This window comes from Lissotriton vulgaris, chromosome 7 (genome assembly GCF_964263255.1).
Source record: "Lissotriton vulgaris chromosome 7, aLisVul1.2, whole genome shotgun sequence".
Taxonomy (NCBI): Eukaryota; Metazoa; Chordata; class Amphibia; order Caudata; family Salamandridae; genus Lissotriton; species Lissotriton vulgaris.
This window is the reverse complement of record NC_141695.1, coordinates 1,740,684,263-1,740,828,441: the sequence shown is the minus strand read 5'-3', so window position 1 is coordinate 1,740,828,441 and position 144,179 is coordinate 1,740,684,263. Positions and strand designations below refer to the sequence as shown.

The 144,179-nt window shown below is 45.8% G+C and overlaps 2 protein-coding genes across 2 annotated transcripts; one reads left to right on the top strand and one right to left on the bottom strand.

Annotated features, from left to right (window-relative positions):
* The first annotated feature begins 11,290 nt into the window (after nucleotides 1-11,290).
* On the top strand, nucleotides 11,291-32,120 carry GABARAPL1 (GABA type A receptor associated protein like 1). Its single transcript, XM_086933006.1, has 4 exons — nucleotides 11,291-11,547; nucleotides 24,677-24,755; nucleotides 29,677-29,795; nucleotides 31,224-32,120. The coding sequence occupies exons 1-4, from the start codon at nucleotides 11,458-11,460 to the stop codon at nucleotides 31,287-31,289; spliced, it is 354 nt and encodes a 117-aa protein (XP_086789132.1). The 5' UTR covers nucleotides 11,291-11,457; the 3' UTR covers nucleotides 31,290-32,120.
* Nucleotides 32,121-61,504: 29,384 nt separating this feature from the next.
* LOC147706540 (claudin-10-like) lies at nucleotides 61,505-111,500 on the bottom strand. Its single transcript, XM_086929094.1, has 5 exons — nucleotides 111,281-111,500; nucleotides 74,360-74,521; nucleotides 72,191-72,272; nucleotides 67,599-67,706; nucleotides 61,505-64,492 (listed from the first exon to the last, which is right to left on the bottom strand). Exons 1-5 carry the CDS (start codon nucleotides 111,498-111,500, stop codon nucleotides 64,360-64,362), a joined length of 705 nt encoding a protein of 234 aa, XP_086785220.1. The 3' UTR covers nucleotides 61,505-64,359.
* Nucleotides 111,501-144,179: the final 32,679 nt, after the last annotated feature.

Sequence of the window (144,179 nt, the reverse complement as noted above, 5' to 3'; positions counted from 1 at the left end):
AAAAGCTTCCTGTAGCCACTCATATAGTTTTTGATCAGAATTTATTGTTTCCAGATCTGTACTGGATGTTAGTTGTGTTTCTAAGTGTTTCAAATTGTGTTTGTTCCACGGCCGATATGTGGATGGATGTAAGGTAGTTTTAAGTGAGTTGCTTAGTGTTGTTTAATGTTGGAAAGCAATCAAATGGTGGTCCGACCATGTGATTGGAGTCATAGTTTGAAAGGTAACTAATTCAGTATTAGCAAATATGACATCTAGGATATGTCCAGCAATGTGTGTGGGTTTGTGAACAATCTGATGCAAGTTCAGTGTGTCTAGGCCAGTGATTGTTGTTTTTGGATGGGTCATATTGGTTTGTCAAATCAAATGTTGAGATCACCCAGAATGCATAGGTTGGAGTGTATTGTTATCAGGTTTGAAACTGTGTCTAGAAGTACCTCTGGGAATGTCGACTTGCTAGGTGGAGGTCTGTAAAGGAGCAGGAAGTTACATGTGGAAAACGGTGTAGGATTGCATCTGGTGAGAAGAGCCTCACAATTCTTTATGGTGATGTTGTCAACTTTAGTGATACGTAATGTTTGCCTGAACACAACAGCTAGAACACCTCTTGTTTGCCTATACGATTTTGGGTGATCGTTTGATATCCTAGAGGAACAGCTTCATGCAGGACTGGAGCCATGTCATCTCCCAACCATGATTCAGTTATGAATAGTCTGTCTTGTTTTGCATTGGTGATAAAGTCGTAGATGTGATGTTTGTTTTTAGAGAGAGATCGAGCATTTATTAGTAGACAATTTAGAGAATGGGTTTTAGTGATAGTGGCACTTTGTTTTGTAGAAGAGTGATCAGTATTGTGTGGGTTTGTAGCAGGTGTGTTTTAGTGCTGGTATTAGCTATATTAGTATAGCAATTGTGTAGCTGCTCTGTATCATGTTACTCATCCAGCATGCTAAGAAGGCATTTTGATGGGTCTGCATGTCTATGTGGTGGAGATGGTGTGTGAGAGTGAGTTGGTGTGCTGTGTCGTTTTCGTGGTGTAATATTGTTGGGCAGTAGACATGCGGAACCAAAGTTGTGAGGTGTGCGGCGTTGCTCATATTGTTTGTGTATGTTTAGGGCAGAAGGTGTATGAGTCAGGTGAGGTGGTGCAGCATGTGGGTCATGTAGTCAGGTTCTAAATTGTCCAATGGATGAGAGGTGTTTGGAAGAGAGTTGCTGTGTTGCTGTATCTGTGTTAGGTGTGGTGGAAGAGAGAAAACTTGGCATTGGAGTTTGTTCCTTTGTGTGGTTTGAAAGGTGGGAGTATGTTTGTATTTTGTGGCGGTAAATATTATGAGGTATTGCACTTTGAAGATCTTTTGCAGGTGTGTGTCATATGTTTTGTTTTTGAGGAGTAGTGAAAAGGGGTGCTGGTGTATTAGTTTCATGCAATGGATTTGTTTGCATAGTATTGTTTATTACAGGAGGTTGTAAGGTAGAAGGGGTGGTGATGTGTTTATGAGAAGAGTATATGTTGTGTGTAGGAGGGAATGAAGTAGAGGTAAGAGTGTTTGTCTTAAACTGGTTTGTTGCAAGAGTTAAAAAGTATGGTGCCGTGCAGTGTATGTGTTATGCGTTAGTGATATTATAGTAGAAGGAAGTGGAGGGTGTTGGTTGGACAAATGCTGGAAGGCTGATTATATGTTTGTTAGTGATAAAAAGTGGTCTGTTAGGAGTAGTTAGAGCAGGGAGTGTGTGTCTGGATGGGATGTAGTTATGTATGATGTTGAATGGTGTTGTGTTAGTGATGAGTGGATTGGTTAGTGGTATAGGAAAGAGTTGTGTACTGTTTGTAGGTGATGGTGGAAATGGGTGGTAGCTGGATAGAAGGGTGTATAGGTGTGGTTTGTGTGGTTTTGCAGTGGGTGCTGGTACATTGATTTGTGCATAGGGTTTGTTTGTAGTAAGCGTGTGGTGTACATTTGGTGTGATTATGTTACTATATGTGTGGAAATGGATGGTGTGCGGTGGATATTACTGAATGGGAAAATGTATTTATAACTGATGCCAACCTAACCATCCATACTCAATTTGCACACCTGTATGATAAATGTACGAAAAGCCAGCCTCTCTACCGTCAGTAGATGAAAGGCAGCAGCTTGTCACTTTGCCTAGTGCATCTAAATGCTGTGCACCGGTACTGTCTATCTTGTGCAACCAAAAGGGGACCTGAAGCATAGACCGTATCGGTCCGTTGTTTGTGTTATGTTCCACATTTGTGTAGTGCTTTACACCATTGTAGTGTCACCTACAACATGCTTATTTGTATAGTATCTACAGCACTGTAGAGTCAAGTACACCTTTATTATTTCTATAAAGTGTTTTACAGCACTGCAGGGCCACCGACTACTTGCTTATTTGTATAGTCTTTACACCACTGCAGTGTCACATACAACATACTTATTTGTACGTGATTTACACTACATGTTGTCCCAGACTAAAAGAACATGTAACAAAAAAAGGTCAGGTGAATATTATAAAGAGATGGAGACTATAATAAGCTCCTATCGACGGAGTTCTGCTCTGCGACATGTCGTCTGGGATGGCACGTATGTTATCCATGGCATTTCGCCAGGACTTGGGACACGTTACACAGACTATACATTTTCAGAGTCAGTATCGGCGTTGCTCCTTTTCTACTAGTTCTGATTTATCATTGGCACAGAGTTATGCTCCGACTCTAAGGACGGTCATCTGGAAGGTGCGTTTTATCTCCCCGCAACCACTATTATCAGACATTACAGCTATAACCACTATTCAGTGACCTGACCTATACTTGAGCAACAGTGCGCGGTTCTTACCACAGAAATCAGCCTCCTATGTGGACATTAAACCTACCTCCACAGTTTGAATCTGCGTCCCTTACAGTATACGTCACATCTCGCAGAGATGCCGCTCCTGAGAGCATCACAATACATATCCATCACGCCATATGGGTCTTCGTAGAGGGAATCTATGACCACACCCATATTTTAATTAAAGCCTTAAGAAAATCACTGTGAGACCAAACACGTATCAGCTGTTGTCCAGTGCGATGAATGAATATGTGAGCGTACTGAATATAACAAAATCCTCAATATCTGTAATAAATAAAATTTGTTTGGACCTTATGCTATCTTTTGACTATGATTGAGTGCTATGGTTTCCTTTTTTGAAATGTGTATACATTCGATCTATTGGTTCAACACAGTGGCGGCTTCTCGAGGGAGTGCTGCGGGGAGGTGAGGCGGGGTGGGGCAGGAGAGGGGCAGGGTGGGGGGGTAGTAAACTCCGGTATTCGGCCAAACAGAGTTAAATAAATAAAAAAACAAATTACATTGTGCACTCTGCAACGTCATTTGACGATGCAGCGTGCGCAATGTAATTTGTTTTATTTATTTATTTATGTATTTATTTACTTAACTCCGTTGGACCATATACCGTAGTTTACTACCTCCCACACTGCCCCTCCACTGCCCCGCCCCCCCCCCCCCCCCCCCCCGCAGCACTCCCTCGAGGAGCCGCCTCTGGTTCAAAGTGAGCTCACACCTCTGGTAGTAAGGTGTGGGATAGTTAAAAAGCACCATCCCAAATTATTTTGACATCATGGTACTTTATACAACAAAAGAGGAAGGGGCAAGTAGGGATCAGTTGTGATCCAGAGGGCTGAGATTACCACTCAAAAGATGAGTGGAAGGTCCAGCCACAGTCGGAGCCCTGAACAATGAGACCAACAAAAGGAGACTGGGCTGTTCCTAGGGGGGGGGCTAAGAAGGTCACTTAGGTGCAGGGGGCAGTGTTCATTGGAGAAATAACCCTGGGTATCCATTGTGTTGGATATAATGGCCTCACACACCCTTGCGAGTGTCATGCTTCATCATAGGCAATGCTACTCGTTGGGTAGGCGGTGCAATTCCCAACGGGCAACACCTCAGAGGGACTCTTTAGCGGAGATCTTTTTATTCACTATCACTATCACTATCCGGGCCCGGCGGTGAAGGGTAGGCACTAACGGAACTGACACAGGCTGATGAACCTTAGTTACAATGGCTTCTCCCCTGATGTCAGACCCGCTGGGCACTGTTGACAACTATTAACTCTGACTATTGGGCAAGAGCAGGTGTTAAACAGGTAGTACAATTTGTGTGCTTTTTTGTAAACTGACACTTATGTAGGTCAAGTTTTTGTAGACAGTAGTTCTCCTTTATTTTAGGTCCTGAAGAATCACATGTCAATGTACTTTAAGCGAGAAACATGTTGACCATACTTTCCACACCTTAGTACTGTCTCGCACTTGGAAACTTAAATTCCAGCGAGTACAGACTAATCTTTATTTTAATTGTGGCAGAGGACTACTAGAATAAATTTGTCTTCCGGTACCTCTTGCCTCATTTTATCCCCACTCACACCGTCTACTCTGTTCTGGCCCCTCACCCACACTTCACCCATAGTTAGTTGGATAAAAAGATCTCCGCTAAAGAGCCCCTCTTTGAGGTGTTGCCTGTTGGGAATTGCACCGCCTGCCCAACGAGGAGCATTGCCCCTGAAGAAGCATGACACTTGCAAGGGTTTGTGAGGCCATTATATCCAACACAATGGATACCCAGGGTTAGTTCTCCAATGAGCACTGCCCCCTGCACCTAAGTGACCTTCTTAGCCTAGGAACAGCCCGGTCTTCTTTTGTTGGTCTCATTGTACTTTACTCACAGAAATGATGTGTTCTAACGAGATGTGATTGCTAAACCACTATTACCTCTGGTCTTTACTTAACTTGTTTATTTGGAGAGATTTTCCACCACTGTAGTGTCACCTACAACTTCCCTATTGGTATTGTCTTTACACCACTGTAGTGTCACCTACTACGTCCTTATTTGTATAGTGTTTATCACCAAGGTAGTGTCACCTACAACTTCCTTATTTGTATAGTGTTTTACACCACTACAACTTGTATATTTGTAAAGTGATTTACATCACAACTTTTTTATTTGTATAGTGTTTTACATCACTACAACTTGTTTATTTGTACTGTGCTTTACATCACTACAACTTGTTTATATGTATAGTGCTTTACCTGAGTGCAGATTCACCTAAAACGTAGTCATAACCATTACAAGTGTTTTCAAGCTAGACATACCGTTGAATACTGTGGAATCGTTTCAAACTTGTATTATCTTTTTAACCGCATCGATGCTGCGGCGATTTTCGCGCTGTGCGGCAATTTTTTAATTACCGCGTTACATGACGAGCTCAGCTCGTCATCAGCACACGCCACCCGTGGGTGATGACGAGCTGAGCTCGTCATCAGCATCGAAAGGGTTAAAGAATGTAAATTCTGCGTATTTGCACTATTGTTGCTTTCACGGTGTGCATTGAGAAGCACGGGCGGTGTTACAAAATAGAGCTTTGCCTGTCTATTATTGTGTAACAAACACACCTGCTGGTTGCAACGTTTTACAACCGAAGTGATACCAAAGAAATTGAAAGGTGGCAAATTACCGAAAACAAACACAGAATCACCATGTATGATTTGCAGCCAAAACAAGCACGTTGCAGATGATTCACCACCGTTCATGAGGTCGCAGCTCGACATTACACTTCACTGTACTGTGAACTACACAACACCACACAACACCACAATAGTAGGTAAAACAATGAACATTTGCTAATGGTACCTCGACAGGTACAGTGCAGTCCTCAGTGCAAAAACTACTCCGACAAAAGACAAGAACACACTACTTCGAGGCCTTTGTGAGCTGTGGTTGAACATTTAGTCTAAACATTTGAATCTAAAGCATTTCTTTTCCTCTTCCATCAGACGTTTCTTCTCAGCCACCCGTCCTGTGGGTTGGGGATGGCCCCAGCACAGACAAGAAATGTTGAACTCCATTACAAAAGTTACCCACTGCTGATACCCACAATTAAGTGTTACAGGCTTTCGGACACATCTACCTGAGCCTCCAAACTCTTTTTTGGCCGAAGGTCGGGGCACTTATAAAAAGGAAGCTTGGCAAAATTGAATGTTATTGTTAAACAAGCTTTGGCAAAACCAATAGAGCATGTGTTGGGTGCCAGATGTTTGGCTTTGTCAGTGCCTGTTTTGTTTTGTTATGGCTTTTGTAAAACTGTATTTTGGGGACAGCTGGCAGGCCTTTGCCAGCACGAACAGAAAAACATTGGCAAAAAGCAATTTTTGTTATTGCATAAAGCGCTCATTGCAGTAGTAAACACTGACCTGAAGGAGCTACTTTGTATGTGGTCTTGTCTTTGTGAAAAGGCAGAATGTCGTCACTGATAGTGAAGGCAGCCGATGGCTGAACTGGGCTGACCCATTGTGCCATGCAGTATGCAGTAGTGATCGGACGAACAATGCGGAATACATAACAACAGAGCAATGGATGAAACGGACCAGCTAAAAGACTATAAATAAGCATACTATACGAATAATTTCAGTAAAATCAAAAAATCTAGGCTTATGTCAGGCATAAATACTGGCAGCTCAGTAAGCATTCCCTAAACTGTTGGTTTTAAATATGATGTTGACCAACAAATGGACTGCCACCCCTCTGAAATGATTCTCTAATTAGTCACAATTGATGGATAAATAGCCATACATTTGTCTTCTGGGAAGGTTTGGGTCTAGAATAGTGGTGTTGTCTCCTAGACTTGCCATTTCCAGTTCTCTCTAGGGTGAGCTTCCACTCTGCACGGCGGATTAAACTTTCATCCTAGTCCAGGGGTCTTCAAACTGGTGGGCATGCCCCTCTATGGGGCTTCAAGTAATCCCGGGTGGGGAGAGGGGGTGTTGGGAACGCCAGGCTCTGGCCAAATGAAGCATTATGCTAATAGCAGAGTTTTGTTTTAAATGGGGAAGAAATAAAAGCTGTAAGCTTCCCTGTAATTATAATCCAAAGAGAGGGGCTCGTTGTTACCCAAAGGGAAATCGAGCACCAGTATACTATCAAGTAAAGAAAAATGTTTTCCCTGTGGGAGATCAAATTATCTCAGATCCAAACGGAATTCAGAGACCTATCTCACTCAGTCTGCATCACTCACTCAACTCTCAACATTTAGCTCGGGGAACACTCACCAGAAGGAAAAAACAATATTTATGTAAAAATATACATTTTATTTTAATAAAAAACATATGAATTCTTATGCAATTTCTAATTAAAAACACATACACTGTACAATAAAAACCACCTAATGTGGAAATGGAGAAAGAATGGGAAAAGACAATAGTATTTGTCTTAATCTTGTCAATTCGGATCCCCTGTTTGACAACACTGGGAAGGATTTTCTTTCCTTATAACCAATATGTTTGTTGGCAACTCCGAATTTGACTCTTTATAAATGTGTCGACACGTTTCGGAAGCCTTGAATGATTATGGCCCCCTTCCTCAGGACAGTATCTATGATTTTCTTCACAAACTGTATGTCACCTAATACACAAAAAAAACATAGCTTTTAGCCCACAATCTACACAATATGACTTTACATATCATTATCACTAATACAATGCCATTACAATAGACTTTGGTCTATACTCTAATGCCTATACACGATGTTAATAAGATTCCTTGAATTGCAGCTAGGACCTTTATTTTTTTAGAAAAACTGTCAGGTTATCCAAGCCTTGCAAAACGTAAATACAACCAACCATTTGTTGTTTTTATCATAGATACTGTCCTGAGGAAGGGGGCCATAATCATTCATGGCTTCCGAAACGCGTTGACGCATTTATAAAAAGTCAAATTCGGAGTTGCCAACAAACATATTGGTTATAAGGAAAGAAAACGCTTCCCTGTAATCCTCGACCCATTTCAATCCGGATTCCGTGCCAACCACAGCACTGAGACAGCCCTACTCGCCGACACAGACGTCATCCGCACCCTCCTGGACCAGAGCCACTCCGCAGCTCTCATCCTCCTCGACCTTTCCGCAGCCTTCAACACCGTCTCCCACCGCACACTAATCACCAGACTACGAGAGGCCAGCATACAAGGAACTGCCCTAGCCTGGATCAGCTCGTTCCTCACCAAAAAAAGTCAAAGGATCAGACTACCACCCTTCCTCTCTGCCTCCACCGACTTCACCTGCGGAGTACCACAGTGGTCATCCCTGAGCCCGACCCTCTTCAAAATCTACATGGCTCCCCTCACAGACATCGTCGGACAACATGGCCTCAACATCGTATCCTACGCCGACGACACCCAGTTCATCCTCTCCCTCACCAAAGACCCCACCACCGCAAAACTCAACTTCCAGAGAGGAATTCAAGAAGTAGCAGTCTGGATGACCAACAGTTACCTATAAGTAACTCAACGCAGAGAAAACAGCAGTCCTCGTCCTAGGCACCACCCTCTAAGCATGGGACAACACCTGGTGGCCAACTGCCCTCGGAAGCCCACCCACCCCCTCAGACCACGCAAAGGACCTCAGCATCGTACTCGACGCGGCACTCACCATGAACCGACAGGTAAACGCTGTCACCTCCAGCTGTTTCAACACCCTCCGCAAGACCTTCAAATGGATCCCCCTGAATCAAGAAAAACAGTCACCCACGCAATCATCAGCAGCAAACTTGACTATGGCAACTCACTCTATGCCGGCATCAACAAGTCCCTACTCCACAAACTGCAAACAATACAGAACACAGCAGCCAGGCTCATCCTCGACATTCCCCAGAGCGAACACATCAGCCAACACCTGCGGCGACTACACCGGCTCCCCGTAGAGAAGAGGGTCACCTTCAAAATCCTCACTCACGCCTACAAGTGCCTGCACAACAACGGACCCAAATACCTAAACGACAGAGTAAACTTCCATGTACCCAAAAGAATCCTGCGATCACACAACCTCGCACTGGCTGAAACCCCACGGACCCACAGAGCCAGATCGGGAGAAAGATCGTTCTCCCACATCGCAGCCAAGACCTGGAACGAGCTACCGGCAGACATCAGACGTGCCCCCTCCCTCAACACCTTCAGGAAGACCCTCAAGACCTGGCTCTTCGGCTGAACGGAGCTGCGCACCCTCTACCCGCGCCTTAATACCCTCATGGGTGAGTAGCGCGCTTTATAAACCCCTTGATTGATTGATTGATTGATTGATTGATTGATTGTAATGGGCCATGACTAACATCTTTTGTCATTTTTATCCTGGCTGGGAGTATGTGTGAAAGGGGAAGGGACTCCAAAAGTTCTTCTAAACTCCCACCTTTACACATTTGCAAGGCCTGCATGAGCAGAATAATATGTTTGGCAATCATGTATTTGGTTGCATTTTTGAACGATAACAGAATTTAAGTGCAATGTTTAGATATGTCTTGTGTTTAAATAAATTGAAGCAATGCAAAAGGGGATGATGGACGGAGCGTTTGAGCCAATCAAACACTCAACCCCAGTCAACTGATCTGGGTTTAATCCATCACCATTCTTTAGCCCACTCTGCCACCCCAGTTCAGACATGGCCATATGCAAATCAGTCTGACCCTGTGCCTCATGGGAAAAGTCCAGCCCGAACTGCCAAGCCATGTCTTCCCTGGACCGGAAACAAGCATCCTTGGAACCGGTTTCGGATATATAATCCTCATCAGCCAGGCTATCTTGAATCCAGTGGCCAAGTAAGCAAGGGACTCACGTTTGAGCATACCCTTTGGTTTTTCTTTGTTCGCCCTAAGTTGGCAGGGTATGCTCAGACGTGAGTCCCTTGCTCACTCTGCCACTGGATTCAAGATAGCCTGGCTCATGAGGATTATGAATCCGAAACCGGTCCTCGGAAGCTTGTTTCCGGTCCAGGGAAGACATGGCTTGGCAGTTCGGGCTGGACTGTTCCCATGAGGCACAGGGTCAGACTGATTTGCATATGGCCATGTCTGAACTCGGGTGGCGGAGTGAGCTAAAGAACGGTGATGGATTAAACCCAGATCAGTTGACTGGGGTGAGTGTTTGTATTGTCAACGCTCCGTCCATCACCACCTTTGTTTTTTGTTTTTTTAAATAGATCGAGACATATTTAAACATAGCCAATTTGATAGAACAATCGTGAAAAATTCTCCAGGAGGTCCTGATGAATTTTATATTTTCACTGGGGGCGCGCGCGGCATTTAAAGGTTTGACGACCACTGTCCTAAGGGCTGTTGGGTGTATCGGAGTACTTTCTTTTCACGGCGTGAGGAGCTATTTTACTTCTCATTACACTGAATCATAACACACTATTTTCTGTAGCTCATAGATCTATTGCATACTGAAAGCAATCGGTTTTGTTTCTTTCCAATGCAGCAAGCTTTTTAAAAATATATATATATATATATCTTCAAACTCAAAATGAAAGCCAGATCTATTGATTTTGCCCATGCTTTCCACAATTGGATTATAAATTTTAAGCGATTTGAACCACAGCAAATAGACATACATTGCAATAAAATTGCTTAAAGTTCATATTGTATACACATGGGGGAAATATCTCTACATGTTTCCTATGTAAAAACTACGCCATGCTATAACCGAGTAAAATTCGTTCTCGTCTCATTTTCGATAACGAAAACGTCATAGCTGCATATTTTTTTACATGGCATGGTGACTTCTGTTCCTTATCAAATCATGTGAATTCAATGGCTCCTAGCCCAGGAATATGGCGTGCATGGATTTCTTTCATGATCTAAACATCTGTGTTTGCAGTTAGCATTCTAGTTCTTTGAAGGAGCTCTGTGTAATATTCATGTTGTTATTATCATCTCGCAGGGCGGGGCATAGTACGACATTGATGACATATTGATCATGTATTTGACTCCAACAACCTATCAGGGAGCGGGGGTTCACCCTGTTTGTTTCATCACAAAGGAGCCCTGAAGTCCAAGTAGAAGAGAAGATGCTCTTTTTGTGACCCTCAGACAGGCCGTCGGCGAGGGGCGTGTCTAAAGGTGTGACGTCAAGCAAACGAGAGGGTGCTCTGTTTGTGACGTCAGACAAGCTACCCCTTTCTAGGCTCGGCGAGGGCCGTGTCTCAGTGTGACGTCAGGCAGAAGAGAGGAGGCTCTCTTTGTGACGTCAGGCAGGTCGCCCCTTTCCGGGCTCGGCGAGGGCCGTGTCTCAGTGTGACGTCAGGCAGAAGAGAGGAGGCTCTCTTTGTGACGTCAGACAGGCCGCCCCTTTCTAGGCTCGGCGAGGGGTGTGTCTCAGTGTGACGTCAGGCAGAAGAGAGGAGGCTCTCTTTGTGACGCCCCTTTCCAGGCTGGGCGCGGGGCGTGTCTCGGCGTGACGTCACCGGCCCTGCTGTTCCTGGCCGCTCCAGCCGGGATCAGCTGAGCCTGACAGACGCGGATCTTTAAAGGGCCGGCGCCGCATCTCTCCTCGCCTCCGACACACAAAGGACACAATCCCCCCGTGACGGCGCCGTCTGCGGGCACCGAGGGAGGCCCAGGCACACACCCCAGCCGCCATGAAGTTCCAATACAAGGAGGATCACCCCTTCGAGTACAGGAAGAAGGAAGGAGAGAAGATCAGGAAGAAGTACCCCGACAGGGTCCCTGTGAGTGTTCTCTGTTCTGTATGTCACAAAGAAACCAATGTGTGCTGCTCTGGTGATGGCGTTCAAGGGTACCGGAGCAGCCTTTGTCGGGGAGGACGTAGATGGATGCGGGGGCTTCGGGCAGTTCATGCGCAAAACATCATGAGAGGGGTGGGGGGGGGGGGGGGGGAGATCGGGGCAGGAAGGCAGAGAGCGCCGCACGGGGGTGGAGATGGAGGAGAGAAGGTGGCCTTGGCTGTACGTGTCTCGGAGGGCGCTCGCTGCAGGTGCAGGGAGCGCATGCCCCCCCCCCCCCCCATCCCCCTCGCAGATTTGATGTTCCTTAATACTGGCGACCACATGCTGCGTAGTTATCGCTGCAGAAGATCAAGGGGGCCGCGGGGTCAATAGATGGGGGCGATGAAGGAAGAAAGAGCTGGGAGCCAGGAAAAGAAGGGGCATAGAACGAACCAGAAGGAAATGAGAACAATGAAGGAAGGTGGAGAGCGAAGCCAGAGGGCCCCAGGAGAGAAAGCAGCAGCAGAAGGGAGAGAGGTGGATGTTGGGGGACCTGGGCCAGATGTATTTTAGGGGGCCCTTTTCGGAACAGCTTTGATTTTATGCTCCAGTTTTAGCTCTTTCATGCCCTCTTTGGTCATATTCTAAGTGTGCTCACATCTAATATCCAGGGACAGTGATGTGTGTTTTCAGTATTGTAACAGCAGCAGCTCACTAGTATTATTGCAAATAATTTCTGTTGCACCCTCCCATTTCTCTTATGTTAGGTTTTGTATGGATCTAAAATAAACATTTTTTTATATAGATGTTGCATGAATCATAAACATTTTGTCTGCAAAATTTCTGTGATAGACTCTCACACATTAAAAAATAAATGATTTAAAAAAAAACGCTGTTTACAACAATCTGTTTACAAATTAAGTCAGTCAAGGTCATCAGGGCACGACTCTGCAGAACAGAGCTGGCTCTATCAGGGGGCCCCCTGAAAGGCTGGGGCCCTGGGCCAGAGCCCACTTTGCCCATGCCATAAAAGCGTCTCTGAGAGAAGAGACCCAGGGAGCCAAGTGCCTGCCCCGGCAGAGATGTGCCTGACACAGAGGCGAGGAGGGATGAACGTGGAGGGCGAGGGGGCACTGGAGAGAGAGGGGGGGGGGTCATTGTTGTGGTTACATAGAGACTCTTCACTCCTCAGGCTGGCGCTGGGTCTGAGATCAGGTACTATTTAGCTTAGTCGGATAAATAGTCCCTTTCCTGAAAGGGTCGTGACCAGAGAGTGGGTCTGGAAAGGGTCGTGGCCAGAGAGTGGGTCGGCTAGCGCCTGTGTGCGGCTTCAGTGCGCAGGCTGTGTGTTTCCGCTGCACGTGCACCGCACCTGTATAATTACTGACGTCATTGTTTACACGAACAGCTGCCCTGATATCCTGCCCCTCCCCCATCTCGTCACGTGATCCTGGCATCTGTGTTGTTGCAGTGAAGCAGCCAGTGCTTCGGTGTGGGGGTTGCGCACAAATAAACCTCTTAGCGTGAATGGGGATCGGACAATAGACCTTCCCCCTCCCCCAGGTGTGCAATGCCCCCACCTCACCCTCATCATTTGACCTCAGACCAAGCGAAGGGTCCGCTCTAGAATGGCCTATGAGATCCGTTCCTTTTTCATGAACGCCAGGAGGGTTGGGGGCGAAGTCACTTGCATAGCTTTCCAGAGCACTACTGGCCTTTTAGAGAGACCGGCCTCTTTCAGGCCTTAAAGGTCAGCCTAAATCTAGTCCCTTCGGCATATATTGCTAATGTTTACCGGGTCTCCATGGGATATACGTCTGAACTGCAGCCGAGCCCTCCAGCCCTGCAGTCCTGCACCCCCCCCCCCCTCTGCACTTCCTGTGCTCAGCTGTTACTACAGAAAGGAATCTATATTCGGTCCCACGAGAGTGCGGGTCAGCAGGAATGACCACGCAGTGTCTCCCGTCTTCATCTGCGTGATTTGGTGCAAACCAGGCGTTGTTGTGAATGTACGGGAAACAGCCACTACAACGCGCCATTTCCACTCATAACATTAGCCGTGCATGCATTACAACACATGCGTGGTTAATGTAGTGCTCTAGTGTTTCCGCGGGTCTCGGCTGAGCCCCGGAAACACCACCACACTTTGTATCACCTCTTTGCCAGGCGTGGTCAGAAGGCTATAAATAAATGGTCCGGAGTCGCTCTGGACTTCCGGTCCGACCCAGCAGTGGTAGTCCATGTATTGTATTTATCAGTGCCTATATCTGTGTCCAACACCCATCTCTTTCCCCAGCCGGCTCGTGTCCAAGGTAGACCCCACAGCTGTAAGCTGACCCCCAACACTGGCGACGAGGGTGGGATCACGGCGTTCATGCCCAAGACAAGGAAAAACATACCTGTGACCTGCTGCACACCCAGGTGACCTGCCGCGCACCAAAGACGAGGCGACCAAGGCGAGCGTCTGAAGGATTCGGACAACCGCGATCACCAACACCGTTAAGCAACGCGTGTCAGAGCTGCATGGGGGCACCCATGAAGCGAGCAACAAGAGAGCGCACACCCAGTGGCAGGCCCGTTCCGCGTCTGAGGCCTAGATGCTGGATCGGGAGACACGCGCATACGCAGCAGAAGCAGGGACAGCCCCGGGGGGAACAACGCAGCACGAAGGAGAGCCTACATAAGAAAGAAAGAGAAAAGAAAAAAAGGATCACATGCTACATACATATTCCCAGTCACACGAGGAGGAAGACACCAGACACCCCCAACAGCACAAAAAGACACAACAAGCACTGGCGAAAGGAAAGCAGCAAACTACAATAAGACAACAAGCATTGGCAAAGGGCATAAAGCAACAAGCACCAGCGACAGAAAAAGCAGCAAACAAGCATAGGACAACAAGCACTGGCAAAAGAAAGGCAGCAAATAAGCATTGGCAACACAAAATAAAGCTAGGAGAAAGGACAATCTCCACAAACCAGCAGTGGCAAGGACCACAACAGAAACTAAGAAGTACTCTGAAACCTCACACCACAGGAAAAGAAAGTGCCAGACGGCAGACAACCCGCGATGTCAAACCCGCCAGCTACAGCAGCAGCAGGACAGCAACAAGCAGCATGCCCTGCGCAAGTAGCACAGCCGCCGACGCAACATTCAGCACACTCGCAGATTCAAGCGCTACCACTATTTAGCGTACTGATCGATCCTGCGACAGCAGCCCCACGATGGGCAGTTTGGATTGGGCGAGTTAACAAATACTTCGTCGCAACTAGAGAGACAGATGAGGAAGTCAAGAGATCATTACTTCTATACTTTGGAGGAGATGAAATATACAAACTCTTTGCGCACCTCCCAAACACCGGAGCAGCCAACGACTATAACGCTGCAGTCCGGGCGTTAAATGCACACTTTGATCCTCAGCTTAACCCGCACTATGAGCGATTTAAATTCCGACAGTCAAGACAGAGAGAAGGGGAAATAATGGATGCCTTTGATGCACACCTTCGAGAATTGGTGAGCACCTGCACAGACGATGACAAAATGAAGGAAATCACCGCGCTACTCATTCAAGGCTGCTGAAACAAGCCACTAAGGACGCTAATACTGCGTAAACCACGTATCACACTAGAAGAAATCCTACTCCTCGCTCGATCGCATGAATTGTCAGACGTCCGGGCAACAGCGATTGAGGCAGCCCTTAACCCACAGGCGGACGTTGGAGCCAGTGTGAAGACCGAACGAGTAGATGCTATCCGCACCCCCAGCCGGAGCGGGAGAGGACGATGGCCCACCCGAACACCAAGGCGTGCACCATGCGGCTATTGTGGGTGCGAAGAACACAATCAAGATGGCTGCCCCACGAGAGGGAAGACATGCTCCAAATGCGGTGTGCCGAACCATTTCGCAAGCGTATGTCGAGGAGGCTTCCGCGGAAGGAACCTCTCGGGAAGGAAGACGATAACGGGAGCAGTTAGTCACCTAGCCCTGGACGAGACGCAATCATCACAACCTATGAAGACTCAGCCCCGCCACTACTCACGTTTGGACGACTCTTCCACCGAAGAAGACGACGAATGCTACTTCATGTCGTTCGTGAGTGATTTGAAGAGGAGACGAAGACCTCAGCCAAAATTCCAAATCAAGATCGACGGGTCATCATTGACTGGATTAATAGATACAGGAGCAACAGTGAATGTGATGGGTTTGCAGCACTACAAAAACCTCAGCCCAAAACCACGACTGACATCATCCAAGATCCGTATCCTAACTTACGGAAGCCAGAAGCCACTTCCCCTCAAAGGCAAAATGGTCGTACAGGTAAAGTCGGAAGACCGGGAGGTCACAACAACATTCCATGTTGTCGACAGAGAGGCCGATTTGCTCGTCGGAAGCCACACTGCAGAGTATCTGAACCTTATTGCCTTCGCCAATGCCGTAAAAGTACTCCAGACGGAAGATGTCCTACAGCTATTTCCATCACTATTTGAAGGATTAGGTATGATCAAGAGACAGCCGGTGAAGCTACATATCAACAAAGCCATTCAACCTGTCGCGTTGAGACACCGGAGGATTCCATTTAATTTGAGACCAGCCGTCGAGCAAGAACTCACTCAGCTGGAGAAACAAGGGATCATTGAAAAGGTGACACGCCTGACACTGTGGGTGTCACCCATGGTGATAGCTGAAAAACCCCGGCAGCCAGGGAAGATAAGAATCTGCATAGATATGAGGATACCTAACAAAGCAATAAAACGGGAGAGGCACATCACGCCCACCGAGGACGACATCCTAGCAGACCTGAACGGGTCACAGTGGTTTTCGAAACTAGACCTAAACGCAGGATACCACCAACTACGGCTAGCCGAAGAAAGCAGATACATAACAATGTTTTCAACACATCTGGGTCTAAGACGATATGAAAGACTGAACTTCGGGATATCATCTGCCGCCAAAATATTCCAAAACACCATAAAAGAGATACTATCAGGACTACACAGCGTGTTAAACATGAGTGATGATATCCTAATACACTCCAAAACAGTTGAAGAACATCACCGAAGACGTAGAGCCACACTCCAGAGATTGACTGACCATGGAGTAACACTACACAAGGACAAGTGCAAGTTCTTCCAAAAATCAATAAAATTCTTTGGATATGTTTTCAAATCAGAAGGAGTCAAAGTAGATCCCAGAAAATCACACGCTATCAGACTTGCCCCAGCACCAACAACAGCATCAGAAGTGAGAAGCTACCTGGGCATGGCACAATGCTGTGCGAGATTCATCCCAAAATTGTCAATTTTTGCAGAACCTTTGTGGAATTTGACGAAGAAAGAGAGCCCGTGGAGGTGGACCGACATAGAAGAAGAAGCCTTCAACAAAGTCAAATCTGCACTACTCGATGGGACCACCATGGCCTACTTCGACACATCGAAACACACTGAAATACTGGTGGATGCCAGCCCAGTGGGATTGTGAGCCCTGCTTACACAAGAGACGGAGCCAGGAATCCGGGCTCCCTTAGCATTCGCAAGCAAAGCACTGACCGCGACTGAAGCACGATACTCGCAGAACGAAAGAGAAGCACTAGCAGTGAAATGGGCATGTAACCATTTCCACCTTTACATCAGCGGCCACCCGTTTCGATGGTAACAGATCACCAACCGTTGATTCCATTATTCAGGGGTACAGCTCCTCATCCACCACCTTGAATTGAACGGTGGGCCATACAAATACAACAATACCAAATGGACCTTGTGTACAGACCCGGAGCAAAGAACCCCACTGACTTTCTATCTCGGCACCCAGCAGCCGCAGCAGAACTAGAAACAGAACAGGAAACACAAACCGAAGAATTTGTGAACATGGTATCACAATGGGCGTGCCCACAGGCAATGTCAGCAGACACAATCATAGCTCATTATGCGAAAGACATCATCCTTCAAAGAATCACCGAAGCAATACAGTCAGGATCCTGGGAAGGGTTTTTACGAAACATCCAAGGCTGGAGCGAAGCAGACCGGACGCGGTTGGGGAAGTTCTGGAAAATTCACAATGAACTCAGCATCGCAGAAAATGGACTCATCTTAAGAGGATCCCGTGTGGTGATTCATCTGGAGCTACAAGAACAAGCGACGATACTTGAAGGACACCAGGGCACACAGAGAATGAAATCCAGAATGCGAGAGAAGATATGGTTCCCCAACCTTGAGAACAGCGTCGATACAGTAATACAAAACTGCCGAGCGTGTCAGATAACCAGCACCCATGAAGTTCCAGCCCCCATCATCACCGAGGACCCCGCACCATCATCATGGTCGTGGGTCAGTCTGGACTTTGGAAGTTTTCCAGGCGGAAGAATCACAGTAGTGCTAATGGACAGCTACACCAAATATCCGATAGTGGACCTAGCACCTACCACCAGTTTTACGAACATCCAGCCAATCCTGAACAAGTCATTTGCCATGTTTGGAATTCCAAGTGTCCTCAAAACAGACAACGGCCCACCATTCCAAGGAATCAAATTTAAAGACTTCATACAAAGATTGGGAATAAAGCACCATCGCATCACGCCGCAATGGCCCCAGGCCAATGGGATAGTTGAACGATTCATGAGGACCATCAACAAGATTCTGAGAATAGCCACAGCGAAGGGGCCAATCCTGAAGAGGCTCTCCAGCACTTCCTCAGAGAATACAAGAGCACGCCACACAGCACCCCTCAACGATCCCCCTGGTCACTCATGCTGGTGGGGCCGAGGCGTGATTTGCTCCCCATGGCGGAGAACTGGGCCCCAGAGACATACAAGCCAAAAGTCACCCAGCAGCGAAGACAAAGGACCAATGACAGAGCCAGTCAGAAGAGAAGGGCAAACGGCCGGACACTAATCCCTGGGGACTCAGTGCTCATACGAGCCCGACGACCAGGCGAAAAGTTCTGTACCCCCTATGAAGCGGAGCCATGGACAGTCAAATCAACGAAAGGCACAGCTGTCACAGCACAGCAAAATGGAGAAGAAGTGACGAGAAATGTTTCCCGGTTCAAGCGAATACCATCTGCACCTAGTGACTCCCAACAGGAAGACATGTCACCCGCAGGAGAAGCCAATGTAGGTGTACCAGAAGATCGGAGACAAGAATCATTGGCAACTACTCCTGTGAGGACACCACCGTCACCGCAAGCAGGGAACCCTGAACGATCGTCGGCTCGAGGACAACGCCAGTACAACCTCAGACCAAACCCAAGGCCTAGTCAAAGACTGGCAGACTTTGCATGCTAGATGATCCACATCTAAGTTAATCAAAAGACTAAGTTGGGAAGGGATGTAGCGCTCTAGTGTTTCCGCGGGTCTCGGCTGAGCCCCGGAAACACCACCACACTTTGTATCACCTCCTGGCCAGGCGTGGCCAGAAGGCTATAAATAAATGGTCCGGAGTTGCTCGGGACTTCCGGTCCGACCCAGCAGTGGTAGTCCATATATTGTATTGATCAGTGCCCATATCTGTGTCCAACCCCCATCTCTTGCCCCAGCCGGCTCGTGTCCAAGGTAGACCCCGCAGCAGTAAGCCGACCCCCAACAGTTAACACGAATAGCCTTTACCATGCATACCTTTACTACGAGATACGTAGTTAAGGCATGTGTGGTAAAGGCTAAACTTAAAAAAGGGGGCTTGGGGGGTCTCCTGCCCCCCCCCAAAAAAAACGCACCTGATAAAGTACCGATGTGGAGGCAATCAACGTCATTAGAGGAAACGGAAAGACACTTCCGTTTCCTCTTTACGACATAGAAAGATCATGGAGAAGAAACAACAGATGAGGCGACATGGAGAGGTAAGGGGAATTTTAGATTTAAAAAACCAGGGGGTTCGATTTTAGGGTTGAGGGCAGGGAAGGGATATTTGTAAGAAGGGTTTAGAGGTGGGAGAATAACCTTTTACCAAGAGTATGCCCCTGCCATGCATTAATTTACAACGAAAATATGCGTGGTAAAGGAATATTCGTGGTAAAGGTTATGTGTGGGCATGGCATTCGCGTTGTAACGCATGTGTGGTAAAAATTGTAAATTGATACTTGTATAGCGCACTACTCACCCGCAAGGGTCTCAAGGCGCTTGTACGAATACCGCTGTGGAACCCATCCTGGCTTTCCCTGTGAGGCGTCCACTCCTGGGCACCTCCAAGGTGGAGGCAGGCATCCTTAGCGTTGTGGAGTCCGTTGTGGAGATTAAGCAAGCTATTGCCCAGAGTTGCAGAGTGGGACTCCATGATTGGAATAGGCACCGAGGCGATAATTATCAGGACCGTGGAATTTTGAGCCCAAGACCCGCAGAGGCAAGGAATTGAACCCTGGTCCCGGGCTAGACCTCTGCATCAGGGTCTGCCGCTCTAACCATTGAGCCACACTTCTCCGGTACTTCTCACACTGGTAAAGGCATGCGTTGCAGCAGAATGCAGTGTAACATCATACAACCGGATGTACGAGGCCCAGGGTGAGAGATAGCGCTTCACCGCCAGTGACGGACGCTGGGAGATGAGGGGGGACAGACCTTCACCTCTTCAGTATACGTATACGTCTCATGCCCGAAAGAATAGTTTCATTCACTGGGTGAGAGTCTCGCGCATAGGAGCAAAATCACCCGTATCAGTTGTATCATGCCCTTTAAATAGGCGGGTCATGCCAGAGAGGGCGTTGTAGCCCGCACTGTGACTAGGGTTTCGCGGTGCGAGCAGGTTTCCCTATGATGAAGCATGCCACCTTTGTGTGGGTGAGAGAAACCGTCCTTTAAAAGGGACATTCCACCAGTACTAGGTCTTGTTGTATTATAGACCCAGTGGTTCATTTTTGTGGTTAAATATGCCTACCCGGCCTCCTTTCATTGGAAAGCGGGGGTGCCAGCACTGCTCAGCAGAGCTGCACCCTCTTAACGGCAGAGTGCCAGTACCGCTCATCAGCCCATCGGTGCTCTGGGATAGGGATACTGTAGTTGTATATTTCCACTTCAAGCACCGTTTGTAAGTCTTTCTTCCTGAAACACAGCCTCACTGATCTGGTGCAAGGCTCCTTCCTTGGTGCAGAGTCTCTCTCGGGTGCAGTTTTCATGCAGAGGAGTGCAGTCTCACTCACTCGCTCGTTACGAGCCATAGGTACAGTAGTGCAGTCTCCATCACTTGGGGTGAGGCATACGTGCAGTAATGCAGTCTCCCTCACTTGGGGTTCCCTTTCAGATGCCTTTTTCTAGCTGTAGTGTAGACACAACCTTTGTTCAGGGTGATGGCTCTCACAGCAGATAGTCACAATACTAGTACCATGGAGGCCGATCCCAAACATGAGCAGAATCACTTGTGAAGCCTCTGCATCTGGCTGTCATCAGCCTCCCTAAAGTAGCAGTCAAAGGCAGGCAAAAAGACAGGCCCTGCCTCAAAAGTTTCCTACCTGTAACTACAGAGTCTGGTGACTCACGTCCTCTCCCCTGCCATCCACAAAATGGCACTGATCAGGAAAATCTGATCAGCAATCCCTTGCTAAAAGGGTCTCATAGAATTACTAAAGGTGCCCTTCCTCACTACAGGGTCTTGTCTCAACCCTCGTGCTTCAGACATACAAGCAATACTGCATGATGGAAGCTCTATTCATCCTCCATCCATCCTCCATCTTGTGCAATCATAAACAAGGTGTCATCCAAAATGGAGCCCACTTGGCCCAGCAAACATTCATTCCAGAGACACATACACAATGTATTCTCGCACACTGTATGTCAGCACAAGGATCAGGTTGCCAAATTGAAGTGACATTTTTACCTGAGGTCACACTCCTTTCTGACTCAAAAAAAACGTCTGGTCAGGACTATTACACTGCACAGATCGGTGTCACCGCCGCCTCAAGTTAATGACCCAGGACTTGGGCAGTAGTCCCAACTCGAAACAGAGAGGATGCTTCATGGGTCACGTCAGAACCATTTCTGGGTCTTTGCATCGCCACGGGCAGGCCAAGGCCACTGCGTGCCTGCAGATTAGCATGTCAGCCGGGCCCATAAACATCAGTAAACCAGTTTTACCTGCGACTGGGTCACTCATCACAGGTATAAATGCCTGTATATCATGCAATGGACATCCCCATCCTCACCCAGCTTAGAGTACAGCACTGGGACAGCACAGTGAGGTTGATTGAACATGTGGTATGGGGGACACAGAGGGGAAGAGTAGCTATCAACATAATCATGGTGTTGTAAGCAGACTTTACCAGAAATACGAAGTAAGACGGAAACTGAAGTCACCGGCTTTGGTCCCAGCCTGCAAGCTGGCAACAGGGAAGACAGCGATCAAAGACTGCAGATTGTTGTCACAGAGGAAGTGGGGTGGAGGAGTAAAGACAACATGCAATGATTGTTCAAACATAGTGAACGTCATGTTCAGCAAGAGACAGGTACAGCTGATGCTGGCACACCAAAATCAGTCCCAGGATGCTTGTTTCTGGTCTAGGGAGGACCTTGCTCGGCAATTCAGGCTGGACTGTTCCCATGAGGAGCAGGGTCAAGACTGATTTGCATATGGCTGAGTCTAAACTGGAATGGCGTGGTGTGCAAAAAATGATGGATTTTACCTAGATCTGTGACTGGGGGTGAATGTTTGATTTGTTCAGCATTCCGTCCATCATCAGTTCTTTTTGTATTAATGATGCTGGCCTACAGTGCATGCTTCTGGAGCGTCAAAAGAGTTCCTGGAGGGAGGCCAGGACTTCTGCAGGATTTCCGGGGTAGAGAAGACTAGTCAATCGATTCAGAATAGCGCGTCCTAAGTTGCAGCAGGAGGCTAGTGCTTTACTCAAAAGCACACGTCTGCAAATCCGGACTGGCCATTTGTCCCATGGGTATTTCCCTGCTGGCTAGTGCCATCGGAGGTCTGTTTTTGAGGGTCAGAGACCTCAAACGTTGTCGTTCTTTCCAGCTCCCCAGGGTTTACAGCAGGAGTCACAGCAGGTGTATAAGAGGAGCAAGAAAGGGAGAGTGCTGTGGTGGGAGAGAGAGTCAGAGACACAGAGATAGCGACAGCAGGTGAGCGAATAAGCATCATTATAAAGAGAGGAAAGGAGTAGGGCTGGTTTGGACATCTTTGGGATGCTTTAGTCTGCTCTGCACCGCTGGGCTCTCCCCACCCTTCACCTGGCACCATCTCTCTAATGAAAAGAACATGTACCAGGTGCTTGCGGGGGGATCCTGTTGGCTGCTTCCATCACCTCCACTTGCATGAGCGCATTCACCCCTGGGCCAGGGAATCAGGATTTTGTTACTTATCCTGGGAAAGCATGTAAGAAAAATCCAGCCCTGACATCAACCGGAAAACTTTATGAATCCCATTCCCCACAACCCTCTTGATTCTGCAATGAACCAGAAGTGGTATTGAGCCAGTGATAGCAGATCATCCGCATTTGCTTTCACTTTGCAAAACAGCAGCCAGGCAACACCTTCCGAATTTTATCACAGAGATATGAAGGCATATGGTGTCGGTAACCAGGTCAGATATTGAAGACGCTTTACAGGAAATAAGACAGTGGTCGACCGTACCCAAAGGCGCTTCAGTGGACTGGTACGTCTGAGACAATCCTTTAAGCCTAACACTGACCAATCCTGATTTTCACATCAGAGGAGGCTCTGGATTTAAGAGGAATGAGTCAAGAAGCCGAGCGGCGAAATTAAGAGGTTGCATGTAGATATTGCAAAGAATCTCTGAATGTGATGAGCCAGGGGGTACTTCACTAGAAAGTGACATTCAACTGGACAAAGAAAGAGTTGACTTGACAGCCCCCCTCCCTCGTCTGAAAACAAAAATGTTAGTCAGTCCAATACGGGGCAACCAAATACCACTCGCGGGTGAGGGTCAAATGAACAGTATGGCCAGTGGTCAGTGGACAGACCAGACTCTGTTCCACCTGTTGTCCATACAATGACCTGGGCTTGATCCAGTACAACCGTGCGCCCGCCCCCATCAATTTCATTTTATATACTAGACAAATCAAAGTGGGATGGAAATCCTCAGGTTCAACTGATCTAGAACAAGCTTTCTATGTAACAAGGTCAGATTCCCAGGTATCAAGGTGAGTGACACTTCACCTGTCCTTAAAAAATGACTAATTATCACCTGCTAGTGTCCGATCAGTAGCATCACTCAAGGGTTTTGTTGCTTTTCGAAGACATGAATAGGGTGATCCTGAACACTGACGGCTCCTACGCGAGGCGGTAAGTCATTTTATGAGCTGACGTTTGTAGCCTTGGAGGTGAAAGAGAAGAGGCACCAGCTTCACCCACAGTGGGTATCACCAATGTTCTTAGGTTTGCCTAATGTGTTGAAGAGAATATTCCTGACAGTAAAATATTCAGTAAGGTATTTAGCTGTTTTGGAAGATTAAATATCTTTATTTATTTTATTACTTAAAAATATTTTCAAGCGCAACCAATATCCAAAGTCTTCAGAGTTTATCAAGAATCAACAAAATGCAGATTAAAAAAGTTAAAGTAAGATTGAATTCAAATCTCTTTGAAACAAATAGTTTGTAGGTTTTCACTGAATTACCAGAGGGCGTGAGGCATTCACAGGCCTCTAAACAAAGTGCATTTCCACTGTGTAGCAATCCAGCAACCTTTGTGTTTTAATTCGCATGTAAAGGTTCTACGGTGTGCTAATTTAGGTTAAAGCTGTTTGTTGTCTAAACCTTTGGTTGCTGTGGCTGCAGTGTAAGTGTGGCAGTTAGTATGTCACACAAAAAACTGTCATCAATCTAAAAAAAGTATAAGTAAGATATAATTGTCATTACTAGTATTGCTTTAATCTGCAATCTTGTTAGTGTCCTTAATCCATATCAAATGTTCCTTTGTTGCTTTCATAATATTGTCATGAATATATTTCTCAAAATCAGAACAATTTTTATTTTTATTAGACATATTATCTCTGTTTAACATTGTATTAATGTACATTATTGCTCCTATTACTACTGTTAAGCATTATATTCATTGATGTTGATGTGTGTTTCTATGACAGTACGTAATACATCTAGATCACGGTTGCCTTTGATCTGACATATTCATATTTCTCTTACAACTAATTCTGACAAATACTGTTGCCTTTCTTACCCTTCGTAGGTCATCGTAGAGAAGGCCCCCAAAGCCAGGGTTCCAGACCTGGACAAGAGGAAGTACTTGGTGCCCTCTGACCTCACAGGTAAGCTTCCTGTATGTTGCTTCCTCTATTTGTGGCCAATCATAGACAGGCTGCACTTCTGCACAGGCAGCACCATAGAAACACCTTCAGTAACAAGCTCAGTGACCAGGGCTGTGTCTTGCAGGGACTACTCAGACTAGTATTAGGCATTGGGTACGCAGTGATATATTTTGGAACGGGTCGGCATATGGAATAGGAGCAATGGTAGTGTTATCGATGCAGTGGTGCAGGGCCTTGGTAGGTGGTGTTAGTTATTGGGTGGAGAAGTGTAAGTTCTTAAAGAATTAGTGTTTTTGGGAAACAAGAGTTTATTCATCATCTGGACCTGTGTTGGTTTTCCAGGGTATGAGTTACGGCTTGGAGGCATCAGTGTTGTCGTTTGAACAATATCCGCTGTTGAGTTGTAGGGCTCCATGTTGGTTCATTTATTTATTTATTTATTTATACAAAATTTATAGCGCGCTCAGTTACCCAGGAGCGTCCCGGCGCGAGACAGAACAGGGAGGAAGGAATAGGGTGGTATGTTGGGCTAGACTGCCGTCATGTGTGTTTCTGCAGTTTGCATTGTTGTGTCTGGCATGGGCAGTGTTTGGTACCGGAAGAAAAGAGTATCTTGTAGACCAGTGTTTGTGCTTGCTGTGACCAGTGCTTTGTTTTGGGCTTTCCTGCTTTTATGCCTGTGGGATGGGCGGGCAATGTAATCTCTTATAGGTTCAATGTTATGTATTTGCGCTGGAAAAGTGTTAAGTGGTAGTAGTATAATTTGTGGGACTTATTGTTTTGACCAAACTGCGGTTATATCCTTGTGATTGGTGGAGAATGTTTGTTTGTGAGTGGCCAGAGTTAGGCATGTTGGGAGGAATACTGTTAGTTCTCGGGCGGTGGCTAGCATTAGAGATTTGGATGGACCAATGTCTTGCTGTTGGCTGAACTGTGGAGTGGTGTGGCTCACTGGTTAGAGGCGGCAGACCCGAAAGCAGAAGTCGGCCCGGGACTAGGGTTCAATTCCAGACGCGGCAGGGTCGTGGACCAGGGTTAGCGGACTCGACAATTCTCGCCTCAGTGCCTACTCTAACCTCGGGCCCCACTCGGCAACTCTGGGCATTAGCTTGCCTAATCTCCACAACGGCCCCATCAACGCCGGGGATGCCTGGGTTCCCCAGCGGTATACAGCGCCGGGACGCCCCTTTGCTGGGGCAGCTGTGCGCTTTACAAGTATACGACATTTAACATTTAACTGCACTTACATTTTTGGACTAGGGGAACAAAGTTAGGTCATACATGGTTGGTGTTTGGTTTTGTGGTTGGAGTAATCTCATGTCTTGGTGGATCAGAGTCAGGTGTTTGGTTTGGAGTAGTATTGGGCTTGGGTGGCCAGTGTTTTGCTGCTGGCTGGACTGCACTTACATTTTTGGAGTAGGGGAACAAAGTTGGGTCATACATGGTTGGTGTTAGGTTTTGTGGCCAGAGTTAGGCATGTTGGGAGGAATACTGTTAGTTCTCGGGCGGTGGCTAGCATTAGAGATTTGGATGGACCAATGTCTTGCTGTTGGCTGAACTGTGGAGTGGTGTGGCTCACTGGTTAGAGGCGGCAGACCCGAAAGCAGAAGTCGGCCCGGGACTAGGGTTCAATTCCAGACGCGGCAGGGTCGTGGACCAGGGTTAGCGGACTCGACAATTCTCGCCTCAGTGCCTACTCTAACCTCGGGCCCCACTCGGCAACTCTGGGCATTAGCTTGCCTAATCTCCACAACGGCCCCATCAACGCCGGGGATGCCTGGGTTCCCCAGCGGTATACAGCGCCGGGACGCCCCTTTGCTGGGGCAGCTGTGCGCTTTACAAGTATACGACATTTAACATTTAACTGCACTTACATTTTTGGACTAGGGGAACAAAGTTAGGTCATACATGGTTGGTGTTTGGTTTTGTGGTTGGAGTAATCTCATGTCTTGGTGGATCAGAGTCAGGTGTTTGGTTTGGAGTAGTATTGGGCTTGGGTGGCCAGTGTTTTGCTGCTGGCTGGACTGCACTTACATTTTTGGAGTAGGGGAACAAAGTAGGGTCATACATGGTTGGTGTTAGGTTTTGTGGTTGGAGTAATCTCATGTCTTGGTGGACCAGCGTCAGGTGTTTAGTTTGGAGTAGTATTGGGCTTGGGTGGCCAGTGTTTTGCTGCTGGCTGGACTGCCCTTGTATTTTGGAGTGAGTAACAACGTTAGGTCTCGCGGAGCCAGTGTTAAGTATCAGGCTGGACAGTATTAGGATACGGGTGGGCAAAACGTGTGACATGGCAGTAGCAGGCAGGGTGCATGGGGCAGAACGTCACTCTCTCATAAATATGTGCCGACAGCTGTGAACCTGGACAGAGGTTCAGTGGTAGGGGGTATGGTGATGCGGTGAGACCTAAATGAGCTCATGGGTCGAGAAAAGAGCTTTAAAAATTAACCATTGCTCTGACCTGGGTCACACCAATTGTAACTTCTGTCTTCTAATGAGTAAGGCTCGTCGCCCTGGGTGTGTCCAGTCAGAAAACTGGAATGTGAATACACAGGCTCATTAATTACCAGCTCAATAGGCAGATTCGAAAGTAGATAAGTAGACAGCTCCACAAATACACTGTATCTCAGACTATCGAATACAGTAGCATGATGTGACCTAGATATCTTGCCCTACATTTTCTTCACTAAAATATCATCCCACTCAGTGTAGATTTTCTATTATTACCTCCTACTACCTCCAATGGGGCAATTTCTTTGTCGATTATATTTATCGCACAATATTTTTGTTATGGCAATAATATTGTGATATCACACCGACAAGTATGCCGAGAGGTAGACAGTTAAATGTACAGATAATGTATATACATTAAGCAAACAGATGTAAACACATAAGTGGGCACATGCAAAAACAAAAGAACTAGACAGAAAGGAGGATGGGTTGGTGGATGGTTGAAGAGCTCCTCCTAAACAGGTAATTAAACAGAAATATTAGGCAAGTGGCTTCATAGCCATGCCAAAAGTATAATGACATATTAATATGTAACAAAAAGATTAACCAACACATAAATAAAGAAATACCTGAATATTACAACACAGAAAAAAAGACACACAAATAAATTAATTCAACGATTACACAGAATAGCAGAGCTAAGAGGACGTAGAAAGGTGACTGGACATATGCAAATATAACTAAATATATAAAGAGAGGAAAGAGACAGGCACAGATAAGTAGATACAGTAATAAGGATATGGACACAGAGAGACAGATAGATATATGGATAGATAGATAGATAGACAGACAGACAGACAGACACAGGCACACACAGAAGTACAGAAGGAAAATTCAAACAGGAAAAAGAGATAAGGCTCTACAGAGCACACAGATTTTGAAAGTAAAGTATACAGAGAAGAAAGAGCCTGATGTATAAAATATTTTCTGAATCACAAAAGGAGAGTTTACAACTCATTTCAAATTACAGTTATGAAGGAGCATGAAGGGGGTATCCCCCACCAAAGGGAATCGCAACAAGTTGCATCAATGGTGCGTGACCTCAATTGTCGTTGCTAACCACTGAACATTTTCTTGAACCTCTTAAAGAAGGTGGTAACCCATTCACAAAGGAGAAGGGATCTCTGCCTGCGTGTTCCTTTAACATGGGCTGCTTTAAAAAAAAAGGTTCCCATTCAAGAATGCAAATATCCGAATGATCATCTACTTTTCCTTCAAGGTTACCATCCTGTGTTTGAAGCCAGTGACATGGGTTTATTTATTGCAACCTTTATAATTAATGTTCTTTAAGCAGCACGTTTTACAACAACCAGTGAATGGACATTTTCGGATGTGTCCTATTGGTGCGTATGTCGCATCGCAAAATTAAAGGCAGCTTGATAAAAGTCGGTGCGCAATTGGAACCCACTATTTACAACTGCTTTTCGTAGATCACACATTGTAGGCCAGATGTATCAAGGCCTTTTGCATCAGCAAAGGGTTCCATTTGCAGAATCGGCCCTTTGGAAATGCAGTAATGCCTTTTGGTATGTAACAAACACAAATTGTGATTTGACAACACCGTACCGAATTGCAATTTGTGTTTTCCAGTACATACGGTCATGTTTAGGCCGTCCCACCCGAATACAGTTTCAGAATGAACTGTATTACTAATTGACTGAAATCCGGTTGCTAAAGATTAATAAATCACAGACTACACAAAGGTAGTGGTAACCCATTTGCAAACTGAAAGCGGTCTAAAAGACCAATTTCCCTTTGTGAATATTGACAAAACATTTTTGAGAGAAGGCCCTGTCCCTGGGATCGTTATGAATCGTGGTGGGTCACAATTTGCAAACTACCTCATTAACATTCATCAGGTGGATCGAATTACGACCCATTACGATTCAGTATTTTATGAACTGACGTATTACCACCTAGGCCAGTTTGCAATATACCACACTAGTCACAAAAATACTGGTTTCAAATTGCAATCCATATTTTGTGACCAATAGTTCTTTCTACATATGACCTTAAGTTCCTAAGTAAATACGTAGACCAAAATACAAGTGCGCTGCAATATGAACAGATGATGTTTTGTAATACAGTAAAAGTTCAACTTGAATGAATAGCGAGCTACAGTTTATTGCCTTGCTCTATATGGATATCCCTCTTAACGGTAGAAGCCTGTATGTCAATGTTAACGCCTTAGAAAAGTCAACTGATTCCTGGGTAGTGCCTTTGTTGTTTAAGAGCAAGCTACACCATTTATTTGATAGATGTTAAATATGGCGAGAGTCCTTGATGTTCTGCTTTGAGACGGAAAGTCCTGTATGTTCCAGAAGAGATAGGACATCTTAAACCAACAGCAGCAAGTGCTTTGATGCATGTGCTTGTTGTGTTCAACCCTTTCTCTTTCCTTTTCTTCCCACAGTCGGTCAGTTCTATTTCCTGATCAGAAAGCGCATACACCTGCGGCCGGAGGACGCCCTGTTTTTCTTCGTAAATAACACCATTCCCCCGACCAGTGCCACCATGGGGCAGTTATATGAGGTAAGACCCTCCCACAGTCTTTCTGGCAGTTAGCCTCATTTCTATTCACAACAGTTTGTTTTCATGATAAAAATGTGTAGTTTTTGTTGTTCTGATGCCAATTGGGGGGGTGTTTTGTAACTGTAATGATATAAATCTGAAAAATAAAGATAAAAAAAAGTGTCGTTTTTTTAATGGATTTCTTTGCCTTGTAATCTTTGATAACCTAGAAAAAAAATAAAAAATCAGATTGGAAAGCTTTGCAAATATGTGTACAAAGACTTATGTAAAAATGATGGACACATTAGAAAGGTGTTTTTGGGTCTAGCTTGACAGCTCATTTGATAAATGACCTCATGTTTCCAATTTACAAGAGTGCGGTTTTTGTGCCAGCGCTTACAGCCATTGGCTTGTTTGGGTCATCCCTGTTTAGCCATTTCTTTGAGACTGTTAGACACATCTTGAATCACCCCAGAAGAGTAAATATCTCTTACCTACCACTTTTGGATGCTTTGTGTATCATTGTGAGCATTCTAGGAAGTGGTTTTATTGGTGTGAATGAGGGGCTGTTTTACACACAAAAAGTTAACAGAATCATTACATTTTTGTCAGTTTCAATTTTTTCTCTTTTACATGATTTCTATAGAGATATACAACTTTTTCTTATGTTTTTACAGCAGCAGGTATTGTTAAAATGCTTTTGTTATTACAGTAAAATAGACTTAAATGTACAAACACATGGTAACACTGACATTCGCAAGTGCGGTTGCTAGGTTTAGTATATCAAACCGCACCTATTGACTTTGCCAATGCTATTGAGCATTGTAAAAATATTAGTAATCATTAATTAGTTATGAAAACTATTGAGTGTTTTTGGGGAATGTTTTATTTTTTGAGCTTATTATGACGTGACATTTTAATCGATTTCAATTAACAAATACAACAATTCTGCCTTTGTGATTGCTAATTTTTATTTTTCAATTAAGTCATAGTTTCCCTTTCTAAATTTTCAAATTTAGTGTGTGCACATGCAGGTGCGTGTGTATGTGTTTGTGTCTGTGTGTGTGTGTGTGTGTATGTCAGTCTCGCATCTTGGGCACGCAACCGACTTCATTACGATTAATTGTTTTTATGCTTTTTACAAACGTTGGGGCAGTTTCTTTGAGTATACATGGTCCAATTACTCCATGGTACTAACATTTTTGGGCTGTCAATCATGTTAGAAATAGGACACCCGTTGGAGGATTACTGTATTGCTTGGGGGTGCTCCTGTTTATTACCATATTGAAGGTGCATTGGGTCATAATTGCATTTGTGTTGGCACTAGTTGGTTTAATTTTGTGGGGACACTGAGCTGCATTGTTCATGAGGCCTACTTTGAAGAGGAACTGTTCCATATTGTTTGGATCACCTGACCCAGCCATTTTTCTTTATTTTCTGCATTTCCAGGATAACCACGAGGAAGACTGTTTCCTGTATGTGGCCTATAGTGATGAGAGTGTTTACGGAAAATGAGACCAAACCCCAGCACACCCGATGGACCATTTAAGAAGACCTTTGAAGGACTGAGAGTGGGTGGGAGAAGAAGGGGTGGAATGGGGAGGTGTATACAAGGGTTGGCAAGGAGACCACTGGACACCAAGCCCATCCTTGCAAATGTGGACATTGTCATTGCTAACTTCAGTGAAGCGATGTTGACATTCATAGCTTTGGTAGAGATCCATCCCGACCTTTCCCCTTAGCCAGCTGAGCTGATACTGAAGGCCCATCAGCTGCACACCTCATCACATTCTCTGAAGATTGCCTGCAATCACAGTACATGTTGCATCTATGTTCACTTTGGAAGGTATCACTGACCTGTTGGTACCTTTTTATTAAGACACCGCATCACAGATGGTGTGCCAGTATGGTGATAAGCACACTCAATGATACAGGAATGATGTACAGGGGGTAAGATTCGGCTGTTCATTCACACCACTTCACCACCCCACCTCCACGCATCGTGTATCAAATTCCGTCCAGGCATTGCATGCCGAAGCTCGTGGCAGGACCCCTGCCACAGTTGTATAATCTTTAAGTTTCTATAGCCCATTTCCTGTACTGGTTCTGTCTCCCCCAACAGAAATTTCAAATTTTATTTAGTTCTTTATCTAGTGTAAAGCAACTAGGTCCATCAGTGTGCTGTTAATTAGGTGAATCCTTTAGAGGACTTGCCAGCATTCTGCAGGAATAAAACACGGGCTGTCAAGGTTGTGCCTATTGGCTCTGACCCCCGACTGATCTCTTCACCACAGTCATGCCCAAATATTAAGAGCACAATCAAAGATTATGCAATACACCGAAATTAAAACAAACACCAAAAATTTGAAATGGGAACCAAAGTTATTATTTCTAAATCAGATCTTGCTGCCCTCTTTTGGTCAGGGTTAGGTATCGCTGATCATTCGTCCCCACCGGTCATCACTGGTCACCACCGGCTGTAACTAGGCAGACTTCATACGTGATTTGTCAGCTACAGCTTCTTGATGCACTAACTAGATCAGAAAGTGATTCTAATAATTATTTATGTAATGTGTTTTAGGTAGTCAAACTGCACATGCATTTTTGGTCTCACTTTGAGCACGATCGGGCATTTACGTAAATGCAGCCTGAGCTTTTATATGTAGCTTTATGCCTCGTTCAGATGTTTGCAAGCTGAACACGTTGATGATAATCTGTTGCATTTGTGCACGTGTCTATGCTATGCATTTTCCTGCCATAGAGTGTTGGTCCGGAATAGTCCAACTAACTTCTTGAAAATCGCTGGGTCCCATTTGCTACAAACGGTTTTGCTTTTTACGGAGTCTAACAACGTTTGAAGTTCATAAAAAAGGAAGTTTTACACTTTTAAAATATTTACTCACACATGGATATCTTCATACTGCGGGGGGACATGGCTGTTACAGGGTCGCAGCACCACAAAAGTTTGTAAAGACCTCCACAAGTGCACGTTGTGAGTATTGACAGAATTCTTCCTGATTGTTTTGCACCTTTGAAAAAGTTAAAGAGGTGTGAATAGGAACTGAGCACCCCAATATTGGTGGTGGTGTGACGGGTAGCGGTTTCATCATCGGAAAAATATTATTTAATGTGGAGAATAAAATGCATTTGCACGCACTGCATATATTTGCCTCCACATTTGAATGTCACAGAAGAATGCATGGAAACTTGCAACTGTTGCAGGCTTCCAGGTGTACCCCAGGAAAAAATTGTGAATTCTAAAAAATTCAGAGACCTATAGGCATGTAAAGTTGTGCCGAATTCTAACTCCAAATTCATTGTTTTGGCTTAGGTAAGAAACCTTTTCCTTACGTTATGTGCTTTCATTGAAAGACCTCTGAATGAGAAGTTTCATGTTCCATTACTTTAATCAGTTACATTTCCCCTATCAGCTTCCTAAGGGTGATATCTTGCGATAGTCCGCAATTGGTGGTACCTGTGTCCGAAGTCTTACTAAGGGAAACTCTTAATGGACTGAATAATCGCAGGAGCCAGTTTATGTGGTGCATTTCTCTTTCTTGCAGTGCCCCAGCCCGTACAGGCTCCCCTCACTACTCTATATACTTTTACATGCCTAATGAGGTTATTTCAAAGGTTGATGGTACAGTGACCAATGAGCAACTGCCCTGGTGGGTTGTTTCCACTGTCCAATCTCAGTACTTCCGTAGGTTGCCGGATAGCCCTTTCATTCTCTGAATTTGGCTGTACGTGGGATTAAAGAAAAACTGGGACTCGGAGGCCAAGCTCGCCTTACTGAAAAATTGACTACGTTCAGGAATAAGCAGATTGGGTCTGCATGCGACCCGGCGTACCTTCCATCTACCAAAATGATCCACCGTTTAGGAGAAATATGTGGTAAGTCATTGGGCTTCTGTGAATTCTAAAGACGTTCACCATCAAATGAGCCAATGAATTGTTGGGAAATTCTTTTTAGAGCCCAACCGCAGTAGTGGCTGTTCCCTTATAAGGACCAATCCCACTTGACGCACCCTCGGTCATTCTTGGCTCAACAATGGCACCAGGTACAGCCCGAAAGAGAAGCACAGTCGAACACTTCAAGGGGCAATAAGTCCAAATACAGTAGTCAGTATTTGCCATGACGGGGCATCGAGCCTCAAGATATGTCTCATGGCTCGCACCCATCCATCACTGCGCATGTCCCAATGAGTGCGGAAGCTTGAGGGAAACTCCACAGAAGGAACAGGAGTAAAGGGAAATAGAAAGTGGGGGACTAGTCTCCCCTGTCGGATCATGCCGGTGCCATGTGTTCACCTTTTAGGCTGCCCTACGTGTTCTCATTATAACGCGACCCCACATATAGATTTGGAAAGTAGGGAATAGTTGATGGTACGGTCAGCAGTCAGCGGGATTTGATCCAGCATGCTGCGTAGTGCTACTGGGGAGAGAGTGAGAGTGAAGGAAGGAGAGAGTCCCAAAAAAGAATTGTAGGGTCTGCAGGACAGCACTGTCTTCAGGAACGACTTTGTAAAGACCAACATCCTCTGGAGTGTGGAAGAGCGGACGATAGGGAGTCGATGTCTACAGGTTCACAGAATAATCATTAGACCTCACCAAGCTTGCACTACATTCCTGTGGTCAAAATAGGGCCATGCACTTATTCCACTTCCCAAGATTCTAATGCTGAACAGTGTCTGTGTCTTTTTTTAAAGATAATCCAGTGTATCTTGACTTAGTAGTTCTTCATGGTAAGTTATTGTTTCTCAAGGGACTTCGTAATTTTATTGTTACATATTGTTTTATTTATGTTTTAATATTTCTTCATTTCTTATTTAATTTTCTAGAAAGAGAGATCTTGCATGGCATTCTCAAAATATTTTGCCTCTCTAGGTGACATGTATTTGTTGTGGCTCACTCGTTGTTACACGGATGTTTGAGGGATTTAAGAGAGAAGCCTTCAAGCGACCACCATAGCGATTGCTTGTTTGGCTATGTTAGAGAAGAGCCTTTACTCCTACTGAAAGGCCACATTTGATTCAGGGCTCCAGGCATCAAAGTAGGAAGCAAAGAGTTGCTAGAGCTAACAGCCTGTCAGCCTGTCAAAGGCAAGAACACGTTAGGTATCCAGTGCAGGGATAGTTAATAAACTCGCAACTTTGAAAATTTTGTAATAAAATTTGTTGTAAATTGTTTCCACTTACCTGATGGGCTGTAAGAGGCAGCACAGGGGCGGCTGCTACTCAGCGGTAGTCCCTGGAGAGATGCCACCCATCTCTGGCACATTTCCTGCCACAATTTCATACTCTGGAATCATTTCCTGCCAAGGGACATTATTCCTCCTCCTTTCCTACAAAAGCCCTTGTACACAAGCCCACCCTCCGACCGCGCACCATCCAGGAAGTTCAGTTATTGGCCCAGATCCAGCGTCAGGCTCTCACGCCCATACTTTAATGTCTGTGGCTTGTCTTCAGTTGGAGAGCATCATACCCGCTTGTTGTGAAAGCCGTGGTGGGTTAACTTTGTTCACTGATGCAACAAGAATGTTCCCAATTTGTGCAACTTCGCTGGTGAAGGTTGCACCTTTGCCCACCCCTATTTGGTTATCCTACCAATATCAAGTGTGTATGAATTCTTACTACCAATCCCGGCTTGCCATTAAACAATGAGGAAGTGTTCCTAGTAGTGCCACTTTTACCAACTTTCAAAATTCTTAAATCTCTCAAATAAAATATATATTTTGCAATGTTATCAGATACAAGACAAAAATGTCCTTACCACTCAGAATGAGTATTCAAAATCCTGTCTGTGTCCTAACGCTTTGCACCCACTAGGCTAAAGATCCAGTTGGCAGAGGCAAGGCAGAAGCAGGGACCACAATCCTGTGTATCTAAGCCCAGCTGGAGTTCACCAGTGTCAAGATACTCAAGGCGGCCATTTTGTTTTCCTTCAGCTTCTTTCTATATGTCAATATGCCAGTGTGTGAGCAGGCATTTTGTTGTAAATACAATTTTTCATGTGAAATAAATAAAGACATTGAAGGGTCTTGTGGATCCTGAAATCTGACTACTTTGCCTTGCTCGTCTTCATTTCATTGCCATTGGAGCTACAATGAAGGAGTTCAGGTCCTGGCTGGGTACGTCAACTCAACATATATGTGGTTCAGAAATGTTGCATACGTGTGTAATTGAACTGTATAAGGTGACAGAAAGCGAGGCCCTATTAGAATGGTCAATCGCCTTGCTTATATATTTGAGGCAATCAAAGTGGAGAACGACTCCAAAATCATTGTGCGGGTCAACATTAATTTATGGGTTATTTTGGAGAAAATAAAGCAAAATAATACAGCATAAATTTCCATGGATAAACATGCAAAGGCAACCATGAAGCATGTAGAAGGTAGCGAGTGATTTGTTCATTAGCAGCTAAGAATTGTGCGCGTAACCTGTCATTCTTTCCCAGGTGTTGATTGAAGAAGCTTCAACAATGGCACATTAATGTATTTTGATGTACCCATAAAAGTAAGTAGTTCTTTTTAAATAGATCCATGCTAAAAGTGTGCTTCGTAAATGTATCGGGTACATTAAGTTACCCCTGTAATATTACATATTACTGATCATCCAAATGTATTTTGGAAACTGCAACTCTCATTTGTAAATGAAGTTTGATTTGCTAACTCGGTTCTGCCAACATGAAACATAGACACCATGAATTAAAGTGTGAAATAAAGCAGGCAGCCTTTGCTTGGGATTAGGCATAACAAAAAACAAAACTATTACTAGAAGCAGCTGTTTTGGTTCAATAAAGCAAAAGACGCACAATTGATGGATGGAATGCAGAACAAATTAAAACATTCACCCTCAGTCAAGAGATCTGGGTTAAATCCATCGTTCTTTTGCTCACCATGCCACCCCAGTTCAGACATGGCCATATGCAAATCAGTCTTGACCCTGCGCCCAATGGAAACAGTCCAGCCCGAACTGCCAGGCCAGGTCCTCCCTGGACCGGAAACAAGCAACCTAGCACCGGTTTCGGGGTTTCACCCCTCTTCAGCCAGGATAGCTTGAAACCCTGAAACCGGTCCTAGGATGCTTGTTTCCCGTTCCAGGTAGGAACTGTCTTGGCAGTTTGGGCTGGGCTGTTCCCTTGAGGCACAGGGTCAAGATTGATTTGCATATGGCCATGTCTGAACTGGGGTGGCACGGTGAGCAAAAGAATGATGGATTTAACTCAGATCTCTTGACTGGGGGTGAATGTTTTGATTTGTTCTGCATTCCGTTCATCAATTGTGTGTCTTTTGCTTGGTTCAATAAAGGTCATCAGGATGCAAATGAAATGTAAATGAGAAAATGTGTTCTTCCTCATCAGGATCGACTACAGCTGATTAACTAAAGCATGCGTGGGTAGCAACGCCCTTCTGGGTCATCTGAGGGCCAGAATTACTTACAAATGGCGCAACACAGAGCAGCAGCGGAGGTTACAATGCTGCGTTGCCTGCACGGGAGACAGTAGGGCAGCGCAATACTGTGTGGTGCTTCTGCTGTCATCCCCGGTGTTGGAGCTCGTTAGGCTGCACCACACACACACTCTTGCATCACAGTGCATGATGTGTAGCACAGGTTTTGTACTGGAAGGATACCCTTCATGTATAAAATACTGTGCTCAGACATAGTAAAAACACATATAGAGTTTGAAAAGATTTGAGAAAAGAAAACCTTTCTCAAATGTTGTGTCTGGCTCGATGAGGCATATTCTTTTGGTGCAAAGCTCTGTCTGGAAATGTTAGATCTGGCTTTGCTTCAAAGCTCATGATTGGTTGCACAGGAATTCCCAGGTGCCGCCCGTGCGACACCCCTTTGATGCAAAGTAATGCAAACGAGCGCTTTTGATGACTTTGCACCAGCGCAGAGTGTTGATGAATCTGGTCTTGAACGTTGTAGTTTCTTGTGTTGTTGAGTACCAAAAATAGTGTGGGACTGTGAACCGTAGAAGACTGAAGTCTGCACATTGCACACCTTTTGCCTATATAAGTCCCAGCACAGGAGACCGCCTGCGAAAGCATCTCGCTATTAGAAACTGATGGAAAAGAGCAATTGGTAAGTGTTGGAAGAGGAGGACAAGCAGGAAGGGAGGGATGACGACATCGACAGAGCGATGAAGGTTATTTGAGAAAGAATCCATATAAAGCGTCATACGGGGGCTCTAGCTGCAAACCTGAGTTGACAACTAGGGGCCAGAGGTTATCAAAAGAATGATTGCAACAAGTGGGGTCAAGTTGAGCACTGTCTGTTTGCTACTAGTCTTTCATTTGTGATGCAACATATGCACTTATAGGTCACATTGCAAAGTGTCCAGTCACAGGGAGTTGCAGAATGAACTGCCTAATGAATGGTAATTAGGAAGGTAGCTATTTGGTTTAAAAAAAAAAATGTTTTTTATTAACATTGCTCATATCATCATACATTACAGGACAGTATTCATAAAGCATGTGGTAGAATTGCAGTTTAGAATACAGTGTAAGGCATTTGAAGGCACAATCGGGGCACACAACTGCTCCCTGACCCTCCCCCCCCCCAGTGCCCTTTATTTCCTCCAAAGGCCCCCAAATTTTCTTCCATTTCTTAGTGCAGCTTCTGCTCTAAACGATAGTTTCCTCGGCCCTCTGGCACCGATCTAGGTCGCGCATCCATTGGTCCCACTGTGGAGGTGTCTGCGACCCCCAGCCACTCGCTATGTTCCTTTTTTGCCACCCCGGCTGCCAATGCCAGCCAGGTCTCATTATATCTAGACCAGTCCGTGTCGTTCTTGATCATTAGCAGCAACCGCCTGGGCTCTGACGGTCGCTATTTGCGACTTCTTATGAAAAGCCACAATCAAAGGGATGGAGGCCTGCAAGCAACAGCAGAACACCAGCACTTTTTTGCATTCCTAAATGGCAAACATTTTTAACAATTGCCAATGCTTTTTAAAAGAACCAGTGCTGCTTTTTTTTTTTTTTTAAAAGCTTTCTTTGGGAAAAGAAAAGTGGGAGCAGGCCCCTGGACCACTGCCTCTTCCTCCGTGGGTTTGCTGATTGAATTCATACATACCATTGCGATACATTGCAACTCACGATTAGAAGGCACTGTCCCGGTGACGCCCCATCCTAACTGAGGTTCAGAATGGGTTGCAAAACCATTTTGCAAATCAGAACCGCTTTTGCAGTCATGAACACTGTGATTTTTGGATTCGCAAGGTTTGTGACTGCATAAGGGCTTTGTAAATATGGCCACAAACTCCACTATAGCTAGAAGTTTGAGAATTAACACTGAACTGCAAAAGAGAAATCTGTTGGGGTCATCAGTGAACTGGTCAACTCTGGTTCTAGATGTTTACTGGGAATAGGTCAGATGCTGCTTAGATAATAAACCCATCTGTTCCAGAGCAGAGCCTCCCCATCACCAAAGGGGCAATGCCAGTCCAAATGTGGCAAAGGACATGCACACTGCCAATGCAGGTCAACCATTCTGCATTCCCCAGATTTGGGGGAGCCGAGAAGACATATCTAACTAATTCCTCCAATCAGCATTCTGGACAGACCACCAGCTTTGGCATTCTTGGAAGATGGGCAGTGATCTAACAAGAACTTGCACCACGGTTGCAAAAGGGATAACTGCTTCTCGAAGAAAGTTTGCCGAAGCCCCTGGTTCATGGTCACATCTATGAAGGCTGTCCCTTAGCAATGCGGCTACAGCTTCTTCGGGGCCCCAAGCACCACCACTTATTCGCTTTCAGTCTGTCTATTTTTGTTCTTCGCATTCGAATGGGTCTGCCTCTCACCATTTACTTCCCCTTCTCTTAGTTGTCTTTGGCAGCATGTCCAGCAGGAGGGCAGGAGAGCTCTGTGAGGCTCCTTGGGTGAGGGCAGTAGTAAGCTTCACTTAAACGAGGACTTAAATACCTCTCTAAAAGGTTCACCCCCTACATTACTACTAGAACCCCCAGGTCCTCATCAGCCAACCTCCTTAAAGCCCCCCAGATTCAGGTACAAAACTAAGGTAGTTAAAACATTGGCTGTCCTGGGTGCCAAAGCTTGGAACCTATTGCCAATGGATCTGAGAGAATCAAAAACTGAAATTCAATTCAGGAAAGGATTGAAAACTTGGATTTTCGAGCCACAGATGAATTCTGTCTCTTGTTTAAGTTCACCAGAGCCCCTTCTCACGTCCAATCCAGCGCCAGGATGCTCCTTTCGGAGTGGCAGTTAGCGCTTTATAAGCGCTTTCATTTCATTTAATTTCAGTAGTTACAGCATTAGACTGCTAGACGAGAACGTTCGTCTGACCTTGTGAGCATTTCCAGAAATCTATATGCAAGGACAGGTAGTAGTACCGAACTCAAACGATGCCGACTAGAGACCCACCGGTGTCCATAGATCATGTTCAAAAATAACAAAATCCTTAGGAACCTGGGGCCATATTATCAAGCCTGGGCAATGAAATTATCGCTGCTTTATCGGCAGTAAACTGCCCCTAAAGTGGCGATAATGGGCTTGATAATAGTCTCTATAGAATTTCAATCGAAGCCCATGTTAGATGTGAAGGACATCTAACATGGGCTTCGATTGGAATTCCATAGAGCCTATTATCAAGCCCATTATTGCCACTTTAGCGGCAGTTTACTGCTGATAAAGCGGCGATAATTTTATCGCCCAGGCTTGATAATATGGCCCCCCATTGCTTCAGAATTCGAAAACCCGGATTCTGAGAAATACAGGGCTGCTTCCTTTCACAGTCCCTGATTCCTTCTAGCAGGGTTCTCTTGGGCTGTAGTTGTGACTTAAAAACCTGGAGGAAGATGAGTATATCACTAAAACATTTAATGGGAAATCACTTCCCCCGAGTCAGCATCAAGATCAGATGACATAGCAAAGTTCTGTCAATGTTCTTCAAGCCACAGGGCATGAACTGCGAGAGGTGAATGCAGAGCTGTTTTGATTGAGGTTCATTTGTGATCTTTTTGTGACTTTTATGCTTTAGCTCTTCACTTTACATGTGTATTTTGGAATCTATTCAGTCATCCAGAATGGGAAACAGCCAATGAACGTCCCTGATCTGGTTTGCCGAGGACTTAAATTAAAATCTAGTGTGGTGTCTTGTGTCATTAAAATAAGTCGAAAGACACAGCTGCGGAGTTAGTATGTTTTAATGCAGGACAAACGAGCCATCGCTCCTCTCACATCACCTGAGAGGCACCAACTGCCTCTATGTAGAACTCGAATACAGAGAGAACCGTGACAACCTAATAGGTTCTTTTGAGATATGCTTCTAACAAGCATATCTAAACACAACATTACCTCTTTTTCTTTAAACTAAATAAAAATAACAAAGAAAAGAAAACAGAACAGATAAAAAGAAAACAAGGGCAAAAGAAACTAAAATGCAATACAAAAGTAGATAAAAACCTACAAGCAAAATAGAACAAAGTGAAACATATTCAACGTAGCTTCCAAGGAAGTCGAGGAACACGTACAGATCTCCCTATTACAGGTTTGTTCATTTCATGCACAGAAAAATCATTAGGAGAACCATTAGTCAAAACTTTTGCATTGGAAACCATATCTTGTACAATGGAAGGATCCATATTTTTCTTTTGATCAAAAGTTGGATAATTCTCTTTTGCGTGACCAGAAATACAATGAGCATTGTCTTTATCCATAGAAGGCCACCAATAATGTAGTCTGAGCCGTTTCTTTGTCAAGGTTACCCCAAGATGTCCATCATACGCTGGATGCACACTTTCTAGTACTGAAGTACTCTAGAGCTATGCTAGAGGCACGCAGTCTAGTACTGAAGTACTCGAGAGCTGCGCTAGTGGCACACTTTCTAGTACTGAAGTACTCTGGAGCTACTCTAGAGGCACACTGTGTAGTACTGAAGTACTGTAGAGCTACGCTAGAGGCACAGTATGTAGTACTGAAATATTCTAGAGCCACGCTAGAGGCACACTGTGCAGTGCAGAAAAACTCTGGAGTGCCATTCAGACATACTGCCCAGAGCAGAATTACTCCAGAGCTACACTAGATGCACACTGTCCAGTACTGAACTACTTTAGAGCTGCGCTAGTGGCACACTGTGTAGTACTGAAGTACTGAAGAGCTACGCTAGAGGCACACTATGTAGTACTGAAGTAATGTAGAGCTACGCTAGAGGTACGCTGTCTAGTACTGAAGTACTCTAGAGCTACACTAGAGGCACAGTATGTAGTACTGAAGTACTCTAGACCTACGCTTGAGGCACACTGTCTAGGACTGAAGTACTCTAGAGCTACACTAGAGGCACAGTATGTAGTACTGAAGTACTCTAGACCTACGCTTGAGGCACACTGTCTAGGACTGAAGTACTCCAGAGCTACGCTTGAGGCACACTGTTCAGTGCAGAAGTACTGTGGCGTTACAATGCAGACATATTGCTCAACGCAGAGGTACTCTAGAGCTACTCTAAAAATACACTGTCGAGGACTGAAGTACTCCAGAGCTACGCTTGAGGCACACTGTGCAGTGCAGAAGAACTCTAGAGCTACGCTAGTGGCACACTTTCTAGTACTGAAGTACTCTGGAGCTACGCTAGAGGCACGCTGTCTAGTACTAAAGTACTCTAGACCTATGCTTGAGGCACACTGTCTAGGACTGAAGTACTCCAGAGCTACGCTTGAGGCACACTGTTCAGTGCAGAAGTACTGTGGTGTTACAATGCAGACATATTGCTCAACGCAGAGGTACTCTAGAGCTACACTAAAAGCCCACTGTCTAGTACTAAAGTTCTCTAGAGCTGCACTAGAGGTACACTGTCTAGTACTGTCTAGTACTGAAGTGCTCTAGAGTTGGCACACTGTGAAAGTCACCCCAGGGTCTTAAAGAGCAAACACGCTCCTCTTGTGTTTGACTCTCAATAAAGGAGACAATAATCAACAACAAAAATCAGGTTGTAGTGACTTCTTAAAGCCACATTACCAGTCCACCAATCGCGCATGAGTCATACATTCATTACTAGGGGTTAGTGAAACTTTCTAGAGGCCTGCGTGACTTTTCCTGTCCTTGTAAATACGGCCCTTTACACTCAGCACTGTGCGTGGCAGGGGTGTTCCATGGGTGTTGCGGTGTGTGTTCCCACACAACACCCATGGAACCTGGCACATTCCCAGATTTACAAGAAATCGTAAACCTGGAAATGAATCTGAATGCTAGGCCTTCCCAGGGGAGGCGTAGGGAGGCTCAACAAGGAGAAATGTATTCATTGCTCGTTCTTTTTCCTCTTTCTAAGCATGCTACATTCTGCAGTGCACATAGAACGAGGAAATCACCTCTTATGTTTGTTCATGTGCAGGAAGGTGTCCCTTCCTGCACATAAACAATCATTTAAAAAAATGACGCTTTACAAGTTCTATGGGGCATATCATCAAGGTCCATATCGCCGCTTTAGCGGCTCTTTTTGCCGCTAAAGCTGTGATATTTTTATCGCCCTATCAGCAAGCTGTCGCTAACAGCAGCTAGCAACAGCTTTCAGGCGATAGCGACTGGTTTGGGGCCCGTTTTGCATGTCAGCGATATTTATCGCTAATGACATGCAAAGTGGGCGTACCCAAACTGTTAGCGACTGAAAGCAGTCTCTAACACAGCTATCGCCTATTAGCAAGGCAGGCGAAGCGATAAAAAAAAATCACGCTAAGCGCGATTATCGCTATAATCTAACGCCTGCTAAAAACATGACTTACCTGTTTATCCAATGGGAGATGTTTTATCAGGTTAAGTCCCCATTGGCGTTAATGCGTGAATATCACAGGATTTCCAGCGATATTCACGCATTTCACCTCTATCGCTGGATATTTTAGCACAATGGAGAAAAACATTGCTGATAACATGTTTTCTCCGCTAACATATCCAGGGATATGCAGCAATAAAAAATGTGCTAAGCAGGTTTAGCGATAAATATCGCTATTCCTTGCTAATATGCCCCCATGAGTGCTAATGCAGCACACATAGAAGTTGAATAACGCCATTTCAGATTGTTTATGTGCAGGAAGGTGCCCCTACCTGCATATAAACAATCATTCCCGTGACGCAGGAATCCTTGCACCAGGGTGCAAGCGTGCCTGCGTCAGCGCATGGCAGGTAATTGTGCGCCAGAGCAGGTGAAAGCAATGGTATCCATCATATCCTGGTAGATATGACGCATTCCTGTGCTTTGAAAGTGCAGCAGCTTGGCAAGCCAAGGGGCTTGCGGTGCCAGGCTGCGTCACTTTCTTGTAAATGAGGGCATTAGTATTCCTTTCCACCGACATTGGTGTACAGTGTGGCCCGTGTCTGGGCCTGCCCTCAACTTCAACGGGCGTTGAGCGCCCTGCCCCGCCCCCTTCCGGTCTCCTTGTGGTCGTGGAAGTAGGCGGATATCCAGGAAAAGATTGAGGGGTAGATTTACAATAAGTGGCGCATCCCTGCATATCAGCAGGGATGCGCCACTTATTGTGCGCCATGCCTTCGCCACCATTGATGCGCCGCATTTACAATGCAGCGCACCATGGGGCAAAAACAGCACAGATGCGTGATGCATCTGTGCCGTTAAGGCGGCGCATTGCTGGAGTTGCGTCGCAAATGCGACGCAGCTCCAGCAATGCTCTGGGGGGCCCTATCTTGTTAATGCTGCGTCAATCCTTACGCCTGCTTCAAGCAGGCGTAGGGTTTTGACGCAGCATGGTCTGCAAAGTGACTGAGTGCAATCTTGTAGATTTCACTTAGCCACTTTTAGGAGGCGTTCCTGCGCCGGAACGCGCCCCCCCCCCACCCCCACGCCGGACTTTACAACGTGACACATCTCCCAGATGCGTCACGTTGTAAATACGTCGCACCATGGATCATCTTTTTTTGCCGCTGCTGCGTCACAAAAGTGGCTTGTAAATCTCCCCCTGAATATTCCAATTCTTTTTAAAATGACTGCACTGAGTTCCTCCTACTCACGGGGCCGAAGGACCCTGAGCTCAAGTTGTGTTGTGTTTTTCAGAGAGGCAGTTAATATGTTGGACTACGTTGACATTACGTCATTATTATTTTTTAAATATATCAATTTAAATGGTCTGCCAATAGTTTCCCCAGTGAGGTACATATGCTCACCTGTCAAGTACCAATGAAAGTGAAATAAGAATTGTTAGTTGCGATGTCTGGCCGCATGGTGGCAATGTTGTATTAAACAATGCTTTCTGTGGATGTTATTAAAACAATCCACCGGAAACAAATGCTGTTGTCAATAGATTTTTCACCTAGAAAAGCCTCGACCTTTTAGCGCTGGACGCAATCGACAAAAAGAAAAAAAACATTTGTTGAAGAAAGGTCAAAATGACGTAATGAGTTACAGTGGTCGCCTTTTTGTTATTATGTTTCTTTTTAACAGAACCTGGACAGCATGAGATATTAGAAAAAAAAAGTTTGTTGCGGGTCTGAACAATCGTCAACGAATAACAACGTGGTGACTATACGCATGCGTGAGTTGAACTCATGCACAAAAGTAAACTTATGATTCTTGTTACTGGTATCTTCCTGTACGTTAACATTCCGGGCCACATGCATCAAGCATTTTACCAGTCGCAAAGGGGCCGATTCGCAGAATAGGCCCATTTGCGACCGGTAAAATGCCTTTACCAATGCATCAAAGGGAATGCATTTTCAAAATAGGTCATCGCAATTTCTTGCGATTACCTTCTTTGCGAGTGCATTTAGGGAATCGCAAATTGCGATTCTGAGCCGGACGTCACGCCAGTACGCTTCGAAGCTAACATACTCCATTTATTGAATACATCATTGTATCGACACTAGAAAATATAACCCGGAGAACATGCGGGAAAGGAATGTCTGACATAATATCGACAGACAGAATATCGAAATGCAAAAATATCGGAGCAAAAATATCGACAGCAAAAATATCGGAATCCTATCTTCATTAAGGTAAGTACAAAAATATCTAAAAAATAATATTGTAGTACAAAAATATCGGAATCAAAAATATAGTTTTTTTAAATGTATTAATAATAATGTAAAAATCATTTTAAAATACATATAATTTTACAAATATTAAATAAAAATATTAAAACAAAATTAAAACTAATACATATACATTTAAAATAAATAAAACACTTAATAATTTCATGTAATTTTAATTTTTTTCATGTAATTTATTTGATTTAATGTAATATTTTTTTGTTTTTACCCTGTACGCCTGTACCCCAAAAACCCAAAACTGACCCTGAACCCTAAAAATATCCCTGTACCCCAAAAACCCAAAACTGACCCTGAAACCTAAAAATACCCCTTTACCCAAAAACTGAAAACTGACCCAGAACCCTAAAAATACCCCTTTACCCAAAAACTGAAAACTGACCCAGAACCCTAAAAATACCCCTTTACCCAAAAACTGAAAACTGACCCTGAACCCAAAAAATACCCCTTTACCCAAAAACTGAAAACTGACCCTGAACCCTAAAAATACCCCTTTACCCAAAAACTGAAAACTGACCCAGAACCCTAAAAATACTCCTTTACCCAAAATTAATTAATATTATTTAATTACCAATTAATTATTAATTAACAATAACAATAAAGTAAATATATTAGCACATTTGCTGTAATTATTTTAATTTAATAATTAATATTATTTTTCCCAATTAATTAATTAAGAATAACAATAAATTATATATAAAAAAATTACTATAATTAATGTAATTAAATAATTATTATTAATTAATTACCAACTAATTAATAATTATAAATATGTACAAAATTATATTAATTAATTAACTAATTAATAGAAATTAATTACCAATTAATTATTAATTAACAATAACAATAAAGTAAATATATTACCACATTTGCTGTAATTAATTTAATTTAATAATTAATAATATTTTTTCCAATTAATTAATTAAGAATAACAATACATTATATATAAAAAAATTACTATAATTAATGTAATTAAATAATTAATATTAATTAATTACCAACTAATTAATATTTATAAATATGTACAAAATTATATTAATTAATTAACTAATTAATAGAAATTAATTACCAATTAATTATTAATTAAATATGTACAAACATATATCAATTAATTAATTATTATTAAATTACTTCCCACCCTATTCCCCTATAAACCCATAACCCGCTACAGAACATATTTATCAATTAATCAATTATTTAAAATAATTAAAAATTATTTCTCAATTAATTAATTAATAATTCCTACTAATTAATAATTAATTTAACATAATTAAATTACTTCCCACCCTATTCCCCTATAAACCCACAACCCGCTACAGTAGTAAAAGACAATATTTAATTAAATTACACTAAAAATAAATAATAATACATAATAAATACAATATAATATACACTAAATTTATTTAAAAATTGATATTAGTAACATCGAAGTTATTAATTTCGATATTATTAACATCGATATTTACAACTTCGATATTACTGATATCATACTAATATCGATATTAAGACTGTCGATATTACTTACCTTAGATATTTTGTCCCATCGATATTTAAACTTCGATATTTTTGCATATCGATATTTAAAAATCGATATTTTGTCTGTGTACCGCGGGAAACCATTCACATGCTAAACCTTGAAGAAGCGCCCGGGGGACGAAACGTGTCGGCTATCAACTGCATGCTGTGTTTTTAAGAGCAACTTATGAATAAAGAATATATTTTCGAAGGAAAAACGACTCGTACAATGATTTACTTAGCAGATATATTGGTTTTCTCTAATTGTGGACTATGGATTACAATCCATGTCACTTTTTTATCTAACTGGAAAAGTGAGTGCTGAACCAAGTTGTGTCCCCCCCCCACATGAGGCGTAGGTGGGTCACGTCTCTGGTTAATTGCACCATGTTGTAGATACTAATCTCTCACTACAAACACTCAGTATTGATGAGTGCAGGACTTCTGTGCCTTGACCCTTCTCTGTTCTGGTACATTGTTATCACTGTTTATGATAAACCCATATTCTTTAACGCCTTAACTGTGGCGGTTTTCCCGCCGCGGTGCAGGCGTTCTAAAGGGTGGGCGGGGCTGCGTCGGCCGTTGGCCGACGGCAGCACTAGGGAGGTAGTGCTCCCGTCGGCCAACAGCTGACCGCAGCACGGAACGGGTTAAAACAGATTTCTCATCCTTGCTGTGTAGTTACTATAATTTCTGCGCCAAATTTACAAAGAATTCCGGCAACACAGTGCAGCAATATAGATGGCAGTGTTGCATTCTGTGAAAGGAGGATAGCAAAACAGCACCATATCTAATAAGATATTGCACAATTCTTCTCTCGCCCTTCGCTGATGCAATGTAAGCTGCCTTGTGCTTAACCACATACCCTTGCACCCTATTGCAAGAGTGTGTATGATGTCAAGCACAGGTTTTGTACTGAATTGGACCCTTCCAGTGCAAAATACTGTGTTTTTACATTTGTTAACAGATATTATTTTGTATATGTGCTCTACAATACAGCATTCATGCAAATTTAGAAAAGTTTTGACAAAGGAAAATGTTTCTCTAATGTAACTCCTCCCTCAAAGAGCTGTATATTTTTGTCGCATATCTCTTGTGAATGTTAGTAGATAAGGATTATTTCTCAAAAACCTGTAGGTGGTTGCACGTGAATGCCCATTGACCACCTATTGTATGCCCCATTGATGCAAAGTAGAGCCAAGTAGTGCAAAGCGCTACTTTGAGTTACTTTGAAGCTATTTGTCAGTGCAAAACATGTTTTATGCTTGAAAGTCAATTCCAAAATTAGCACTTTGTGCCAGGCTTGTGTCTCAAACCAATGCAACGTGTTGGTACATTTGGGCCTCTGCATTTGCAGTTACCATCTCACCTTTCTCTTTCTTCAAATTGAGGAAAAAGGGGGGCTACCTTTGTCTGGTAGAAATGGGGTTGGAGCTCAAAGCCATTCAGCTGTTCCAACTTGTTAACTGAAAGACTTTTGGTCATCCTGCATTGGATATGTCTTCTACGGCGTACACAGCGACTGGAATGTGCACTTTATCTGTTTAAATGTACTGTCTCCTGTAGTTTGTGAATAGCCGTGGTAGAGGAGTCCTGCAGTAGGAGCTTGATTCATACAACACAGCCACAGTTCCCAGGGTGTAAAATCAAGGAGACCAGGATTCAGTCTCTTACCTACATTATTCATTCCACGGGTCACACTGTGTGTTTTATGGAGGGTAACTGAGAGTATTTCTTTGATTGCCCCATATAGCCAGATACATCTAGTCAGCATCAGCGTGTGCTGCAAAGAGACCCTGCTCTGAGAGGGAGGCCAATATTACTTCATACCACTGAAATGCCTTTTTTAAGGCTCAAAGGGGCATATTACCAAGGCCCTTATCGCCGCTTTAGGGGAAATTTTTCCCGCTAAAACGGAGATATTTTATTGCCCTATTACCTAGCTGTCGCTAACACCAGTTAGCGACAGCTAGTAGGAGATAGCGTTCATCATGGGGCCCACTTTGCATGTCAGCAATAATTATCGCTAATGACATGCAAAGTGGGCGTGCCAAGATGTTAGCAACTGGAAAAAGTCGCTACCATCGCTATCTCCTATTACCTGCTTTTGAAATATTTGCGCTAAGCGCGAATATCTCCAAAAGCTAATGCCGGCCCTGAGCAGTTCTTAGCCATGTTATCCAATGGGAGGTGGATAACATGGCTAAGAGCATTAGCACGGTAATGCATGAATATCGCTGACTTTTCAGCGATATTCATGCATTTCGGCCGATTTTTATCGCTTAGGAGATAAACCTTGATAATAGCAAGGTTTCTAAGCGATAAAAATAGGCGACGCACGGCGATAAAATTATAGCTGCTAACCGAGCTTAGCAATAATTATCGCTTATTTTTGGTAATATGCTCCAAAGTTCGTTCCTGTGCAGTATCACACTTTTAGATTTGGGCCACTTTTTTACCCATCGCCTTCATTGATTGCGAGGCGGGCTTTGGGAGATTTCCAAGCTATAGTCAACAATCGTCTGCAAAGTGGAAGTGCAAGCTTTGGAAACCTGGTAACTGCTGTTTTAGCCTTGGTTCATATGATGCGCCATTTTAGGCAGCGGCTGGTGTGCAAAAAGAATAAAAAGATAAAAAACAGTTCCATTTTATTCACTGTATTTGCTGCAAAAATGCCACAATAAATGCAACTGTGTGCCGCATGATGTTCATTTTTATGCTGCAAAATTTTTAAATAAGAAAAAAGCAGAAAAAAATGGAATGGTATGGGCAGTATAGGGTCAGGGTAAGCAATTGATGACTGGAGCACCGCAGAGAATATGGAGGCGGTGAGGATGTAAAGGGGGAAGCAGTACACGGGGACACAGCAAGAAACCACAACACATGCGCTCACATGGAGTGCTTAAAGAAAAATAAGTAGTTCCCTGATGTCAGCCATCTAGAAATATAAGTCATCCAATCAAAAGGATGGTAAAGACACTATTCTCCTAGGAGAGGGATAAACAAGCGAAGAGGAAGGAAAGACACTTAGTAAGAAACAAGCAAATGGGATTGACAGGAAAGAATAGAAATAATCAGCAATGGCCTGAGCCCATCTCACACCCACCCCTGTCCCTCCTGCCTGCCAGGCCCACTCTAAGTAATAGAATTTATTCAATAGGTCTTCCCACAATAGACAGCCAAAGCTACCTAAATGCAAGACTTATAACCTTGACGGCTCACATTGGTGTCTGGACACTACGGGCCAGATTCACAAACTTTTAGCGTTGGCTTCGCATTACTTTTTAATGCAAACCAGACGCTAAAACAGTTTGGGGTTTAACAGACCAACGCACATTGGTGTCTGTAATGGTATACGCTGCTTTGCCTTACCTTGCATCAAAGGGGCATTACATGGGCGGTACATAGGCCTTTCCGTGCAACCACCCATGCTTTTTGATGCAAAACCTTAGTAGACAGGATCTAGGACCAAAAATCGAAACTGAAAAGCAGGCGATAAAAGTAGAAATGTTTTCATTTCTCCTTGCTTTTCTGACTTTGCATGTGTGCTGCGCTGAACAGCGCACATGCAAAGTGGGAAAAGATTTTAAACTTGTCTAGCCATAGTGTGGAGGGATAGATCGCCTAAACAGGAAGTGTGTAAACTACATTTCCGGTTTGCGCCGAGGTTAGCAGTCTAGCTGCTCACCACCACCGGCATAAAAACCGGATGCCTCCCAGGACGCACAGCGAGCACATGCAGCGGGCGTGCCGCAGGCGTGCCTAAGGCCAGCCCGTCTGCACCCGTCCGCGCCGGTATCGGGCCCAGGGCCATACCCCCTGGTCCTAAGACTGCCCACCTTACTGGCACCCCTCTGCGCTACTCTTCGAGACACCTAATGGATCTTAACATTGGTAAGATCAATCAACGGTGTAAGACACTACCACTCCCTACTTCCTGCACCTCAGTTCCTGAAATCGGCCCAGGCATGCTTTCATAATCCCCTCTCCCCTTTCATTCACTAGTCCCCCGCCCAAGATCCAGGATCCTAGACCACCTTACCGCATGGCACTGATCAATGCTCGATCCCTTCCCAAACACCATCTGGAAATTAGGGAGTGTATCATTGACCAGGAACTAGATATTCTTTTCATCACGGAATCATGGGGGGATGCGGCTTCTGGTCCAGATTTTTGCGCTGCCACCCCTGATGGTTCCTGTGTTGCAAGACTTGACAGAGCTGTGGGTAAGGGTGGCGGCCTAGCTATCATTTATAAAGCCACATATTCTGTTAAAATAGAACCTGTTCATCGCTCTGATTGTGAGGCCTTGGCTTACGCCATAGCCCTTAATCACAACCAAGCCTTCAAAGGCATTCTGCTATATCGTCCCCCTGGTCCACGCACACACTTTCTTGCGTCTTTAGACCAATTTACAGAGCTATCTTTAGGACCCCCTGATTATACGATTCTGGGAGACTTTAACTTTCACTTAGAAGCCACTGATGACAAAGACACTACCCATTTAATTACTGATCTCCAATCAGTAGGACTTCAACAATTAGTTACCGGCCCCACTCATCAAGCAGGACACACTCTCGATGGCTTATTCACCAACAACAAGGACATCTCGCTGCTTACTGTTCTCCCTCTAGTGTGGTCAGATCACTTCGCAGTTGTCTTTACCATGCCAGCTCATAATCCTAACCCCCCTCAGCCCAAAACCCATGTTCCCAAGAACACCAGAGTTTGGAAGAACCTTGATATCCGACTTCTCTCCACCACCCTTATCAATTCCCCCTACGAGGCCTCTTCCGACCCTAGTTTAGGGTCCAAAAGGTACCACCAATGGATCCTGGAAGAGGCTGATCAGTTAGTCCCGACCAAACGTATTTCTCCTAATCTCGCAGCGCCATCTGCGCCATGGTTCACCGAGGACCTCAGACTTCACAGACAGCACTGTAGGAACCTCGAGAGACATTGGAGAAAACACTATAGCCCCATAGATAAACTCACATACAAAAGTGTCCTGGCGATATACAAAAGATCTATCGTTACACACAAGAGTGCCTATTTTTCATCTCAAATTGAGTCTGCTCAGAACTCAGCCAAGAAGCTGTTCCAAGTTGTTAATTTCCTTGCTAATCCCCCCACAGGCCCCTCCATTGAGGCAACTCAAGATCTCTGTAATTCCGTAGCCACTTTCTTTGCAACCAAGGTTACCAAAATATACTCCACCTTCTCCCCCCCAAATGTCCTGAAATTTCTCATCCCCATCCTCCGTCTCTTTCACAGAGACCTAACTTCTCCATCTTCCTCGCAGTCTCAGCACAACAAATCAGTAAACTCACCACTGCCATCAGGTCAGGCTCCCCCTTAGACCCATGTCCACCCTCTATATCCAACTCCATCACGGAGGTCATCACGCCTCCTCTGACGGACATCTGTAACTCCATTTTCCGAACAGGGATTTACCCAGAAATATGGAAAAAAGCAGTTATTAAACCACTGCTAAAAAAAACCTCTCTTGACCCCGGAGAGTCCGCCAACTACAGGCCCATCGCCTGTCTTCCCTTCCCAGCCAAAATCTTTGAATCTCTTATGAACCAGCAGCTTTCTGAGTTCATCGACACGCATCAACTCCTGGATGACACTCAATTTGGTTTCAGGAAGGGCCATGGCACAGAAACCGCCCTGATAAAGGCCTCTGATGAAATTAGGGCCATTTTAGACCAAGGTGGGGCGGCAGTCCTTAAACTTTTAGATCTGTCTGCCGCCTTCCACACGGTCGATCACTCCATATTGATCGACCGTGTTGCATCCCTGGGGGTTAACCATCTGGCCAAAAACCTCCTCTCTTCCTTCCTGGCCAACCGTACGCAGGCGGTTAGGCTAGGGGAATTTTACTCACCCTTCTTCACCTTACCCTGCGGGGTGCCCCAGGGCTCCTCGTTAAGCCCTACATTATTTAACATATATGTAGCGGAATTGGCGCGGGTCATAAAGCCACACGGATTGTCTCTAACCACCTACGCGGATGACACTCAGTTGGTGCTGGCTGTACACAGGGATGGACCAGCAGTTGCCTCGAGATTCCAGGAGGGGATGCTAGCCATCTGCTCCTGGATGTTGAGGAACTGCTTGAAACTAAACTCGGATAAGACCGAGGTGATGACCTTTGGCAACCTCTCTCCGGACTGGTCTCCCATTTGGTGGCCAAAGCAAATGGGACCCCCTCCGGTCCCGGTAGCCAAGGTCAGAAACCTGGGAGTCATGTTCAACAACAAGTTGTCTTTTAAACATCACGTGAACACAGTGGTCTCGTCCTCTTTTTACATGCTGAGGAAAATTAAAAAGCTGCTTCCATACCTTCCAGCCTCAGCGGGTAAAACACTGATCACCAACCTGGTCTTCTCCAAAATTGATCACAGTAACGCCCTCTTCCTCAACTCACAAGAAGAAATCTTAAACAAGCTGCAGTCTATTCAGAATGCTGCAACCAGGGTCCTGCTCGGTATTCCTAAACATCACTCAACCTCCTTGGCCATACGCCACCTCCACTGGCTACGAGTCAGGAGCAGGATTAAGTTTAAGGCACTCTGTATCGCCTACAAGGCCATACATGAGACTGGACCTCGTTTCCTTAGAAACGCCTTTCGGATCGTTGCCCCTAAGAGATCACTGCGATCAGCATCAACCTTCCTACTACCTGTCCCTCGCACCAGAACATCCACCTGGGGAGACGTTTCCTGGTGGCAACTCCCAGACTCTGGAACTCTCTGCCCATAGCTATCAAAACCTGTCCCACTCTCATTTCCTTCCGCAGATCCTTGAAGACCTGGTTATTTGATCAATGATTCCACCAGCTGGCTCTTGCCCCATGAAGTCTTTAATGCGCCGGGACACCTCAGGGTATTTGTCGCGCAATACAAATTACGTAAACATAAACATAGTGTTTTCTGCACGAAGGGTGCCCTTCCTGTACAACACCTGTGGTAGACTCAGGCACGCCTCCTAGCACTATGGCCTAAGGTGTGTGCCTAGCACACAGCAGCACAAATCAGCGCTGGTGCTAGGGAGACGAGAGGAGAGAGCCATATCTCTGTGAATATGGCCCTCTCCTGCTCTCTCCCTGTCACGCAACGCAGCCTCGATGGGTGCTGCACTCGTTGCATGACACCTTTGTGATTCTGGGCCCATGTGTTGGGAGTTTTGCAGCACAAATGGCAGCATCAACCAAATTTAACCTGCAATAACTCTTTTGTGCTGAAAGTTGACCTGTAGTGCTTTGATGACTTTGTACTACGGAGACATCCGGGGAATATTGGTCCTCCAGGTGTTTCTGGTGTTTCTGTTGGTCTTTATGGTGGACTGTGTCCTCCTGGCAGTGCTTGTCCTCCTTACTTGTTCTTCCTCTCCTTCTCCATGCCTCTTTTCTCCAATGCGATTCCTTACACTCTCCCATCTGATTTTTCCTTCTCTCCCTTCATCTGAATCATTCACTACTCCTACCCTCTCTCTCACCTCTTTCAGTGTGGAGAACAGCCTCAAAAACTTAGCAGGAAGCTTATGCCCATAGACAATGTGGGAATGTCACAAAGGTTACAGGAAATGACATCACAGGAAGCAGCTCCATGGTCCTATCATTCTCACTTCAACTTGAGACGCGTCTGTTTTTCAAAACTAAGGGGCATAGTACCAAGCCTGGCGATATTGGATTATCGCCGCTTTAGTGGCGGTTTTCGTCCGCTAAGCGGCGATAATTATATCGCCCTATTAGCAAGCTGTCGCTAACTGATGTTAGCATCAGCTTTTAGGCAAAAGCGGGAGGTTTGGGGCCCGCTTTGCATGTCAGCGATATTTATTGCTAATGACATGCAAAGTGGGCGTACCCAACCAGTTAGTGACTGAAAGCAGTCGCTAACGTTGCTATCGCCTATTAGCAAGGCAGGCGTAGCGATGGAAATATTCATGCTAAGCGTGAATATCTCCAAAAGCTAATGCCTGCCCAGACCAGTTCTTAGCCATTATATCCAATGGGAGTTGGATATTGTGGCTAAGTCCCTGTTAGCGATAATGCCTGAATATCGCTGGATTCTCAGCAATATTCTTGCATTTCGCAGCTAACGCCTGAAATTTTATCGCATTTGAGATAAACGTTGCTAATAGCACGTTATCTCTGCGATAAAATCGGGCGAAGCGCGGCGATAGAAAAACTGTTGCTAAGCTTAGTTAGCGATAATTTTCGCTACTTGTTGATAATAGGCCCCTGAGTTACACACTCTGTAGCAGATGTACCCAATGCATCTTCATATGTGAGCCTTGCAATCATATATGTACTTCAAACAGGTTTTGTTTTTTCACTGTAAAGATGTAATTATACGAGGCAATTCGGAAGTCTACAACAATAAACAGGGCATCCTTAATTTGTGGTTTATTAAAGAGCGTGCAACACCAGAAGTGTGTTTTCATTCTCCCATGTAACACCTTTACAAGATCTGTAACAAAACAGGTGCCTCACTATAGGTCAGCTATAGGAGATAAAAGGTTGTCCTTTGTGTATTTCTTTTGTTTTCCCATCCCCTCAGCATATAATTTGGGGAAGTAGCCCAATCAGCCCCCAGGGACTTGCCCAGTTGCACGGCTGCCAACCTGGCCATTCTCTCGAAGGTGTTTCATTGTACCAAGCCCTGCAGTAATTTCCACATATATTAAAAAAGACAATAGTCCTTATATATATGGCTTCTTGATAGCAGCAGACACTTATGCACTAGAAGTAGGGGTGCAGGGGAGTTTCAGCAATCCCAAAATAACCGTACTGGAGTTCAGAAGGCTGAATGAGCAGTAAAGATGGCTTTACATTTTGTTTATCTCATCACATTTGGCGAAACCAAGCTGTGTCTTAACCCCTTTTCTGCTGCGGCAATTCCGCCGCAGCGCTAGGGGGCAGGGGGGGCCGCGCGGCGCTCTCCTGCTGGAGACGGAACCGCTCCGTCATCAGCCTCGGTAACGCTGTGCTTATGACGGAGCGGTTCCGTCATGGCCCCGCCCGCTCAATAGAACGCCCAGCGCAGGCACGGAATCCGCACCGCGCAGGCGCGGCGAGCGGGCCATGACGGAACCGCTCCGTCATCAGCACAGCGCTACCGAGGCTGATGACGGAGCGGTTCCGTCATCAGCGCAGAACGGGTTAACAACGAGGTCTGAACCACGAATGCATCTTTACAATGCCTTCCTTTCCCACACAAGTCTTTACAATGACTTGCCTTAAGGAAAGTGTTGTTGGGGTGATGTTCCAACAATTTACCTACTGTTGCACAGACTGGAGTTGGAATAGTAAACTATGGGGCATATTATCAAGGACCGGTGTTAAAATGATCGCCGTTTTATCGGCAGGAAACTGCAGATAAAACGGCGATAATGGGCTTGATAATACGCCCTTGTTAATTCCCATAGAAGCCCATGTTCTGATGTTAACATGGGCTTCTATGGGAATTAACGAGGGCCTATTATCAAGCCCATTATCGCCGTTTTATCTGCAGTTTCCTGCCAATAAAACGGCGATAATTTTAACACCGGTCCTTGATAATATGCCCCTATATTATTCCAATGTCCAGCACTTTCCCTAAGGCAAGTCTTGATAACGACTTGTGTAGTAATGGAATGTGTTGTAAAGACACTTTTGTGGTTCGGACCGCGTTGTTAAGGCAGGTGTGGTAAATGCCTACGTGTTTTCGACATATACCCTACATTTGCCAAGACAGGGGCCAAATGTCAGGTCACGGCTTCTGACAAACTGCTACTTACTTTAACATGGAGACTGGTGCTTACTTTTCTTTCTCTGACTTCAAAGTGAGAGGATTTTGTAAAGCGAACTATGTGAAAGTCTTGCTGGGGAGAAAGGAAAGGCTGTAGGATGTAATTTTTTTAACACAACAACATGTAAATACCTATAAATGAAGGTAGAAATATTACAAAATATGTTAGCAGTTTGGAATGCAGAAATTATGCATTTTTTCATAATTCCCAAGTATGATAGTAACAAAGATTTTAATAAGAGTAAAAACAATCAGACACTTTACTTGATCATGCCCATATGACAAATATTTGCTGAAACCCAATTTCCCCACATTATCATTTGAACGCTATATAATTTTGTCAGTAAAATGGAATGTGTGCTGCCTGCAAATGATTGTTGTACCACACCATGCGTTAGTAATATATTTGTAACCGTCTGCTGCAAAGTGCACCGGCAGCTACATAGTATACCACTCTCTTGATGGCATGGCTCATTTGTGACAGTTGTGTTTTTCTGATGCTTGAATATTTTTCTAATCCCCATGAGTTTCGTGACGCAACTTTGATGGCAGCACCCCCACTCCTAACATTTTACAACACCACTTGCAGACACCAGTAGCGGCCCATGGTGGGAGTGCTGCCAGGCGCTGACGTGAGGCGGAGAAGGGGCACGGTGGGGGGTAGTAAACTATGGATTATGGCCGATTAGAGGTAAGTAAACATATAAATAAATAAAATGAATTTCGTTGCACGCGCTGCATCGCCAAATGCACTCTTGCCGGTGGAAGTTTTGACGCTGCACGCCCTGTTTATCATCGGTGCGGTTCATCCTTCCCCGCTCCTGTGTGTTCCTGCCTGGAGCGGGGGATAACCCATAGGATCACATACTAAGCTCCCTTTTTTTGCTGTAGATTTCCCGCTTTCAAACCAGTTTCTCCCATGCACATTTCATCAGGTTCTTCCTGGTGAACTCTGTGTGGGAACAATTCTCGGATGCTGGAGCCCCTGCGCGAATTGTAATCCCGAACCAGGTGCAAAAAACATGTTTGTCCGAAATATAGAATTACTACTTACTCATAACAAGGCCCCGAACGCGGGGAATGTGTTATTAAGACTACTTTTGCGAAGCTGTGGTATTACTACCAATGTTTCTGTTGAACTTATCTTATAAGACTCTATTTTACAGCATGTGACTTTTCTGACCCCGTTTGTTGCTGTGTTCGTGTTGTGCAACTTCTCTGTTCTGACGCCAGGAGTGTGTGCATAGAACAAAATAACCACTGATGTTCTTATATTTTGAGTTTCCTAAAATTCATTAATCTGAATTCAACATCATATAAACATCTTTCCACTAAAGTGGGTTTTGAGTATAACTTACAAATCAATAACCACACCAGAAATATATATATAAAAACTGTAAAATAACCTTATGTAACAGCTGTATGCTAACAGTGAGAGACCTCCAGTGCGTAATTTGTAAAATAAAAAGTGGCAGGGCTCTCGTCATTAGGCACCACACCCTGCCAGAGCTACCAATGATAGTAACAACACAACTACTGACCTTCACACTCCTACAAGTGTGACAATTAGGATTATATCAGGCACCCAAAGCTATAAGAATGGCTTAGGCGGCAGGTAATCATAATTGTTCATGTATATTGAATGAATCATTAACTGTTGTTGTGGTCATCTCTAAATTAGCCAGACAGTGCCACCCTGTGGCAGACTGTCTCAAGTGCCGGTGTTGAAAATTTTGTGCCGGTGGCGAGCCCTGGAAACGACTGGCTCAAATTAAGCACTGCCTGAGGAGAAGGGAAGGCCTCGTTCATAACTGAGCTTTATGCTAGAAAATGAGTTCCACAGATCGGGGCAGATCCTGAGAATGTCCATCCACTCAGTTTTGAATGGTGTGGTTTGAGTACCCTAACACACCCTGGGAATCTTGGAGTCTGCTTGGCTCCCCCACTGACAGACCACCCAGGCCTGTAGATGGCACAGCCTCAGGTCCTGCATGCCGGGCCCAGGACCGTTCTTCACTGGATGTAGAGAGTTATTTTCAGATGTAGCACTCTTGCGCAAATCTATCAGTGTTGCACATTTTTGGCACTGTCAGATTTTCCCGCTGTCTATAGCAGTGGACCACTAGAAACCATGCACATTGTTGCCCACAACTCAAAATATCTTGGTGACCTCCAGGTGTTTTTCACATTCGTTTTATTTTTAGCAGCTCTACCTTGCTTCCTGGTGCTTGTTCCTCTCTTTAGAATTTATTATCTTGCTGCCTGGTGCTTCTTCCTCTCTTTAGAATGTATTGCCTTGCTTCCTGGTGCTTCTCCCTCTCTTTAGAATGTATTACCTTGCTTCCTGGTGCTTCTCCCTCTCTTTAGAATGTATTGCCTTGCTTCCTGGTGCTTCTCCCTCTCTTTAGAATGTATTGCCTTGCTTCCTGGTGCTTCTCCCTCTCTTTAGAATGTATTGCCTTGCTTCCTGGTGCTTCTCCCTCTCTTTAGAATGTATTACCTTGCTTCCTCATGCTTCTTCCTCTCTGTAGACTGTATTACCTTGCTTCCTGGTGCTTCTTCCTCTCTTTAGAATTTATTATCTTGCTTCCTGGTGCTTCTTCCTCTCTTTAAAATGTATTACCTTGCTTCCTGGTGCTTCTTCCTCTCTTTAGAATGTATTGCCTTGCTTCCTGGTGCTTCTCCCTCTCTTTAAAAACAGTGCTACCATGCTTCCTGGTGCTATTCCTCTCTATAATTTCAGCACTACCCTGTTTCTTGGCGCCTCTTCCTCTATGTAATGACCGCGCTACTTTGCTTCCTGTCACTTCTTTCACTCTAATGGCAGCACAACCCTGCATAGCGACATTTCCACCTTTCCATGATGGCAGCAATACCTTGTTTATCAGCACTTTTCCCATAGATAATGCCATCATAGCTCAGGCAAACCCTGTATGTAATGCCCTGCCTCTCTCCCATGCCGCCATCAGGTCTATAGTATAGCCTTATAGCCCGCCGTAGCGGGCTATACCGGCTATTAAAGGCGCGCTGCAGCGTTAAAGGCTCAAGCCGAAGGCGAGGGACTTTAACAAGGCAGCAGGACTTTAATAGCCGGTATAGGCCTGCCACAAAGGGCTATAAGGCTATTAGAACACTCCACCACTAGAGGGCAGAATGTTCTAACAAATAAAACAAAGGCTTCAGGGAGCGCGAGGGGATTGAAATCCCCTCGGGCTCCCTGAACTGTTTGTTCACAGCCACAATGAAGCATTGGAATGTTCGAGCTCCGGGCTTATACCAGCCATTATAAGCCCGGAGCTACTGCATTGTTTTCAATGGAGCTTCCAATGTTCCAATGTTCTAAGTGCTCCTAACCCATCTCTAACAGCAGTAGTCATGATCTAATCGCATGATGACACATGGTTAATACATACACATTTCTATTTATTGTGGAATACCGGTTGAATCAATGTTGAGAGACACATGTAAACCCATCTAGGCACCAACCAAGGAAAGGCTAAGCAAGGTTACAATGTATAGAGAGCCCCAACCCTTTAACAGGTTTCTGAGAAATACATAAGGCTTGATTTAAGGTCTGGCAGCCTTTACTCTATCCGTCCGGGTGTCAGAGGACATTATATATGCCACCCTGATGGACAGAGGGCCTCCATATTTAGAGATCATTGCCGACCCAGTTGTGTTCTCAGAAGAATTGTCATTACAGCGGTTCCTCTGAAGACACCAAACGTTTGGTGGACGCCCACCGTCGGATTTGACAGCCATCCACAAATGTTTTGCTTTTCAAAAACAAACTCTCAAAATTAGACATCTTTTTGAAAGACAAATAACTAATGATATCCACATCCAGGGAGTTCCTTCCCCTAGGTGTGGCCGTCAATTTATTTTTCAGTTTGTTACAACCAGGTATTCCCTGGCAGTGAGGGGCAGTAAAAAAAGACATCTGACCCCCATTCCTTCATAGGGTGGATGGTGTGATACTCTTACTCCAACAGCCAACACTCCATCAGACCACTGTCTGTCAAAAGAACCAATGGGGCCACCACCATCAGAAACCTTAAGGTCCACACAACTCTAAATAGGGCAGGCGGACTGAGAACTTGAAGGACAGGGTCCTCGATCGCACTTGTGCCAGAGTACGCCATCTGCCGAACTCTACATCACGTTCCTATATTACCTCTTGTTGCTGGTGCGTTCACTCATCACTACTTAAGCGTTGATCCCAAACAATTGCTGATCCTGGTACAAGACCCTAGAAGATACCTCCTGAAGGCTGGAGACATTTGCTATGCTTGGTTCGTAGATTGAAGAGCTATTTCCAGGTTACAAAGACATCACAAACCAAGCTTAAACACCAGAGCAGTCTTTCAAATCTAAGAAATCTTAAAAACTCAGATAAGAAAAAGCAGAACTTTAATTTATTTTAAACACATCGTTGAATTTGTACAATGCGAAGCAGTGGTATGACTCAGATTAAATATGTTTTCAATCCAGGGATTGGTCAGCAGACTAATCACTTAGAGTGGATTTCTCTCACAAGCCACAGCACAGCTGATATAGTTTTTGGGTTACTCATAGCTTGCATGCTCATACAAGGTACAGCAGAGATTTCAATCAGGTTACAAAGCTTTCACATGCTAAGATCTCAGACAACAGAGCTATCCCTTGGGTTACTCAGGTTTAAGAGTCTAACCTTTAGCCATCACACGTATCCCTCGTGTTGCATGTCTCTCAAAGGCTGCATCGTTGACATTGGAGCACTTAGGTTATCTTCCTCTTACATATTCAGACAAGAATCAGCAATGCTTCCCCTCAGTTGACAGAATCTTCACATCCCCAGGTCTCAGACAGCAGAGCTAACCCTTGGGTTACCTAGAAGAGTCTATCCTTTAGACTTCAGACCTACCTATTAAAAGTAGAGCTCTCAAGTTATCTTCCTCTGAACTACTTCAACAAGAGTCAGCAGAGCTTCCCCTCAGTTTATAGAAATTTCACATCCTCAGATCTCAAACAGCAGAGATATCCCTTGGGTTACTCAGATTTAAGAGCCGAACCTTCAGTCATTAGATCTTACCATTATCAGTAGAGCCCTCGGGTTACCATCATCTTAGATACTCAGACAAAAATCAGCAGAACCTCCCCTCAGTTTATAGAATTTTCACAGCCTGAGGTTACAGACACCAGAGCTATCCCTCAGGTTGCACAGCTCCCAGAGGCAGGATCACTGACAGCAGCGCTCTCAGGTTACATTTTGTACATGCCTGAGGTGAGTAAAACTCTGGCTGGCTCAACCGTGGTTGGAGATAAACAAAGAAAAAAAGAAATTCTTACTGTAGGGAAGTCTCGATCCCTTTGGTCTCCATTTTAGCAAATCTTTTTTGGGTAATTTGGTAATTTTCCTCCCCTAATACCAGTGTGAAAGATCTTGAAATTAAATTGGATAAATCCTTACTATGGCAAATCATGTCTCAGAGGTGGCATCACCCAGTACTTATTGGTTGTAAAAACTAAACCCATTAATGCCCTTTTTTCCATCAACAAGTGTAAAAATGTTGTTGCATCAATCATTGGACTGAGACTATAATACTGTAATCCCCTCTATTTAGGAATTTCCAAACCTCTTATGTCTAGACTTAAAAAAATTCGTAAATCATCAGCGAGACTCGTTATTCCTGACATTTGTTTGACATCGATTAACCCTCCTCTTGAGCCCTTCACCGGCTACTGATTGAAACCCATATTTCTTTTAAGATTCTCTGCCTGGTCCACAAATGCATTTTTGGAGAAGCTCCTGGTTTCTTTAAACGTAAAAAGTAGCTTTTATAAGCCACCTCAAACTTTTTGAGTCTCTCAAGTTCGGCTCCTCAATCAACTACCTTGTAAGCCTCCAACACTACACTTTAAAGTCTTTTTACTCTGGCCTCACGCCTCTGTAATATTATTCCTCGTGATTTCAGATGTATCTTTTCACATTTCTTGGAAAAAAATCAACGACCTTGTTTAACAGATACCACTTTTAGTGTCACTGCTTATCACTTGGTAATGGTGTAAAGAGGCCTTTTTGGTGATAGACGCCCTTCATAAATTTCTAATAACCATAAGAAGAGGATGTAGCCTTACGGCTAGAGCGGTTGACGTCAAAGCTGGGAACGACACTCAACATCCTGTGATTCTGGGCAAACCACTTAATCTCCCTGTGCCTAACAAAAATGAATGTGTCCTTGTGTAACGAAACTGGTGCTATGTAAAGCGCTCTGATACCCAATGTCTTTGGGTCTAGTTCGCACTATATAAAACTCTAAAAAAAAGAGTAAAAACAGCCAATTCCAGAAATTCCACATCTTAAGGCGTCAGATAGCAGAGCTATCCCTCAGGGTTTCCAATTGGTTTTTCACCAGGGATATGTCCTGAGAAAGACAGTGGTGCTACTCTAGTTTTTAGAAAGGAAAGAGTACAGAGCCATATTTCATGGAGGTGTTGAGAAAGAGATTGCTCCTTGTGGAAAACACAAAAACAAAAATGTTAAAAAAGACTGCACTCCAGTATGAATTTCAGTAAGTATTGTGGACAGTGAGAAAGCAAAGGAATCTATGACCTGCAAAGATTTCCATGAATTACCAAGTCGCTTTTTGTGAATCCCAGAGAATTATGAAATGTATGCACAATTTAGCCACAAGTTTACAAGCATAAATGGTTGATTATTTTTTCAAGGACGCTTTGTGAATCAAAACCCCAGAAAATAGGGAAGGGATGAGAGGAATGAAACAGAAGAATTCCACGTGAGGAAGAAGCCACCGAGAGGTGGAGCAAAGATAACAAGTCAGTAGAGGTAGCAGGTGAGGCAGAGAACAGGGGGTGTAAACAAGAAGTTTTGAAGAGAAGAAATTAGGTGGAGAGAGGCTTAAAACATAATGGGTGTAGATGATGTAAATAGAGCGGAGCGGTGCCGTAAGAAAGAAAAGTACTAAGAGAAGAATGGAACGAAAAGATAAGGAACCTAAGAGGAGAATTAAAGGGAAAGAGAAAAGAGAAGTTGTGTGAGAGAGGTGAGAGAAGTGTAAAACAGAAGGGGCAAAAGAGTTAGAAGTGATGTTAAGGGAGAGACAAGAGGTGATGGTGGTAGCGCCCAATGGCATCGGAAGGGTTTGGTGATTCCAGCTTTTCTCAGAAAATGATGACCACCTCCCGTCTGTTGGCTTCACCATCATCGTGTCTCTGGCCTGTCCATGGGTACAGTCTCTGTGGCCAGCTGTGATAGTCACACATAGGCGTTCTTGTCGAAGTTCTTTGGCGGGCCCCTGTCTGAGTGTCGATCGGCTCGTCCAAGTCCACCCTGCGCCTTCGTCCGAGAAGACATCACTGAAGCTGCTCCATTGTAGGAATAACCCATTCTGTAGGCAAAACAGTAGATACCTGTAAGTTACAGTTGTTGTGGCTATAAAAGCAAAAGTCTATATTAACCCCTTCCATGCTGATGACGGCCCCCGACCGTCATGCATTATGGTGCTCATGTGCTGATGACGGCTGGGGCCGTCATGAACCCGCCCACACAATAAAAGTGCCGCACAGGTGCAGAATCGCGGCCGAGCCCAAGGGGTTAATGGGTCCTAAGGCATTTTCATCCCTTGTTTATGTATTGGTTTTACCACTGATTTCTACAACCCTCATTGATATATGAATACACCGTGAGGTTTCTTCTACCAGGCAGTGCTTCATTGATCTATAGAAGTCTTGCTTCCCGGGTAGAATGTGCATATGAAATAAATCAATGGACAATAAAGTAGAAGCAATGTAAGTGGCTAGTAGTAGTCATAGAAATCTGTTATGGAAAGGACTGCATGCATTACATTTAACAAACGTGTCTTTGTCCCTTGTTTACATATATTCAGAAGTCCTACCATAATTTTGCCTCTTGTTGATATAGACAAACTCTGATTTGCCTTTGATCATTGTGTATATATTGTTAAACCATTAGATATATTTGATTGCAATTGGTATATAAAGAATTGTGGAGTTGGCTTCGTGCCTTGTTAATATAAGGATACGCCTTGTTGATGAAGCAGTGAACTCTGGGATGTCTTTGGACGGGTTGATATATTAATAACCATGGTGACATATTCAACCCTTCTTCAAATATCAGTCAGTCCTGGGAAGTCTTTGATCCTTGCTGTTGTATCAATATCCCCAAGATGACATTGACCCTCAAAGATACACAGATACATCCTGACTTGTGTTTGAGTCTTTTTAATATATACAAATAATTCCTGGTTATCCACAACCCTTGCTGGTGTATGATCAGGTTAGAAGACGTCTGCAACCCTTGCTGGTATAGCATCAGGTAAGAAGATGTCTTCAACCCTTGCTGGTGTATGATCAGGTTAGAATATGTCTTCAGCCCTTGCTGGTATAGCATCAGGTTAGAAGATGTCTTCAACCCTTGCTGGTGTATGATCAGGTTAGAAGATGTCTGCAACCCTTGCTGGTATAGCATCAGGTTAGAAGATGTCTTCAACCCTTGCTGGTGTATGATCAGGTTAGAAGATGTCTTCAGCCCTTGCTGGTATAGCATCAGGTTAGAAGATGTCTTCAACCCTTGCTGGTGTATGATCAGGTTAGAAGATGTCTTCAACCCTTGCTGATACAGCATCAGGTTAGAAGATGTCTGCAACCCTTGCTGGTATAGCATCAGGTTAGAAGATGTCTTCAACCCTTGCTGGTGTATGATCAGGTTAGAAGATGTCTTCAGCCCTTGCTGGTATAGTATCAGGTTAGAAGATGTCTGCAACCCTTGCTGGTATAGCATCAGGTTAGAAGATGTCTTCAACCCTTGCTGATACAGCATCAGGTTAGAAGATGTCTGCAGCCCTTGCTGGTATAGCATCAGGTTAGAAGATGTCTTCAGCCCTTGCTGGTGTATGATCAGGTTAGAAGATGTCTGCAACCCTTGCTGGTATAGCATCAGGTTAGAAGATGTCTTCAACCCTTGCTGGTGTATGATCAGGTTAGAAGATGTCTTCAGCCCTTGTTGGTATAGCATCAGGTTAGAAGATGTCTTCAACCCTTGCTGGTGTATGATCAGGTTAGAAGATATCTGCAACCCTTGCTGGTATAGCATCAGGTTAGAAGATGTCTTCAGCCCTTGCTGGTGTATGATCAGGTTAGAAGATGTCTTCAACCCTTGCTGGTGTAGCATCAGGTTAGAAGATGTCTTCAGCCCTTGCTGGTGTATGATCAGGTTAGAAGATGTCTGCAACCCTTGCTGGTGTAGCATCAGGTTAGAAGATGTCTGCAACCCTTGCTGGTATAGCATCAGGTTAGAAGATGTCTGCAACCCTTGCTGGTATAGCATCAGGTTAGAGGATGTCTGCAACCCTTGCTGGTATAGCATCAGGTTAGAAGATGTCTGCATCCCTTGCTGGTGTAGCATCAGGTTAGAAGATGTCTGCAACCCTTGCTGGTGTAGCATCAGGTTAGAAGATGTCTGCAACCCTTGCTGGTGTAGCATCAGGTTAGAAGATGTCTGCAACCCTTGCTGGTATAGCATCAGGTTAGAAGATGTTTTCAGCCCTTGTTGAATTAGTCTTAAGTCTTGGGATGTCTTTGCTCAAATATGTACCAGAACAGTGAATTTAGCTGCCCTCTCTATCCTGTTTCAGGATCCATAGTAAAGAGCGGATATACCTGTCTATCAGCCCACCTGCACCCCCATCCTCTGAACTCTGTATATCCAATATTTTAACTGTATACTTGCCCATCTCTTTCATACATCCATATGCCCATAAATACATCAATGCATTTATTCACACACTCGTTTGTTCACCTATTATTTCATCCCTTCATCTACTTATCCATCCTACCAATCTCTCAGAATACTCTGTTTATATTCAATTTCTTCATTGCACTGTTAACTCCATCGCTGCTAAAGGAATTCTCCTCCTGTGCTGTCCCTCATTGAAATGGTTGTGGTTGTGACGGAACCATTCCATCATCAGCACAGCCCAACCGTGACTGATGACGGAATGGTTCTGTCACAAGCATCGAAGGGGTTAAACAAATATGCCTCCCACCCTTAAAAGCAGACACCCGCCAGACTCCCACCCATAAAGCCCATCGAGCCGGAAGGAGGCTGAGCAACCACAAGGCCATCCACCCAAAGATAAGGCAACTCAACCAACAAGGTGCCTAACAATAAAGCTACCCAGTCAATAGGAAAACCAACCAATACCTTTACAATCAATATGTTGCCTACTAATAAAACAACATGTAGTTGGCGCTGGGACACCCCATGGTGGGTAGCTGTTGCGCCTTACAAATTCAATTACAAATACAAATACAAATACAAAAGTTGTAGATAGTCACAGCTCAACAAATAAACCACATCTGCTCAGCACCACATGACATTGATTTCCCAAGAAGGCTTCAATATCAGATTGCAGGAAGCGAGGCGTGCCGCATCAGTGGCCAGAGCAGTGAAATGGCCGCAGTGACTTTCTTTACCTTGGGACTGTGGCTTCTTGAACCATCGAGAAGCAGAACATGGCACCACCGATGATACACAAGGAGGCCCCTGCCCAACCAATGAACAGAGCCGCTCCCAGCTCATACCTGCAGGAAAAGAGCTGATGTTAGCAATGAACCATATACCACAATCTGGAGAAAAATAATCCCTAGAATTGTTAGTAAGTCAGTTTTGTGATGCTTTTGTTAAAATAGAACACTTTAAATCGGAATATTTTCCAATCTAAAAAACTGTTTGAATAGTAGAAGATCGCATCCATTTATAAACATCTCAAACAAATTAGTCATGCATTATTCTACATAAAATCACAATTATTGCACCAATATGTGCAGTGTAATACAATATAAAAGGAAAAGCAGGCCCCTTGGTTTATCTTACTATAAAAACAGTTCATAATCACAGTTTTTCCCATCACATGCTTCAAAATATTTGGCCAGCAATAAGAAAACAACTAGACGTTTTTCCTGTCAATAAAACCCATGTTAAGATTTTTGTTTGCACAATGGCATTTTTTTAAATTTTACCTCGGTCCTAAAAAGCATCTAGATCTAAAGAAAACTGTGCATATAATAATAAAAATTACTGATATTAAAAGTCCTCCCACTCAATAATCATGCACACCTCTAACTGGTCGCAGAAAATACCTGTGGGCCATATTATCAAGAAAGGGCGATACATTATCACCGCTTTTATCGGCAGGAAACTGCCGCTAAAGCGGTGATAATGGGCTTGATAATACGCCGTAGAGAATTCCCATAGAAGGTCAGGTTCTAGTGTTAACCCGGGCTTCTATGGGAATTCTCTACGGCGTATTATCAAGCCCATTATCGCCACTTTAGCAGCAGTTTCCTGACAATAAAAGGGGCGATAATGTATCGCCTTTCTTGATAATATGGCCCTTTGTTCCTTGTCCATGTCAATATTTTATCTCAGCAAATCTGAAAGCTGAATAGTGGCCTGATTATAGTACATTTGCACTCTATTAAGCATCTTTCTTTGTATACTTAGGTCTTTACTTGAATAAACAATTGCAAACAAGTTGTCAGTTTAATTCCAGGTGAGTTGATGTGTGTCTATTATGAATCTGCAGATCCATTCTCCCTAAGTTGAGGCAGTGCTGGGACTTTCCAATAATATGATAAATAAAAGTGCGAGAGGCCTGGCCTGGCTGCCTTTGGGTAGACCATGTTTGCTTGTGGGCACAAACTCCATGTGTTGCGTGAACTGGGCTGCTCAGGTCTTCACTTGTTCACAGCAGGTTGGGGACTGTGGATAGTTTGCAAATTACTGGCAGAAAGTAGGCCCAACTCCGTTCTACTCCTGAATGCAGAATGAGGAATACTAATCCCAGTGCTGTTCATCACACTTTAACTCTGCTTTTTCTAACCTAAGCAGTACAGTTGGTTGTGTTGCCCAAAACTGAGGGGCATATTACCAAGGGCCTTATCGCCGCTTTAGCGGGATTTTTTCCCGCTAAAGCGGCGATAATTTTATCGCCCTATTACCTAGCTGTCGCTAACACCAGTTAGCGACAGCTAGTAGGAGATAGCGATCATCTTGGGGCCCGCTTTGCATGTCAGCGATATTTATCGCTAATGACATGCAAAGTTGGCGTGCCAAGATGTTAGCGAATGTAAACAGTCGCTAACATCGCTATCTCCTATTACCTACTTTTGGAAATATTCGCGCTAAGCTGACTTTTCAGCGATATTCATGCATTTCGGCCGAGTTTTATCGCTTTTGAGATAAACCTTGATAATAGCAAGGTTTATCTGCGATAAAAATCGGCGGAGCTCGGCGATAATAATATTGCCGCTAAGCCAACATAGTGATAATTATCGCTAGTTGTTGGTAATATGCCCCTGAGTGCTTTATAGTAATTTCACAATGTTGTCGTGTGTACCCTAGTAAGACGTATAGCCGGGTTTTTGTCGAATAATTGTTAAAATTCGGTCCAAGCAGTTTGAATCGAGCGGGCCCAGTGCTCTCCCAATTGGCTGTACTCATAGTTACCATCCCAAATATTTACAGTACTCGACTTCTTCCAGGGGCTCCTTGGTGAAGGTCCAAGCATCCTCTGAGCTTCCTCTTCCAGAAGTGACAACCTTGGTCTCATCATGGTTACTATGAGCTTGTCATATGCCACACAATCATTTACTTGTTTAAAATTTGCAAATCACAAGGCAATGCCAAGAACATAAGCTTCATTCAGAAGAGTGTGTTAACAGGTTGTTGCGGGATAAATATCTTCTGACAAAAATACTGTGTCCTAAACATCATGTACACAAATATTGGTGTATTGCACGCTCAATGCAGCAACGTTTTTGTAAACAGTATTCAGGACACAATGTCTATGTCGTACAATATTGTTGCTGTTGGGAAGCTGATATACACCCATACAGCAGACCTAAATTTAATTAGAACATTGGAATGTTGGGAGCTCCATTGAAAACGATGGAGTGCTCTGGGCTTATAATGGCTGGTATAAGCCCGGAGCTCCAACATTCCAATGTTTGTTTGTTCACAGCTCTGGCTGTGAACAAAGGCTTCAGGGAGCCTGAGGGGATTCCAATCACCTCGCGCTCCCTGAAGCTTTTGTTTTATTTGTTAGAGCATTCTGCCCTCTAGTGGCAGAATGTTCTAATAGCTTTATAGCCCTTCGTAGCTGGGCTATACTGGCTATTAAATTCCCGCTCTCTCGTTAAAGGCCCTCGCCTTCGGCTCAGGCCTTTAAAGCTGTAGTAGGCCTTTAATAGCTGGTATAGCCCGCGGCGGGATATAAGGCTATATTGCATCTTCCACTGTGGTTTATGAAAGATCACAGTATCATATGTGGATTGAAGGATGTTGTTATTTGTTAGTGACGCTGTTTGGGAGACAATACACATGAGTCATTAACCCACAATTTTTCTGCTGTGTTTGATACAACTAGACCAAAGTAGGTTGGTGCATGTAAGCAGCCTTCTTCAGTCAGTCATGAGTGTGTGGTTAGAGGCGGCAGACCCGAGAGCAGAGGACGGCCCGGGACCAGGGTTCGATTCCCGGCGCGGCAGGTTTCTGGACCAGGGTCAGCGGACTCGATAATTCTCTCGCCTCGGTGCCCACTCTGATCAGCGATCACACTCGGCAACTCTGGGCATTAGCTCGCCTCATCTTCACTAACGGCCCACCAGACCGCCGGGGATGCCTGGTCTCACCCTGGAGATACCCATTAAGGGACCATCTCTCAGGGAAGCCAGGAAGGGTTTCGCAGCGGTCGAAGCGCCTTGGGACCCTCCGGGTAAGTAGTGCGCTATATAAATGCCTATACATACATACATACATACAACAATATTCACACCTGTTCCTTGCAGACGGTTGATCTTCCCTCACCAAATAAATGATCTCTTTTGATACAAGATTCTTGATCTAGCAGTTCTTCTGGACTTATGCAAGAGACTAACCCAGGGTATTAAAAAGTAGAATGTAGGGTGCAAGGTGGAAAAACTGGTGGCAACTCTCGTGCAATTTCTATCTAGAGCGTGGAAAATTAAAACAGGTGAGCACTGAAGGATTCTATCTTTCAGCCTTATCAGTTCTTCTGCACTGGCGGCTCCTCCGTTAAGGCGGAGGAGCGTCGCCCCATTGATTTGCAGCAGTGAAATATAGGAAAAATAAAATTATAATAACTTGATGTTCTTATTTTACTTTTCCCTGCTGCAGCTTTGAGGGGCGGGGCTGCTCTGCTCACAGAGCAGGGGGAGGAGTGATGGCCACACTAAGTGATCATGGCTGCTTTGCTGGAAATAATGTGAAATTAACATGAAGCAGCCCAAAGCACTACTTTGCATTACTAAGCGCTAAGGGGGCGTCCCATAGGTGGTGCATGAGCATACCCATGCATCCACCCAAGGATTCTGATGCTAAACCATATTCACCCAAAAAAAGTAGATAGGGTTTAGAGTCAGAAAGTAGAGCACCCTTCAACCAGGTGCTATGAAGGAGAGATTTTCAACTTCGCATGTGTGGTGCACTGTGCAGCGCACATACAAAGTGGGAAAATGTTTAAAATGAGTCTAAGCATAGAATATTGTACTGGAAGGGGATCTTTCCAGCACAAAATCTATGCTTGACCTACAGAGACATATATGGAGCAAAGGCGTCACCATGGTGCACAGCAGCTAATTTCAGTGTGCTGGCGCTAGCGAGAGGGGAGGAGAGTGCCATATTTCTGTAAATATGGTGCTCTCCTGCTCTCTCCTACTCACGCAGCGCTGCATTCGCGGCTGCTGCACTGCTCTGCGTGAGAAATTCATAAACCTGGCCCCTTGTGGGTCTGTGAGTCAAGATCTTGGTTAAGCTGGACCCAAGTGGCCTGTGAGTAAAGATCAGACAGAAAACAAGCAAGCAGGCCAATAGCCCTTACTGGTCATTAAATCTGATGAGTGTAAAAAGTCAGACTTTCACAAGAGAGAAGCACAAGACCCCTTGGTCTGCTGGCAACCTCACATGGTGCCGGCTTCGCCCTCTCCGGCAGGGTACAGGTTCAGGTGGAGGAACACAACAAAGGACACGTACAGGTGAGACTTACTTCTGCTCGAGGACGGTGGGGTCGAAGAACTGCGAGGTGATCCTGTGAGCGTACAGCGAGACTCCAGACATGGCGCACAATCCTGCAAGGGAGAACATGGACAGGGCTGTGACATCTCAGATGGATCCAAGTTCTTTATGGCACTTTTTTATGCTGTCACTTGGAGGGGGTTCTTTGCACAACTGAATCCTTGATGATCTATGAGCAGGGAATGGCATGGCAATGGGTAACCAGGACCTTTGTCCATAAGGTTGTTGCTTCTAGAAGGCCAATAGGACTGGGGCAGAGTCAGCCATATGAATGGCTATGCCATGGCCATATTCTCCATTAAGAGAGAGCAGTCCCATGTCTCAGACAACTACGTACATATATTAAGGGTATTACACAATTATGGTCTGGTATGCCTGTTTGGGATTCTTATGTGTGGTGCAGCTGACATTCTCAAGGAGTGGGCAGGTTCCAAGATGGGCTGATGCCACCCCACCTCTACACATGGTGAGGGAGAATGAAAGACAGCCTTTACTGTGACTGTAGGAAATCAAAAACATTCCCAATTATGTGGACTTGGCTTGAAATCCAGAAGTAGAGCGGTCCCTGGGTAAACATGTGTATACCTTCAACGTCTTCAAAATACTGCAGTGTGTGCAGTGGGTGAAGGGCCTGGGTGATGAGTTAAAAAAAGGAATTGTATATGTCTGCTATTAAAACTATGGACACGTTTCCAGCATGGGTCAGATATAGATTCACCTCTATTAGAAATGAGCAAATATTACTTTCAAAAAGCTAGAATTGCAAAATCCCCATTTATCAATCTCTGCTGCAATAGGATGTCCACATAAACTTTATGAGCCACTCTGCTCATTCCTGGACATCAAAACGTGTGCAAGAAGATCTAGAGAGCAACACTCATTGTGAATGGGTGCCCAGTCGCCAATCAGAATGGCTCAAATACAGCAGACAGTTCTAATTGGGCCAAGGGTGCTGAATCAGTTTATGGTAAACACTAGGTTGTTTCACCCATTATGGTTGGTTGCTTTTCACTCAATCAGAATCACCACAAGTTCATGATGTTCTGATTGGCTGCAGTTAATTAGAATGGATGGGTTACAATAGGCCTTTCAAGACTGCATGGAGTTCAAGGAAGAGACAGCCCATGCCGTGCAGAAACAGGTTTTGGCACTCCCATTGCAGTGCCTTTCTAATATGTACCACTGTGAGACTACCAAAGGACCCTGTTTAACCACAAGAACCCCAGGTAAGACCTAGGGAACGGAACTAGAGGCATGGGGCACTAGCAGCAGGCAGCCTCCAATTAATAATCTTTAACACAAAAAGAGCCGCTCCCAGTATGGTGACCTAAGTGCTACAGTGTTATCTCGTGAGTGCAGGCATCTCACATAAAGTAAAAGACTGGTCTCACACACCACCTGGTGTCATGCTTTGTCATTGACCAGTCCTCGCCCTTTAAAAACTTGGTTTGATAGAGGACGGGCATACACCTGAAGACAGGGATGCACTTCTAAAGCTAAGTAGGGGCCCTTGCAAAAAAAGTGAAGTTTAAAAGGCCATTACAGATGTCAAACTCATTTTAATGTAACTTGTATCTGTCTGGTGATTAAAATAAATGGTTGTTATGTTGGGGATTCTTTTGTCCCCACACCGTCATGTGAGTGGTCGACATGTTTCTGCCTTTTGGCCCAGTAGGGTCCATGGCATTCATCAGGACCTATAATAAACAATCGGGCTCCATCCTTACCGTGCTATGATGGGAGGATTCCACTGAGTGGGGTGATCAATATCACACTCCAAGGGTGTGCGGCTGAAATATTCAAGCCCTATCAAATGGTACCTACAAACCCCATAGGAGGGTGAGGAAAGAAGACCCCTTTGGTCAAGCGCGTTTGAAGGAAAGTCTCCCGCCTCTGCACCTACGTCCGAGTACCTAGCCTCCACACTAGTACCAACAAAGTACCACCTGCCAGACCACGAGGAACTCATAATGTGGCAAGCAGCCGGTGGTCGAGTTTGGTGGTATGGGAGCCGGGCGTTGGCATGGCATCCAGCTCCCACACCTCCAAACTCATAATCAGCCCCTTAATGAGGGCTTATGAGAGTCCTACAGCACTGCACCAAGAAAGTCCTCTTACCAACCCCCTGGGTTGTACTCACCACAGAATATGAACACCACACCAGAAAAGCAGGTTGTCTTCCCCTTTATGGCATCGGAGCCACCGATCTTTGTGCACTTCATCCCGACGAGGGCGAAAACACACCCGAAGAACCCCAGGCAGACAGCTGCGATCATCAGCCCGCGGCATACCTGGATGTACCCTGAGAGGAGAGGGACACGAGCAATGTGAGAAAGGTGTATCAGCCATCGACCCATGCCCCTTGAGTCTTCCTAAGCTTGGTGCACATATGTCCAGACTCTTAAACCTGATTCCGTGCAGTACCCACTCCAAACTAGCCTAAGAATCAGAGGTTTCGCTTCTGCAGATTTATTAAATACGGACTGGTGACAGTCCACTGCCCTATCCTTATGTCTCTCGAATCACAGAAATTTGGTCTTGAATTGAGTATCTCTGCATGCTGTCAATCATGACTGCCGGAACAATAGCTGTGCATACTGATTGCAAAGAGTAAACAAGCTTCGGCAATGCCAGTAGCGCTGGCTTATAACTGAAAGTGCCCCATCATTCACTCACTCAGCCATCCACCATAAAACACAAAGTCAACAATAATATGCAGACAAATTGATGTGCTAAAAGCAGAAGAACTGCCACCGCCTAAATAAGGCAGGCATATATGATTAGAATAAAAAGTAAGTAAAACATTTAACATTACAAGTGCAAGCTATTTTGGAATAGTATTACGCAAAGTATATCATGGTTTTACATTTACAACAGTGACCTGCAGGATGCGGTACACTGCAGATTAAATGAATTGCAAACAGGAGGCCTGGAAGCAAAAATAAATAAAGAGAAAATAAACAAAAGGGGGGTCGATAAAAGAAGAAAATGGAAAACTAAAGGACTGATCCACACACCTTGGCACCTAAGTACAAACATTTTTAGGAGGAGGTACACATGAGATCAGGCAAAATGCTGTCACTCACAGAGCCGGGGAACATCCGTTATGACGCGGTGTTTACAACGCACTACCATTACAACGCTGGTTTTACAACGCAAGTTGTTACCACGACTTGCGCAGGAGGGCGCTCTAGGCAAAGGAATAGTAGATTTACTTTTCCAACACCTTCCCTACTGTACGTAGGCTGGTTTTGGAATAGTAAATCTTACTATTCCTAAGTCCAGCACCCTACAGCGCAAGTCGTGGTAATGACTTGCATTGTAAAACCAGCGCTGTAATGGTAGTGCGGTGTAAACACTGCGTTGTATTGACATACAACCCACAGGGCCATGGAACCAAAGGCAGACGCAAGCTTACCTATTGGCCCACGGTATATGCTGTCATGAGTGAAAACAGAATGTGAATGACACTCAAGCAGGCAATGGATGAGGAGGGTTTTGTGGAAAATTAGAAAAATTGATGTACATAAGCGACGTTCATTTCCCTTTTCCCACTCCTCTCCCTGTAAGCACCATGAATACCATAAAATATTGACCGCATCACTCCGCCAGTAAAAGCCCGTACCCATATGTACATAACAGCCATTCTAGGCACCCTGGCCTTTTTTCCCGCTCATTAGAATCACCGGCTTCCCTTCTGCGCGTATTTGAACCCCCCCTCTCTCACATGCATAGACCATGAAACCCTCTCCCTCTGCGCGACCCTGCCCTGAAAGGCAACCCTTCTGCTTGACCCACGCAAACCCCCCATTTCCTCTTGAAGAGGCATCCTTTGCCTCAGCTGACATAGCCCTCCCCAGCTGCACCTGACTGCCCCCGCTCTCTCATGTACGGGTCATAAGATCTCTCTCTGTGCGACTCTGTCCCTGTGCACACCCTGGCTTCCCCCCTCCCCTTCTCCCTCACACGGGCAAGTCATAAACCTTCTTCTTCTGCAAGACCCTGTCCTTGGGAGTCACGGCCGCGCCTGACCAGCACCTCCTTTCCTTTCATGAATAACCCCTCTGTTAGTAAACCCTCCCTCCGCGATTGACTGTCCACACATGTCTGAGGTCATCGCCTAAACCAGGAGATACTGTTTACTGCTTATTGTATGGAGTCACTCCTCTTCAAAGGACCCACTATTGATCCTGGCCACCCCACCCCCTGGGCTACGATCAGGCGCACACATCCTAAAAATTAGCGGAACACTCAGCTGCGTGATTACCCTCCCCTCTTATCAGCAGGTCAAGGGTCCCTATTGTGAACATATGTGGGGTAGGATTGACACGAGGATTATGGGGATGTCTTTTCCTTGTTTCACAATATCGTGATTGTAATGCCAAGTATTTTGTAAGGTATAAAAGACGATGTCTCAGCTCACTTGTTAGAGCACCTCCCGATGACACCTTGTTTCGTGTCGGAAATGACAGGCTCTCCTCATGAGTAATAAATCCTGTTCTTGTGATTCCTGCTCCCAGCGCCCGTCTCTTTATTTGGTAACTATTCAGAATGGGAACTAAGAGGCGCACAGCGCCAGCAGCCTGGGCATCGATGGTAATATGGGCTCCTGTTCCACAATTGGCGTCCCAACGCGGGGTCCATCAGTGACATAAGGTCCAGTAAGAGAGATCCAGACGATGAGGTGAACATCTAAATGATCGGAGTATACCTGCCTTGAGAGGGCCCTCGTCCGGCTGCCGATTGAATGAACTTCACCGATTCTGAACGGACCTCTCTCGAGTGACCTACTGTCCTGACTGGAATCCCACAGGACTGCTGCGGTAAAATCATGGAGTAAGAGAACGATCGGGCGCTGGAATGAGGAAGGCGAAGAACTGCCCACACGGTCCGGTCCGGGTAAGGTCGCGTAAATGCGACAAATTGTGAAATGATTGTTTGATTTGGATAATACTAGTATTACTCTTTTGTTGGTACCTCTGGAGATTCCCCGTCTGCAAACGGAGAAACAACAGGCTCTCCCTTTGCAAGCAGTGAAGGATAGGTAACGCAGACTTTTGTCCCCGTTGTAATCCGTCGTGCCTATCTTCCTCCCCCACTGTTTCCCGAACTGTTGTTCGTGGATTATTGTCTGGAGATTCTCTGTCTACAAACAGGGAAGAACAAGGTCTCTCTTTGTAGGTAGCGAAAAGGTAGGTAACGCAAACCTTTAACACGTCGTACCTACTTATTCTCCCCACTGATTGTTTGATTGACCGTACATTAAGTGTTCGGTATTGGTTCTTTTGAGGTATTCACCGCCTGCAAACAACGGAGAATAGAAATATTCTGTCTAGTCTTTGCCCGCCGTGATAAGATAGGTAGTGCAGACTTTTGTCCCCGTTGTAATCCGTCATGCCTATCTTCTCCCCACTGATTGGTAGCCTGTTTAGCCCGGACCGCTTATTAGAGATGAACCATCCAGCTCCACTGGAGGGCACACCTAATAAGGACATGTTCATTAAGTGTGGACTAGTCGCTATAGCTTATAATAGGTTATGGCATAAAAATACAAGAAAAAGAGTTGAGCGAAATCAGTAGGCCACTGATGAGTTATCAACTTCGCTAAAAATAAAACAAGAAACGTTAGAAATAACCCGCAATAAGAAACATAAAAATGGCGAGGGAAGACAAGCTTGACACCAAGGCAGCCACGAGGTAGCTAGGCTCCATTGCCTATTCCTGCTCCAAACATGTCTGCCTCATTGCCCGCCACGCCCAAATAACGGTCACATGAATTAGGAACAAACCAATAGGTACCTACCCCCATTCCGGAAGCTCCCGAAGTGCAACAGGTCCGCGGTTACGCCCATCCGGAAGGCGAGGCCTCGATGCGTGCAGGGCTCGGCTGGCCGCAGTCGGAGGGGGAGGCTGTAGGGTGGACGGCCCGAGGAATCGTGGAGGTCTCTCCCTTTCCCCTCTTCTGCTGCCCTGCAGGCCACAGGGGGGGGGGGAGATGTCTTGCCTCAGCCACCGACCCCCCCCCCCCCATCTTCAATAGCTGGCACGGCCAATACCGAAGCGCTGGAGCCGAAGAACGGCGCGGGGTCGCTGGAACGGGGAGGCGGCGCGAACGACCCTCCCCCACCTCCCTCCAGGTGGAGGCTTCCAGCGACACCCCAACGCTCTTGCTTAAAGAGGGTCCACATCGAAAAGCGGTCTTTCGCCCGGGACGGGCACACGCCCCATGCCTTCTCTCCTCAACTTTGAAGATTCTATGAGAGCCGGGGGCCCCCCCCCCCCCCGACCCCTCCGCATGGGCGCCCCCGTCCCCCTCACTGGGAGTCGCGACATCGGCGCACTCCTGCCGGCGCCAGCCTCAGTTTGGAAATGACTAAAATCCTGCAAAGATACATTTGTTCAGTTCCGGTGGAACACCAGAATGACCCGGTAGGAAAAGATTGTTGCCTCCCTCCCCACTTTTTGACTGATGATTCATATTGTTAGTCTGCCACCCCATTACGAAAACTTTTTGAACTGCCAAAAGAGGTTCTGGTCCAACCACGAGTCATTGGAGACATTCTGACTATACTGGAACCTGCCTGACCTCGCCCAAAATGGCGCCGATACACGAAACGAAACTTTCAAACTCCCTGTTCACCCGGATTGCTCAAATCTTGATGCTCCGAGATATGTATGCACTTTTTGGACAATGAAAGTCGATAAGATGGATAGTGATTATGTGCTTAGAGAAGAAAGCAATGTAAGACAGATATTGATCATGTGTTGGGACAATGAACTGATTTAGGGTGGGTACTAATTATGATTGGGAGCAATGAATTGGTGTAATGTAGGCACTGAGTGAGCATTTGGATAATGAATTAATGAATTAATTGAAAAACTGAATTCTTGACATGCATCATGCTTGCCCTGTAGGAAAGTTCGATACGATTTTATTGCACTGCTGCACTTTATGCAATGAACGGCCACCAACTTCGTTCCTCTTATGTACAGTTCCAGTCTGCTCCGTGGCCGGTCCACTGGGTTGTAGGCCCGTATTTGTACATCAACACTTTTTATTAAAGGTATTTTGAAAAAGAAAGTATAATTGTAGCGGTTGCATTAATGAGTTTTGAATGTATTACTACTGTGAGCGAAGAATAAGTATGATTAAGGCTGAAGGTTAAAAAGGGCCCGATATTTAGCAGCTCCATTATGTGTCACAGGCAGCCGGAAAAGTGTTTTAGACGCCCTTAAACGACACCACAGAAATGCCACCTGACCGCCACCCTTGCACGCAACCTAAAGGGGTCGCGACCAAGTGACTCATGTAGATACGCAGATCGTCAATGATTATCTATCTGACACTACTGGTCCCACTGGGCTTAAACGCCGAGATGGTAGAGAAATGCACTACATTGAGATAGGTCGAGTATGTGGTAAGTAAAAACATTTTCGGACTACTGCATGCTGATGTGGTTTGAATGCTGCCCCCACCCCCTTCTTTCTCCTCCCTTCTGCAGGTCGCGTCGGAACGACGACTGAAGTATGGAAGAGCGATGATCAAACAACCGACGAAAAGGGAAGGAGGGAATATGAGCATAGCCCTTATGTTGATGAGTTTTTAAAAAAGACGTAGACTTAAACATGACTGTTCCTCCTTAGAATGTAGCGACTGGGAGGATGGACTGACATAGAAACTTGACGGGTACTGTATGACGAAAATTGACTCAAAATAGCATGTTAAATAATGTAACTAGACGTTTGACTAGATAGGGAAAGGACAAAGAAGAGTGCCGGGGTAAGGATTACCAAGGCACCACCCGTCTGGGAAGTTAGGAATGTTGCTGATGTTCAAAATGTACCGCCTCCTTCTCACACTCTTATAGATATAACCAAGCTGTCCGACTGTTCTCCCGATCCATACCCGCCGTTGCCTCAGCCTGGAGAACTTCCCACCAAAGGAAGAAACTGAAAAATGGTTTAAGATCCAACCGTGGGTAAATAGCCCCACCAGGTTAATTTCTGACCGGCTGACCGAGGCGTAAGTATTGGCAATTGAGAACGTTCGCAAAGATAGCAAGCGAGAGGGAAAAGGAGGGAAAGGTAAAAAGAGCTAAGCACGTAGGTAAATAGGATATTAAAGATACGCAGGATGTAAAGATAGATCTTTCTGGCCAATATTAGTTTTATGTTTTGTCGTGAATGTCTTATATATCTAATACATGTACTGTCTTCCTTCGTCTGAGTTTGTGTGTGTGTACTGTAGGGATTTATGTCCTCCCTCTGTTTGCGCCTCTCCGTTACCTGACCCCCTGCTGTTCTGTGTTGTGAGCGCACTAAATGACCTATTTTCGTACACGTCTCTCTCTCTCTCTCTCTCTCCCCCCCCTTATCTATCTCTCTCTCTCTCTCTCTCTCCCTCTCTCTCTCTCTCTCTCTACATGTCATACGTGTACCGAATGGCTCGTTTAGATTGCGGACGACTCTCACTCTCTATGAGAGTCTCCCTATTTCCTCTTCCTTTTTGTGGTAAAATTGTGCCCCACCGGCACCAGTCTGATTGGATACTTATTGAACGCGAAGGTGTTCAGCGAAATTGACCGAAACTAAAATGATCGTATCTCGCCATATTACTACCTCTCCTTTCTGCAAAATGAATGAACTCGAATTGGCTGAGAAGGAAAGGACAGGTAAGACGACTAAAGTCCCCCAATCTGGCCTTTTACAGGGGAACTGTATGTCAATGGCACCTTATTTTTTAGTTCATCAGAGACGAACGCCAACGTCAAGCTTGACCCCCAATGCCCAGATTGCCCCACCCCTTTGCACCCAAGCGCGAATGCCCGAAGCATCCCCGCCCCACTTGATTGACCCCAGCTGCTGTCCCGGATATAAACATGATGACCATGAGTAACTGTCGTCCCTCGAGAAAAACCTGTTTTACCCTGACTCTCGATGATAGCGCCCCCGCCCTGTTTGAAAAGGTTAGCCAGCCTTGAAGGGAAATGTTAGACTGTTAAGGCTCAGGTTAGAAAGACGAGTCTCCCTGGAGGTTCCGAAATGTTGAGTTTGATGAAATGCACAGTTGATAAGAGTCTGACTTTTCTCCATATGTGACATGAATAGACGATGAATAAAACTTGGCATGAACTCAGTAGGAATGCTGACATATGCACTGCTTGGTAATGAACCTCTGACTGTGACCGATGAGCGTATCTCCCAAGTGCGTAGGATTGAGGGAAGAATTCACATGCATAAATGTCTTCTCCTGACCAGTTCTCTAAAGCTTGTTTTGTACCTATTCAAAGATTTACGATCACCGGAGGAGAAGGGTCGGACGTGACGTACAGCCTGGCTACAGATCTTGAGACACATATGACCTCGACCAAAGGTGGAGCTGCAGAGCAACAAGATACGGGACGAGACAACAAATCCAAACGTGGAAAATGAAACTTGACGGGCTGCCCTGAAGCCCTCAGTCTGCTAACCCACGTGTGCCTGAAGCCTCCATCCCCCTTTTCAAGCCCGATTGATGGGCCTGCCTGCTTGTTATCCTTTGCTCCCTTGGTCCCATTGGTGTGTCCCAGGAAATCTGACCCCACTCCGCCCTCTCTCCTATCGACTATTTGAACAACACACCCTCTTTTCCATGTAACTTCTTGCCAAAAGGAAGAACAGCATTCAGGTGGGAATAGGGTGTTGCCACGGAAATATAGGTGCCGAGCATAAGGCGCCACTAAAGGGATTGGTTAGGGAACAGGACTGTGGTCTAACAGCAGAGGACAGACCGCACCTTGCAACGCGAAAGGTTAAATACGAGCTGGACCTATAGCTCCACCGCCGGTGCTCAACAGCGCCAACTGAAGGACACGGACTAGAGCCTACCAGTGATGGCTCACTGCTAAAAAGACACTGTGACGAAGAGATCTTGCGTATTGAACTGAATTCCGCCCTCAACTACTTGGTCAAAATGTTCATTGGTCACATTTTTAAGTCAGAAACATTTATGCTGTGTAGTGCGTTTGAATGTTAGGAACTCGACAAATGCAATTTCCTATGTGCTGCATTCTGCCCATCACATCAACTGTCCATGATTATATGCCAAATGTTAGTATTGACAAATGCTAATTCTTCAACCGCGCCTGTTTATATGTACCCCCATCAATTACAAAAATGAACTCTGTTATGTAAAAAGGGGCGACTGTGGAAAATTAGAAAAATTGATGTACATAAGCGACGTTCATTTCCCTTTTCCCACTCCTCTCCGTGTAAGCACCATGAATACCATAAAATATTGACCGCATCACTCCGCCAGTAAAAGCCCATACCCATATGTACATAACAGCCATTCTAGGCACCCTGGCCTTTTTTCCCGCTCATTAGAATCACCGGCTTCCCTTCTGCGCGTATTTGAACCCCCCCTCTCTCACATGCATAGACCATGAAACCCTCTCCCTCTGCGCGACCCTGCCCTGAAAGGCAACCCTTCTGCTTGACCCACGCAAACCCCCCATTTCCTCTTGAAGAGGCATCCTTTGCCTCAGCTGACATAGCCCTCCCCAGCTGCACCTGACTGCCCCCGCTCTCTCATGTACGGGTCATAAGATCTCTCTCTGTGCGACTCTGTCCCTGTGCACACCCTGGCTTCCCCCCTCCCCTTCTCCCTCACACGGGCAAGTCATAAACCTTCTTCTTCTGCAAGACCCTGTCCTTGGGAGTCACGGCCGCGCCTGACCAGCACCTCCTTTCCTTTCATGAATAACCCCTCTGTTAGTAAACCCTCCCTCCGCGATTGACTGTCCACACATGTCTGAGGTCATCGCCTAAACCAGGAGATACTGTTTACTGCTTATTGTATGGAGTCACTCCTCTTCAAAGGACCCACTATTGATCCTGGCCACCCCACCCCCTGGGCTACGATCAGGCGCACACATCCTAAAAATTGGCGGAACACTCAGCTGCGTGATTACCCTCCCCTCTTATCAGCAGGTCAAGGGTCCCTATTGTGAACATATGTGGGGTAGGATTGACACGAGGATTATGGGAATGTCTTTTCCTTGTTTCACAATATCGTGATTGTAATGCCAAGTATTTTGTAAGGAATAAAAGACGATGTCTCAGCTCACTTGTTAGAGCACCTCCCGATGACACCTTGTTTCGTGTCGGAAATGACAGGCTCTCCTCATGAGTAATAAATCCTGTTCTTGTGATTCCTGCTCCCAGCGCCCGTCTCTTTATTTGGTAACTATTCAGAATGGGAACTAAGAGGCGCACAGCGCCAGCAGCCTGGGCATCGATGGTAATATGGGCTCCTGTTCCACAGTTTACTCAAATACCCCCGAGATTGCCTAAATATATGTGTATTTCTTTATAAATGTCTTTAACTCCAAGCACCTGATTGACAGCTAAAGCTATCAGGCTCAATCTAAAAAGTACTTTAACGCACACACAACAAAATACTTGTCATGGCATTCTAAATATTGGCAAAATTACAGTTGACAAATACAATACAGTCACTCCTAAGAGGGACTATCAAGGATGATCCCATTGTACATTTTCTAACCCCAGTTTGTCAGAGGAGGCAGGAACACCAAAACCCTTCCTTACAGGCTTTGCAACACTACTAACAGTCCACCCGAAAAAGATAAATTGGCTTTAACATGTATATTTAACAATAAATCTCAGTTCTATTGCCTTCAGTGTAGCATTTCATAATAATCACGTGCAATCAATGACATTTAATATAACTTGTGTCCAATTAAACAACAAGGCATTTAAACTGGATCATTGGCTTGCCATCATAACCATTTCAGGCCGGCAGCATTTTGCATACCTCATGCAAGACAAGCCCTCTTTTTCAGCAATCAAATCCTGCAGCTAGGTAGATCAACGTGTGGCCAGAGACTAAGAGACATATTTACAAGGAAAGGACAGAGCGCAGAGCTGTGCCAAATTTTGCAGCGCCGCGCTATGCCATATCCAAAATGCAGGGATGTCCCATATTTACAGCAATACAGCGTACCCCTTGTTTCCCTAGCGACATCCTAAAAATAGCTGCTTCGTGCCAGCACAGACACCCTTGCGCCATACTGCAAGGGTGCTTGCAGCACACATAGAAAAACCAGAATGTCGTTAATTATTCTTTATGTGCAGGAAGGTGAAAGGTGGCACATAAACAATCAATAATGGAGATTTATTACTTCTATGTGTGCTGCAGCAGCATACACAGAAGTAGCAAATTGGCACTATTTAATGATTGTTCATGTGCACGAAGGAACACCTTCCTGCACATAAACAATAGTTAATGGCATTCTGCTCTTTCTATGTGTGCTGCAAAATGCAACACACATAGTAAAAGCAAAAACAAGGAGAAATAAAAATATTTGTCCCTGTCTCAGATTTACACCTCCTTGTATATCTGGAGTAGCGTCAAAAAAGCAATGGGCGTGGTGGTGGAACGCCCACAGCAACACGCATTGCACGTCCCTTTCACGCAGATACCTATGTGGAAGGGTACCATATTTACAAAGCGGCATTAAGTGGCTTAACGCCACTTTGTAAATAAGGTGCAGGGCATTGCACCACTGCAACATTAAAAAAAAGGGAAGTTCCGGTGGCGCAATCCCCTTGTAAATAAGACCCTAAGCCTCAGTTCTGTTGCCTTTTCTGTTGGTCACATAAGGTGAGGCGACAACTGCACTTTCAAGCCAGACCTAACATGGGAAGGGGGAGGTTTTCAAACCAATCTACCCAGCTGCAGATGTTCACCCGAGCTAATGACTTCCGGTGAGTGGCCTGATTTAATTTATAGGGCTAATTAGTAAACTAATTCTCCAGGGATTCCAATGTGCGATGTGCAGCAGTTAACTAAATGTAGGAAGATGCTAGACACAAATTAATTCTTTCACTGAACAAATATTAAACAGTGATAAGAAAATTCAACAAAGAAGCCCTTAGAATAATATACCAAAGCATAACTTAGTGAACAAAATCACACATAATACATCTTAAAATAAATAGATAACATCCCCAAAAAATGTAAGAAATAAAACCCAGCAAAGGATAACACATTATATCACAGCAGAAGAAAACACCTCATAGCATGTACCAGCATAACAAAACAAAGCACAACAAAACAGACCAAATCATAACGTGACAAACACCCCACAACATAGCAGAATAGCACAGAAAACACATAGACAAAACACAAAATAACACAAATCATAGCAAAATAAAACATAAAACAAACACATAAATAAATACACGATATAAAAGGGCAATATTCCAGTTCAGCAAAATAGAACAAAGCAGAAGACATAACAAAACTCCTCTTAACATAAAACAGCACCATACAACAATCTAACTAAACCATAACATAATAAAACACAGCAGGAATAAGCAAACCCAGCAATAAATGAAAGCATAAAATAACAACGGCTACATAGCATAGCACATCATAATATGACAAAAAGCAAGCAATGTGGCACAACCGAACAAAATGTATCCCAAGCTATAAACGAAACCGTCACAACATAACGCAGCTCAACACAAGAAAGTAAAATACCCAGAACAACCGATGTGCTGGGGCAAGCAGGTTTAGTTAGGGGTGGGCAGAATTTGCGTGGTCGCACTACGCAAAGCTCCATGAAACAGTAAAAAATCTCTGCAAGCACGCAAAAGTTCCGCAAACACAGGGAATAGAATCGGTTGGGGATCTGTTTGAGACTTCAGCCCTAACATTGAATCTGTAATGAAGGGTTGAGGACCACCGCAGAGTCGTTTCTTGATTACTAAAATACACCCCGCAATGTCATCGACCTGCCCCTGCTGTCACGTGGAAAGCCGGCCTTTATGCATATGGTTTGGAGGAGCCCAATGAAATAGAATATAAAATATAACAAAAAAACAACATTAACTAAAAAGAACAGAACACCATAAGGTAGCAAATGAAAGCACACCATGACATCAATAACGTAACCAAAATACAACATATCAGATAACAAAATAAAATACATGAAAATACACTAAATCGTGGCAGAGAATATCGTAATAAAAAACGAGTAACGTGTTAAGATAACAACATGGTACAGCACACCATAACACAGTATAGCACAACTTAATCCAATAATAGATGTCAAAATAAAGCACAGCATGACACAACAAATACAACACATCGCAGCACGACACAGCATAACACTAGAAATAAAAGCCTACATAATTGTACATAGCATTACATAACCAAAGAACATTAAAACATATCACAGCATAATAGGACAAACCACATCATAACAACACATCCTAACATAGCACGCGGAAAACGTAGCACATCAGAAAACCAAGAAATACAATTTAAAACTCAGTACAATATAAATCATATCAGAGTAAAAAAAATGCATCAAAATAAAGAATATAGCAATCATTGGATTTCTTAAATGAATTAATGAAACTAAAAAATGTAGACAAACAAATCATACCAAACCATAAGAGAACAAAAAAGGCCAAACATAATATCCCAAACAAAAAAGACAATATATAGTAAACATAACATAAACGTATCATAATCAAGAAGAACGAAGTAAACGGTACATAATAGGACAACACATATTATGCCTAAACACATGACAACATGACAAAACATTAAAAATATTACATTGCACAGCAAAATAGGATATGAACAAAACAAAGCAGGATAGAATAGGACAACACATAATAGAACTGAAAATATGATAACATGACAAAACAAACAAATATTATATAGCATAGCAAAATAGGATATGAACATAAATCAGGATAGAATAGGACACCACATAATATACCTAAAAATATGATAACATAACAAAACATAAAAAAAAACATAGCATGGCAAAATAGGATATGAACAAAACAAAACAAGACAGAATAGGACAACACATAATATGCCTAAACACATGATAACATAACATGTTTTACAAAATTGCATAGCGTAGCAAAATAGGATATGAACAAAACAAATCAGGATAGAATAGGACAACATATATACACATAATATACCTAAAAATATGATAACATGACAAAACATAAAAAATATTACATAGCATAGCAAATTAGGATATGAACAAAACAAGAAAGAATAGGAAAACACATAATATGCCTAAACACATGCTAAAATGATAAAAACAATCAAAATATTACATAGCATAGTAAAACGGGATATAAACAAAACAAATCAGTATAAAACAGGACAACACATAATATGCCTAAACACATGATAACATGACAAAACATTAGAAATATTACATAGCAAAATAGGATATGAACAAAACAAGACAGAATATGACTACACATAATATGCCTAAACACATGATAACATGAAAAAACTTTTTTTTCATTGCATAGCTTAGCAAAATAGGATATAAACAAAACAAATCAGAGTAGAATAGCAAAACACATATTATGCATAAACACATGAAATCTTGACAAAACATTAAAAATATTACATAGCATAGCAAAATAGGATATGAACAAAACAAGACAGAATATGACTACACATAATACACCTAAACACATAATAAAAACATTTTTTTATTGCGTAGCTTAGTAAAATAGGATATAAACAAAACAAATCAGGGCAGAATAGGAAAACACATAATATGCCTAAACACATGATAACATGACAAAACATTAAAAATCTTACATAGCATAGCAAAATAGGATATGAACAAAACAAATCAGGATAGTCAAGTCAAGTCAAGTCAAGTAACATTTATATAGCGCACTACATACCCAGAGGGTTTCAAGGCGCTTAGGGAGGGGAGGTGGATTATTTGTCAAAAATCCACGTTTTAAGCTGCTTTCTGAATGCTAGGTGATTCTGGGTGAGGCGGAGGTAAGAGGGGAGTGAGTTCCATGTTTTGGCAGCCAGGTATGAGAAGGATCTGCCTCCCATGGTGGACTTGTTGATGTGAGGTACAGTGGCGAAGGCTTGGCTGGAAGAGCGAAGTTGGCGGGAGGGGGTGTAGAAGGACAGTCGAGAGTTGAGGCAATCCGGTCCGATGTCGTAGAGTGATTTGTGTGCGTGGGTAAGCAGTCGGAAGGTGATCCTCTTATTGACGGGTAGCCAGTGGAGGTCTTTAAGGTGACCAGAGATGTGTTCGTTGCGTGGGATGTCTAATATGAGCCTGGCTGAGGCATTTTGGATTCGTTGTAGTTTCTTCTGGAGTTTAGCGGTGGTACCTGCGTAGAGGGTGTTTCCGTAGTCCAGTCGGCTCGTGACTAGAGCGTGGGTGACTGTTTTCCTTGTTTCGGAGGGGATCCAGCGAAATGTTTTTCTGAGCATGCGAAGAATGTTGAAGCAGGAAGAGGATACGGCGCTGACTTGTCTGTTCATAGAGAGTGAAGAATCCAGGATGACGCCACGGTTCCGTGCGTGGTCTGTCGGGATGGGTGCATTTCCGAGGGCTTCCGGCCACCAGGAGTCGTCCCATGCAGAGGGGGAATTACCTAAGATGAGGACTTCTGTTTTGTCTGAATTCAGTTTCAGACGGCTTTGTTTCATCCATTCGGCGACTTCTTTCATTCCTTCGTGTAGGTTAGTTTTAGCGGTGCTGGGGTCCTTGGTGAGAGATAGGATCAGTTGAGTGTCATCCGCGTAAGAGATGATGTTGAGGTTGTGTTGGCGGGCGATGGCCGCGAGGGGGCTCATGTATACGTTGAAGAGGGTGGGACTGAGTGAGGATCCTTGTGGTACGCCGCAGATGATTTCAGAGGCCTCGGACTTGAATGGTGGGAGGCGGACTCTCTGGGTTCTTCCGGTGAGGAACGAGGTGATCCATTCCAGTGCCTTTCCTTGGATTCCGATGTTTCTGAGGCGTTGTAAAAGGGTGCTGTGGCAGACTGTGTCGAAGGCTGCAGAGAGGTCGAGGAGGATGAGGGCGACTGTGTCTCCATTGTCCAGTAGAGTTCGAATGTCGTCTGTTGCTGCGATGAGGGCGGTCTCAGTGCTGTGTTTGGCTCGGAAGCCAGATTGTGAGGGGTCGAGTGATTTGTTGGCTTCGAGGAAGGCGGCGAGCTGGTTGTTGACAGCTTTCTCGATGACTTTGGCCGGGAATGGAAGAAGCGAGATGGGGCGGTAGTTTTTGAGTTCGGTGGGGTCTGCTGTTGGTTTTTTCAGAAGGGCGGTGAGTTCAGCGTGTTTCCAATCTTCCGGGAAGGTAGCGGAGTTGAAGGAGCAGTTGATGACGTCTCGGAGGTGCGGAGCTATGACGGAGTCTGCTTTGTTGAAGATGTGGTGGGGGCATGGGTCTGTGGGGGATCCAGAGTGGATGGAATTCATCAGGCGGATGGTGTCCTCAGTGGAGATTGGGTTCCAGGCGTTAAGGGTGTTGGCGGGGGGAAGATGGTCAGCTGATGGTAGGGTGGGTTGGCTTCCGGGTTGGTTGTCAAAGCTGTTGTGGATGTCAGCAATCTTGTTGTGGAAAAAAGAGGCTAGGGAATCGCAGAGGGTTTGAGAGGGGGTGATGTCGTTGGAGTTGGCCGAGGGGTTGGAAAATTCCTTGACGATGTTGAAAAGTTCCTTGCTGTTGTGGGCGTTGTTGTCAAGTCGATCTTTGAATGCTGTTTTCTTGGCTTTTCGGATCAGTTGGTGGTGAGTACGGATGGCGCTTTTGAAGGCGTCCTTGTTGCTGGTGGATGGGTCTTTTTTCCAGGCCTTTTCAAGGGAGCGGCACAGTTTCTTGGACTTCTTGAGGTCGTCGTTGAACCATGAAGCCTTTTTGATGCCAAGTTTGTGTTGACGTTTTTTCAGTGGTGCTAAGGTGTCGGCGGTGTTGGATAACCAAAGGGTGAGGTTGGAGGCGGCTTCGTTGGCGTTAGAAGAGGGGGCTGGGGAGGTTTGAAGGAGTGATGTGGAGATCTGCTCTGTGGTGATTTTGTTCCAGTTTCTTTGTAGAGTTGGTTGGAGGTGGATGATGGGTTTCGGCTTGTTGTAGGTGAAGTGAACGCAGCTGTGGTCAGTCCAGAGGAGATCTGTAGTGTGGCTGAAGGAGACACGGTTGCTGGAGGTGAAGATGGGGTCGAGAGTGTGACCTGCGATGTGGGTGGGGGAAGTGACCAGTTGTTTAAGTCCGAGGTTGGCGAGGTTGTCTAAGAGGGTGGCGGTGTTGCGGTCGTTGATCTTTTCAAGGTGGAAGTTGAGGTCTCCCAGAAGGATGTAGTCTTTGGAGGGGAGCGCGTGTGGGGTGATGAAGTCCGTGATGTCTTCACTGAATTTTGCGCGTGGCCCTGGTGGTCTGTAGAGGAGGGTGCCTCTGAGTGTGGTCTTGGGGTCGATGTGGATCTGGAAGTGAAGGTGTTCGGAGTTGGCGAGGTTGGCATCAGAGCTGGTTGAGATGCGGATTGTTTTCTTATGGACGATAGCGATTCCACCTCCTGTATGGTCGGTGCGGTCCTTGCGTGTGATCTTATAGTCATCAGGGATAGCGATGGCGATGTCAGGGGCGGAGGAAGCGTTCATCCATGTTTCCGTTAGGAAGGCGACGTCAGGAGAGATGGTGTCTAGTAGGTTCCAAAGGTCAATGGTGTGCCTGTGGACCGAGCGGGTGTTGAGAAGGATGCATTCTAGGTGGTTGGGGTCGGGAATTTGTGGTGTGGTCGTAGCGGAGATGTTGTCGGTGCCGCTAAATTTGCAGGAGAAGCAGGAGAACGGTCCATGGGTGCGTCCAGGAGCGGCTTGGACGCAGTTGGGGGCGCGGCCGGGGTTAAGGGCTAGGAGGGTGGAGGCATCGTAGGTAACGCGGGGGGCTGGGCAGCGCGAGGGCCAGGGGGTCTGGCGCTGGGTGCGGTCCAGGCGCGGACGGGCGTAGACGGGCTTACCTTTGGCGCACCTTCGGCGCGGATTGGGCGCGGAAGCTGCGCGTGAACGCTGCGCGCGGAAGAAACTGTCATAAATGGATGGTGGAGGGGGAGGGGCGAGGGAGGGTCCGATGGGAGGCGGGTGCGTGGTGGAGGGGGCGGGCTCAGGGCAAGACAACAACAACAGCACAGCAAATGGCGGCTGCAACGCGAGGGCAGACCGGGTTGGGGGAGATGCGGAGGTAATTGGCAAAAGTATATTTTAACAGAACACACAGTGAACAGATACAGTGACAATCGAGCGCACAAGCAGGCAGGCAGGCACGTTAAAGCGCTAAGTGAGGCCAGCAGCGCTATGCAGGCTAACGTGCAGATACAGTGGAGCAAGCAGCTTCAGGCGATAGGAAAGCTCACCAGCGCAAAGCACACGATATCAGGCAGCTTTGAGAAGGAGGCAGCGAGGGCAGAAGGGAGCGACCGTTCCCAACGTAGTCGAGGCGGTCACAGCGCTAGAGTGGACAGGGGTGAGCCTATACTCTATGTGGGAGGGAGGGTCCGATGGGAGGCGGGTGCGTGGTGGAGGGGGCGGGCTCAGGGCAAGACAACAACAACAGCACAGCAAATGGCGGCTGCAACGCGAGGGCAGACCGGGTTGGGGGAGATGCGGAGGTAATTGGCAAAAGTATATTTTAACAGAACACACAGTGAACAGATACAGTGACAATCGAGCGCACAAGCAGGCAGGCAGGCACGTTAAAGCGCTAAGTGAGGCCAGCAGCGCTATGCAGGCTAACGTGCAGATACAGTGGAGCAAGCAGCTTCAGGCGATAGGAAAGCTCACCAGCGCAAAGCACACGATATCAGGCAGCTTTGAGAAGGAGGCAGCGAGGGCAGAAGGGAGCGACCGTTCCCAACGTAGTCGAGGCGGTCACAGCGCTAGAGTGGACAGGGGTGAGCCTATACTCTATGTGGGAGGGAGGGTCCGATGGGAGGCGGGTGCGTGGTGGAGGGGGCGGGCTCAGGGCAAGACAACAACAACAGCACAGCAAATGGCGGCTGCAACGCGAGGGCAGACCGGGTTGGGGGAGATGCGGAGGTAATTGGCAAAAGTATATTTTAACAGAACACACAGTGAACAGATACAGTGACAATCGAGCGCACAAGCAGGCAGGCAGGCACGTTAAAGCGCTAAGTGAGGCCAGCAGCGCTATGCAGGCTAACGTGCAGATACAGTGGATATACCTAAAAATATGATAATATGACAAAACATAAACAATATTAGCAAAATCAGGGCAGAATAGGAAAACATATAATATGCCTAAACACATGATAACATGACAAAACATAAAAAATCTTACATACATAGCAAAATAGGATATGAACAAAACAAGAAAGAATAGTACAACACATAATATACCTAAACATATGACAAATAATAAAAACAATCAAAATATTACATAGCATAGTCAAATAGGATATGAACAAAACATTTCAGTATATAACAGGACAACACTTAATATGCCTAAACACATGATAACATGACAAAACATTACAAATATTACATAGCAAAATAGGATATGAAGAAACCAAGACAGAATATTACTAGACTTAATACACCGAAACACATGATAACATTAAAAAACATTTTTTAAATTGCGTAGCTTAGCAAAATAGCATATAAGCAAAACAAATCAGGGTAGAATAAGACAACACATAATATGCCTAAACACATGATAACATGACAAAACATTACAAATATTACATAGCCTAGCAAAATTAGAGATGAAAAAAAATCAGGAAAGAATCTAATACAGTTAACACCTTGGCTGCTTGGGATCTCCTTCTGCTGTGCTGGGCCATAATGTTAATGGGTGTGGTCATGACAAGCTCACCTCGTCATGAGCACACGAGCACCGTGCCTCATGACGATCTGAGCTCATCATGAGCACGGAAGGGGTTAAACACAAATAATCACAACATAACATAGTAAAACATAACAGAAACATAACAATGTATGTGCTGCTCATGTTTTTGACAATGAGGAGTATCCAACAGTAAATCTCTGAGCTTGCAATAGCTGAGACTTGTGTTGCTGACCAAAGGCCCACTCTTTCACCACAATTCCAGATTTCGAGTACAGTATTAATATTATTATTACTGTTAGTGTCAGTAGCAGTACTGGTAGTAGTAGTGATAGTAGTAGTAGTAGTGGTGGTAGTAGTAGTAGTAGCAGTTGTAATAGTATAGTATAGTGGTATTATTAGTAGTAATAATAGGAGTTATAGTAGTAGTAGCAGCAATAGTAATAGTAGTAGTACTAGCTGTAGTAGTTATCGTGCAAGTCACCCTCTGTTGTCGTGCAGGTCACCCTCTGTTGTCTTGCAGGTCACCTTATATTATCATGCAGGTCATCTTCTAAGGCCATGTAGGTCACGCTACGTTGTCATACAGGTTAGCCTCTGAGACCATGCAGGTTACTGTATGTTGTCGTGCAGGTCACCTTATATTATCATGCAGGTCATCCTTTGATGCCATGTATGTCACCCTATGTTGTCATGCAGGTTATCCTCTAAGGCCATACAGGTCGCCCTATGTTGCCGTGCAGGTCACCCTATATTATTGTACTTGTCGCCCTCTGTGGTCATGAAGGTCGCCCGATGTGGTCATGTTGAAACACCTACATATTCCTTCAGGTCCTGCAGGTCTGAGTCTCAGTACAGGTAATGCCATCCAACCCTGAAATCAAACTGGGGACCTTATCTAACCTAACTGGCCATGCCGGGCTCTCTATCTGGTCAGGCATGTCGCCCTACGTGGTCATGTGGCCACTCTACGGAGTAAAACAATTGCCCTATGTGGCCGGGCAGTCAAATTACTTGGTCATGAGATCACCCTATGTTTATCACATGATTATCCTTCTTTGGTCATTGGATCATCCTATGCCACCATAAAGTCACTGCCTTCACCTACATTAGATATTGGACCTTCATTTAAAAACTGTCAACAAGTTAAGCACCCACTGGTCTATCAAACTCCTGACTGCTCTGTTGTGTCCTGTCGGGAGCTGTGCCTTCGCGGCCGTCTGTTGTTTTTGCGCCACCAAAACACTCCGTGGTCATTCATTTACTAAGTTAATGGCTTGAGCGCAAGGTCACTAACCTCAGGAATCCATTAAGAGTGATGGACAGCTGACAGCTGCCTGAGACCCAGAGCCATAGAAACATACACACTGGATGAAACACTGGGCAGAACAGGGCGCTCCAGGGGGCAGGAGCCCTGGAACATGTGTGACATTGATGACACCGAGGCCAAGTCCATAGAGTGTGTCACCAGACTTGACATGAACAATTGACCAATGAACAGGTCAACCAACAAAACAAAACACAGAAGTTACAACCATCTGGAGCTCCAGCAGGACGCGTGGAGAGGAGTCACAATAGCCCATGCTCCTTGGGAAGAGGAAGTTTTTTTTTTTATACCGATTTTTATATAGCAAGAACTTGACCCGAATCGGGTATCAGAGCGCTTTACATAGCACCAGTTGCATTACAGGAGGACACATTCATTTTTGTTAGGCACGGGGAGATTAAGTGATTTGCCCAGAATCACAGGATGTTCAGCGTCATTGCTGAGACTCGAACCCAGTTCCCAGATTCGAGGGCGACTGCTCTAGCCATTAGGCCAACTCCTCTCCCCAAGGTTGCGTGAGAAGAATCAGCTTCTTGCTACTAAGTAGAATTTAGCATCCTACAGAAGTAATTCTAGTTGCTATTAAGTCTTAGTTCAGGGGCTGGAATAATACCAGCTTGGTTTGTATGTTCTGCAGCCTTCAGGTATCTTCAGGAGTTATTTAGTCTTGGTAAGAAGGCTGGCTGTGGTGATTGCGATGATCTCTTGAGGACATGTTAGCGGCTTGGGTGGTTGGACCTCTCTCATAATGTAGTGTTCAACATGACATCCACACTGCACTTTCCTGTCTCCTTTAATGTGATGGCTGTTATACTTTACTTGACTAATGAGCCTCACAGCCCTACCTTGACCTGGTTGTAAAAGCAGAAATGTGTTGTGGTTGAGAAGAAGCGTGAGGGTCACAGCCCCCAAAGAGTTGATGATTGTGAGAGATGGGTAAACATAACAACTGTTGACTGCTGAGTTGTGGAGATGGAAGGACAGCTGTCCAACCAGAATTGACTCCCAGGTGATGTGGGGACCTTAGGTGAGTGATGGTGAAGAGACATAAGGAGCTGGAAGACCGGATGGAATCCGCTTTCAGGAGGCCACTGATTGTCCAGCGATAGATCCAGTTTTATCAGTTGTAGGATGTTTATTGGGTCCCCTGCTCAACCCCACAACAGACTGCTCTTAATAATTAAAACACAGATGACAAGGTAGGGTTGGCTTAATAAACATTCTTTCAAACTCTTTGAGATATAAAGAGAGTGGCGTAGCAGGAGGGTGCTGGGGCAGTCCGCCCCGGGCGGCATGAGTTTTGGGGGTGAAGGCCTTCCACTCTTCTTCCCTGTGGCCATCAAGGAGCCACAAACCCAAGAATCGCCAGCACCCACGCTCTTACATGCTCCCCTCACATGCGGCCACCGGGGGTCGACAAATGCAGGGACCGCCACAGCGGCCAAAGGTCTAGCCACGCCACTGTATAAAGATATTCCACATTTGGCACCAGGGGCCGCAGTATAGGGGGTCAGCTTCTTACGTAGGACAGAGGTGTTTAAAGAGAAGGCATGGATGCCTCGGGAGGTTAGATTAACAGTATTGGTTCAAGCACTGGCTACCGACTTACACTGACACTGTGCTTAATTTGTAAAACAATAAGTGCCGGGCCGTCATCAGGAGGCCACTGCAGCTCGCACCACTCATTGCCTCTGCCAGCGCTGCCATTGATAGTACCCACACAACTACTAACCATTACACTTCTACAAGTGTGACAGTTCAGACTGTTCGAGGCCCCCAAAGCTTTAAGAACGGCTTGGGCAGATGCTAATAGTTATTTATAATGTTTATAGAACTAATAAATAACTGTTGTCCTGCTGATCTCTTAATGACACAAACAGCGCCACCATGCGGCAGGTGTCATATGTGCTGGTGTTGACAATTAAGTGCCAGTGCCCAGCACCAGAATCCACCGGCAAAAATTAAGCACTGCACTGACACCAATGAGAGAGGATAATATTGCAAACAGGGGGTGTTAGCTACAGGCCTTGCAGTATGCCAGACCCGCCAACTTTAAAATTGGTTTGATCGTATAAGAGGAGGGGGTGAGGCTGGTGAGGGGGGCATCAAGGCTGTCACTGAACCAGTTGCTGTGGAGCTTCCAAGGGGGCAGGACCATGGGGAGAGGAGTGGCTCGGCACTGAACATTACTTAAGAGTCACTCCTACCCCCTCAGAACTCTCCCCCACTTCAAAATAAATATTGTGAGGCTGGGGCTGATGTGACACAGAGGTTGCAATCCCAGTGGTGGCTGGTGACATTTGAAAGTGGTGGGCTTAAAAGTTTTGTGTGACTTCTATGTTGTGAGCAAGCTCAATCAACAAACGTGGGGCTTGGGTGAGGAGGCAGTCTCCTGAGAAAATTTTGAAAAAAGATTGGTAAATGGTGTAAGCAATTTTTAATGAAGAATTTAGTGAGAAAGTAAGAGGGTTTATAAAGCATTTGTGAACGTGCAGTCTTATATTTCAACATATAAAAAACGGCCCCATATCTTACTGCGTCAATATGTTCAACAATTACTGTAGTATACAAATTTTACAGTGTTACAATTTCAGGCCCTTTAGCATGTGTGTTTCCGCCAGTGTCTTGCAACGTGTGCAGCATCGACTTTGGAAGAAAATGATCTAACCAAGCTTCGGGAAGCACCCATAGCTGCTGGCTGCAATCAGTCATATAGAAATATGTGCAGACAGGTCTTTAAGTGGAATTAAAAAGGGGGGGGGGGTCTCTAAAAGGGAGCATGTAAAAAATATTTCTGTAAATACCATATTGTGCCCCCTGACCGGTATTATGGTTTCTTCTGAGGTGATACTGCATCCAGATATATAACACAACAGCTGACATTTAGCTAAACCGTGCCAGGTCTATTGGGTTTGTCAATGGTTGTTAGGTGTTAAGATAAAGGATTAACAATGATTTGTCGTCAATAGTTAATATTGAAAATGTTCATTTCTGTAGTTTTGAGACAGTGCATTAAATATTATACAGGCCCGCGGACGGTGCACACGTTTTCAATGATGTGCACTTTATGATGGGCAGGTATGCCCCTTTTCTCTCTCCACATCTCATCCCTCTGCATATCTTCAACCTCAATCTCTTTTCTATTCAGCACCCTCTCTTCACTCACCCTGAAAGCAATTCCTCGCCTCTCTCTCCCTCCGTTGCCCCCAAACATACACTGCTCTCACTCACGTGTAAGCAAATGATTTTCTTCTACCTATACCTTGTAAGTAAATATTTTTACAACTGCATACCCCCTTCACACACATTTAAACAGAATTTCAATGCAACTGGAATACGTGAGCAGTGGTCTCTGAGCTCTGCAGAGAGGCCAACCCACTGACAGGCACCAGGAAAATGGTGCACTGCGTTCGGCCTCAGAGCAAGAATATTCAATCATAAACACCTGGCACCACTCAAAGTGTGCACAGTACAAGAATAGGAAACGCAACATCATGGAAATAGTGAACATTCTTAGGGAAGGCAAGATTCAGTAAATTCATGAAATAGAAAGAGGAACTAAATAGTGGATATGCATCACCCTAACAATATTAAGATTCAGTGTTTAGAAATGAATGCGTGTTTTGGCATTAATATTAAGGGCATGAGGATAGGGCCCATTCTAATGCCACGTGGCAGGGTCAGGGCACCCGAATAAGGCAGTAACACACATCAAGCATCCTACAGCGTGAAGCCGTCCCTAAACTGCAAACATGTCCTGAGTGGGGATAAAACATTCTAGAACCATAGCGCTGATCAACCTATAAAAAAGACCTTAATAAGCAGCAAGTGTGCATATTCATATTTTAAGCATGCATACTCAAAGCATGTAATGTTTTTTGTCATTTGTGTAGTACTGCACAAATCATGGGCCCGATTCACAGAACTAATTTAAGACAAAATCCTAAACTTACTACTTTTGGTATTCACAGAAGTTAGGATTTTGTCTTAAGTCTGTCAAGTCAGTCTTTAGTTTGTCTTAAGACAAACTTAAGACAAAACAAAATCCTAACTTCTGTGAGTACCAAAAGTAGTAAGTTTAGGATTTTGCCTTAAGTTAGTTCTGTGAATCGGCGCCCAGGACTTCACTAGCACATATTTCCCCCCTTGGCAGTTGACTCACTTTACAGCACTTCCAAAGGGGCCAGTGACCTCCAGCCGCGGCCTGGGGTATCACAGTGGGCGAGGTCAGTGTGACCAAGCCTCCCAGCACAAAATGCCTGATACAAGTTTAGCCTTGTAACACCTGCCCTTATCGACTGTAAGGCGCCAAACCTAAAGTCAGTGGTGTAACAAAACGTGAGGTGGCCCCCCTGTAAGATATGCTGAAGAGTCCCCTCACACTCACATCAGTGGGGGCTGAGGGGCCCCCTCCAGAATGGGTAAGCCCGGGGATGCGTGTCTTTGTTACGCCCCGGCCTCAAATACCTCACTCGCAACCCATCCGACCCACTAACAAATGGGAAAAGGTGGGATCGGTACTTGAATGACTGACATCTGTCCTCTCACAGGGCTGCAGCCTGCAACGCCCGACACTGTGACGCTATGAGCATCACTGGCCTACAGTGGATACCACCGTTGACTATCATGGCACAGAAGGGCTGTAGAAAGGCAAGCCCGGTCGCATCAAAGAAAGTTATTTTACTGCCTGGCTCCAAGCTCATGGTTTAGGGCGAGGCGGGGCAAGCAGCCCAGACTCAAACACATCAGGCCCGATTCACAGAACTAATTTAAGACAAAATCCTAAACTTACAACCATTTTCGTATTCATAGAAGGCACTTACTCATTTCGGTATTCACAGAAGTTAGGAGTCCTAACTTTAGGACTCCTAAATGCCTTCTGTGAATACCAAAAGTCTTAAAATGTGGATTTTTCTCAGTTTAGGAGTAGTAAAGTTAGGAGTCCTAACTTTAGGACCCTTAAATGCCTTCTGTGAATACCGAAAGTCTTAAAATTTGGATTTTTCTCAGTTTAGGAGTAGTAAAGTTAGGACTCCTAACTTTAGGACCCTTAAATGCCTTCTGTGAATACCGAAAGTCTTAAAATTTGGATTTTTCTCAGTTTAGGAGTAGTAAAGTTAGGACTCCTAACTTTAGGACCCTTAAATGCCTTCTGTGAATACCGAAAGTCTTAAAATTAGGATTTTTCTCAGTTTAGTAGTAGTAAAGTTAGGACTCCTAACTTTAGGACTCCTAAACTGAGAAAAATCCTAATTTTAAGACTTTCGGTATTCACAGAAGGCATTTAAGGGTCCTAAAGTTAGAAGTCCTAACTTCTGTGAATACCGTAATGAGTAAGTGCCTTCTGTGAATACCAAAATGGTAGTAAGTTTAGGATTTTGTCCTAAGTTAGTTCTCTGAATCGGGCCCATCGATTTGCTTAGAGGTATGATCGTATCTCTAAATAAATCGATCTATTTAATATTTCTTTCCAGTACACATGAAGACAGCCCCAGAACCCTAATAGAGAATACACTCCTACTGGTGACAGTTAATGTACAGGCCCTGGGCACATAGCGCATCATAAATTAGGAACTTATTTGTAAATTACAATACTATTAAGGAATGTGTGAATTCAACGATTGTTAAAAGGGGGCGCGTGCACTTTACCAGTGGTTGACAGGGTTAGAATATAGAAAGGACACTAGGAGAGGAGCCCCTCAGTGACTAGAGGAGTGTATACAATGGCACCAAAAATGAGTCACTCAGTGACTGTAGGCCCAGACACACTGACAGCAGCAGAGGAGCCAGTCAGTGACTGTACGCCCAGACACACTGACAGCAGGAGAGGAGCCAGTCAGTGACTACAGTACCAAGCACACTGACAGCAGGACAGGAGCCAGTCAGTGACTACAGTACCAAGCACACTGACAGCAGGAGAGGAGCCAGTCAGTGACTACAGTACCAAGCACACTGACAGCAGGACAGGAGCCAGTCAGTGACTACAGTACCAAGCACACTGACAGCAGGAGAGGAGCCAGTCAGTGACTACAGTACCAAGCACACTGACAGCAGCAGAGGAGCCAGTCAGTGACTACAGTACCAAGCACACTGACAGCAGGACAGGAGCCAGTCAGTGACTACAGTACCAAGCTCACTGACAGCAGGAGAGGAGCCAGTCAGTGACTACAGTACCAAGCACACTGACAGCAGGACAGGAACCAGTCAGTGACTACAGTACCAAGCACACTGACAGCAGGACAGGAGCCAGTCAGTGACTACAGTACCAAGCACACTGACAGCAGGACAGGAGCCAGTCAGTGACTACAGTACCAAGCACACTGACAGCAGGAGAGGAGCCAGTCAGTGACTACAGTACCAAGCACACTGACAGCAGCAGAGGAGCCAGTCAGTGACTACAGTACCAAGCACACTGACAGCAGGACAGGAGCCAGTCAGTGACTACAGTACCAAGCACACTGACAGCAGGACAGGAGCCAGTCAGTGACTACAGTGCCAAGCACACTGACAGCAGGAGAGGAGCCAGTCAGTGACTACAGTACCAAGCACACTGACAGCAGGAGAGGAGCCAGTCAGTGACTACAGTACCAAGCACACTGACAGCAGGACAGGAGCCAGTCAGTGACTACAGTACCAAGCACACTGACAGCAGGAGAGGAGCCAGTCAGTGACTACAGTACCAAGCACACTGACAGCAGCAGAGGAGCCAGTCAGTGACTACAGTACCAAGCACACTGACAGCAGGACAGGAGCCAGTCGGTGACTACAGTACCAAGCTCACTGACAGCAGGAGAGGAGCCAGTCAGTGACTACAGTACCAAGCACACTGACAGCAGGACAGGAGCCAGTCAGTGACTACAGTACCAAGCACACTGACAGCAGGACAGGAGCCAGTCAGTGACTACAGTACCAAGCACACTGACAGCAGGACAGGAGCCAGTCAGTGACTACAGTACCAAGCACACTGACAGCAGGAGAGGAGCCAGTCAGTGACTACAGTACCAAGCACACTGACAGCAGCAGAGGAGCCAGTCAGTGACTACAGTACCAAGCACACTGACAGCAGGAGAGGAGCCAGTCAGTGACTACAGTACCAAGCACACTGACAGCAGGACAGGAGCCAGTCAGTGACTACAGTACCAAGCACACTGACAGCAGGAGAGGAGCCAGTCAGTGACTACAGTACCAAGCACACTGACAGCAGCAGAGGAGCCAGTCAGTGACTACAGTACCAAGCACACTGACAGCAGGACAGGAGCCAGTCAGTGACTACAGTACCAAGCACACTGACAGCAGGAGAGGAGCCAGTCAGTGACTACAGTACCAAGCACACTGACAGCAGGACAGGAGCCAGTCAGTGACTACAGTACCAAGCACACTGACAGCAGGACAGGAGCCAGTCAGTGACTGTAGGAACGTATACAGTGACACCAAGAGTGAGTCACTTGGGGACTGTAAGAACATACACACTGACAGTAGGAGAGGAGCCCCTCAGTGACCACAGAAAATGTAAACCGAGAGCAAAAGAAGAGCATCTGGGGCCCACCATCCACAGGTAGAATTACTTCTTGAGACCACCCTCCACATGTAGGACTACTTCTGGAGACCACCGGCCACAGGTAGGAGTACTTCTGGGGCCCACCCTCCACAGGTAGGAGTACTTCTGGAGACCACCTCCCACAGGTAGGAGTACTTCTGGAGACCACCTTCCACAGGTAGGAATACTTGTGTGGCCCACCCTCCACAGGTAGGAGTACTTCTGGAGACCACCCTCCACAGGTAGGAGTACTTCTGGAGCCCACCCTCCACAGGTAGGAGTACTTCTGGAGACCACAGCCCACAGGTAGGAGTACTTCTGGAGACCACCTCCCACAGGTAGGAGTACTTGTGGGGCCCACCCTCCACAGGTAGGAGTACTTCAGGAGACCACCCTCCACAGGTAGGAGTACTTCTGGAGCCCACCCTCCACAGGTAGGAGTACTTCTGGGGCCCACCCTCCTCAGGTAGGAGTACTTCTGGGGCCCACCCTCCACAGGTAGGAGTACTTCTGGAGACCACCCTCCACAGGTAGGAATACTTCTGGAGCCCACCATCCACAGGTAGAAATACTTCTGGAGCCCACTGGCCACAGGTAAGAGTACTTCTGGAGCCCACCCTCCACAGGTAGGCGTCCTCCTGGAGCCCACCCTCCACAGGTAGCAGTACTTCTGGAGACCACCCTCCACAGGTAGGAGTACTTCTGGAGACCAGCCTCCACAGGTAGGCGTACATCTGAAGCCCACCCTCCACAGGTAGGCGTACTTCTGGAGACCACCCTCCACAGGTAGGAGTACTTCTGGAGCCCACCCTCCACAGGTAGGAGTACTTCTGGAGTACACCTCCCACAGGTAGGAGTACTTCTGGGGCCCACAGTCGACAGGTAGGAGTACTTCTGGGGCCCACCCTCCACATGTAGGCTTACTTCTTGAGACCACCCTCCACAGGTAGGAGTACTTCTGGAGCCCACCCTCCACAGGTAGGAGTACTTCTGGAGCCCACCCTCCACAGGTAGGAGTACTTCTGGAGACCACCCTCCACAGGTAGGAGTACTTCTGGAGACCATCCTCCACATGTAGGAATACTTCTGAAGCCCACGATCCACAGGTAGAAATACTTCAGGAGCCCACTGGCCACAGGTAAGAGTACGTCTGAAGACCACCCTCCACAGGTAGGCGTACTTCTGGAGCCACCCTCCACAGATAGGAGTACTTCTGGAGACCATCCTCCACAGGTAGGTGTACTTCTGGAGCCTACCCTCCACAGGTAGGCGTACTTCTGGAGCCTACCCTCCACAGGTAGGAGTACTTCTGGAGCCGACCCTCCACAGGTAGGCGTCCTTCTGGAGCACACCCTCCACAGGTAGGAATACTTCTGGAGACCAACCTCCACAGGCAGGAGTACTTCTAGAGCCCACCGTCCACAGGTAGGAGTACTTCTGGGGCCCACCCTCCACAGGTAGGATTACTTCTGGAGTCCACCCTCCACAGGTAGGAGTACTTCTGGAGACCACCTCCCACAGGTAGGAGTACTTCTGGGGTCCACCCTCCACAGGTAGGAGTACTTCTGGGGCCCACCCTCCACAGGTAGGATTACTTCTGGAGACCCCCCTCCACAGGTAGGAGTACTTCTGGAGCCCACCCTCCACAGGTAGAAGTACTTCTGGAGACCACCTCCCACAGGTAGGAGTACTTCTGGGGCCCACCCTCCACAGGTAGGAGTACTTCTGGAGATCACCCTCCACAGGAAGGAGAACTTCTGGAGCCCACCGTCCACAGGTAGAAATACTTCTGGAGCCCACTGGCCACAGGTAAGAGTACTTCTGGAGCCCACAATCCACAGTTAGGAATACCTCTGGAGCCCACCGTCCACAGGAAGGAGTACTTCTTGGGGCCCATTATCCACAGGTAGGAGTATTTCTCAAGCCCATCATCCACAGGTAGGAGTACTTCTGGGACCCACCATCCACAGGTAAGAGTACTTCTGGAGCCCACCCTCCGCAGGTAGAAATACTTCTGGAGCCCACTGGCCACAGGTAAGAGTACTTCTGGAGCCCACAATCCACAGTTAGTATTACTTCTGGAGCCCACCCTCCACAGGTAGGCGTCCTTCTGGAGCCCACCCTCCACAGGTAGTAGTACTTCTGGAGACCACCCTCCACAGGTAGGAATACTTCTGGGGCCCACCATCCACAGGCAGGAGTACTTCTAGAGCCCACCGTCCACAGGTAGGAATGCTTCTGGAGCCCATCATCCACAGGTAGGAGTACTTCTGGGGCCCAGCATCCACAGGTAAGAGTACTTCTGGGGACCACCGTCCACAGGTAAGAGTACTTCTGGAGCCCACCCTCCACAGATAGGAATACTTCTGGGGCCCACTGGCCACAGGTAAGAGTACTTCTGGAGCCCACAATCCACAGTTAGGAATACTTCTGGGGCCCACAGTCCACAGGTAGAAATACTTCTGGAGCTCACTGGCCACATGTAAGAGTACTTCTGGAGCCCACAATCCACAGTTAGAAATACTTCAGGGGCCCCCCATCCACAGGCAGGAATACTTCTTAATCCCAATGTTCACAGGTAGGAGTACTTCTGCAACCCACCCTACACAGGTAGAAATACTTCTGGAGCCCACTGGCCACATGTAAGAGTACTTCTGGAGCTCACAATCCACAGGTAGGATTACTTCTGGAGCCCACCGTCCACAGGAAGGAGTACTTCTGGAGACCACCCTCCACAGGTAGGAGTACTTATGGGGCCCACCCTCCACAGGTAGGAGTACTTCTGGAGACCACCCTCCACAGGTAGAAGTACTTCTGGAGACCACCCTCCACAGGTAGGAGTACTTCTGGAGCCCACCCTCCACAGGTAGGCGTCCTTCTGGAGCACACCCTCCACAGGTAGGAATACTTCTGGAGACCAACCTCCACAGGCAGGAGTACTTCTAGAGCCCACCGTCCACAGGTAGGAGTACTTCTGGGGCCCACCCTCCACAGGTAGGATTACTTCTGGAGACCACCCTCCACAGGTAGGAGTACTTCTGGAGACCACCTCCCACAGATAGGAGTACTTCTGGGGTCCACCTTCCACAGGTAGGAGTACTTCTGGGGCCCACCCTCCACAGGTAGGCGTACTTCTGGAGCCACCCTCCACAGATAGGAGTACTTCTGGAGACCATCCTCCACAGGTAGGTGTACTTCTGGAGCCTACCCTCCACAGGTAGGCGTACTTCTGGAGCCTACCCTCCACAGGTAGGAGTACTTCTGGAGCCCACCCTCCACAGGTAGGCGTCCTTCTGGAGCACACCCTCCACAGGTAGGAATACTTCTGGAGACTAACCTCCACAGGCAGGAGTACTTCTAGAGCCCACCGTCCACAGGTAGGAGTACTTCTGGGGCCCACCCTCCACAGGTAGGATTACTTCTTTGAGACCACCCTCCACAGGTAGGAGTACTTCTGGAGACCACCTCCCACAGGTAGGAGTACTTCTGGGGTCCACCCTCCACAGGTAGGAGTAATTCTGGAGCCCACTCTCCACAGGTAGGAGTACTTCTGGAGACCTCCCTCCACAGGTAGGAGTACTTCTGGAGCCCACCCTCCACAGGTAGGCGTACTTCTGGAGCACACCCTCCACAGGTAGGAATACTTCTGGAGACCAACCTCCACAGGCAGGAGTACTTCTAGAGCCCACCGTCCACAGGTAGGAGTACTTCTGGGGCCCACCCTCCACAGGTAGGATTACTTCTGGAGACCACCCTCCACAGGTAGGAGTACTTCTGGAGACCACCTCCCACAGGTAGGAGTACTTCTGGGGTCCACCCTCCACAGGTAGGAGTACTTCTGGGGCCCACCCTCCACATGTAGGATTACTTCTGGAGACCACCCTTCACAGGTAGGAGTACTTCTGGAGCCCACCCTCCACAGGTAGGAGTACTTCTGGAGACCACCTCCCACAGGTAGGAGTACTACTGGGGCCCACCCTCCACAGGTAGGAGTACTTCTGGAGCCCACAATCCACAGTTAGGAATACTTCTGGATCCCACAGTCCACAGGAAGGAGTACTTCTTGGGGCCCATTATCCACAGGTAGGAGTATTTCTGAAGCCCATCATCCACAGGTAGGAGTACTTCTGGGACCCACCATCCACAGGTAAGAGTACTTCTGGAGCCCACCCTCCGCAGGTAGAAATACTTCTGGAGCCCACTGGCCACAGGTAAGAGTACTTCTGGAGCCCACAATCCACAGTTAATATTACTTCTGGAGCCCACCCTCCACAGGTAGGCGTCCTTCTGGAGCCCACCCTCCACAGGTAGTAGTACTTCTGGAGACCACCCTCCACAGGTAGGAATACTTCTGGGGCCCACCATCCACAGGCAGGAGTACTTCTAGAGCCCACCGTCCACAGGTAGGATTGCTTCTGGAGCCCATCATCCACAGGTAGGAGTACTTCTGGGGCCCAGCATCCACAGGTAAGAGTACTTCTGGGGACCACCATCCACAGGTAAGAGTACTTCTGGAGCCCACCCTCCACAGATAGGAATACTTCTGGGGCCCACTGGCCACAGGTAAGAGTACTTCTGGAGCCCACAATCCACAGTTAGGAATACTTCTGGGGCCCACAGGTAGAAATACTTCTGGAGCCCACTGGCCACAGGTAAGAGTACTTCTGGAGCCCACAATCCACAGTTAGAAATACTTCAGGGGCCCCCCATCCACAGGCAGGAATACTTCTTAATCCCACTGTTCACAGGTAGGAGTACTTCTGCAACCCACCCTACACAGGTAGAAATACTTCTGGAGACCAACCTCCACAGGCAGGAGTACTTCTAGAGCCCACCGTCCACAGGTAGGAGTACTTCTGGGGCCCACCCTCCACAGGTAGGATTACTTCTGGAGACCCCCCTCCACAGGTAGGAGTACTTCTGGAGACCACCTCCCACAGGTAGGAGTACTTCTGGGGTCCACCTTCCACAGGTAGGAGTACTTCTGGGGCCCACCCTCCACAGGTAGGCGTACTTCTGGAGCCACCCTCCACAGATAGGAGTACTTCTGGAGACCATCCTCCACAGGTAGGTGTACTTCTGGAGCCTACCCTCCACAGGTAGGCGTACTTCTGGAGCCTACCCTCCACAGGTAGGAGTACTTCTGGAGCCCACCCTCCACAGGTAGGCGTCCTTCTGGAGCACACCCTCCACAGGTAGGAATACTTCTGGAGACCAACCTCCGCAGGCAGGAGTACTTCTAGAGCCCACCGTCCACAGGTAGGAGTACTTCTGGGGCCCACCCTCCACAGGTAGGATTACTTCTGGAGACCACCCTCCACAGGTAGGAGTACTTTTGGAGACCACCTCCCACAGGTAGGAGTACTTCTGGGGTCCACCCGCCACAGGTAGGAGTACTTCTGGGGCCCACCCTCCACAGGTAGGATTACTTCTGGAGACCACCCTCCACAGGTAGGAGTACTTCTGGAGCCCACCCTCCACAGGTAGGAGTACTTCTGGAAACCACCTCCCACAGGTAGGAGTACTTCTGGGGCCCACCCTCCACAGGTTGGAGTACTTCTGGAGATCACCCTCCACAGGTAGGAGTACTTCTGGAGCCCAGCATCCACAGGTAGAAATACTTCTGGAGCCCACTGGCCACAGGTAAGAGTACTTCTGGAGCCCACAATCCACAGTTAGGAATACTTCTGGAGCCCACCGTCCACAGGAAGGAGTACTTCTTGTGGCCCATTATCCATAGGTAGGAGTATTTCTGAAGCTCATCATCCACAGGTAGGAGTACTTCTGGGTCCCACCATCCACAGGTAAGAGTACTTCTGGAGCCCACCCTCCGCAGATAGAAATACTTCTGGAGCCCACTGGCCACAGGTAAGAGTACTTCTGGAGCCCACAATCCACAGTTAGTATTACTTCTGGAGCCCACCCTCCACAGGTAGGCGTCCTTCTGGAGCCCACCCTCCACAGGTAGTAGTACTTCTGGAGACCACCCTCCACAGGTAGGAATACTTCTGGGGCCCACCATCCACAGGCAGGAGTACTTCTAGAGCCCACCGTCCACAGGTAGGATTGCTTCTGGAGCCCATCATCCACAGGTAGGAGTACTTCTGGGGCCCAGCATCCACAGGTAAGAGTACTTCTGGGGACCACCATCCACAGGTAAGAGTACTTCTGGAGCCCACCCTCCACAGATAGGAATACTTCTGGGGACCCCCATCCACAGGCAGGAATACTTCTTAATCCCACTGTTCACAGGTAGGAGTACTTCTGCAACCCACCCTACACAGGTAGAAATACTTCTGGAGCCCACTGGCCACAGGTAAGAGTACTTCTGGAGCTCACAATCCACAGTTAGGATTACTTCTGGAGCCCACCGTCCACATGTAGGAGTAATTCTGGAGCCCACCGTCCACATGTAGGAGGCCTCCAGGAGTACATGTCGGACTTCGGTTTGACCACTAGGCCCTACGAGAGACTATGCACTGATAGCAAGAGAGGGGAGTCCAATGTAGCTCAGGATATCTGCGCAAGGGCGTGGCTGTCAATGGTGCAGCCGGTGCAGTGACACCGGGCAAGCGAGGCATAGGGGGCCCACTGACAGCTGATTATTGCTGTATTTCACAACATAAACAGCAGTCAGAGGGTCCCTTTACTTGCTTGGACTGGGGCCACGTGCACCCTTGCGAAGTCAGTGTATCTGAGCACAGACCACAATTCTGTTGCCGCTATGTATTCTCTCTTTAAATAAAGTTTGAGCACATGGAGGTTTGAGCTTACCCCGATATGCACCCCTGTTTCACCGCCAGGAAACGGACTGCAGCCCCCTCTGTTTATAAACCCCACAGGCAAAGCAGGGATGCTGGCATGATTGCACCTGTCGGTGGTACAGCATTGGATCTACAGCAATCTGTTACTTACATAGCGCTTTAATACAAAGCGCTTGGCGTGCGACATTATTAAGGACATTGCTAGCACATAATGGGTACTTCATTATCCAACTGACCATGAGAGGACAAAACTGGCTTATTTTGTTCGTTATATTGTGTAATTCACATTTGTGTAGCGCTTCGTCACCTTTTTTTGTTCTGAGTTCCAAACTTATACGAACTGTGGGGCATATTACCAACAACTAGCGATAATTATCGCTATGTTGGCTTAGCGGAAATATTTCTATTGCCGCCCTTCACCTGTTTTTATCGCTGAGATAACTTGCTATTAGCAAGGTATATCTCTAAAACGATAAAAAGCAGGCGAAATGCGTGAATATCGCTGTAAGTACAGCGATATTCGAACATTATCGTGACAATGCTCTTAGCCATGTTATCCACCTTCCATTGGATAACATGGCTAAGAACTGCTCTGGGCAGGCGTTAGCATTTGGAGATTTTCGCGCTTAGCGCGAATATTTCCAAAACTAAGCCATTGTTGATAATAGGAGATATTAGCGGCTGTTTCCAGTTGCTAACATCTTGGCACGCCCACTTTGCATGTCATTAGCGATAATTATCGCTGACATGCAAAGCGGGCCCCAAGATGATCGTTATCGCCTACTAACTGTCGCTAACTGGTGTTAGCGACAGCTTGGTAATTGGGCGATAAAATTATCGCCGCTTTAGCGGGAAAAAGTCCCGATAAAGCGGCGATAATGGCCCTTGGTAATATGCCCCTGTGACTGTCGCACGAGATGCCGGATGCGCACATTTGTTGAAAAGTTGCTAAGATCCCACTTCCGCCCCCGGCCTAAAGCTTGAACACAAGAAGAAATGACTGTGGACAGATCGCAGAAAAAACTGAGATTACAAGAAAGCTGTGCAATACCACCCCACCTGAAACATAATGAAACATTATATGCAAAACCAATACATTCACAGAGGGCAGTGTGACCTCCTTAACACCCCAAAACTGAGTGATAATGAGGGAGGCTGAGGGCCAACAAGGCAGACGAGGGCCCTCAACAGCTGGAGGGCGCTGGTGCCACATGATGAGGGAACACCACAAACAGGAGTATGCGTGCCCCCAGGCAACACACCGGAGTACACACCCAAAGGAACAGCCGCTGACGCAGCACGCTGGCGGGCTCGTGCTGGGGCGCGTGAGCAGCCCCATCACAGATCCTACACAAATGACCATCAGTCAGGGGGAACAGTGACCCCAACGCAACCCCTGAAACATGTGCAAATTGTACACTAAAGCCAGAGAGAACCACGGTATCGGAGTTCAGAGACACAAGTTATTTCAGAGTACAAATGTATAGGTAGGTACATGTCGCAGCTGAGGGTGACTCCTCCTTGTGTATCTCTGATGAATTTATGACGTTACAACGCAAACAATTACAACGCATGCTTTTACAGTGCAGTGTTTACATTGCAACTACCATTACATCGTATGATTTTACAATGCATGCATTACAACGCATTTTTAAAAACTATCATTACAACGCATTTTATTACAACATATACTATTACAACGCATAATACTTTTCAGGTAACAGTAGGGTAAGTGTTGGATAGTGTAGGGGTAAAAAATACTGTTCCCATCTACCCAAAACCCATACCCACGCTAAAAGTAAAACATCTCCATTACTTACCATTTAATGTGTTGTAATGGCATGTGTTGTAATGACGTGCGTTCTATGACATGCGTTCTATGACATGCATAGTAGTGGCATGCAATGTAAAGTCAATTGTGGTGTAAGAGTTGCATTTTAAATCAGTGCGCTGTAATCTCTGCGCTGTAATGGATGTTTCCCATCTCTGGTGGGTGCACAGGCCCTCACCAGGACCCGTAGACCGATGACGTAAGATTCCCTTGCGTAAAGAAAAAATACCTTAGGTCAATTTACAATGGTACCATACCTGAACCCACCAGCAGAACATAAGATAAACTCCGCACTATACGACAAGCTTGGGGTCTCATGGTTGGCAGAGCGCCTGGGGGGCTCAGCCAGTCTCTCCGCGGATGCCAGAGACCCTGGGATGCTCAACCAGACCCTCCTAGAGTTTGCAGAGCCCCCAGTACAGCAGCAGCCCCTCGTCAAGTGGTGCGAGTTCCCGGCCCCCAGCACCTCTTCGCAGGGTAGGTAGAGCTCGCAGCAGCCCCCTCCCAGGGTGAGCAGATCCCAAGGACCCTACCAAGCGACCCCCACCCCACTCAGGAGGCCAGAGCTTCAGGTATACCAGCAGCCCCTCCCGCGTTGATCAGAGCACCGAGCACCCCCCCCCCGCACGCACCCTCCTGGGCCAGCAGACCCCCCCCCCTGGCACGCACCCTCCAGGGCCAGCAGACCCCCCCCCCCCTGGCACGCACCCTCCGGGGCCAGCAGACCCCCCCCCCCCCTGGCACGCACCCTGCAGGGCCAGCAGACCCCCCCCCCCCTCCCGGCACGCACCCTTCAGGGTCAGCAGCCCCCCCCGCACGCACCCTCCAGAGCAAGCAGCCCCCCCCCCATCACGCACCCTCCAGAGCCAGCAGCCCCCCCCATCACGCACCCTCCAGGGCCAGAACCCCCCTCCCTCCCCCGGCACGCACCCTCCAGGGCCAGCATGGACGGGAAGTCCTTGCAGTTGGAGATGCCGGTGGAGTCGGTGATGCAGGTCTTCCACAGGTTGGACCAGAAGGTGGCCGTGGTGATGACCGTCCCGTCGATGCTCGACACCTTCCAGTAGTCGGTGGGCAGCGTGGAGCAGACCAGCACCCACCCCGACAGGGCCAGCAGGAAGGCCACGATCTCCCCCGCCATGCTGGCCATGGGCACCGGCGAGGGTCAGAGGGCACGGGGAGGGCAGAGGGGCGCAGAGGGCACAGGGGTAGGAAGCGAGGGCCTAGGAAGAGCAGAGGGCACAGGCGAGGTCAGAGGGGTTAAAGGTGAGGGCAGAGGGGTAAGAGCTGAGGGCAGAGGGTTCAAAGTTGAGGGCACCGAGGTAAGAGCTGAGGGCAGAGGGGTAAGCGCTGAGGGCAGATGGGTAAGAGCTGAGGGCACAGGTAAGAGCTGAGAGTACAGGGGTAAGAAGTGAGTGAGGGCCCGGGGTGAGATCAGATGGCAGAGGATTTAGAGCTGAGGGCACCTGCGAGGGCAGAGGGGCAAGAGCTGAGGGCAACGAGGTAAGAGCTGAGGGCAGAGAGGTAAGAGCTTAGAATAGAGGGGTAAGAGCTGAGGGCAGAGAGGTAAGAGCTGAGGGCAGAGGCGAGGTCAGAGGGGTAAAAGCTGAGGGCATCGAGGTACGAGCTGAGGGCAGGGGGGTAAGAGCTGAGGGACCAGCGAGGGCAGAAGACTGCGGGGTAGAAGCTGAGCGCACGGGTTGAAGCCGGTGGGCACCGGGGTAAGAAGTGAGTGAGGGCCCGGGATGAGATCAGATGGCAGAGGATTCCGAGCTGAGGGCACGGGTGAGGGCAGAGGGCAGGGCGGCATGGACCGAAGGCCCTGCTGGAGGTCAGAGGGCGGCACCGGGGCAAGAGTTGATGAAGAAGGGGTGAGAGCGCTCCGCCAGAGCCGGGCACCGCTCAGAGCTGAGGCGCAGGAGGGGGTGGAACAGACGGGCGCGGGGCTTAGGATAGAGCCCCTCTGGCAGGCGCGGAGGTAGGAGGGTGAAAGTGGGATGCAGCAGGTGGAAAGGCTCGGGGGGCTGGGTGAGAGCAGGGGCGCTGGGGGTGGGCGTCGCCGGGTTTTTTTTCTTGCTCCAGGTTCTTGCCTCGTGGTTGGTGGGTGCTCTCCAGACCGTAGCAAACCCCCCCCCCCGCAGTGCTTCTACAGCACCCTCACACACACACCTGCCCACCAGCGGACTCCTCCCCCCCCTCCCCCAGCCCCACCTAACACAGCCATCCCTGAACCCTCCTCCTCCAGCCACAGCCCCCGAGGAAGCCTTCCATCTGCAGCCACACACACTCTTCTAGCGAGAGTCTCAAACCCAGGGCTTTAAAGGAAAATATGGAAGTGCAGGTACTCAGAGTGGCTGCCTGCTGCTCAGAAGTGCCGATCTTCTCTCGTTAAAAGTGTTACACAAGTGCCGAGCAGTGCAGATAGTCTCACAATAAAGGTTTTGCACCAATGCTGAGACGTGCAGGTACTCTCTTATTACAAGTTTTGCACCAGTGAGGAGGAGTGCAGATTCACTCCCATTAAAGTGTTGCACCAGTGATGAGAAGTGCAGGTACTCTCCCAATAAAAGTGCTGCACCAGTGATGAGGAGTGCAGTTTCACTCCCATTAAAGTGTTGCACCAGTGATGAGAAGTGCAGGTACTCTCCCATTAAAAGTGCTGCACCAGTGATGAGGAGTGCAGATTCTCTCTCACTAAAGGTATTGAACCAGTGTTGAGGCGTGCAGGTACTCTCTTATTACAAGTTTTGCACCAGTGATGAGGAGTGCAGTTTCACTCCCATTAAAGTGTTGCACCAGTGATGAGAAGTGCAGGTACTCTCCCATTAAAAGTGCTGCACCAGTGATGAGGAGTGCAGATTCTCTCTCACTAAAGGTATTGAACCAGTGTTGAGGCGTGCAGGTACTCTCTTATTACAAGTTTTGCACCAGTGATGAGGAGTGCAGTTTCACTCCCATTAAAGTGTTGCACCAGTGATGAGAAGTGCAGGTACTCTCCCATTAAAAGTGCTGCACCAGTGATGAGGAGTGCAGATTCTCTCTCACTAAAGGTATTGAACCAGTGTTGAGTCGTGCAGGTACTCTCTTATTAAAAGTGTTGCACCAGTGATGAGGAGTGCAGATTCACTCACATTAAAAGTGTTGCACTAGTGATGAGGAGTGCATATTCACTCCCATTAAAGTGCTGCACCAGTGATGAGGAGTGCAGTTTCACTCCCATTAAAGTGTTGCACCAGTGATGAGAAGTGCAGGTACTCTCCCATTAAAAGTGCTGCACCAGTGATGAGGAGTGCAGTTTCACTCCCATTAAAGTGTTGCACCAGTGATGAGAAGTGCAGGTACTCTCCCATTAAAAGTGCTGCAGCAGTGATGAGAAGTGCAGATTCTCTCTCACTAAAGGTATTGAACCAGTGTTGAGTCGTGCAGGTACTCTCTTATTAAAAGTGTTGCACCAGTGATGAGGAGTGCAGATTCACTCCCATTAAAGTGCTGCACCAGTGATGAGGAGTGCAGATTCACTCCCATTAAAGTGCTGCACCAGTGATGAGGAGTGCAGATTCACTCCCATTAAAGTGTTGCACCAATGATGAGAAGTGCAGATTCTCTCACATTAAAAGTGTTGCACCACTGATGAGGAGTGCAGATTCTCTCACATTAAAAGTGTTCCACCAGTGATGAGGAGTGCAGATTCTCTCCCATTAAAAGTGCTGTACCAGTGATGAGAAGTGCAGATTCTCTCACATTAAATGTGTTGCACTAGTGGTGAAGAGTGCAGATTCACTCCCATTAAAGTGCTGCACCAGTGATGAGGAGTGCAGATTCACTCCCTTTAAAGTGCTGCACCAGTGATGAGGAGTGCAGATTCACTCCCATTAAAGTGCTGCACCAGTGATGAGGAGTGCAGATTCACTCCCATTAAAGTGCTGCACCAGTGATGAGGAGTGCAGATTCACTCCCATTAAAGTGTTGCACCAATGATGAGAAGTGCAGATTCTCTCACATTAAAAGTGTTGCACCACTGATGAGGAGTGCAGATTCTCTCACATTAAAAGTGTTCCACCAGTGATGAGGAGTGCAGATTCTCTCCCATTAAAAGTGCTGTACCAGTGATGAGAAGTGCAGATTCTCTCACATTAAATGTGTTGCACTAGTGATGAAGAGTGCAGATTCACTCCCATTAAAGTGCTGCACCAGTGATGAGGAGTGCAGATTCACTCCCTTTAAAGTGCTGCACCAGTGATGAGGAGTGCAGATTCACTCCCATTAAAGTGCTGCACCAGTGATGAGGAGTGCAGATTCACTCCCATTAAAGTGCTGCACCAGTGATGAGGAGTGCAGATTCTCTCCCATTAAAAGTGCTGTACCAGTGATGAGAAGTGCAGATTCTCTCACATTAAAAGTGCCGTACCAGTGATGAGAAGTGCAGATTCTCTCTCACTAAAGGTATTGAACCAGTGTTGAGACGTGCAGGTACTCTCTTATTACAAGCTTTTCACCAGAGATGAGAAGTACAGGTACTCTCTCATTACAAATTTTGCACCAGTGATGAGAAGTGCAGGTACTCTCCCATTAAAAAATATTGCACCAGTGATGAGACGTGCAGGTACTCTCCCGTTAAATGTATTGCACCAGTGATGAGAAGTGCAGGTACTCTCCGATTAAATGTATTGCACCAGTGATGAGAAGTGCAGGTACTCTCTCATTAAATGTATTGCACAGTGATGAGAAGTGCAGGTACTCTCCCATTAAATGTATTGCACCAGTGATGAGACGTGCAGGTACTCTCCCGTTAAATGTATTGCACCAGTGATGAGAAGTGCAGGTACTCTCCGATTAAATGTATTGCACCAGTGATGAGACGTGCAGGTACTCTCCCACTAAAAGTATTGCACCAGTGATGAGAAGTGCAGGTACTCTCCCACTAAAAGTATTGCACCAGTGATGAGAAGTGCAGGTACTCTCCCACTAAAAGTATTGCACCAGTGATGAGAAGTGCAGGTACTCTCACACTAAAAGTATTGCACCAGTGATGAGAAGTGCAGGTACTCTCCCACTAAAAGTATTGCACCAGTGGTGAGAAGTGCAGGTACTCTCCCACTAAAAGTATTGCACCAGTGATGAGAAGTGCAGGTACTCTCCCACTAAAAGTATTGCACCAGTGGTGAGAAGTGCAGGTACTCTCCCACTAAAAGTATTGCACCAGTGATGAGAAGTGCAGGTACTCTCCCACTAAAAGTATTGGATCAGTGGTGAGAAGGGCAGGTACTCTCCCACTAAAAGTATTGCACCAGTGATGAGAAGTGCAGGTACTCTCCCACTAAAAGTATTGAACCAGTGGTGAGAAGTGCAGGTACTCTCCCACTAAAAGTATTGCACCAGTGATGAGAAGTGCAGGTACTCTCCCACTAAAAGTATTGCACCAGTGATGAGAAGTGCAGGTACTCTCCCACTAAAAGTATTGCACCAGTGGTGAGAAGTGCAGGTACTCTCCCACTAAAAGTACTGCACCACAGATGAGACATGCAGGTTCTTTCCCATTAATAGTATTGCACCAATAATAATAATAATAATAATCTTTATTTGGATATAAAAGAAGATATCCTTAAAAGCATTTTACAGTAATTCCCACCAGTCAATAAGTTATTAAAAGAAAACACAATCATTTTTAAGAGCACGTTTTAACAGCAATTGATCAATAAGAATCATCCGAATCGTTTTGCTCAGTTTATGTTGCCTATTAGAGATTAAAACGTTGTATGATGACAACAAGAACACATAACATTAGGACAAAAGGAGTTTGATGAGGTGACAATTGACGACATACAGCTTATAAAAACAGCCCAAAATCAAGAAATTGCTACTAGTTATGCAAAAATACAGTCCAAATAAAGTAGGGCGCTAGTCAGTGACAACAATTATAATAAAATGCAACCGATTATAAACAATGTGTAAAACTTAGAAGTAAGATACTATTTGTATTAGACAACTAAACAGGGTAGAGCAGGGATTGCTGGACCTTCCGATTTTATCGTAAAGCTGCGGTATGCGTGGCGTACATAGATTATAAAGACAATATTTAGAGCCGTATGTTCAGGGCTCAAAGATGTGATAATTGCCTGTCTGCAGGTCCGTACACCCAGCCTATTCCATTCTGCTTTGAGTTTGCGTCTGCGTTGGGGCAAGAGGGCGGGACATAAGCAGACCACGTGCTCCAGTGTTTCGGCTGTCTTACCACACCCTCTGCACGTTAAATCTTCCGTAGTGCGCCGTGATGAGAAGTGCAGGCACTCTCCAATTAAAAGTATTGAACCAGTGTTCAGAAGTGCAGGCACTCTCCCACTAAAAGTACTGCACCGCAGATGAGACATGCAGGTTCTCTCCCATTAATAGTATTGCACCAGTGATGAAAAGTGCAGATACGCTCCCATTAAAAGTATTGCACCAGTGATGAGAAGTGCAGGTACTCTCCCACTAAAAGTATTGCATCAGTGATGAGAAGTGCAGGTACTCTCCCACTAAAAGTATTGCATCAGTGATGTGAAGTGCAGGTACTCTCTCACTAAAAATATTGCATCAGTGATGAGATGGGCAGGTGCTCTCCCACTAAATGTATTGCACCAGTGATGAGAAGTGTAGGTACTCTCCCAATAGTATTGCACCAGTGATGAGAAGTGCAGGCACTCTCCCATTTAAATAATTGAACCAATGATGATAAGTGCATGTACTCTCCCACTAAGTGTACTGCACCTTTGATGAGAAATACAGGTACTCTCCAGTGGCGGCTGGTATTTAAAGGTGGTGGAAGTGCAGGTTGTAGGAGGGGGAGGAGGGGATTAATTAATTAAAAATTAAAATACTTACTTACCTGACTGCCGCAGCAGCAAGCCGTCGCTGCCACCTCCTCTGGGTCCTCTGCTTCCCACTTCCAGGACACAAAGCAGGAAGCACCCGGCTCCCAGCCTCTCGATAGCCAAACACAACGCTGCAATGCAGTGTTGTGTTTGGTCTTGAGCACCGTAGATCGTAGCCCAGCCAGAGAACAGGAGGCTGGGCATGTTCTCCAAGCAGGCTGTAATGCAGCCTACACTGAGAACATGTAAAGTGTGCATGACGGTTTGACAGCCCGAGAAAGCCAATCAAAGTGTCCTGCACAATTGGAGTGGGCTTGCTCAGTGAGGTGGCGCTCCTCCGCCATAGTGGAGGAGCCGCCACTGGTACTCTCCCACTAAAAGTATTGCACCACTGCTGAGAAGTGCAGGTACTGTTCCATTAAAAGTATTGCACCAGTGCAGAGACGTGCAGGTGCTCTCCCATTAGAAGTATTGCACCTGCACCATTGATGAGATGGGCAGGTGCTCTCCCACTAAATGTATTTGCCAATGCATACCTCCATGGGTTCTGTGATTGGAGTTCTGATCTGTCTATTTGAAACACCTACTACTTGGATGGCTTCACTTGAGAGGGGTAGGTTTGAGATGTCTGCTGTTCTCACAGTAGAACGGGTAGCACCAGTATCCAACAAAAAGGTAATGTCTTTTCCTTCTACCTTTCCATCAATGTATGGACCTGACTGATCTACCGGTAAGGATGCGCCAAGTACGCACTCCTCTTCCTCCCCCCTCAGGCACCGTCATTGTTCATCTTCAGAATAACAACTGTTCTGAGAAAGAAATTGTGAAATTATTAAATTTATCTTACCACTTTCTCCTGGAAATCCAGCACCCGCACTGTACTTTGCTCTGTTCATAAAATGTGGCATAAGGGCAGGTGGTAACTGACTGTTGATTAACAACCGGTTGCGGTTGACTCAATATAACCTCATTCTGCTTCTGTGGATTTAAATTTTGATTTGGGCCATTCTTATGTTTAATATTTTTACACTCGCTTTTCCAATGCCCCAATTTTCCGCACCCATGACAAGAACATTTCTTCTTTGCTTCCTCCCTGCTCCTTTTCCCTTTTGGTATTCCCCCACTATTTTCATTTTGTCCAGGTCCTCTAGTTTGATCATTGTTCTGATTATTTAATTTAAGCTCTTGCTGTTCTGCCAATTTTACTTGTGACCACATTACTTTTTATTCTAACTTTTTGCATCTATTTTCGATCTCATCTCCGCGGTATGTTGAATATTTTAGAACTTCATCTATTGCTTTCCTTGCCAACACAACATATGATTTTGAATCATCTGACAAATCTCAGCTCTCAATACAAACCGTTACACAAAATGTCCCATACCAATATCGCCGATATTCTCAAATCCACTATACTGCTTGAACACCTGTAACAAGCGTTCATAATAAGCATGTACAGTCTTGTTTATTTCTTGAGTTGTTCTGTCTATTTTATCCAATCTGTTTCTTTTGGTAGAATTTTTCCTTTCAAGAAAGTGATCACCTGGTGATATTTCTTCATTACCTTCTCTGAAGGTGCTCCTGTTTTCTCATCTCTTGAGTACTCATCACTAGGCCAATCAACTGTGATTTTACATTCAGTCCATAAATCTGCAGGCACTACTATGTCAAACAGACCATCCAAATCTTTCAACAAAATCTTAGAAACTTTCACAAACCTTTCAACCTGTCTATACCATTCAACTGGCTTCTCTCGTAATTTCGGATAAATCATTAGTAAATGACAAAATATCTTGTCGGGTCTATGGAACATGTACATATCCTCCTCCTGGTACCTTTCTCATTGGCCACAATCTTTCTGTATTTTTAGGTTCTCTTTATAAATATTCTGATGCTATCCTATTTGCCTGTGCTACTTCCTTTTTCTTTGTCCACCTTGTTTTTCACCTGTCTAAATCTCCCCATTTCTGTAATATTGTCATTAATTCCCTAATCTGTCATTTTCTTCCAGATATAATCATATTTTCCAAATCTTTGTCAGTAAATTCTGCTCTATATGGTTTCTGCAATACCTTTGATCTCCCTATTTCAATTCCCATTTCGGAAGCAAGCTCTGTCAGTTTTTCATGAAATATCTTTACATTTCTAGTTATACTTCTACATATAAACAACAATTCTTCTTCACAGTACGAACTTAGCCTGTCTATTCCCACATTTCCAGCTATCATTTCTTTCAATTCTACTTTTAATTTATAAATGTCCAAAACTTTGGGTGTTGATTTGGTTTGTCTATTCCATGTGCCCACCTTTCTAATTCTTCTGGTGACACTAATGTGGGGTGAAGAGAGTTAAGTTTCTTTATCTCAAATCAGATTTACCATATTGGAGGTACTTCCACAGCGCTGTGACGTGGATCCTACTAAACAACGATTAAAATCAGAGTTTTTTGGGATAAAGAAACTTAACTCTCTTCACCCGGCTGGGATGAATGATAGGACTGAACTGTCTTGCTTTCTGACTGTAATACCATATGAAGTACCATAGCATGACAGCATGGCTTATTCGATCTCCCCCTGGAAGTTTTGTATATATAGAATGATTACGATTCATGTTTTTCATTTATAATAGGAATGCCCTTTGAGTTTTCATTATACTGTATTTTTCACTGTATGCATCCAATTCTCACATATGTGCTCATTTAGTTTATTTTTTCATTCATTTTCATTCGCTTACTTTTATTTATTCATGTATTTTTCTCATTGTAGATAATTTTCACTTCTGATCTTCATGATACGTTCTGACATTTTCCTTTTCAATGCATCACTTGTCCGATGTACCCTATTGTCTATTCTATGCTTTTTCTATTGCCATTCTTTTTCAATTGCCTTTATTTACACATTTTGTTGTCCATTCCGCTACGGCCCCCCGATTGCTTTGTATTCGGACGCCATGCGTGAAGCCGTCGTACCCACATCACGTGATTAGGGTTAGTGTGTTTATTAGTTATATCATTGGTGCAGAGGCTTGTACAGCATTGTTACCCGGAAGAGAGATTATCGGTTCGGCAATCACTCGAGTAAGTTGCTTGTGAAATGTTTAGGCACCGGTTAGTCCTTGTACCCGTGCACGTTTGTGTGCTTGATATTTTCTCAATTCAGGCACTTGCTTAGCGTTTAATATTGTACACAGTTTATTATGGGCTTTACGAATCCCGTCTCTTTTCACTATGGGTCCCGAGGCTCTTACTACGTACCATCATCGTGTTCACACTGTTTGATATTATCACCCACCCTCTTGTTTGACACTGTGTAGTGTGTTGAGGCAACCTTTCCTATCCTTCACCCTGCCTTTGTTTGTGTTCATTTAAGCTTTTTTTCCTATTAATGTAGTCTTTTTTGACATGAGGTGTTTTTAACATGAACCTGATTGCTAAGGTCCTGTTTTTGTTTCCATTTATAGACCCCTAGTGAAAGACAAGAATACCATCAGAATGTATGCAGTATCATTTGAGGATATGATTCGGTTTGGAAAACAATGAGGGGCAAAGTACTAGCTCAGTTGCCCTATACCATCTTCATTAGCATATAGACTGTAATTCACAGCCCGAATACTTTGGTAAATAAAGCAAGAACAGAGAATTTTGAAGTATTAAACATTTATATCGCTCTCAAGTATAGCACCTTCCTTGGTGGTCCCATTTGGAACTGCTTTTCTGTTTAAGTGCTTAAATTGGGCACACCTTATTCTAGATATCCCAAATGGGGAATTGTTAATATTGCCATATGTGCACCTCCATTAACAAGTGTATACTTTTCACTGTTTCTTTTATATTTTAGGAAACTTCACAATTTCAGAAATAATGTTTTTTGAGATATAAAACACCTTTTTGTTTACTGCACAAGTCGTGTAAGTACTTCCTTTGTTGTTTGTTATTGTCTCTCCTGATGAAGGCTCCACAGACATGGGCACAATGGAGCTGAAACATGTCGACTTTGTAAAACAAGTGATATAAAGAGATCCAGTAACACGATCTTGAGTTATACCCACAAACATTTTTTAACAGCAAAACCTCACTATTTTATTAAAGTTCATTCACGGTGAACGTTTTGTGTTTTAGCTATAATTGGCCAATACCTCTCACCTTATTTTTTTTGAAGGTGCCACCCTTCATCTCTGGACACAACTACTTGAACCAGAGGTTGCCTCTGGTTGAGGCTGGCATACCACACTAATTTGGACACCCAATGATAATGCCCTAACGCGTATGCAGGGCGGAGAACCAATATACACCGCACTATAGACATAGCGTTTATGAGGGTGTTTCAAACCAGCCTACGGTTTCGTAGTTACTAGTGTCCATTCTCCTACTTGATGATATAGCATATTAGATTGAGGAACAGAATGGACCATTTACCCTCCCCCCTCCCTGTTGATTACTAAACATAAAAAAATATACAAACAGGTTTGTTAAAACATAAATCAATAACCAATAATCACCAAACTAATAAAAAAAAACATACCTCTGCTACCAGCTAACTGATCCAGCGGGCTGCCAACCTGCGCAAAACTATCAATATATATTCGTCTGGGCCCATATACACAATCAATCAGATAGGCTAGTCAACACCGTTGGGGGTCAATTTTTAAGGCTTAAATTATAGACTCATTAGTATGCAAATTTTCTAGTCTATTACTGATCCGAATCCTTCTCTTTAGTGATGGATCTATTTTAGTTGAAGAGTAATTAATGATATGACCTAAGTACATTCACTTTACTACTTTATTGAATAACCACAGACTCTGGAAAATTTTAGATGTTTATCTAATTATTCATATGAGCAAAACAAATTACAGTGATAACTCCATCATATCCGAGGAGGTAAGCCCATCATTATTTTCATATTCTATTTAAAATGAGATTTCACAAGTACCTCAGGAAAGAGAGGATTGAGAGAGGAAACACATTGACACAATACACAGAATTATATTTACCTAGGATGGTGTGAAAATCAGACCCCTCTGGCCAAGAGTTAATGGGATCCTTGGAAAATGCAGGTGACAAAGACTTCAGGACAGGTTACAGGACAGGACGGATGACCTCCTCTGGATTCGACGCCTGCGTCTCACCCCTCTTTGATACTAACTTCCTCCTCAAGTTTTCCGCAATCTTCTTCTAATTCAAAATACCTCCTTGATTCTTCCGCAATCTTCTTCTAATACTATTACCTACTTGATTCTTCCGCAGTCTTCTTCTAATTATTTGTCAATAAAATTCTAAGTCTGCTTCTTCAGCTATTCGATCAGCATTCAGACAGCATCTCTGTCTCTCAAAGTTCTGGCTGCAAGTGCTTTTCTAAACGAACTAACTATCCCAATTATACTTTCTTAATGGCATATACCACCCCTAAATGTTTCTACTTTATGAAACTCCTATTTCAGATTGGACAAGCCGAGGGGATGATCATCATACCATGCTAAGTTTCTAATAATTGTTTTAAGTTCATTATTTTAAGTTCCCTCCCATTAATTTGTTCTCCCAAGCTTTATTTCCCACCCTTATTCATACATTTTATCAACAACAGTGTATACATTTGACAGCTGACCATTGATTCTTCAGGATGTTCAGCTGGTTTCCGAGACATGTGTGGAGAACGTCCTTGGACGAGTTTCAAGAATTGAGCTCACTGTTCTGAGTTGTCCCTTCTGGCAAATGCAGAAAAACCCACATGGGTGTTAGACTTTAGCATCATTCAGAGGCATAAATACGAACTAATAGAGAGGTCAAAAGAAAAAGTATTAATTTAAAAATAAAACGATTTCACTGTATACCATTTATTCCTACTCTAATCCCATTTACTTATAAAGACTATTTATGCATTAGCATTTAGTACATAACTTTATTTACTTTCAGCAAAGTAGATGCTTAGCATGGGAGTTTCCAAGCGACTATATTAGATACTATTGCGCAGAAGCAGAATTTTCCCTCCAAATGTTAAGACATCATGCAGCTGACGCATGCGCAATAGATTTTCCCGTGTTAGCAGCCATCTTCAATAACACTCGGGTTACTTCTTAGTGAAACACATAGGCAAGCTTCCTCTACCTAGAGATATATGAAATGTTGTGCATAATTAGTATTACAAAACATTATTAATGCCTTAACTGAGGCCATTATTTCGGCGCAGTGCAGGCGTTCTAAAAGGTGGGCGGGGCCTCGTCGGCCGACGGCAGCACTAGCGAGGTAGTGCTGCCGTATGCCAACGGCCGACGGCAGCAAGCAACGGGTTAATATTTAATTACGGGATTATATGAGAGGATTACTTCCGAGCAAGTCTCTTTTATACGAGTCCTTGCTCCATCACTATGCACTTCTGTCATCCACGAGGGAGGTCTCAGCATAGGGGCTAGGCCCTCCCCACACCCTACTGAACACACCCATTATCCAAGAGACAGGTTTCAACACAGAAAGCAGTATCTCCCCATACCCTACTACTCAGACTTGGCTGCCTGTGGGGGGTTTCCTGCAGGGCCTGGTCGAAGGCCATGTCCGGTGGGGGGTTGGCTTTACGTATAGTAATAAACTTTTAGTTTATGTTAAAAAACAGCCTAGAAATTCAATGAAAAGACAAAAGGTTAAAGTAATTCTATAGTTATTTGTGACAAAAGATCTGTTTTTGATTTAAAACAATCTTAGAAATTAACTGGAAAATCCAAACCTTAAAGATACTTTATGGTTAGGTGAATTTGTCAGTGACAACATTAATGCTTTGAACTAAAAGAAACACGGAAATTCAATAGTTATATTTAGCAGAGCACTGCCGTGCACTGCTTATGACTTCACATATCACATCACTCATGACATGCTCTATGACATCATTTATGACATCACTGATGACAGATTAAATGAATGCAAAATGTTAAAATACATAATTTTTATAGTATCAGCTAATAATGATTATATGAGGGCTATCAATCACCAAAGTTGATAACAAATATAGGAGGTGAGAGGCCCCTTGAAATTTGAGTTATGAAGTGAGAATATTTTCAACATACAATAAGTGTAAATATATTTTTATGAAAAATGTAAGCATCAAATGTATAGATTTCTTTGTTGTGCTATGTATCCCTAATTTAAATACATTTTAGGCATACCTATGCAGTAAATAGGGCATGCTTTGGGTGCCACTCCTGACCACAGAATCCCACACTGGGTCTCAATACATGACAGGCCTTGGTGTGGTCACCTCACCGTCATGCACGCTTGGCACAGTGAACTCAGGATTCCCCTGGAAACTAGCAGTTGAGTAACTTAGTGTAAGCGTGCATACTTGAAATGCAATGCAGGGGTCATTCCCCTGTGTTAGATCTGGCATCCATTCCATAGTTTTCCACCTAACGTTTTGCCTTTAACCTCCCTGTTTTGCTGACTATGTTTTTGCTGGCTTTAGGGCTCTGCATTGTACCACTGCCATCCAGTGCTAAAGTGCTTGTGCGCTCTCCTTAAAACATGGTAGAATTGGCTCAAACCATAGGTGGCATATTTAATTTACTTGTATGTCTCTATTCGACTGGCACTACCTGTGCCCAGGGCCTGTAAATTAAATGCTACCAGTGGGTCTGCAACACTGGTTGTGCCAGCCACTTAAGTAGCACTTTAAGCATGATATCTCAAGTTTGCCATTGCAGACTGTGTGTGCACTTTTAAAATGCTATTATTACCTGGAAAATGTACCTTTTTTGAAGCCCAAACCTTCCTTTTTAATACATCTAAGTCACCCCTAAGGTAGGCCCTGAGCAGCCCAGGTGGCACTGTGCAGTGTATTTATAAAGTAAGGTGTGTACTTTTAAGTGTCATAAGACCTGGCAGAGGGAAAACTCTTACATTTATTTTTCACTACTGCAAGACCCACTTCTCCCATAGGATAACATTGAAGTAGTCTTATTACATTTAATGAATAATGTCCAAATGACAGCAGGTAGCCAATTCATGATTTGTGTCTTTGAAATTGTAATGAAAAATCCTCTCTCATGGTGAAGTCGGATTTTAAATTACAATTTTGAAAATGCCACATTTAGAAAGTTGCTATTTTCCTGCCTTGACCATTTAGTGCCTGCAGCCTGTCTCTGGGTCACATTACTGGGTGTAGCTAACATTTGGACTTTGTGTATTCCTCCTAGATAGCCACACACAATAGAGAGCTTAGGTTTGCCTGGACGGGCCATCGCTGGCAGGAAGGGAGGGCGGAGATGGGCACAGCCCTACTTTCACTTGAATAGGTTGTGTCTTGCCAGCACACAATGGGCTGCATGCCCCCTGTAGTTAAACTGCAGCCAGGACAGGGAAGGCAGGATGCCTGTGGATGCCAAAGGGAAATCTCTAGAAGCTTCTCCCACGTCTAAGGAAGGCCCAGTAAATATTGGACCCCAGATACCAACTCTTCAGTATACTTCTGGACCTCTGGATACTATGCCAGAAAAAAGGACCGCTGTGCTGCTAAAGACTGCCACTCTGCTACATTGCTACTCTGGAGGACTGCTGCCCTGCTGTACTGACATCCAGCCTGCTGTCCTCTTGCCGGGGTGAGAAGGATTGGACCTGCATTGGTGTACCTCAGGACCCCAAAGTGACTACAGGGGCTATTTGGCTGGCCTTGTGATCAGAAGCCTCTGGGACATAACCGGTTTTCAACAACCTCGAACCGATTACCTTGACTCTGGCATCTGTGAGTCCTACCCTGCCAAGTGATTCCACTCCTTTCTTGGGCCATTGGAAGTGAGTCTGAAGGTGCTCTGCCAGCCCATCTGGGGACTCAGCAGAACCCACGCTTCTCTTCTGCTTTGTGGTGCAAATCCAAGCAGAACCGAGCCATAGCCTTTGCTGCGTGGGTTCTCCCAGCGCAAGGAATTAGTATTGACCCGGCAGCACATCGGAACTGCCGCTGTGCAAGGCTTCAATGATGCAGGCCCTAGCATCACAAATCCCTTGGCAACGGCAGCCATAATGACAACTAAGCATGGGCGTAAAATCCGTTCCGCTCGCAGATTTTGCGGATTTTCGGTAAATTCGCAATCCGCGAGATTTGCGAATTTCCCGCAAAATCCGCAAATTCGCACGCAGCGGATTTTTTTTTCTTGGTGATACAATTTTGCGGCGCGCGGCGTTTACTTACCGTCATTCATCGTTTGCCGGGTTATTTTTCTTGATATTTTGCGAGTGCTGCGCCATTTTGGATCTTGCTGCGAGATCCCGCGGGAATTTGGCAAGCGCGATTACGTAATCGCGGCTTGCCAACTTGGACAGCGAGAGTTTGTCAACGCGAGTAAGCCGTGATCACGTATCGCGGTACTTCGCAATTGCGAGCTTGGAGATGCGGCGAGCAGCAACAATCTCGCACTCGCGAAAATACAAAATTTGCAATTCTGCACAAGAAATCCACCAGCAAGCAGCATAAACCTTCTGGAAATGATGATTTTTATCTGAATAACTCCTCAGGTTGACATTTGCCTGCACTTTTTTTGCGAGGAGTCCATTTTGGGGAGGGGGGGGGTTGGGAGGAAGGAAGTGCCCCACAGTCTTCAACTTCCTGTTCCTGTCCAGCAGGCTCCTCCCAGTGCTTTGTCCATCTCCTGGTCACTTTTCATTTGGATCTGGAGCTGGAAGGATTACTTTTTGTGGATGCTGCTGGATATTTGGATTTGAGGCCTTTTTGACTTTCTTTGGATCACTTTTGGATTAGAAATTTCACAAGTAAGTTTGTTTGGGGCATTACAGTTGCTGCAACTACAATTTTGGAATTTTCGATTTTTGGGCTGTTTTGGGGCCTTTTGCCCAGGGGTACTCAGTGGTGGGTGCACTGAGTCTTTCTGTGGGGTGTTTTGAATTTAAACATCATGGAGGGGCTGGATGGCTTGGGATTGTGCTGATTTTTCTGTGATTTTCGTTTTTTTTGCCTGTTGTGGCCTTTTCACCAGGGGTAGTGAGTGTTGCATGGGCCTAGTCTTTCTGTGGGTTTTCTTGAATTTAAACATCACGGAGGGGCTGGATGGCTTGGGATTGTGCTGATTTTTCTGTGATTTTCGTTTTTTTGGCCTGTTGTGGCCTTTTCACCAGGGGTAGTGAGTGGTGCATGGGCCTAGTCTTTCTGTGGGTTGTCTTGAATTTAAACATCATGGAGTGGCTAGATGGCTTGGGATTGTGCTGATTTTTCTGTGATTTTCGTTTTTTTGGCCTGTTGTGGACAGGCCATGTGGTTGGGGGCCATTTTGAGTGCTGCTACAGGCCCTGGCCATGTGCTGTGAGGGAGGGGCCATTTTGAATGCAGGCAGTGTTCTCAGGCCTGCACCAATTTTGCCTAGCTTTCGTCCATTATGCCCAGGGGTAGTGAGTGGTGCATGGGCCTAGTCTTTCTGTGGGCTGTCTTCTTGAATTTAAACATCATGGAGGGGCTGGATGGCTTGGGATTGTGCTGATTTTTCTGTGATTCTCGTTTTTTTGGCCTGTTGTGGACAGGCCATGTGGTTGGGGGCCATTTTGAGTGCTGCTATAGGCCCTGGCCATGTGCTGTGAGGGAGGGGGCCATTTTGAATGCAGGCAGTGTTCTCAGGCCTGCACCCATTTTGCCTAGCTTTCATCCATTATGCCCAGGGGTAGTGAGTGGTGCATGGGCCTAGTCTTTCTGTGGGTTGTCTTGAATTTAAACATCATGGAGGGGCTGGATGGCTTGGGATTGTGCTGATTTTTCTGTGATTTTCGTTTTTTTGGCCTGTTGTGGACAGACCATGTGGTTGGGGGCCATTTTGAGTGCTGCTACAGGCCCTGGCCATGTGCTGTGAGGGAGGGGGCCATTTTGAATACAGGCAGTGTTCTCAGGCCTGTACCCATTTTGCCTAGCTTTCATCCATTATGCCCAGGGGTAGTGAGTGGTGCATGGGCCTAGTCTTTCTGTGGGTTGTCTTCTTGAATTTAAACATCATGGAGGGGCTGGATGGCTTGGGATTGTGCTGATTTTTCTGTGATTTTCGTTTTTTTGGCCTGTTGTGGACAGGCCATGTGGCTGGGGGCCATTTTGAGTGCTGCTACACGCCCTGGCCATGTGCTGTGAGGGAGGGGGCCATTTTGAATGCAGGCAGTGTTCTCAGGCCTGCACCCATTTTGCCTAGCTTTCATCCATTATGCCCATGGGTAGTGAGTGGTGCATGGGCCTAGTATTTCTGTGGGTTGTCTTGAATTTAAACATCATGGAGGGGCTGGATGGCTTGGGATTGTGCTGATTTTTCTGTGATTTTCGTTCTTTTGGCCTGTTGTGGACAGGCCATGTGGTTGGGGGCCATTTTGAGTGCTGCTACAGGCCCTGGCCATGTGCTGGGAGGGAGGGGGCCATTTTGAATGCATGCAGTGTTCTCAGGCCTGCACCCATTTTGCCTAGCTTTCATCCATTATGCCCAGAGGTAGTGAGTGGTGCATGGGCCTAGTCGTTCTGTGGGTTGTCTTGAATTTAAACATCATGGAGGGGCTGGATGGCTTGGGATTGTGCTGATTTTTCTGTGATTTTCGTTTTTTTGGCCTGTTGTGGACAGGCCATGTGGTTGGGGGCCATTTTGAGTGCTGCTACAGGCCCTGGCCATGTGCTGTGAGGGAGGGGCCATTTTGAATGCAGGCAGTGTTCTCAGGCCTGAACCCATTTTGCCTAGCTTTCATCCATTATGCCCAGGGGTAGTGAGTGGTGCATGGGCCTAGTCTTTCTGTGGGTTGTCTTCTTGAATTTAAACATCATGGAGGGGCTGGATGGCTTGGGATTGTGCTGATTTTTCTGTGATTTTCGTTTTTTTGCCTGTTGTGGACAGGCCATGTGGTTGGGGGCCATTTTGAGTGCTGCTACAGGCCCTGGCCATGTGCTGTGAGGGAGGGGGGCATTTTGAATGCAGGCAGTCTTCTCAGGCCTGCACCCATTTTGCCTAGCTTTCATCCATTATGCCCAAGGGTAGTGAGTGGTGCATGGGCCTAGTCTTTCTGTGGGTTGTCTTGAATTTAAACATCATGGAGGGGCTGGATGGCTTGGGATTGTGCTGATTTTTCTGTGATTTTCGTTTTTTTTGCCTGTTGTTGTGGCCTTTTCACCAGGGGTAGTGACTAGTGAGTGTTGCATGGGCCTAGTCTTTCTGTGGGGTGTCTTGAATTTAAGCATCATGGAGGGCATGGGATTGTGCTGATTTTTCTGGTTTTTTACGATTTTATTGGGGTGTATAACTGAACTGATGTGCCTCTGTCTTCCATTGCTTTTAGGTGCACAAGACTCAAGAGAACCACCTGTGCCAGGAAGAAGTCCTGCAGCAGTGTGTGTGTGCAGCATAACGTCACGCGACGTCATGTCTGGCCTCAGACAACTCTGCAACTCGTGCAACTGCGGCCTGCTGTTCTGACCTGCTCTGAAGATGGCCCCCAAAAAAGTTCTCCGTACCTCCTCTAGCAAGAAAGTTGCTTGTAAGGAGCAGAAGAAGCAAGTTACCAAGGAGGCTGGTGTGACGTCCGCCGCTGTTTTTGGGAGTAAAAAAAAAGTACGCCTGCAGCAGCAGCGGGATCTGCTGGGGACCAAGCTGGGAGCAGCACCCCCGCTCCATTGGGCTCAGTGCCTCCACCACCAAGCCAACTTAAGTCAAAGCCCTTGAGTGCTTCAGAGGCAGTCAGTGTACTTCTTCAATCACCATCGACCAGTGATGTTGGCTCATTGCAAGAAAGTAGCAGCAATGTCCCTGAATCAACACAGGTTGTTGTAACTCATCTTACAAGTGTTGAACAACCACAGCCGCAACAACAACAACATGTGCAAGTACAAGCCCAAGTACATGTGGAAGGAGAGGCAGCGCAAGGAGATGCGCAAGCAGAGGTGCATGGAGGGTCACAAGTGCCCACAATAGTTGTTCCTCCCGAAGTAGGGGCACATCAGGAAATTGACAATCAAACCGAGGTATCATTTGAGGAAGCCACTCCTCCTGATGATCATTCATTGTCTTCCACATCCCTAGCAAGGAAAAGATCAAGGGGGGTGTCTACATCTTCTTCAAGCCCACCTCCTTCTGATGATCTGGATGAAGATTGGGAACCATCACGGCAGTCTGAGAGTGAGGCACACCATGATCTGACAAAGATACCTAAGCGTAAAAGGAAGGTCGTCGAAAAACTCATAGCTATGGAGTGTGATGAGGCTCAACAAGAAGTGACGGATACTGCTGCTGATGAAGCCTCTCACGACGACGAGCCAGTCATCATAAAGGTCACTGCAGCCCCAGCGGGCATGCACCAAAGAGACATTTTGACCCTATCCCGAGAAGCTGCTGAGCGTGATGATGATGTCGACGAGGAGGCAATGGAAGAAACACCACAATCATTGGAGTTAACTAGTACACCAACACCTACCGCTTCCATATTTCTTAGTCGCCAGAAGGGACCTCCATCCACCTCGACCTCAATTAGTGGTGGTGAAAGTGCAAAACGTACTGAAGTTCGGCAATCCACATCCTCCACTTCATCTGGCATTAGCAGCAGGACCACCACCACCAGTATCGCCGCCTCCTCCGGCCCCCAAAGACATTTCAAGTCTGCAGTTTGGGACTTCTTTAGTGTTTGCCCAAAAAAGGAAAACGTAGCCATTTGTAGCATTTGTAAGCTTTGAGTTAGTCGTGGTAAGTTTGGTTCCAACTATGGTACCGGAGACCAGAGAGGTCATCTTGAAAGAAAGCATGCTGTCAAATGGTTTGCGCACCTACAGGCGATCAAGGAAGCCCGAATTGCACGTAATGCTGTTTCATCTGATGATGACGAGGAGAAAGAAGACGTGTCAAACACTTCACTTACACCCAGTACCCCTGTCAGCAGCACACCCCATGTGAGCCACACTAAGAGTGTGGGAGAGAGTGATACACCAATGCGAAAAAGTTCATCAGCGAGCGTAACTGGGTCGAAGATATCATCATCATCATCCCATAAATCCTTGGTCCAGGGCAACATTAAAAAGATGTTGTTTACAGAAGCGCAATATGAAGGCAACCACCCACTGACGCGTCTGTATAACACTAAGCTGGCTAAAATGCTAGCTCTGGACCTTCTCCCTTTTTCTTTTGTAGAAGGGGTTGGTTTTCTAGAATTAGTGGCAGCGCTCTGCCCTAAATGGAAGGTTCCTAGCCGGTTCTATTTTGCCCGAGTTGCGGTTCCAGCATTACATCAAGATGTTCTGGAGGTGATTGGGGCAGCTTTGCAGAAGAGTGCTGTTCACACTATACATCTGACAACAGACATGTGGACCAGTGGCGCAGGCGCTGATTACATGTGCATCACTGCACACTGGGTCTCTTTTTCAGGGGTTAAAGCAAAGCTAAACGCAGGTGTTAACCCGGACCAAGTTTTTAAAGCTGCTCGGAAACATGCAACACTATCCATGTTTGGTTTGGAGAAACGTCACACAGCAGAAAACATTTTGGATGTGTTTAACACAAAGGTCCTTGACTGGCTGTCCCCAAAAAAACGCCAGGTTGGTTATGTTTCCACGGATAATGGCACCAATGTAGTTAAGGCCATGGAGCTGGGTGACTATTTCAGAGTGCCGTGTTTGGCGCACTGTATAAACCTCGTTGTCAAAAAATTCTTGAGTGATAAAGACAGTGCAGCGTACAGGGTAGTGGACACCTGCCGAAAAATGTGCAAACATTTCAGCCATTCTTTTAAGGCCCGGAAGCATCTGAGGAGCCTGCTATATGAATGTCAAATGCCAGTGAAAGCACTCGTCCAGGAGGTGGCAACACGTTGGAACTCAACCTTCTACATGCTTGAGCGTCTGTATGAGCAGTATACGGTACTCGATCACTATTTCTTAACACAGGGTATAGCTCAGAAGGAGGACCTGAGGATGGGTGCGGTGCAATGGGACATAGTTAAAAGCCTGACACGCATGCTTCATTCTTTTGAGTTCTTCACGCGTGCAGTCAGCAAGGAGGACTGTAATTTGGGAAAAGCTATCCCGTTGTTGTACATGCTGGAGCACCAACTGAAGGAGGTGTGTTCTGTGTTTCAAAAAGATGAAGAAAACCAAGACACTTTTGTTCTGGCGGAGAAATTATTAGAGCGCCTACAAGGTGATGAACGTCTTAAAATGATCCACTCAAACCAGCATTACATTTGTGCTACTATTCTGGATCCACGCTACAAAAAGACGCTGGCAGGCCAAGCATTCTTTCCTTTTGCTGATGAAGATGTTACAAAGTACAAACAGTGGCTAGCCTCCTCAGCCAAGAGGTTTGAAAGAGAGCGGCAGAAAATTGAAGGAAAAGGCAGTACATCAGCATCAGCAGGCCATCCCCAGTCACAACAATCCACTTCTGCACCTGTGGCTGCGGCACAAGTGACCTCTCAGCCGTTAAAGGGACCGGCAACCGGATCATCTGCACCACCAGACACAACAGTAACATTGGAGGCTGAAGAGGATTGGCTAGCTCGGCTTGGGTTTGGTTCTCAAAAGGTCACAGCAACAGCTAAGCAAAGTGGAGGAACCTTGGAGGAGCACCTTGAGTCGATGGTGAAGGACTATCTGAATGACTCAACAGAGGTCTATGTTAATGCTGACCCATTGGCGTATTGGCATGGGAAAAAAGAATTGTGGCCGCAGCTCTCCAACCTGGCTTTAAACTACTTGTCTTCCCCACTCGCAAGCGTGTCTTCTGAACATGTTTTCAGTGCTGCTGGTGGCATTGTAACTTCCAAACGGAGCCGCCTCTCGCCCAAAAATGTGGAGAGGTTAACAATGATCAAGATGAATCAGCACCTCATACCACCAGATTACAGAGTACGAGAAAGCACGCCGGATGAAGACGAGGTGGACAGCAACATAGATGAGGGAATTTCTTCTCTGTCAGGTGACACTGAGCTCACCCTGCCTGAATTCGCAGAGTATGATGACGAAGCCTTATTCTTATTTGTGGACCGTGACAACGAGCCCTGAAAATGAGACAATGAATCAATAACTTTCTTTTTCGTCCTTATTCACTTTTATTCCTGTGTGTCTGTCTTTCTTTGTTGTGCACAGTTAATATAATTCAAACTTTAATCACCTAATCACAAAAACAAGCCCATCAGCAGAACTGTCTTCACTTGTTTGCTTATTGATTTGAAGGTGCCGCAGTCTGCATTCCTCAGGTTCACAAGTTCAGAAGAACATGTTCCTCTATCCTCCTCCTCCAGACTCCTATTTCCATCAAAGCAGAGGGCTGGTTTACGCCCAATGAAGAAAGACTCAGCACTTGTGGGGGTGTTGTTCTACCTCTTTGCGGGTGAGTTGACGGCTCTGGGGCCATTGCTGGGAAGCTCTAATACCGGATAAAAGTGGTTTGGACCAAATCCGAGGCGGAAATATTTTGGTGTTTTTGCTGACTTGCTTGCCTTTGAGGTGCTCTTTGGGGGGGTTCCGGCTGTTTGTGGGTGAGTTTCGGGGTCTGGGAGCACTGCTGGGACACTCTAATCTTGATTGCATTTGCTTTTCAGGAAATCCGTGGTGGTAAACCGGAGTTATGGCCTAGCTACACAGCGCGTTTGGACCGAAGGCCGAGAAATATTGTAAGTATGAGATTTTGCTTTTGGCCTGTTTGGGGGAGTTATGCTTTTTGGCCGGTGGGTTGGCGGGTCTTGGGGCATTCCTGGGAAGGTCTAATACCGGATAGAAGTGGTTGGGACCAAATCCACTGTGATTTTTTTGTGCTATTTCTGACATTTTGCTCAATGTAGCGTTTTCGGGGGCCTGTTTGGGGGGCTTCCTGGTGTTTGTGGGTGGGTTTCGGGGTCTGGGAGCACTGCTGGGACACTCTAATCTTGATTGCATTTGCTTTTCAGGAAATCCGTGGTGGTAAACCGGAGTTATGGCCTAGCTACACAGCGCGTTTGGACCGAAGGCCGCGAAATATTGTAAGTATGAGATTTTGCTTTTGGCCTGTTTGGGGGTGTTATGCTTTTTGGCGGTGGGTTGGCGGGTCTTGGGGCATTCCTGGGAAGGTCTAATACCGGATAGAAGTGGTTGGGACAAAATCCACGCCGTTTTTTTTTTGTTGCTATTTCTGACATTTTGCTCAATGTAGCGTTTTCGGGGGCCTGTTTGGGGGGCTTCCTGGTGTTTGTGGGTGGGTTTCGGGGTCTGGGAGCACTGCTGGGACACTCTAATCTTGATTGCATTTGCTTTTCAGGAAATCCGTGGTGGTAAACCTGAGTTATGGCCTAGCTACACAGCGCGTTTGGACCGAAGGCCGAGAAATATTGTAAGTATGAGATTTTGCTTTTGGCCTGTTTGGGGGTGTTATGCTTTGTGGCGGGTGGGTTGGCGGGTCTTGGGGCATTCCTGGGAAGGTCTAATACCGGATAGAAGTGGTTGGGACAAAATCCACGCTGATTTTTTTTGTTGCTATTTCTGACATTTTGCTCAATGTAGCGTTTTCGGGGGCCTGTTTGGGGGGCTTCCTGGTGTTTGTGGGTGGGTTTCGGGGTCTGGGAGCACTGCTGGGACACTCTAATCTTGATTGCATTTGCTTTTCAGGAAATCCGTGGTGGTAAACCGGAGTTATGGCCTAGCTACACAGCGCGTTTGGACCGAAGACCGAGAAATATTGTAAGTATGAGATTTTGCTTTTGGCCTGTTTGGGGGTGTTATGCTTTGTGGCGGGTGGGTTGGCGGGTCTTGGGGCATTCCTGGGAAGGTCTAATACAGGATAGAAGTGGTTGGGACCAAATCCACTGTGATTTTTTTTTGCTATTTCTGACATTTTGCTCAATGTAGCGTTTTCGGGGGCCTGTTTGGGGGGCTTCCTGGTGTTTGTGGGTGGGTTTCGGGGTCTGGGAGCACTGCTGGGACACTCTAATATTGATTGCATTTGCTTTTCAGGAAATCCGTGGTGGTAAACTGGAGTTATGGCCTAGCTACACAGCGCGTTTGGACCGAAGGCCGAGAAATATTGTAAGTATGAGATTTTGCTTTTGGCCTGTTTGGGGGTGTTATGCTTTTTGGCGGGTGGGTTGGAAGGTCTTGGGGCATTCCTGGGAAGGTCTAATACCGGATAGAAGTGGTTGGGACAAAATCCACGCCGTTTTTTTTTGTGTGCTATTTCTGACATTTTGCTCAATGTAGCGTTTTCGGGGGCCTGTTTGGGGGGCTTCCTGGTGTTTGTGGGTGGGTTTCGGGGTCTGGGAGCACTGCTGGGACACTCTAATCTTGATTGCATTTGCTTATCAGGAAATCCGCGGTGGTAAACCTGAGTTATGGCCTAGCTACACAGCGTGTTTGGACCGAAGGCCGAGAAATATTGTAAGTATGAGATTTTGCTTTTGGCCTGTTTGGGGGTGTTATGCTTTGTGGCGGGTGGGTTGGCGGGTCTTGGGGCATTCCTGGGAAGGTCTAATACCGGATAGAAGTGGTTGGGACAAAATCCACGCTGACTTTTTTTTTGCTATTTCTGACATTTTGCTCAATGTAGCGTTTTCGGGGGCCTGTTTGGGGGGCTTCCTGGTGTTTGTGGGTGGGTTTCGGGGTCTGGGAGCACTGCTGGGACACTCTAATCTTGATTGCATTTGCTTTTCAGGAAATCCGTGGTGGTAAACCGGAGTTATGGCCTAGCTACACAGCGCGTTTTGACCGAAGGCCGAGAAATATTGTAAGTATGAGATTTTGCTTTTGGCCTGTTTGGGGGTGTTATGCTTTTTGGCGGGTGGGTTGGAAGGTCTTGGGGCATTCCTGGGAAGGTCTAATACCGGATAGAAGTGGTTGGGACAAAATCCACGCTGATTTTTTTTGCTATTTCTGACATTTTGCTCAATGTAGCCTTTTCGGGGGCCTGTTTGGGGGGCTTCCTGGTGTTTGTGGGTGGGTTTCGGGGTCTAGGAGCACTGCTGGCTATGGATACTTTACTTTGCAAGAGGTTTGAAGCAAATCCATGGTGGCAGAGGGGAGTTAGGGCCTAGTTGCAGAGCGCGCGCAGAGTGATTTGGGAAATTGGCAAAAAAATGACTAAGTCCCCATTTTTGTACTTTTGCTCTTTGGCTGTTTGGGGGTCTTCTACTCATTTTCTCCTGGGTTGACGGCTCTGGGGCCATTGCTGGGAAGCTCTAATACCGGATAAAAGTGGTTTGGACCAAATCCGAGGCGGAAATGTTTTTGTGTTTTTGCTGACTTGCTTGCCTTTGAGGTGCTCTTAGGGGGGGTTCCGGCTGTTTGTGGGTGAGTTTCGGGGTCTGGGAGCACTGCTGGGACACTCTAATCTTGATTGCATTTGCTTTTCAGGAAATCCGTGGTGGTAAACCGGAGTTATGGCCTAGCTACACAGTGCGTTTGGACCGAAGGCCGAGAAATATTGTAAGTATGAGATTTTGCTTTTGGCCTGTTTGGGGGTGTTATGCTTTTTGGCGGGTGGGTTGGCGGGTCTTGGGGCATTCCTGGGAAGGTCTAATACCGGGTAGAAGTGGTTGGGACAAAATCCACGCGGAAAAGCCTTTTGGCACTTTTTGTAACTTAGGGTGTGTTAGGGTTAGCCCTAGCAGCAGGATTGCATGTGTTTCGGGGTGTTCTAAATTTTTGCAACTGAGTTCTGGGGTCTTAGAGCACTCGTGAGAATGTGTAATTTTGGTTGCAAGTCATTTGAAGAAAATCCATGGTGGGAAAGGGGGGATTTGGCATAGTTAAAGAAAGCCTTTGCCACTATTCTTAACTTAGGGTTCGTTAGGGTTAGCAGTATTTCTATTGCATGTGTTTGGGTGGGGGGGGTTTTGAGTCTTGGCGATGCTGGCTATGGATACTTTTGCTTGGTTGCTTGCAAGTGGTTTGAATACAATCCACGGTGGGTAAGGGGGTATTTGGGCCTACTTTTACTTTCAAAGTACGTTTTGTCACCAGTTTTACTGCTAGGCCTCGTTTTTTGAGATTTGATTGGAGGTCTTCTACAATTTTGCGACCTGCTTTAGTAAGGGTCTGGGTGGGAGCACTGCTGGGAAGATCTAATTTTGTTCTAAAAGGCAGTTTACAGTACACCTAGCTTGAGGGGAAAGATCCGCTACATTAATTTGCCCATACTTATTTATCCTTCAAAAGGTGACTCAGACAGAGTACGCACTTTCAAAAATATTGTACTGTCTACTAGGAAAATCAAAGTGTGACTTTTTGCACTCCACAGCCTACATACCTTATATTTATTTATCAGTGGTGTTGTAATATTATATCACTTCCTGTTTTTGGTTGAATAATTACAGGCCGGGTTTCAGTCTGTGCAATGGGGAAAAAAGGATGGAGTCAGGCTTCACATTAGCGAGCCGCAATTCAGCATCCGCCAGGCAGGCAGTGGACAGGGTGTCTTCTGGTCACCAACATTGATGGACGAAGCGTCAGATGGAATGGAGGAGTGCCGCTAATAAGAGGAATTTTTTTCTGCATGCAACTTACTTACCAAATTCAACAGGACAACTACAACAACATACAGATACAGTATCCATTGTTTTATTCTATGACTGTGACTGCATTTCTTGGATCTCTCTCTGCTTCTAAATTGATCCCTACAGCCATTCTATAGGTTTTACTTCGGCTATTTTTTAAACCTAATTTAATGTAAGAAGTGTTTCTCTGAGTGCAGAGATAGGCAAGTGAAAACGCTGCAGCCCTGTACTGTTGCATTCTAGTACTACTTACTTTTCAGTAACAATGCATGCAGTAGTGCATGCACTTCCTTTATGTCACTTAAAAGATTTATGGTTAGCTTTGTACCCAAAGATTTCTTTATCTTCAATTATTGTTTGTCCATGCTGTGCTTTTTTTACAGGGTGTCTTCTGGTCACCAACATTGATGGACGAAGCGTCAGCTGCAATGGAGGAGTGCCGCTAATAAGAGGAATTTTTTTCTGCATGCAACTTACTTACCAATTTCAACAGGACAACTACAACAACATACAGATACAGTATCCATTGTTTTTTTCTATGACTGTGACTGCATTTCTTGGATCTCTCTGCTTCTAAATTGATCCCTTAACACATCACTTAGTCCACTCCACTATCACATCTGCACCACACATAGTCATTTGTAAGTGCTCCTACGTAATTCGCAAGTCGCAGCACGCCCCAGCCCGTAGAGGACTGGGATGTCCCCAATGATGAAGCATGTCACCAAGGGGCAACCCTGGTGAGTGAGGGGACACCTAGAAAAAGAGCAATTTCTCCTTTTCTATCTATTATACCTTCCAGACCAACCCCATTGAGTGGTGTGAATGGATTTATAGTGACCAGCAAGGCTCTCAGGTATCTGGCAACAGAGACCTTATGTTGAATATAGTTATCAATATTTCCACACACGCCCTGTACTGTCGCATTCTTTCTTCCACAGTTGTCGAAAGTACTACTTACTTTTCACTGACATGCATGCAGTAGTGCATGCACTTTCAAAGATTGATGGATAGGTTTGTACCCAAAGATTTGTTTATGTTCACAATTGTTTGTCCATGCTGTGCTATTTTTCTTGTCTCCCAAAACCTTTCCCAAAAACCCTCGTACCCATCCATTTTTCAAACCCTAACCCTCTTCCCCCGGGCTGTGTGGTTTTCATTGATGTGTGACTAAATTACAGCAATAAATCCACACACTTGCTGGGGAGGATAAGGTGATAGCAACAGGCTGGTGAAGAAATCTTAGGATATATTCTTACTCTGCTTGACAAAGACCCATGGCTAATGTCAAAGAACTTCAACCGAATTAGTAGTTATACTTTACCATTTGTTAGGCTACAATGTGGCACTGTTCTAGTGTACTGTCACCTGCTATATTCTCTATTGTACCGTTGTATTGCTCAGGAGGACAAACTAGATTTCATTTTCTTTTTTTTCATAGGCATGCAACTGCCACTGTGTCACACCACTAGTACCACCGCTATGAGGAAATTTCATCCGCCCAGGATTGCCAACCTTAATTGCCATTTCCCGTGAAGCCAGCCCTGTGCCTAGCCCTACTTTGAAACACAAATTACAGGTAAGATAAGCGTTTGGTGGGAGGGAGTATAATGGAGTATTAGGAGAGGCGAGAGACTGACGGTAGTACTACTAAAGTCCTAGGACTCTTGTTTGGGCATTTACACTTAAAGGAAGAAAATGGAACTAAACTTTCAGGAAAACAAAGTTACTGTTAAACCCCCACCCACCAGGCAAGCAGTAAAAACAGGTATGGTCAGATAAAGTTTCAAAAAGTATATTTTTATAGCCCTAACAAAATAATCTCCCGCAAGACCCTCCCTAACCCCAACGGTTGTCCTTTAAAAGTCCCAAACCCAACTCCCGATTCCCACCCCCCAAAAGTCTCTAAAAAAGGGGCAAGGGACACTATGGGTGGATGCTGTTGACTTTTTGGGCCAGGGCATCATACTCCTCGCGGAGCAAGGCGTGCTCTAAGCGGAGCCCCTCCAACACGTTGGTAAAGTGGTGGAGCTCCTGCTGAAGGCGGGACACCCTCAGGGTACTGCGGCGCAGGCGTGCCTTGCAGTTGCAATGGCTGTGAGAGGCAGCTGTTGTCCTTGCTGCTCGGCGTCGGCGTTTGGCTTTGGCAGCCCGGCTCGGTCTGGCTGGAGCACCGTGCTAGGTGGCAGCCCGTGGGGGCACGGAGGCCAATGCAGCCGACGTTGTTGTTGTGGTCGACTGCGCACTTTCGTCGTCCTGCAGGGCCACCAGCCGCCGATATTCAGCAACAGTGGCATCGATCCTCCGTTGCCGGGCCGCTCTAGCCAGCTCCTTCCTCCTTGTTGGTTTGGAAGGAGCATCTATATGAAGAAAGAAAGACATAGTCTGTAACCAATGCTCTTTAAGATTAACTCAATCATTCAGCAGAAATTTGTGTTACAGTACAACTAGCAACTTGCAAGCGCATTACATAACTATTGAGGCCAGTATCTATCTAACCTCCCACTTCCTCATCCTTGCTATAACATTAGTGGGAGTTTAAGGAACAAATTCTACGAGCACTATGGACTTCCATTGGAGTCGACTATGAAAGTACACCAGTCTTATTCTTCTTCTTGTCTCTTGTTTAGGAAAATTGGTACGTTATCTTCTGCAAGCCGGCATAATGCCAGCGCAGTAAACTTGCACCCGAGAAAAAGAGACGCACGCCATGATGAGTGACCTAGACTTGCGTTACTGTACCGGTCCAGTACATGCAGGTGGTGAAGCTCTTACTTTTCTATTACGGGTGGCACTGAGAATACTCTGTTACAAGGGCTACTGCTTAATTAATTTAACTTTCACCCTACAGTGCAAATGAGTACTAGTAATGGAAAATGAAGAAGATAAATAATCTGATTATCTATCACTTCACATGGGATGTTTTTGCTTACATATGGGATGACTTTAGGTGCTTTGCTTTTTATTGAGTGACCAGTGATACATCCACACATGAATGACTGAGTACTACTAAACTTATTAAGAGAGGTAGGGAGTGGCCACCGTAATAACCGGATCTATGCTGTTCTTGCAATACAAACTACTGCTACTATTGATGGTAGTATTTGGACACAATTACAACTTCTTTTCCTTGCCTTTCCTACACTGGAATGGACGTGCGGGTGCAGTGTTACATGCTCTTCAAAGTTACACTTAGTTCAGCCACTGACCGTCTACTCTCTCTAGATCATGGGTACTTACAAACTTTCTCTCTGGGGCTAAATTTACAGTGTAGTTTGTGGCCGAGGGCCGCACTGGTGGGGGCGGAGTCAGAGGCAGCGGGGCTAAAGCAAAACGAAAACTTTAGACCATGAGGTTGCACACAGGTCCCTGCAGCAGATGCCTTCATCCACTGAGCCACCAGACCCAGCATTTACATACATCTCTCTCCCTCCTGCTCTCCCTCCTGCCCTCCCTCTCCATCTCTCTCTCCCTCCTGCCCTCCCTCTCCCTCCCCCTCTGTCATCTCACTGTGTGTGTGTCTGTCTGTGTCAGCCTTCAGCCCGGGCTGAGACAGCTTCCTCAACGCGCACACACAGACAGCCACACCAGAGTACTTAACAGGTCTTTTAAAGACCTTTAACATATTATTGAGGCTTTGTTTGTTGTAGCGCCCCTGCATCTCCACCCTGACAATCACTGCTCGTCCGGCCCCACAGAGCAGAGGCTTTGTTCTATTTCACCTCTTTGTGGCCCTGCATCTCCACTCTGCTCTGTGGGGGCCGGGGGAGCAGTGATTGTCAGAGTGGAGATGCAGGGGCGCTAACAGGTGAAATACAACAAAGCCTCTGCTCTGTGGGGGCCGGGGGAGCAGCGATTGTCTGCAAGGTCTGCGCACCGCCAAGGAAGGCTTGCCGGCACGCCACCGGCCCGCGGGCCGTACTATGAATACCCCTGCTCTAGATACACATATGCTATCTAAGAGTCAGATAGTAGCATGATCCAGGTATATGGACACATACAGTTTCTGTGTCACCCACCCAGGCTTTTGTCCTTCCACCCATCATTGCTTCATCATTCACCCAGCCATGCATCTCATATTCTTTCCTTCCCAGCCACGTCTTCAATCTCAATAAGTAAGGAATATATAAGAGCTTACCTCTGCCCGCCACCACCACCGTCTCAACTCTCACAGCCGGCACTGGAGCCGCCGCCTCCTCCCCTGAAGAATTGCCCTCCGCCTCCGTGTCGAGCACCACCACCTCCGCGCTGGCCCCGCCACCAGATGTTCCACCTACAAAGTACATTTAAGAATGTTAGAATAAACCACTCACTAGTATTTGGTCTAGGAATGAAGACATGTGAAAACAATGTAATTTGTGACTGTGTACTCTAAAGTAAAAAAAAATGTCCCTTTTTCCAGGGAAGGGTGTTGTCTTGCTGCACTTTTTGGCACAACTGATGAAGGCTGGCTTTTTAACATGCACCATTTTTCTCCACACAGACAGAAGATGGACTTCTAACAACAAGATCAAGTTGAAACCAGGTGAGAGCTCGGCTCGACCACAAGAAATGTCTTCAATTAATCGTCAGCACTAACCACTTTTCCATTCTCAGTTAAACGTTTAGTTTTATTATGACTTCATTTTAATAAATGTGTTTACTTTTAATAAAGCTTTTAAACTTAAATAGACTCTGTGTTTTTTGGTCCAGACTAGAGTGACTGAGTGAAAGGTTTTGCAATTTTTGCAAGCATGAGTCCGTGCCTCTGACACTTCTTGACTCTGACTCCGTACTCTTGAGCTACGTTGGATAATCATCATTGGGGATCAATCATCGATGAATTTGGGAGGTAAATGACTGTGCCACACTATGTAGTCAGTCAGTAAGGACATTGGGGGTTCAAAGTCTGTTATCACAGAGGTATGTGGAAACTCTAACAGCGCCTATTATAATTGATAAGCAATGCACTATTTATTGTCCATAGTTCAGTTTCTGCAGATGAATTGTCCCCGCAACAGTAGTGGTATGGATTGTCCTCCTATCCAAACCAAAAGGTAGTATCTTATTCTTTCTTGGTGGTCATTCACATTTTATAGTTGGGAATTTTCAAAGCAGATAGAACACTTCAAAAGACATTATGGACAATCCCAGAGGACTGCACTAAGTTGATAGAGCTATTGCTGACTAGAATGGGAGTTTCGCCAACCGTGCAATCTTAGTTAGCTACACAGACAGACTATTAAGAATAATCTAGTAATACCACAGGGAGTCATAGTAGAGGCAGGATAAGAATTTAGATACAGTCTACAAGAAGATCAAAGACGATTTTGAAAAAATCAAATGAGGAACTCTAGGAAAAATAGGTACTAGTCTAAAATGAAAACTTACTGGGGCCAGCAAAGGAGCCCTTGCCTGCCCGATCCTGGCCCTGTTCAACAGCATCCGCCGCCGCCTGCTGCTCCTGTGTCCCCTCGCCCCTGGGGGGAGCTGACGTACAACATGAAAGAAAGAACAGAAAAGATGGATGATTGTTGCTTGTCAATGTCAACCAAATCAAACATTTCAAAACAACAATAACAAAATATTTCCGCAAAATTATATTGATTAGGGTTAGTTTTCATTGATTTGCGGACCTGCGACTTCGAAAGTCACGTAACTCACTAAACAAAGTACTGAAAGGTTCACCTAGGACTGGCAGGCAACAGTCCGCAGGCAAGACGCAAAGTGACAGACAAACTCCATTGTGATTTCAGTCAGATCAGTGACAACACTAACAGTTGCCTGCTACATAACCAGTCTTTTAAATAGTCAAACTATCAATCCACCGCCACTATTTTTCTTATTGTCAGGGGTACAAGGAAAGGGCAGATTTAAGCCCCTTGCGGCTCTTTTGCTCCGTTCTTGCGTGACTTTTGTGACGCAGCAGCTGAACAAAAGAGGCGCCATGGTGCGGCGTATAATATTATAACAACGTGACGCATTTGGGAGATGCATCCCGTTATAAAGCCCTGCGCCATCAGGGGGCGTTCCGGCGCAAGGAAGGGCATTCCTGCCCTGGAACACATCCTAAAAGTGGCTGAGGGAAATCTACAAAATTTCAATCAGTCACCTTTAGGACAATGATGCGTCACACAAACCCTGCACCTGCTTGAAGCAGACGTACGGCTTGACCCAGCATTGGGGAGATAGGGTACCCCAGAGCATTGCTGGAGCTGCGCCATCGTTGCGACGCAACTCCAGCAGTAAAGCTTCGGTGACGTTTTGGGCCCATGTTGCGCCGCATTGCAAATACGGCGCACCATGTTTGGTGGTGGTAGCGGGCCGCACAATTACTGGTGCATCCCTGCTACTTTGCAGGGATGCGACGGTAATTGCAATTCTGCCCCTTAGGGGCATACTTACTTACGCGTTCTGGCGCATCTCCAGAGATGCGCCAGATCAAATGCATCACGCAAAACTACCCTTGCGACACGGCAGATGCGCCTCATTTACAATGCGGCGCGCCCTGGCGCAAGGGTAGGCACTTGCGTGACGCATCTCGTCACGTAAG

Excerpts from the sequence above, each read along its gene's own strand:
- GABARAPL1 (XM_086933006.1), top strand. The coding sequence starts at position 11,458 with ATGAAGTTCCAATACAAGGAGGATCACCCCTTCGAGTACAGGAAGAAG. Across the intron at positions 11,548-24,676 it reads AGTACCCCGACAGGGTCCCT|GTCATCGTAGAGAAGGCCCC; the intron begins GTGAGTGTTCTC and ends TACCCTTCGTAG. Across the intron at positions 29,796-31,223 it reads CCATGGGGCAGTTATATGAG|GATAACCACGAGGAAGACTG; the intron begins GTAAGACCCTCC and ends CTGCATTTCCAG.
- LOC147706540 (XM_086929094.1), bottom strand. The coding sequence starts at position 111,500 with ATGGCCAGCATGGCGGGGGAGATCGTGGCCTTCCTGCTGGCCCTGTCG. Across the intron at positions 72,273-74,359 it reads TGTGGTGTTCATATTCTGTG|GATTGTGCGCCATGTCTGGA; the intron begins GTGAGTACAACC and ends TCTCCCTTGCAG. Across the intron at positions 67,707-72,190 it reads CCCACCGTCCTCGAGCAGAA|GTATGAGCTGGGAGCGGCTC; the intron begins GTAAGTCTCACC and ends CTTTTCCTGCAG.